This window comes from Balaenoptera acutorostrata, chromosome 2, assembly GCF_949987535.1.
Source record: "Balaenoptera acutorostrata chromosome 2, mBalAcu1.1, whole genome shotgun sequence".
NCBI lineage: Eukaryota > Metazoa > Chordata > Mammalia > Artiodactyla > Balaenopteridae > Balaenoptera > Balaenoptera acutorostrata.
The window spans coordinates 105,640,343-105,784,521 of record NC_080065.1 but is presented as its reverse complement, the minus strand read 5'-3'; the positions used below and the strand labels follow the sequence as shown (position 1 = coordinate 105,784,521).

General features: G+C 39.2%; 1 protein-coding gene and 4 pseudogenes across 1 annotated transcript; 3 read left to right on the top strand and 2 right to left on the bottom strand.

Moving 5' to 3' along the window:
* Positions 1-28,666: 28,666 nt before the first annotated feature.
* LOC130707173 (60S ribosomal protein L32-like) lies at positions 28,667-29,106 on the top strand (annotated as a pseudogene).
* Positions 29,107-67,156: 38,050 nt separating this feature from the next.
* On the bottom strand, positions 67,157-67,467 carry LOC130707172 (transcription and mRNA export factor ENY2-like; annotated as a pseudogene).
* Positions 67,468-76,827: 9,360 nt separating this feature from the next.
* LOC130707171 (peroxisomal multifunctional enzyme type 2-like) lies at positions 76,828-126,488 on the top strand. Its single transcript, XM_057540384.1, has 18 exons — positions 76,828-76,934; positions 79,250-79,309; positions 80,918-80,939; positions 81,040-81,086; positions 82,600-82,684; positions 83,775-83,962; positions 90,091-90,182; positions 92,790-92,814; positions 94,399-94,527; positions 97,727-97,830; positions 99,278-99,514; positions 102,013-102,064; positions 108,205-108,276; positions 111,165-111,268; positions 115,631-115,696; positions 123,705-123,774; positions 124,476-124,582; positions 126,387-126,488. Exons 1-18 carry the CDS (start codon positions 76,850-76,852, stop codon positions 126,486-126,488), a joined length of 1,647 nt encoding a protein of 548 aa, XP_057396367.1. The 5' UTR covers positions 76,828-76,849.
* A 229-nt stretch (positions 126,489-126,717) lies between these two features.
* Positions 126,718-127,202, bottom strand: LOC130707100 (60S ribosomal protein L21-like; annotated as a pseudogene).
* A 4,983-nt stretch (positions 127,203-132,185) lies between these two features.
* On the top strand, positions 132,186-137,118 carry LOC130707170 (protein FAM170A-like; annotated as a pseudogene).
* Positions 137,119-144,179: the final 7,061 nt, after the last annotated feature.

Sequence of the window (144,179 nt, the reverse complement as noted above, 5' to 3'; positions counted from 1 at the left end):
GTTATAGCTTTCTAGGAATTTGTCCATTTCTTCCAGGTTGTCCATTTGATTGGCATAGAGTTGCTTGTAGTAGTCTCTTAGGATGCTTTGTATTTCTGTGGTGTCTGTTGTAACTTCTCCTTTTTCATTTCTAATTTTATTGATTTGAGTCCTCTCCCTCTTTTTCTTGATGAGTCTGGCTAATGGCTTATCAATGTTGTTTATCTTCTCAAAGAACCAGCTTTTAGTTTTATTGATCTTGGTATTGTTTTCTTTGTTTCTATTTCATTTATTTCCGCTCTGATCTTTATGATTTCTTTCTTTCTGCTAACTTTGGGTTTTGTTTGTTCTTCTTTCTCTAGTTTCTTTAGGTGTAAGGTTAGATTGTTTACTTGAGATTTGTCTTGTTTCTTGATGTAGGCTTGTATAGCTGTAAACTTCCCTCTTAAAACTGCCTTTGCTGCATCCCATAGGTTTTGGATCGTCGTGTTTTCATTGTCATTTGTCTCTAGGTATTTTTTTATTTCCTGTTTGATTTCTTCAGTGATCTCTTGGTTATTTAGTAACGTATTGTTTAGCCTCCATGTGTTTGTGTTTTTTACGGTTTTTTTCCCTGTAATTCATTTCTAATCTCATAGCGTTGTGGTCAGAAAAGATGCTTGATATGATTTCAATTTTCTTAAATTTACTGAGGCTTGATTTGTGACCCAAGATGTGATCTATCCTGGAGAATGTTCCGTGCGCACTTGAGAAGAAAGTGTCATCTGCTGTTTTTGGATGGAGTGTCCTATAAATATCAATGAAATCTATCTGGTCTATTGTGTCATTTAAAGCTTCTGTTTCCTTATTTATTTTCATTATGGATGATCTGTCCATTGGTGTAAGTGAGGTGTTAAAGTCCCCCACTCTTATTGTGTTACTGTCGATTTCCTCTTTTATAGCTGTTAGCAGTTGCCTTATGTATTGAGGTGCTCCTATGTTGGATGCATATATATTTATAATTGTTATATCTTCTTCTTGGATCGATCCCTTGATCATTATGTAGTGTCCTTCCTTGTCTCTTGTAACCTTCTTTATTTTAAAGTCTATTTTATCTGATATGAGTATAGCTACTGCAGCTTTCTTTTGATTTCCATTTGCATGGAATATCTTTTTCCATCCCCTCACTTTCAGTCTGTATGTGTCCCTAGGTGTGAAGTGGGTCTCTTGTAGACCACATATAGATGGGTCTTGTTTTTGTATCCATTCAGCCAGCCTGTGTCTTTTGGTTGGAGCATTTAATCCATTCACGTTTAAGGTAATTATCGATATGTGTTCCTATGACCATTTTCTTAATTGTTTTGGGTTTGTTTTTGTAGGTCCTTTTCTTCTCTTGTGTTTCCCACTTAGAGCAGTTCCTTTAGCATTTGTTGTAGAGCTGGTTTGGTGGTGCTGAATTCTCTTAGCTGTTGCTTGTCTGTAAAGCTTTTGATTTCTCCATCAAATCTGAATGAGATCCTTGTCGGGTAGCGTAATCTTGGTTGTAGGTTCTTCCCTTTCATCACTTTAAGTATATCATGCCACTCCCTTCTGGCTTGTAGAGTTTCTGCTGAGAAATCAGCTGTTAACCTTATGGGAGTTCCCTTGTATGTTATTTGTCGTTTTTCCCTTGCTGCTTTCAATAATTTTTCTTTGTCTTTCATTTTTGCCAAGTTGATTACTATGTGTCTCGGCGTGTTTCTCCTTGGGTTTATCCTGTATGGGACTCGCTGTGCTTCCTGGACTTGGGTGGCTATTTCCTTTCCCATGTTAGGGAAGTTTTCGACTATAATCTCTTCAGATATTTTCTCGGGTCCTTTCTCTCTCTCTTCTCCTTCTGGGACCCCTATAATGCGAATGTTGTTGCGTTTAATGTTGTCCCAGAGGTCTCTTAGGCTGTCTTTATTTCTTTTCATTCTTTTTTCTTTATTCTGTTCCGCAGCAGTGAATTCCACCATTCTGTCTTCCAGGTCACTTATCCGTTCTTCTGCCTCAGTTATTCTGCTATTGATTCCTTCTAGTGTAGTTTTCATTTCAGTTATTGTATTGTTCATCTCTGTTTGTTTGTTCTTTAATTCTTCTAGGTCTTTGTTAAACATTTCTTGCATCTTCTCGATCTTTGCCTCCATTCTTTTTCCGAGGTCCTGGATCATCTTCACTATCATTTTTCTGAATTCTTTTTCTTGATTGTTGCCTATCTCCACTTCATTTCATTGTTTTTCTGGGGTTTTATCTTGTTCCTTCATCTCGTACATAGCCCTCTGCCTTTTCATCTCATCTATCTTTCTGTGAATGTGGTTTTAGTTACACAGGCTGCAGGATTGTGAGTTCTATGTAATTTTATCCCACGTATAGATTCGTGTTACCACCACCACGATCAAGATACAGAACTGTCTCATCACTACAAAAGAACTCTCTCATGCTACCTGACTCTCTGTACTCACACCCATTCCCACTCCATTCCCCTCCCATCCCTAGTAACCAATCATCTGTTCTCCACCTCTACAGTTTTATATCTTTGAGAATGTTTTGTAAACAGAATCACACAGTATGTAGCTATTTGAGATTGACTTCTTTTTCAGTAAGCATAACGCCCTTGAGATCCATGGGCATGCTGCATGTATCAGTAATTCATTCCTTTTTATTACTGAGTAGTATTCCATTATATGGATGTATTAGAGTTTATTCAACCATTCACCCATTGATTGACATTTGAGTTGTTTCCAATATTTTCCTATAAATAGAGTTTCTATGAATATTTGTACACATATTTTTGTGTGCAATGAGTTTTTGTTTCTCTGAGATAAATGCCCTAGCTTGTGATTGTTGAATCCTATCATAAATACTGCAAAAAACATTTTCCAGAGTGGTGATGCCGTTTTACATTCACACTGGCAATGTATGAGAGATCAAGTTTCTCCACATCCTTGTCAGCATTTGTCATAATCACTATTTTTAATTGTAGTTGTTCTAATAGGTATGTAGTGATAGCTCATTGTGATTTTAACTAATGACGTTGAACATCTTTTCAAGCTCTTAATATTGTGTTTCCTTTTTTGTTTTAAATTTTCATTCATTTCCTTCTGTCCTTTATTTTATTCCATTCTCTCCTCCTCCTCCTCTCCTTCCCCCTCCTCCTCCTCTTCTCAGTAAACTTATTGAAGTATAACATACATATAGAAAAATCATAAGGGTACAGTGCTAGAATTTTCTCACAAAGGAAACACACCTATTAACCAGCAGTCTGATGAAGAACATTTCTATTACCCAGAAATCCCCACCCAAGGCATCCAGTATTTTGACTTCTAGCACTAGATTAGTTTCACCTGTTTTTGAACTTCATATAAATGGAATCATTCAGTATGTACTCCTTTGTGTCTGGCTTCTCTTACTCATAAGATTCATCAAGTATTCTCTTGAATCGTCTCTAAGAGTGACTGACTGCCAACTTTAGGCAGCTAATACCATGTGGAGACTCTCCAAAGTATGTTGTGGAATTAAAAGAGCCAACCAACAGTAGTTCTGATGCCTGATAAACACCAGTGACCAAATAATATTGTGGGATGATGATGATGGTGGGATGAATTCTGAATTATAAACTACTGAGCCAAACTCCTACCCTCTCCACCTTCTTGATCCACTTTTCAAGGGAGTAAGAGCTGATTTTAGGAGGGATAGCTTTGGTAGTGGGGAAGTAGATATTATCAAAAGCAAGACTAATGAGTTGGAGCAGGCATCATACTTCCCTGAGAGGTGTTGAACCATCACCATCAGCTTCTTGGCATCTCAAGAAGGGGCACTCCTAAAGGTAGAGGCCAATTGCCTGACCTGTGCCTCCTAACCCCCTCCCCCCTTTCCTCACGCTTAGCAACTCTGCTGCTATAGTTATAATTTGAAAACCCTACCTACAAGTGAGAGTGGATGAGGGAAACTTTGATGGAAGTTCTTACAGATGACAAAACTGTTCTTTGCTCCAGGAAAGACAAAGTGGCACATTGAGGGTTATTTCAGTCAAGATCCCACATGCTGCAGAGCAACTAAGCCCGTGCGCCACAACTACTGAGCCTGCACTCTAGAGCCCGCGAGCCACAACTACTGAGCCCGTGTGCCACAACTACTGAAGTCAGCATGCCTAGAGCCCGTGCTCCCAACAAAAGAAGCCACCACAATAAGAAGCCTTCTCACCGCAACGAAGAGTAGCCCCTGCTCTTCGCAACCAGAGAAAAGCCTGCGTGCAGCAACGAAGACCCAACACAGCCATAAATAAAATAAAATAAATAAATTTATATTAAAAAAAAAGATTAGTTCTTGCAGAGATAGAATGGCTGTCTCTGAATTTAATCCTTTCCTGTGTTCTTCTGAATTTTCTGTCCCTTCTGCAGATATCTTATATTGATCATCTTGGGATTCAGACTTTCCCACCCTGGATATGATTCTATCGTGAACCATTTACTGGGGCTAAAATAACACAGCTGTCTTATATCGTACTTTTTCACTATGAGGTATGTGATGTTTATCCTCTACTTTATAGAAGAGAAACTAACACTGAAAAGATAAGAAAATTTCCCAGTGACTCAGCTGGTAAGTGGCAGAGCCAGGACTTGAACCCAGGACTGATACCGAGAGCCCTACACTGTACAGCACCCTACAGCTCCCAGAAAATGGGTAGGTGGCCGAGTTGAATCCTGAGGATTCTCCTTCTCTAGTTTCAGATGTTCAATGGCAGAATGTTCTGTGATGGGTCAAAGAAAGTTGCTGTCAAAAAATTACCTAAATCATCTTAGTCCTGTCCTTACCTATGTGAGGCTTGTTCATGCATATCCAAATTCGAATGCTGACAATTATTACAAGTAACGACTAGCTTGTTACTGACAGCAATAAAATTGAGATCCATACTGTCATGTCCACAAATCAGATGACTGGGTTAATAAACATCTGGGTGAGGGAGTCACTTGCAAGCTGTGACCTTGTGCAGGTTACTATTTTCTCCATCTCTTGTTATTTTTATCTGTTAAGTGAACCTAATTGCAATACTTAAATAATCCATGTAAAGCACTTGGGTAAAGAAGAGTGTTTAGCATATAATAAGGGCTCGATTCCTGTTAGCTGCCGCCATCACCTTCATCATCATCATCATCATCATCATCACCACCACCTGGAGAATGTGTACAGGGATGCGGAGGTGATGGGAGTGGTTTTTAGTGTGACCTGAGGCCACATCGCTGGACTAAGATACCTCTGTAGTTAGTAGCTGCCTTTTCTAAGAAAATGCTTGCTGTTGAATTTTAGATTTGAAACTAAAACCATCATCCAGGCTGTTTTATGAAGAAGGAATCAGATGCACAGAGAATTTATTTAGGAGACTTAATACTTGAGGCCTTTTAAATTAGCAGTTTATATTTGAGGAAGATTCGTATTTGGAGATAAATGTTGATCTTCATTTTGAAAATATTCACTACTATCATGTTGCACCTTTCTCTTTACTTTTGAAATGTAATAACATATTCAACCAAGGGTACCAGGGCTGTGCTAATGGTTTCATCCAACCAGAGCCACATTCCGTCTTAGCAGTTCACTGGCTCCTTTCAACAATGACTCCTCTCATTCACCGGTGCCAGGCTGAGGTCATGTTCTCGGTGTATCCCAGCTCTAAGAAAGGTGACTGGTTTGTTCCTTCTGCATCACCCTTGTCCCTGGCTGTAGATTTGATACCAATTCCATGTACACTGTATGTAAACCATATGGACACCATCTGAGAAGAACCTTTCTCCTGTGTTAGCTCTTCAGCATAAGCTGAAAGCTTCTGAGCCTGCTTGCCTCTGGCTCCTTTAGTCTCTGTTATGGCTCCTTTATTTTAAATCCTGGAATTTCCAAGGTCATGGCAAAGTGAATGTGGGGAAAGAGGGATGATTGATACTTGTTACATTGCTCTGGATTCACAGGTATTGACTCTGGCATAACTTAATTGTTGAGTGAGAGATGCTTTATATTAACTCTTTAAATCTATATTTTGCCCGAACTTAGGACCTCTGCCCGTAGGTTGGCAATCGTTATCTGGCCGTGATTTTAGGAATTGTTCTGATTTCTAATGTTACGTCATGTTGTCACTCATGGGCCCAGAGTTTAGTTAAGAGTATGTGTAGTTGAGTCCCTAGGCTCATAGGGTATTAGGACCTAACATCGTTTACGTTGTGGTCATTTACATTTTGTTGCTCAGCATCCATTCTCTTTCTGTCGTTAACAACATCCTGGTTTCTCTGTAGGACAGCAGTGCCACCTCTCTCCAGCTCTCTATCCAGATGCAGATGGTAACTCTGATGACAGTTGGACACATGACCTGGGTCTGGTCAATCAGAGCATGGCCTCCCCTTTGTGCCAGTGATTGATTCAAGAATGAACATGTAATGCAGCTGTGCAATCAGGCTCAACTGTAAATCATCCTATGACTTTTGCTAGAGATACAGGGAAAGAATTCTTCTGTCTTCCCCCTGGACTTGAAACTATGAGGCTATGAGTCTGGAGCTTCTGACAGCAAATGTGCTTCCTTGAGGAGAGAGGCAGCCTGAGAAAGAAAGGAACCTGGAAAGTGGAGGGATGGAGAGATGGAGAGAAGGTGAGTCCTGATGCTATCATCTGAGGCAGTACTTCCAGCCTCACCTGCAGTCGCCTTCCCCTGGACTTCTCCAGTTTCAGGAGCCAATACATTTAATTTTTTTGCTTAAGCCAGTGTGAGTCAAGTTTCTTTACTGTAACTGAAAGAGTTCTGATTGATACAAGATGATTTCTAGGTTGGTTTTATATTCCCTGTGGAAAGTTCTTGCTCTTTTAGAGAAGGGAGAGGGAACCTAAGAAAACTTAGTGCCGGGAAACTTTGCCTAGAAACAGACTAGTTGGCACCTGACCTGGTCAGTGGAGACAGACCAGCTAGAACTCAGAATTGAAGTCTGTCCTAAAGTATCATGAGAATATATTGATTCAAATTAAGGTTTATTATTTTTAAGCATTTTCAATCACTGAAAGTATTTTGGAAGACTGCAAAGTGGCCTAAGGTTAAGAAAACAAGCTTCGTAGTTGAAGCTTGGGAATGTGATTTCATTTCTTTGAAACTTCTTTTCTTTCATTTCATTTCTCAGTTTCCTCATCTATATAATGGGCATATCCAGTGCCTATCTCAAATAATCACTAAGGCACATAAAACATTCATAGCAGGATGTCTAGTATATCCTCACTAAGTAGAAGCTATCACTCTTAACAATGCTCTGACCTTTTCCTTTTTGGATTGTGTGATGCGTCATATTATATCTTTGAGCCAGAACTGAGTCAAAATAATGTAAACTAGAAGGACAAACTCTCTAGAAAGAGGATATTAGGGTTTTTAAACATTCCTTAGGCTGACTAAAATTTGTTTGCTAGCTCTTCCAAGTTGGTAAGTAAAGGGAAATCTAAGTACTGGTTGTTTTCTTATATTTAGTGAAGGACCAAGTTATCTAACTGAGTTCCTCTTGTTTAAGGTTGCTCTAAGTTGTCAATGACAGTCCTCCTGATGGAAGTAAGAGTTCAGGCCAAGCTTTACCTCCTGGGCACTTAAAAACAAAATGAGAAAAAAAAAGATAACACAAATCAAAACCCTAATCAAAACCAATCTTTATTTAGTACCATGTGCCTGGCACTACGCTAAACTCTCTCTGTGGACCATCATGTCTCCATCACAACTCTAGAGGGTAGGAACTCTTATCACCATTTTACAGGTGAGAAAACTCAGGCTCAGAAAGAAAGGACTGTTAAAGGGCACACAGTTGGTATGTGGTGGAGCTGGGGTGGTAGCTGCCCTTTTAACCACACACACTGCTCCTTGCCTGTGCGCTCTCCAGCCTAGCAGGATGGGAGTCCTCACCCTTCAGTTCCTGAGCCCACATTTTTTCACGGTAGGTCTGAGAGCATCAGGAGACCTAGTTCCTAGGAGTCAGTACCCCCAGGATCATCCAAAAGGCTGATAGTGGGATGTTCCAGGGGCAAATGACACACTGTGGGGGCAGAACTGGATCACTCTGAGGAAAAAGAATGTCTTTCCTGGAAGAATTGTTATATTCTCGTTATATCTGCTTGCTGCTCTGAAAATTGGGAGAAGATGTCTCACTGTGGAAGGACAATCACTCTTTCCTAGTGAACCACTCAATAATTGATTTGATTACATGTGGTTAATATGGGAACCACATGTGGGTAAAAAGTATCGACTCTTTTAATTTATTTTTTTTTAAATACAATGCTGCAAGGAGGGAACAGAGATGTTTATTTGAAACAAATGATTTATTTTACATGAATTTTGTACAGATGACATGCCTTGTTCTAAGATGAATTTAAAACAGTGGTAATGAACACCCTCCATCACCCTGACCATCCTTGAAGTTTCCCCTATCACCATGATGCCTATTATCTGAGGTCATTTTTGTTGCTGTCAGATGTTATCATTGGCTTGGCTTGTCTCCCTGTGATGTGTGTGTGTGTGTGTGTGTGTTGTGTGTGTATGGTGGGGGGGGTGACTTGGTGACAATAGAAATTAACAAAAGGTATGAGCAGAGACTGACACAGTATTGAGCAAATGGATACTAATGATCCTCCTCACACAGCAATGACCTGGTGTGTGGTTGTGAATAGTCAGGGCCACCACACTGCACAACACCAAGGGCTCCATCTGCACTAGATTCAGACATCCAAGGTTCCCTGGAAGCCAAATGGGCCTGTGCAGGATATGATAGAGAGGGAAGGCCTGAAAAGTGGTGGAGGTAGACACATGTTACTTCTTGGCTTCCCAGAATTCATTTACACTATTTCTTTCTTTAAAAAAAAAAAAAAAAATTATTTATTTATTTGGTTACACCAGGTCTTAGTTGCAGCAGGCTGCCTCCTTAGTTGCAGCAGGCAGGCTCCTTAGTTGTGACATGCAAACTCTTAGTTGTGGCATGCATGTGGGATCTAGTTCCCTGACCAGGGATTGAACTCAGGCCCCCTGGATTGGGAGCGTGGAGTCTTATCCACTGTGCCACCAGGGAAGTCCCCATTTACTCTATTTCTAATAGCTTCTCACATTAACTGGGAATCTACTCTTCTCCTACTCTCAATGTAGATCTAATTTCACCCCCAGCTCTAAACGTGGCCTGTGACCCAGGTCTGACCAATCAAAGCTTCATATTCCCCTGACTGCAGAGATGGATCATGACAAGCCACCGGGACTTCACGTTCCTTTGCTGAGGCTTCTGAGAGAGAGCTTGACTTAGAGACTTGGCCTGTGTACCAGGCTGGCCTGCTTCTCAGGCGTTTCTGAGCTTTTGGGGCCCAACTGTAAAATCTTGTTGACTTGAGCAGATCTAAAGCTAGGAAGGAACACTGATACAATGGCAGGAATACAAGTATGTGGTGAGTTGGAGGCATATATTTCTTCATAATAAATGAGCATTGTAGAAGAGGGACCAGTGTTCATAGCAGAAAAGTGTTAGGGAGAGGAGTTTTGGGATTGTATCATGAAACGTTCTGGATCTGAAGTCTGTTGGAAGATTCCAAGATTCAAGTTGTGACGTGTCTCCCGAGTTGCAATTAGCTCCCCCAAGCTTTCAAGATTGCTGTTGTACAGGGCCATGGCTGTATTCTCATTCCTTTAGCTAGCTGAATGTTTTCAGGCCAAAAGATTTCGCCATTGCTCTTTCTTCAGCCATCTGGAGTCATCTTCAGTCTTTAAGACATCTTGGTTATGGTTTTTCCCATCTCCCAACCTTTCTCCCAGCACCGTGACTAGATTAAGCTTTGCCTCTGACAATGTTTTTTAAAAATTCACATTTCTATTCAGTACAACACTTTGAACTCTTTGGAGAAGAGTTATCATAGAAATCTAGTAAAAGAGGGAACTCTTGCGGCAGTGATTTGATAATTTATTTTCAAGAAAAGTTTTAAATCGTAGTTTTGAAACCTGTTCTGTTGAATCCAAACAGGATTAGTAAGCATCAGTCAGGACTCAAGGAATCACATTTCTGTGGTCACAGTCATAAGTTATCTCCCATTGTATTTACTCTTCCCTGTATTTTTTGCCTGACATTCTGCCTGCAGCGTCTGACTAACTCTGATGAGGGAAAGCTATCTTATTCAGCTCTATTCATCATTTTTTTTCCCAGGCTGTGCTAACAATGAAAAAAATCCCCAAACCCCCTGTATGGTTAATTGGGTATAATGTGTTACCATTTATGAGGCTCGGAGTTTTAGAACTTCCCCAGGCGCAAAGGACTCAGCAATGATCGTGGATTATAACTGAGGATTTCTATTTATGTCATTCCAAGAAAGGTGTGTTTTCTTAGGCTCAAAGTCTGACCTTTCTCTGCTTATTGAGCGCTTACTGGTGGCCTTTGAAAGTTACTCATTGGCCACTGTATTACCTAGTTACTTTAGTGCTGTGGCAAGTTAATTCAAGAACTACTTGAGGGGCTTCCCTGGTGGCGCGGTGGTTGAGAATCTGCCTGCCAATGCAGGGGACACGGGTTCGAGCCCTGGTCTGGGAGGATCCCACATGCCGCGGAGCAACTAGGCCCACGAGCCACAATTACTGAGCCTGCGCGTCTGGAGCCTGTGCTCCGCAACAAGAGAGGCCGCGATAATGAGAGGCCCGCGCACCGCGATGAAGAGTGGCCCCCGCTCTCCGCAACTAGAGAAAGCCCTCGCACAGAAACGAAGACCCAACACAGCCATAAGTAAATAAATTAAAAAAAAAAAAACTACTTGAATCACTGAACATTGCATGTATTCTCATAAACCAGATATTTGGGCCTGGGTGGTGAATCAGAGAGCAGAGACAGGCACTGAAGGGTGTCTTCAACCATGAGACAGGAACCCACTTCTGTGTGAATCGGTATCTGGGAGCATTCCTCTGGAAAGTCAGCCTGGGACAGCACAGGAGAAGTAAGCTGCTCCCGGTTCTATTTTCTTCATCTCTACAGAGAGATCTGCAGGTATTGGGCCTGCCTTTGGCCAGAAGAAAGTCTCTCTCTGGATTATTAGAAGAGGTAAGAGTGTGGGGGGAATAGAAACAGCAAAAGTTCTGTTTTCTCCAAAATGCTAGAGCCTAGCCCTAAACATACTGAATGAGATGTTTTTGTGGCTCTTTACTCCCTCTTGTGGCGACGTGGTGCCACTGTTTTCTAACTATCGTGGACCTTCGTGTTTCCACCTGAGGCAGAAATCACCAAATTGTTTAACATATTCAGGTTGGATGTAACTATCCAATACGGCAAAGAGCAGAGGTTCCATGCTACATTTGGACACATCTCTCAGAGAGTTAAGGGATTCATCTGTTAAAAGTTGTAAATAAGCATGTAGATCCACTGTTCCCACCGAGAGATGGTTTCACAAATACTTTTTCCCCAAATGTTGGACTAGTATGGGGATTTTAGAATCTGCAGATGAGGGCTTCCCTGGTGGCGCAGTGGTTGAGAATCTGCCTGCTAATGCAGGGGACACGGGTTCGAGCCCTGGTCTGGGAAGATCCCACATGCCGCGGAGCGGCTGGGCCCGTGAGCCACAATTGCTGAGCCTGCGCGTCTGGAGCCTGTGCCCCGCGACGGGAGGGGCCGCGATAGAGAAAGGCCCGCGCACCGCGATGAAGAGCGGTCCCCGCACCGCGATGAAGAGTGGCCCCCGCTTGCCGCAACTGGAGAAAGCCCTCGCACGAACCGAAGACCCAACACAGCCAAAAATAAATAAATAAATAAATAGAATCTGCAGATGAGAAAAAGCACCAGATTTCACCCTTCCATTCCACTTGAGGGTAAATAGTATAAAGTTTCCCTACAAAAAAAAAATGTAGAATCTGAATTCATATATCCATTCCAGTGATATTTTATCAATCTGTATATAACATGATATCACCTATATACGTATTTTACTGTGAGCGTTAATAAATATTCTTTATTTTAAATTTTGCACATTGCACTTTAACATGACATCCAAACATTTCTCAAGTGGATGCCTACTTTGTAAAACCGTCTATTCAGCTCATTGTCATTTCTGTACAGAAGTATAAGTAAATATATGTGATATAATATGTGCAGTAATCCTGGAATTATTTTATTTATCAGATATTTTGGCCTCTATTCTATACTCCACTCTGCAGTACAGGGAGGAGTGGGATAAATGGCACAGTGTAATTGGGAGGTCTCTCTCGTTTAAAAACTGGAATGGAATGGGCAGCTGTACAAGAGAATGTGCCAGAAGTAGATTCTATTTTTGTAGTAAAACGAGCTGGCAGCACATTTTATAGTGCTGTGCATTGCTTTAGGATCATTCTCAAAAAGCAAAAAGAGCATCCATTTGTGTTGCTCAGTAGTCTTAGTACTCTGGTAAATTACGCTACAATGAAACGAGAGTAGACTCTTTCCAGGCACAGACTCTATAAAGGGCATCCTTTCACTGATGTGGCTGGTTGGGCATGGTCAAGGTAGCTGTAAACACTCGTCTTCCCTGGTGTGGTAGGCAAGCTCCAAGATAGCTTCTGTGATCCTCCCTCCCCCATCTTGATATTCACACCCTTGTGTAATCTCTCCCTTTTGAGTGCGGGCTGGATTTATTGATTTGCTTCCAATGAACTGCATTCCACAGCAGTAATGGGATGTTATTTCTAAGATTAGGTTTCAAAAAGACTGTGGCGTGCCAAAACTTGGAAGTAACCAAGATGTCCTTCAGCAGATGGAACGGTAAATAAACTGTGGTACATCCAGACTATGGAATATTATTTAGTGCTAAAAAGAAGTGAGCTATCAAGCCATGAAAAGACATGGAGGAAACTTAAGTGCATGTTCTAAGTGAGAGAAACCAATCTGAAAAGACTCCCCACTGTATAATTCCTACTATATGACATTCTGGAAAGGACAAAAAAGAAAAAAAAAAATGAAGACAGTAAAAAGATCCGTGGTTGCCAGGGGTTAGGGAGAAGGAGGGATGAACAGGCAGAGCACAGAGGATTTTTAAGGCAGTGACACTATTCTGTATGGTACAATAATGGAGGATACATGTCATTATACATTTGTCAAAACCAATAAAATGTACCATACCTAAACGTGGACTTTGGGTGATAATGTTGTGTCAATATAGGCTCATCTTGTAACAAATTTACCACTCTGGCAGGGGATGTCCACGGTGTGCGTAGTTGTACATGTGTCAGGGAAGGGGTTATATAAGAACCCTCTGTACTTTTTGCTCTATTTTGTTGTGAACCTAAAACTGCTCTAACAAATGAAGTCTATTAAAAAAAAAAAAAAAGAGGCTATGGCTTCTGTCTAGGTGCCTTCTCTTGCTCTCTCATTTGCTCACTCTGAGGGAGGACAACTGCCAAGTTGTGAGGAGCTTTCTGGAGAGGCCCACGTGGCGAGGAACTCATGTCTCCAGCCAATAGCCAGCAAAGACCGGAGGCTTGCCCGTGGCCACAGGAGTGGGCTCAGAGTGGAGCCTCCCCCAAATGGGCCTTGAGATGACTGATGCCAGTCGACACCTTGATTACAGCCTTGTGAGAGACATTTTGAGAAACTCTGAGTTGGAGGTACCCCGTTAAACCAGGCCCAGATTTATGACTCATAGAAACTGAAATAATAAACAAATGTTTGTGATTTTAAACTGTCTAGGTTTTGTAGTAATTTGTTGTGTAATGACAGATAACGAATAAACTTGTTAAGCCACCTGTCATATACAAATGTTGAAGAGATTCTTTAATACTGAGAATTAGATGGAAAGTACTGAACCTATGGTTCACGCCAGGGACTCTACCCACGGGTAAGCATAAATATATCCAACCACCTGTGACTACAGGTTATAGTCTCTGTGTTGTTCTAGAGTAAACCTTCCGTTCCTCTGCATAAAAGGAAGAAAATTAAATTTTACTGAGCATTTACTACTTACTAGGCACTTAAATGATATCTTTTAGGAGGAGATTATGGGCAGTTAAAAAATTTATCCAAGTCTATGAAGATAGAAAGAGAAGAAGATGGGATTAAAATCGAGGTGTCGGACCTCCCTGGTGGCACAGTGGTTAAGAATCCACCTGCCAGTGCAGGGGACATGGGTTCGATTCCCTGGTCCGAGAAGATCCCTCAGGCTGCAGAGCAACTGAGCCCGTGCACCACAACTACTGAAGCCCGCGCACCTAGAGCCCCTGCTCTGCAACAAGAGAAGCCACCACAATCAGAAGCCCAGGCACTGCAGCGAAGAGTAGCCCCCGCTCGCCACAACTAGAGAAAGCCTGCACGCAGCAACGAAGACCCAATGCAGCCAAAAATAAACAAATAAAATAAATAAATAAATAAATAAATAAATAAATAAATAAATTCATTTAAAAAAAAATCGAGGTGTCACTTCCAAGTAAAAATAACTTGTATCACTCTTTCCAGAACTTTTCCTTGCATTTTCTCATTCTATATTTTCCACTAATCTGTGTTAAATCATTAGGCTTTCCTCACAGTCTACAGTCATAGTGGGGTATTTTATACACATTTTTCTCAGTAACTGATAGAACAAGCAGGCAAAATATCAGTAAGGATATAAAAGGCTTGAATAATATGATCTGCAAACTTAACCTAATAGCCATGTATAGAAGCCTGAGCCCCAGACTGCAAATCGCACATTCTTTTCAAATATACATGGAATCTTTACTAAAATTGAATCAAATTTTACTAAAATTGGGTCATAAAGCCAACCTCAATATGTTTAAAAGGATTGAAATCAGAGTATGCTCTCTGATAATAAGGCATTCAGCTCAAAATCAACAACAAAAAGATTACTAGGAAATCCCCATATATTTGATATGAAGAAATATACCTGTAAATAACTCATGCATCCAGAAAGAAATGATCATGGAAATTAGAGAACATTTTAAGCTGGAAAATCTCAAAGTTTTCTAGGAGTAAAAAGTTTTCTAGGAGGAAAAGAGAAGCAAGGTTGTGGATTCTAATGATGAGTCATGGTGTCTAAGCAAGACAGAGAGGAAGACAGAAAGAGGCTCTGGGTGTCCAGAGAGACACGGAGGGACACATTGGAAGTTGCCATGATAGGGAAGGATTCTGCAGCGGGAGTACTTGAGCTGGAAAGGTTTGGATGTGAGATTGCCAAAGTGGTAACTGGTAACGAACGTGTCCAGGGTGTGACTATAGCAAAAAGTTGCCAAAGCTGACTGGATAAAAAAGTCACTGGAAGTCAGGGCATTAAGCAACTAGGAAGCAGGGCATTGGCTGGATCATGCACAGGGCTTCTAAAGTCTCCAAGCAGAATGAAAGGAGCTGAGGTGAAGAGTCACGTAGCAGGAAATAAGCCATGTGATGAGTGAGAGGTTGTGAACAGGAAGGAGGAAGATTGAAAGCAATGAGATGTGAAAGTGGGTAGTAAATCCCAAGTGGCTCAACTGTCATGGGAGTAGGTGTCCAGGATAATCCAGGTTACTCTTAAAGCACATTTCATCAGGTATATTCTACAAAGAAAGACAAAACTGGCAATAGCTCACTGTATACTAAAACTGGCTGTAGCTCCCTATATACTAAAACTGGTTTTCATAGTTTAGACAATGCATAGAATTATCAATTGCTTCCCACTGGGAGAAACCAGCCAAGTTCTTACTCTTTTTTTTTTTTTAACCCTTTTAAATAATTCAAGTATAGTTAATTTACAATGTTGTGTTTCAGGTGTATAGCAAAGTGATTCAGTTATACATATCTATCTATTTTTCAAATTCTTTTCCATCATAGATTATTACAGGATATTGAATATACTTTCCTGTGCTATACAGTAGGTCCTTGTTATTTATCTATTTTATATACAGTAGCGTGTATCTGTTCATCTCAACTCCTAATTTATCCCCCCACCCACCTTGGTAACCATAAGTTTTGTTTTCTCTGTCTGTGAGTCTCTTTCTATTTTGTAAACAAGTTCATTTATCAAGTTCTTACTCCCTATTTGGGTTTTCTCAGCCTCACAATCAGCTTTACTTACTGTGCCTCTTTTCAGTCTTACCAACTTCTCCCTAAGAGGTTTTGCTCACTGCACGATACACACGACTGCTTGCGGTTTCTCTAAGGGAGATATACATCCTGTAATTCAGGTTTGTGTCTGAAGCAGAGTTCACAAGCTCCACAGATATTGTGCTTAATTCAGAGTGATGCAGCTGCTTGTAACTGAGAGGGTTTTAAGCTACACAACATATGGGATTTTATGGAGCTTAAATTGTTTTTAGAAGTTATTCATTTGTATAATTACACAAGTAGCTTTTCAGGTAAAAAACAGAAAAAGCCAAAGTCCCCTTGATCATTGCCATGGTCCCAAATCATGCCCAGAACTAACTACTTAATCAGGTGATATGTTCTCCTGGGCTTTTCTCTACGTATTTACATTCTTATAAGTGCACAGAGGGGAATATGTAGTTTTGCACAACGGATCATTTTACTCCCCCGCTTCTGACACGCTCTGCATTATAACTAGAATAAAATCCATACTTTCCACTGTGGCCTCCAAGATTCCACACAATCCGGTCCCTGCCTCCCTCTGTGACCTCCTCTTGTGCCAGGAGGTGTGACGGTGTTCTCCCCACAGGGCCTTTGCATGTGCTGTTCATGCTGCTTGGAGAGTTCCGTCACAATCCTTGCTTGACCGTTTCTTCTCAACTTTCAAGTCTCAGCTCAAAATTCATCTGCTCATAAGCCTTTCCTGGATGCCCTCTCTAAATTAGTACTTCCCTCCTCTGTCTCAACTTTCTATCTCTTTTGAATCCTGTTACCTTGTTTCAGGCAACAGAGTTCTACCACTGGGGTTTGAATCCTCTCTTTACTCCATGCTAGCTAAATTACTTCACCTTTTTGCGCTTTAGGTTTCCCAACTAAAACAGGATAATTATGCACTTACTTTTTAGGGTGTTATGAGTTAATATTTGTAAACCATGAACAAGTTGCCTAGAACGTAATGCGCTCTGTTTGATAAATTGATACAATTTTTCCTTAGCACTTGCAATGAGAGGAAATCATTTCTTCCTTTGCTGTTTATCCTCTCCCTTCTCCAGAATGTAAGATCTGTAAGTGCAGGGACCTTGTCCATTCTGTTCTTAGGCCAAGAAGAGTGCCTGACTCATAGCACCCTTAATAAGTAAAGGCTGAATGCATGAATATTCAGATCTTACCTCCTGCATAGGGTTCTGAGTGCACAAGAGGTAAGTTTTTTTGTTTTTTGTTTTTTTTAACTTCTGGCTGCATCTCACTGCATGTGGGATCTTAGTTCCCTGACCAAGGATTGATCCCGTGCCCCTTGCAGTGAAAGTGCGGAATCTCAACCACTGGACAGCCAGGCAAGTACCAAGAGATAAGTTTAAAATGGAAAACATGGTCCTGCTTTTATTAAAAACTTAACTTTAATACACTGTCCACCACTTAGTGCTATCACCATATCTTGCCCTGTTATACTAGAAATGGACGTAACTCCTCTAACCTCCAAAGTAGGCCTAACCCAGCTGCAATACTCTCTTGTGTCTTACTTTTCCAAAGAGCACAGCAGAGCAAAGACTGCTAACATATCCTGCCCACTGTCCGCAGCACATGGTGGGATGTAGCTCCAGGACCTTGCTTCAGATGTGCAAGATCACCCATCCATTAAACCATTGATGTTTCTATTGCTGAAAAAACAAACAAACAAAAAACAAAGAGCACCGCATACAGAAGGTCAGTGTAGTAGCAGCCTCACTGCTAGAAAAACACTAGCAGCAGTTATCATAAGCAAAAATGACATTCCCAGATTCCAGCACAATCCAGACCTGTACTGCAGTTGCCAGCCAATTTATTTAGGATTATCTGCGGGATGGAGGAAAGAGAAAAGTTCTTGTTTAAGCCTGTCAGGTTACTAGTCATACTGTGCTGGTTGGCCAGGGTCTGTGAACCTAAACTCTACTGGGAAAAATCTTCTGTAGAGAGGTTAGTTGTGCTTTCATGCGCTCCTCTTGCAGAAACCCAAGCTTTCTCCAGCTGTGCTGTAGCTACTGTCACCACCAAGATGGTGGGTGCTTCAGAGGTCCAGTAAGGCCACATGGACATAAACTTTCCTACTCTGAAAGATGCATTTAAAAACGATTTTTTTCCTGCAGATATTTTCTTGCTGCATTAGGTCCAAACTGGGTCATCTATCCAAGGCTAAGAAACAAGATAAAAGAGAAAAAAAATTAGCAAAAAATCCATTAGATTGCTACCTACTAAACTGAGCTTGAGGAAAAGCCAGGTCTGAGGTGTTTCGTTCCTGGTGCTATCAATGGATCTTTTTTTTTAAATTGAAGTACAGTTGATTTACAATGTTGTGTTAGTTTCAGGTGTACAGCAAAGTGATTCAGTTATACAGACACATATATCTATTTTTTTTAGATTCTTTTCCCTTATAAGTTATTAGAAAATATTGAGTATAGTTCTCTGTGCTATACAGTAGGTCCTTGTTGGTTATCTATTTTATATTTAGTAGTGTGTATGGGATAAATTAATGAGTCTTAAGTTCATGCAAATTACAGCTGCCTTTACAGTATAGGGTCCCCTAGAGAACATCTTGTGATTCCAGGGAAAAAAATTCTATCTCCGTCCAAGGCTTGATTCTGACTTATGCAGTATGAGTTCCTGGAAAGCCTGTGTTGGTTCCCAAATGAATCCATTTTCGTATTAAACTTGGCTACTGTGGTCTATATGTGCTCAATCACCCTGCACAGCTGCAATCTCAAACCAGCTGCAGCTCAGTGACAGCTGACAGAATTACTATGAGAGCCAGTGAGTGAGGTCGGGGGCTCTGCAGCCAGGAACCACGCCCCAATCATGCCACAGGTGGTCTAGTGAAGACACCGTTCTCCTTGCAGCTGGATACTAGACGCCACCACTCACCTTTAACTGGTACCTTTAAGTCTCTTCTTCTGGCTCCCCCCACAAGAACGAGGACATGAGAACAAGCTAAGAGCATTAGAGAACAGTGTACACGAATAAAGCAACCCTCTTTGGCAGTGTATCATACACCTCACTCTGTGACTAGCCAGAGCCCAGCTGTGAGTCTGGGAAGTGGTGTATTAGCTTCCCAGCAATGGCTGAGAAAGCCTTCATTCTCGCTCTTGTGGGCCTGTGGCTGAGCACACCTCATGGAAGATCACAGTTGGGTTGATTTTGCACTGACATTTCTGAAAGTAAGAATAACGCACACAACCTTTTTTTTCTTTTATTCTTTTTGCAGTTTTTTTTTTTTTTTTTTTGTAAACAGAAGAACGGGATTATTGGAAAGATGACAACGCAAGACTGAAGCAAATACCCCGCATGAAGATCTGGGTGCTTGTGCCAGGTGGAGCTTGGCGACGGAGCCGATACTCAGCTTGCTCGGCTCCCTCGTGAGATTTCGTTTGAAGAAGTTTGGCGCTGCTCAGTCGCCGTAGCTACACCCTTCGCGGAAGCGACCGGGAGCGTGGAGACCACAGTTTACTGAGTTGTCTCACTGGCTTACCGTTGATGGCCATGCCCAAGGCTCACTTTTACACCTTGATTCGAGTCTGCATTCGGAATGCCCGCGGACTTCCTTGTGCCCAGTAAGCAAAGAAGCTCGCCGTTGGCCTGGTGCTAGGATAGCGTCACGGGTACACGCGCCTTTGTAGGGAGCAGGGGGCGGGGTGACAGGGGCACCAACCCTCCGGGAGAAGAGGGCCCCGCCTCCAGGCCACGCACCCCCCTGGTTGGAGGCAGCGCGGGGGAGGGGCGAGGTCCTGGCTCAAAGCCTAGGAGTGACCTTTCTTATTACAAGGGCTTTCTTATCTTTCAGCGCCCTGGAGGCTAGCCTTTCGGGGTTTCGGTGAGCCCCAGAATTAAGGGGTACAACGTCAAAAGGCAGATGTGGACAAAGGGCTAAGAGTGCAAGGGGCTGGTGTAGGGGCGAGCTTTCAGTGACGGGACTGCGTTGGAGATTTAGGCTTGAGTTACAGAGAGACTTTTCTTGCTCTGCCTGAGAGTTGAAACCAAACTTTCAGAGTTGTAGAACCATAGCTGTCTGTTTGGCATCTCCAGCCATAGCTTCACTTCGCTTACTGTAGGCAGTTTGCCCAAAATTGAAATCGTGTTCCCTCCAAAAGCTGATCTTCTCCCACTATTCCTTATTTTGATGAATGGCCCACCATAACCTAGATTCTCAAGCCAGAAATATGGGGGTTATTTCTGTCGTTCTTCTCGTACATCCTATTAATCAAAAAGACCTATTGACTCCATTTCCAAAAATAGGTAACTGATAAGAACCTATGTATAGCATAGGGACCTCTACTCGATACTCTGTAATGCCCTATATGGGAAAAGACTCTAAAAAAGAGTGACTATATGTATATGTATAACTGATTCACTTTGCTGTACAGCAGAAACTACACAACATTGTAAATCAACTATATGCCAATAAAAGTTAATTTTAAAAAAAATCTCCAAATTACCCTCTCTTCAACATTTCCTCTGCATTACTTCTGGTCTCAATTTTTCCCAATAGGTTTCTATCTGTTACCCCTGCCCACGTACAATCAATTCTCAATTATGGGGCAGAGTGATCTTTCCATGATGTAAACATTTCTCTGGAGTAATCCTGCTTAAAATATTTTAAGCACAAAATTCAAACACCTAAATGTGCTCTGACTCTGCTTGCTTTCGTGCCCAACCCTGTCTCCAATCTAGCTAGTACTTCTGTTGCCTGAAGAGTATTCAGTATAGTTCCCTGTGCTATACAGTAGAACCTTGTTGTTTATCCATTTTATATATAATAGTTTACATCTACTAACCCCAAACTCCCAATCCATCCCTCCCCACCCTCCTCCCTCTTTGCAACCACAAGTCTGCTCTATGTCTGTGGGTCTGTTTCTGTTTTGTTGATAGGTTCATTTGTGTCATATTTTAGATTCCACATATAAGTGATATCATATGGCATTTGTCTTTTTCTTTCTGACTTACTTCACCTAGTATGAGAATCTCTAAGTCCATCAACGTAGGAAGCAACAAAATTAAGAACCATTAAAAGATACTGCCTATGGGCAACTTGTGTGTCAACATACGTTAATGGGTGTTTTTTATGTGCATGTGCTTAGTTTGCTCTGCTCAACCTCTTTGTACTTACACTTTTTCTTATCAGTTCCAGAGGAAAGAGAAAAGCTGGAATAGAAATTCAAAACAATAAGAAAATCATACATGGGTTGCTTTGTCTGTTAGTGCATAGACTCTGGCTTGAGAAAAGGTTTTGAAATTAATTTTAGAAAAGATTATCAAAGAGAACTTTAATAATGCGCTTAATATTTGCAATGTCTACAGCACATAGCTCATTGTGTTTACTTTTTCTGATTTTGATCAGCCTGGTTTAATAAATGAAAACTATTAGGATACTGGTTCATTTATGTTAGTTCATTAGCTATAACTTAACATTTGCAAACATTTCTGTTAACCTCAGAAATTAGAATTTAAACTTGATGTGATGCAGTATTAATGTTTCTTAATTTTTGTTGAGAAGAGAAAAAGAACTGCTTATCTATAGACGATGTTGAAAGGTTTGTGATTTTCCTGTGTCATTTTATGTATTTTATTTTTGCTATTTCCTGATTATCTTTTTCAATGCTTCTCGTTTTATTTTGTTGTGAATCATTTCATGGGAGAAGGCATAGATTTTTACCAAAATTTGTTTCCAGGAACTTGACTTTTATCAATGAAACATTTTAAAAAAACTTTTATTTCAGTTGTTTTTGCTTTTTGTTTGTTTGCTTTGTTTAGTTTTTCGTTTGTTGGACAAACACTAAGTAATTTTATATGGACTAAAAAGTAACTTCAACAATGACTCTCTGTATAGTTTGACAACTTCTCTGATTTAAGGAGAAGAGCTATGATGGTGTGACTCTGGAATGTCACATATAAATGTGGGTAAGTTCAGACACAAACATATTCCAGATACCTCCTCTCAGAGGATCATTACTTCTTCAACCTCCACTCCCCAGGAAGCTACTTAACGTGTTACAGGAGTGATGCTGGCCTCTTAAGTCCGATAGATTTTAGCTCAGATAGTGGCTCTGATGCCCATATTAGGGTAATTGCAGGAACATGTTTCTTTGTTATTGGAATATGGTATGTTAATAACTTATTTGGTTGGGTGGTGGGATATAAACAGAAAAACCCACATGGCTTCTACATACAGTTTCTTTTCTTTTGGAGAGATGGTATAGAGTAAATATTAAAACTTCAAATGAGACAGATCTGTTTTACTTTTTACTAATTCCATTATTCCCTCAAATTGTTTCACTTCCCTGAACTTAAGTTTCTTACTTAAGATATGTGGGAAAGGTAAACACTGAATACTCTGGCTATATAATATTGTTATTTCGGACACATCAGCTTTCCTAGGCAAATATCAATTGCATTCAACAAATAGACGATAGTATTTGTTAGGCAGGTTTTACAGCAATACTGAGAAGTAACAAATCTAACATTTGTTTTAATTTTTTTAATGTTTTTTTATTGTGGTAAAGTCACGTAGTATAAAACATACTATTTTAACCCTATTTAACCATACAGTTCAGTGGCACTAAGTACATTCACATTGTTGTGCAGCTCTCACCGTCATCCATCTCCTGAATTTTTCACCTGCCTAAACTGAAACTCTGTCCCCATTAAACACTAACTCCCCATTCCCCCTCCCCCACCCCCCCCCACCTCCCGGCCCCTGGTATCTACCAATGTACTTTCTGACTCTATGAAGTTGACTATTCTAGGTACCTTGTGTAAGTGGAATCAAACAGTATTTGTCTGCACCTAATGTATATTGGAATGCATTTTTAAGGTTAACTTAATATATGTCCTGCAAACAGATTGTACCTTCTTTCCGCCCCCACCCCCCTGTGCTATACAGTAGGCCCTCACCAGCCATCTACTTCATACATAGTAGTGTACATATGTCAATCCCAATCTCCCAATCCATCCCACTCCCCTCTCCCCACTTGGTGTCCATACGTTTGTTCTCTACATCTGTGTCTCTATTTCTGCTTTGCAAATAGGTTCATCTGTCCCATTTTTCTATATTCCACATATATATGTTAACATATGATATTTGTTTTTTTCTTTCCGACTTACCCCACTCTGCATGACAGTCTCTAGGTCCATCCACATCTCTGCAAATGGCACAGTTTTGTTCCTTTTTATGGCTGAGTAATATTCCATTGTCTATATTTACCACATCTTCTTTATCCATTCCTCTGTTGATGGACATTTAGGTTGCTTCCATGTCCTGGCTATTGTAAATAGTGCTGCAATGAACATTGGGGTGCATGTATCTTTTGGAATTATGGTTTTCTTTGGGTATATGCCCAGGAGAGGAATTGCTGGTTCATATGGTAATTCTATTTTTAGTTTTTTAAGGCACCTCCATACTGTTCTCCATAGTGGCTGTATCAATTTACATTCCCACCAACAGTGTAGGAGGGTTCCCTTTTCTCCACACCCTCTCCAGCATTAATTGTTTGTAGATTTTTTTTTTTTTTTAAATTTATTTTATTTATTTATTTATTTGGCTGTGTTGGGTCTTCGTTTCTGTGCGAGGGCTTTCTCTAGTTGCGGCGAGCGGGGGCCACTCTTCATCGCGGTGCGCGGGCCTCTCACTGTCGCGGCCTCTCTTGTTGCGGAGCACAGGCTTCAGACGCGCAGGCTCAGTAGTTGTGGCTCACGGGCCCAGTTGCTCCGCGGCATGTGGGATCTTCCCAGACCAGGGCTCGAACCCGTGTCCCCTGCATTGGCAGGCAGATTCTCAACCACTGCGCCACCAAGGAAGGCCCGTTTGTAGATTTTTTGATGATGGCCATTCTGACTGGTGTGAGGTGATACATCATTTTGGTTTTGATTTGCATTTCTCTAATAATTAGTGATGTTGAGCATCTTTTCATGTGTTTGTTGGCCATCTGTATGTCTTCTTTGGAGAAATGTCTATTTCAGCCTTCTGCCCATTTTTTGATTGGGTTGTTTGTTGTTTTGATTTTGAGCTGCGTGAGCTGTTTGTGTATTTTGGAGATTAATCCCTTGTCAGTTGCTTTGTTTACAAATATTTTCTGCCATTCTGAGGGTTGTCTTTTTGTCTTGTTTATGGTTTTCTTTGCTGTGCAAAAGCTTTTAAGTTTAATTAGGTCCCATTTCTTTATTTTTATTTTCATTACTGTAGGAGGTGGGTCAGAAAACATCTTCTGTGATTTATGTCAGAGTGTTCTGCCTATGTTTTCCTGTAAGTGTTTTATAGTGTCCGGCCTTACATTTAGGTCTTTAATCCATTTTGAGTTTTTTTGTGTGTATGGTGTTAGGGAGTGTTGTAATTTCATTCTTTTACATGTAGCTGTCCAGTTTTCCCAGCACCACTTGTTGAAGAGATTGTCTTTTCTCCATTGTATATTCTTGCCTCCTTTTTCATAGATAAGGTGACCATAAGTGCGTGGGTTTATCTCTGGGCTTTCTATCCTGTTCCACTGATGTATATTTCTGTTTTTGTGCCAGTACCATACTGTCTTGATTACTGTAGCTTTATAGTATAGTCTGAAGTCAGGGAGCCTGATTCCTCCAGCTCCGTTTCTTCTTTTTCAAGATTGCTTTGGCTATTTGGGGACTTTTGTGTTTCCATACAAACTGTAAAATTTTCTGTTCTAATTCTGTGAAAAATGCCACTGATAATTTGATAGGGATTGCATTGAATCTGTAGATTGCTTTTAGTAGTATAGTTATTATCACAATATTGATTCTTCCAATCCAAGAACATGGTATATCTCTCCTTCTGTTTGTGTCATTTTTGATTTCTTTCATCAGTATCTTATAGTTTTCTGAGTACAGGTCTTTTGCCTCCTTAGGTATTTATTCCTGGGTATTTTATTCTTTTTGTTGCAATGGTAAATGGGATTGTTTCCTTAATTTCTCTTTCTGATCTTTCATTGCTAGTGTATAGGAATTTCACATCAGGAAGTGTTTTAATATAGCCACTATGAAAAACAGTTTGGAGGTTCCTCAAGTAATTAAAAACAGAACTGCCATATGATCCAGCCATTCCATTTCTGGGTGTATATCCAAAGAGAACAAAATCATTATGTTGAAGAGACATCTGCAGTGTCATGGTCATTGCAGCATTATTTCATAGTCAAGACATGGAAACAACCTAAGTGTTGACAGCTAAATGGATAAACAAATTGTGATACACACACATACACATCAGAATATTATTCAGCCATGAATAATTGAACTTTGAATTCATGAGTATTTCATGAATAATTGAACTTCTTTCAATTGATATGTCTGTGAGTTTCATTTATATTGTTGTACGTGGATTTTGATTTTGATTCTCATTGTTACATACTACGATTATGGACATATACCACAGTTTATTTATCCATTCTAGTATTGATAGGCATTAATAGTGTAGTTGGCAGTTTTGGCCTATTATAAACAGTGATGTTATAAACATTCTAGTTCCTATACTTTTGTAATCCATCTATGTATTAGGTGTACACCTAAGAAGGAAGGAAGAAAATAGAGAACAAAATTATATAGTTCTAAAATTAAATGACTTTAAAATATAAATAATAGACGATAGACTCACACATGACCATCTAAGCAAATAATCTGAAATATTTTCCATTAGATATCACGCATGGCTCTACTGATGTTCAAAGAGAGAAAATTTAACCAAATAGACTTAAATGAAATTAAACACATCTTTGTCTGTCTTTGATGATTCAAAAGTACCCTGGAAGGACCTTACATATATAAATAAAAGTTGTTAACTTTGGACTGTCACAGTGGTGAAAGACTGTTTAGAATAGATCAGCTTAAGCAGATTGCATTATATAAACTGAAAAAATCCAACTCTGGGGAAATTTTTTAGAGTATTTAAAGTTTTGCCTTTTCATCTTTATTTTCATTTGAGAAAACTTTTTTTTCTGAAAACAATTGGCTCTGAAAAGTATCTTTTAATAAAGATTTTTAAAAACTTTTTTCTAAACCTCTAACCCATAAAAAAACTCACTGAACTACAATATGCTGCATTAATTTCCATCTATTGTTCATTTAAAACACAGTGGATTTTCTTAAACTAAACATACTGTGTAACCAGCACTGAGATCCAGAAATAGGTCATTACTGTACTACAGTAGTATACGATCTGCAGTTGCTGAATCCATGGATGCAGAACTGTGTATAAGGAGGAACCACATAGAAGGAGGGCCAATTATAAGTTATACTCAGATCTTCAACTGTGTGGAGGGTTGTTCAACAACTCTCTCATTGTTCGAGGGTCAACTGTACATTGTGATTCAGCTTCTCCTTCTGCCAGATTCTGCCTTTCTCACATTCTTCCAGGTGAACTTCCTAAGAGCATTGTCCATTAACTTTCCCATTAAAAATCCCCATTTTCAGGAAACCCGATCTAAGATAGTACCAGCACAAATCCCAGAACATCCATATGGAGAACTATTAGGCTTGCTAAGGAATGAGGAAAACTATGTGCTGCCATTGCTGCAGGATTTGGCTAATATGTACCAATATAGCATGAGGAGACAAGAGTAGATGCACAGGATTGTATATGTTGAGGATGCTGAATGAAGGGGAACAGAACAAAAAAGAAAGTTGGGGATGGGGGAGTTTATCAATATGGGAGATAGTCCTGTGAAATAGAATTTAACACTCTGGCATCTACAGTGGGAGATCATGCTATTCTCTCCTAGGATAGCTATTAGAAACATGTAAAAAAAAATAGTGACACAAAATAAATTAGGTAGGAATGTCGGAGTTATCAGGGCTGATGATGGAAAAAGGATTCCAAGATTCAGAAAGAGACGTAGGTAGGATATATTACATAAAGCTGGATAAACAGCTGACAGTATTTCATGTGAAGGCCTAGAGGACATGCCAGGTGACAGTACTAAGCAAGTAACTGGTGAAAGGGGAACAAAAATTGTTTAGGAGCTCAGGGATGGCTGTTCTCTCTAGGCTATGAATGACAGTAAAAGATGCTGTTTTAGGACTGGGAATCCTGATAACAATTAATTTGATTGCATCTCAAAATAACAAAGAGGAGATGGTAGTGCTTAGCAATCAAAAGCAAGGTAAGTGCAATGATCACAACGAGCAACAAGATCTGTGTGGCAGATGAGGAAGCTTGACTCACAGTGAGATATAGAAATGGTTAACAGGATATGTTAGTCCTTACAGAAATCTGAATATGCAGCAAGCAAGCATTTTGCATAATATGTACAATCAAAATAAATAAAAATAAATGATAAGGAGGCAGAGGGAAGCTGCCCATTAAAAAGCTGCCCACAATTTTTTCCCCCTAGATTCCAGATGTGATCTGATTCTCAGACCATGAACCCATTGACTGGAAGAGAGGCCTATGATGAAAGATCATTTTTCACTGTGACAAATGTATAACAGTAATTCCCCTGTACTTTACCTAGGTGACCCCTGAACTTTAATTCAGGTGCCTCAGCACTGGGAAAAGGGAAATGTCCAGATCATTCAAGGGTTGATGTAAACATGAACATAGTGAGGAAGAAATTCCATATATTAAAAGGAACAAAATAGAATGTCTAGAACCCAAAATACGTTATGTGCAGATTAAACACCACAGAAAAAATATCAGTGAGCTTAAAGACATAACAATAGAAATTATCCATACAGATATATTTACCTTTGGTGAAATATGGGATGGTACTAAGAACTCTAACAATAGTGTTACTAGAGTTCCAGGAAGGAGGTTTACAGGAATTGAATAAATAATGGCTAATATTTTCCAAATTTGTTCAAAATTATAAGGCTGCATGTCCTAGAAGCTCAAAAAATTCTAATCAAGAAAAAGAAAAGCAAAGGCACATAATTCAAATTTTATAAAATCATTGTTAAAGAGAAAATTTTAAAAGCAGTCAGAGAAAAGAGAGATTAAATGCAGGGGAATAACCATAAGAAAGTTGTTGACTTTTTATCGGAAACAATGCAAACCAGAATATTTTGGAACAACATCTTTAAAATGTTGAAAAAAGGTCTGTCAACCTAAAATTCTATATCCAGAAAAAATATTCTTCAGAAATGAAGCTAAAATAAAAATATGTTCAGGAAAAGAAAACCTTGGAGAACTCATCACCCAAAGATCTGCACAAGAAGAAAATTTATAGTAAATTTCTTCAGGCTGAAGAAAGAGTAAACCAGAGTTTTACTAAGAAATAAAAAATACTGTGAATAGTCACTATGTAGGTAAATTTTTTAAAAATTCCTTCATTTTAAAATTTCTTTAAAGTGTATTTTATTGTTTAAATTATAAAATAATATATTTGTGGGGTTTATGACATATGAAGATGTAGATTATTTGACAATAAAAGTATAAATAAGAGGAGGGCATAATAGAAATATACTGTTATACATTTCTTACATTAAAACTCAAGAGGCATAATATTACTTGAAGAAAGACTGTGATAAGATGCATATTGCAAACCCTAGAGCTCCTACTGCATAAACGTAAAAGTTATAGCTAGTAAGACCATGGTAAAGAAAAATTGAATATTGAAAATATTTAAATAGTCATAAAAAATGCAGGGACGGAGAGCAAAAAATATATGGGACACGTCCTCCTCAGCATCATGGCCACCCTCAGACCTCTCATGAAGCCAAAGATCAAAAAGAGAACCAACAAATCCATCCAGCACCAGTCAGACCGATATGTCATAATTAAGAACTGGCAGAAGCCCAGGGGCATGACAATAGGGTGTGCAGGAGATTCAGGGGCCAGATTTTGATGTCCAACTTTGGTTACTGGAACAACAAGAAAACAAAGCACTTGCTGACCAGTGACTTCTGAAAGTCTCTGTCCACAATGTCAAGGAGCTTGAAATGCTGCTGATCTGGAACATATATTACTGGGCTGTGATTTCTCACATCGTCTCCTCTAAGAACCACAGAGCCATTGTGGAAAGAGCAGCCTAGCCGGCTGTCAGTCACCAATCCCAATGCCAGGCTGCACAGCGAAGAAAATGAAGAGGCAGCTTGTGTGCACATTGTATTCGTGTTAATAAAACCATAAAACTCAAAAAAGTATACGTATGGGACAAATTGAAAACAAATAGCTGGATGGTACACTTAGAAACAACCATGTAAATCATTAGATTAATTATAAATGCTCTAAACTTTCTTAAAAAAAGCCAAAGAATATTACACTGGATTTAAGAGCTAAATCCAATTTTATATCATCTGGAGGAAGTGCATTTTAAATATGGAGTTACAGATAGTCCAACAGTAAGAGAATGGGAAAATATACAGAGAAGTCCTCACAACCAGGAATATTGACAAAGATGAGAAGGGGAATTTCATAAAAATAAAAGTGTCAATTCTGAATCCCTGTGAACCTAGTACCAGAGATTCATAAATCTATGAAGCAAAAACTGCAAAAAATCTGCAAACAAAATGAGACAAATCCACATTATAGTTGAAATTTCTGCAGAAAATTACTAAGGATATAAAAGATGTGAATAAAATATCAACCAGCAGGACATACCTGAAATTTATAGAATAATTCACTGAACAATGGAACATACAAAGTCTTTTTAAAGAGCACATTCAACAGGGGGAACAAAAAATAAAATTAATTAATGAATAACTGAAAAAAAAGAAACTGAACAGTTGTTTGGGACACCTTCCATCTGATTTCACATTAAATGGAGGCATATTGTGGAAATGAATCCTTAATGGTTATCCAGACTTTAAAAGTGCTCACATCAGTTATTAAAGCTAATAGGAACAATTTCAGTTTAAAAGCAGGACTTCCTGTCCACTTAATAGTACAGTAGTATTGACTACATTACTGGGAAATGCCCTATGTCTAATTTTCCATTCCTTAACTGGAGGAGAATATTGTCTCGAATGCAGATGCCTCAGATACCTTGTAATTTTATGTAACCAATTTCAATGGACTTTATGCCATTTTTAGCTTGTCACCTATGTGTGATTATCCCAGAAAACAATCTCTTTTCCCCCAAACTCACTATTTATGTACTTCTTATGTTTAAACTAATTACTGAACCTTAGTACTTCCCCATTGAAGAATGGGCTTATAAGTATACTGCCTCATGATTATATGATTTTTAGACTAGATGGTTTATTTGGTAGATTTCCTAGCATCATCTCCCTGGGCTCTAAGTTATTTAATACATTAATTTTGGGCAGTTCATCATGATGAACTGATGGTGTTAATTTTTTATTATAGCCTATTTAGTAGTTTTATCCTCTAAGATCACAAAGATTTTCTTTGATATTTTCTTAAACAAATTGTGGTATAGCCAAACCATAAAAAGAAACAAACTACTAGACACACAGCATTGACGAATCTCAAAAAATGTGCTGAGCTACCTAGGACACAAAAGAACACATACCATATGAACCCATGTATATACTATTACAGAAGAGGTAAACCTAATCTATAGTAATCTCTGGCCTAGGCAACAACTGATAACATATCAGTTGTTGCCTAGGCCAGAGGTGAGGGTGGGTAAAATGCAAATGGATACAAGGAAAATTTGGGGGGTGATGGAAATATTCTGTATCCTGATGGGGTTGATGATCATATGGGTGTATACATTTGACAAGCTCATCAAACTGCAAACTTAAAATAGGTGCTTTTTTATTGCATGTAAGTCACACTTCAATAAAGTTAATAAGGAAAACCAAACAGAAAACTATTGTGTAGGGAGAAGAATGGAAGCAGGGAGACTAGCTAAAGTGCTGTGAATAATCTGAGCAATGATGGTTGAAACAGTAGAAATGGAAAACAAGAAGATAAATTTAGGATATGTTTTGAAGGCAAATTTTACGTGATACGTGGATAATTTATATGTGTACATTTGGGAGTGGGGATTCTGATGGACAGTGAGAAATAAGGAAAAATCCCTGAAAGTTTGGCTTAAAAAATTGGATAGTGTTATTTATTCAGAACAGTTAATCTGAGAAAAGAGTTTGGTAATTGAGTTCTATGGAGAATCAAGAGTACTATTTTGGCTGTGTTAATTTTAAGATGCTTTTTAAAAAACCTGTGGACAAATATCCAGCAGGGTGTTGGGTATATGATTCTGGAGTTCTAGGGCATGTTTGAATCTTAAGGTACAGATGTGGAAGTGATAGCGGACAAGTTCTATTTAAAGCCATAGGCTTGAAAACATGTCACCTAGAGAGCCCAGGACATTTAGTGGTGGAGGAGGAGAAAAGGACCGGCGAAGGAGACTGTGATGAAGCAGCTAACAATGCAGGCACTCAGTTACAAGCACATGGGGTCCTAGACATTAAGAGATGAGAGAGTTTTGTGAAGAAAAGTGAGCAGTTATGTTGAAAGCAATGGAAAGGTCTGGTTAAGGAAAGAACGGTGACCACTGGATAAATTTGTGTGTGTGTGACCCTGACAAGATCTTTTTCTGGAATAGAAGGGGTGGAAACTTGATTGGACTGGATGTAGAAGATCATATTGACATGACTCTATATTTGTCAAGAAAACGTACAATGAATTGGGAAGGAATGGAAGAGTGGTGGGAAGATGATTCAGGTCAAAGTCATGGGAGGTTTTATTTGATTTGATTTGAAAAAAACCAGTATTAGTGCTTGTTTGTATGCTGATGGTAATATTCCATCAAGAACTGAGAATTGGTTGAAGCAGGAGAGGGGGTGTTTGAGGAAAGTCTTTGTGAAAACATGGGATGCAAACCCCAAGTGGAGGAATTCGTATTTAATACCATGCTTCATTTTGGGATACATAGCATTATGCTAAGAGAATGTATTGATGTCATTGTGCTCTATGCTTTAATACTCAATTTAGAACTAAAAAAGAAGACTTAGCAAAATAAGATTTGGTTCAAGTTAAGATTTGGTTAACATTCTGTGATTTCTTTTTTGGTTTGGAACACACAATTTTCCCAGTTTTGCCTATCCTTCAGGAATATCTTGCCTTCATTAGATAACTACTCTAAAGTTAAAATGAAAAGAGAGCATTTTCTAAAGGTTATACTATTTAAGGTTGTATTTATTGAAGGAAAAAAACTTCTAAACAGTTTTATCCTGTTGGAAAAAATAGTTTCACCTGAGCCACAAATGAGACTGGAAACAAAAGACAGAATCTGAGAATTTGTTTGCAGGGTCTTCTGTTCAAAAGAATACCGTCCTTGAAAAACCTGCAGCCATAGTAACAGCCATTCCCAGTCCTGTGATCTACAGAGCATAGAACCCTGTTAGGTGTCACAAAATTATACACCATTGCACGCCAGTCACTAGTGAAAGGTTGAATTTTTTTTTTCTTTTTTGGTTGCTTTGGGTCTTGGTTGCTGTGTGCAGGCTTTTTCTAGTTGTGGCAAGCGGGGGCTACTCTTTGTTGCAGTGCGCGGGCTTCTCATTGTGGTGGCTTCTCTTGTTGCGGAGCACAGGTTCTAAGTGCACAGCCCTCAGTAGTTGCAGCACATGGGCTCAGGAGTTGTGGCTCGTGGGCTCTAGAGAGCAGGCTCAGTAGTTATGGCGCATGGGCTTAGTTGCTCCGAGACATGGGGCATCTTCCCGGACCAGGGATTGAACCTGTGTCCCTTGCATTGGCAGGCGGACTCAACCACTGGGCCACCAGGGAAGTCCGAAATGTTGACTTTTTATTGTCAGTTCTTGAACAGCCACTAATAATCATTCGGAGCTAAAGACACTCTTCATCTAATGTGGTGAATGGAGCTAATGAAATACTTAAGGGCCAGAGCAAGAAGTGAGGAAAAAAGCTGTGACTTTAAAATCCCCAGAAACAAAGGATGTCTTACAAATGCGAAGAAAACTTGAGACTGTGAAAGCCTGAGGTCGGGTCTCAGGAAAAAAGAAAGTGAAAAAAGCAGATTATTTTCCCAAATACTGGCATTTAAGCTGCTAGTACTTCCACGGGGGTGACCACCAAGATCGTGAGAGGATCTCCTACTCTTGCTGGTAGATCTGCGGAGCTTGGGCTATCCCCTCACTCCTTCTCCTACCTCCTTCAAACATAGATAATAACACTAAAACAGGTGTATCAGCGAGGATCCTTTAGGTGCAAGTCACTGAATAAATGAAAAGTGGCTTCAACAGCGAGAATAATTCGCTACCTCGCATAACAGGAAGTCCCAAGGTCGGCGCTATCAGAGTTGGTTACCTCCTCAGCTCCATGATGTGAGGGCTCCTGGTCACTCTCTCTGGGAGTCTCTTGACTTTCCCCTTTTGGGCACAAAAAGAATACAAGTAGGTCCTAACATAGAGGCCTCACGTGGCAGTGTCAAAGGCAGGAACAAGCGAGTCCCTATTTTATTTCTCCTTTTTTAATTATGAGGAAAACAATCCCAGAGGCCTCTCACTAGACTTTCCTCTTTGTCTTGTTTTTCTAATACTTGACCATGTGTAACAAATCACTGATAAGGGAAATGAAATTATAATGGCTGGCATAGACTGATGAGCATCTACCCCTGGGGGTAGGGAAGCCCCTTAAAGATACACAAAAAACTAGTTCCTAAATAGAGCTGGCTTTCTGCCAGCAGAGCAGAAAGGATAACTGTGACCGCTGAGAAGAGAGGGCAATGCATGCGCAGTGATGAGCAGAGTGGCCGGTGCCCAAATGCATTTAGTAAATATTAGCTGCTATTGTTGTCCTATCAAGCCGCTCTTCTGGGAAACACAATAGAAGACCCCAGCCTCAGACCCCAGCCTCACACCCCAGACTACGTATTCTGACCTCCATCCAATCTGTCATCAAATAGTACAGTTAACCCCTTAGCTGTAGCTTTACTTTCTTTCCTTGACTGTAAATCCTTTTCCCTTGTCGTCCTGTTTGTCTCAAAAAGTGGTAGCTAATGAGTTGTCTGCCTCCAGCCTCATCGATTTTCAAAATTTTTGCATATTGTAGCCAAACTGATCTGTCCTTTTTAAACTTTTTTTTAAAATTAATTTATTTATTTTTATTTTTGACTGTGTTGGGTCTTCGTTTCTGTGCGAGGGCTTTCTCTAGTTGCGGCAAGTGGGGGCCACTCTTCATCGCGGTGCGCGGGCCTCTCACTATCGCAGCCTCACTTGTTGCGGAGCACAGGCTCCAGACGCGCAGGCTCAGTAACTGTGGCTCACGGGCCCAGTTGCTCCGCGGCATTTGAGATCTTCCCAGACCAGGGCTCGAACCCGTGTCCCCTGCAGTGGCAGGCAGACTCTCAACCACTGCGCCACCAGGGAAGCCCCAAACTGATCTTTCTAAAGGCAGAACTAATCATGTCACCATCTTCCTTAAGAGCTTATCACAGTTCCTCATTGCATTACATCTGAAGGTTGACCTCTTCAGGATCATGTCCATGTAGTTGTTCTTCAGTGCAGGTGGAGGGAGGCTCTCTGTCCTTCAGCTCTGCCGTATGGAACATGCAGTCCCCTTGGTGCAGGAGGAGAGAAACAGAAGACTCCCAAGTAGGGTCTCCATTGTCCACAAAGAGTGGGGTGCCCAGCCCATCTGTAAGGGGCTGAGAAGCACCATCTGGCATTCACCCGGAAGGGGAGGAGGCCATACTTTTAGGGAACACTATTGTAATAGATCCAGAGATGTGCCTCCCGGTTCCCCCTTCAAGGAAGGGCTTGCTGCCCAATTTCAGAGAACTTGTCTGTCTCAGTGGCTGAGAGCTGCCTTGTCTGAGGTCACGACTTTCCTGGGGTAGCGCACTTGTAACTGAGTGAGGCAGAGGGATAAAGACATGGCCGTTTTGGCCCATGCACATAACTCCGAGAGGCGCTGCTCACTCGAGGACTCCCTGCTGGGGTGGCCAGGGCTTCCTTGTGCTTGCTTCACAGTTGACTTCTTCCTCTTCTCTATCCTGTTTCACCATTTCTTTCATAGGTTTTGATCCTTTATGAACATCTTGTACCCCATACTCTACATGGTATCTGCTTCTGGAAATTACAACCTGCAACAACTAGTAATTTCTAGCAGAAAGTCCTTTAACCCTCAACTCTCTTTTCTGCCTCAATGATCATTATCTAAGTTGATAATTTTTCACTCCAGATTTATAGAAATACAGTTACCTGAATGCATCACCAAAATTTTGCAGATAAAATACAATTTATTAAGTAATTACATGCTGCCAAGTGCTTTTTAAAAAATAAGTTTATTTATTTTATTTATTTACTTTTGGTTGTGTTGGGTCTTCGTTGCTGCGCGCGGGCTTTCTCTAGTTGCGGAGAGCGGGGGCTACTGTTCATTGTGGTGTGCGGGCTTTTCATTGTGGTGGCTTCTCTTGTTGCAGAGCACGGGTTGTAGGTGCGTAGGCTTCTGTAGTTGTGGTGCATGGGCTCAGCAGTTGTGGCACGTGGGCTCTAGAGTGCAGGCTCAGTAGTTGTGGCACACAGGCTTAGTTGCTCCGTGGCATGTGGTATCTTCCCAGACCAGGTATCGAACCCATGTCCCCTGCACTGGCAGGCGGATTCTTAACCATTGTGCCACAAGGGCGGTCCCCAAGTACTCTTTTTTGTTTTGTTTTTCTTTTTTACTCTCTCATTCTCTCTAAGGCTCCCTATGAGTAGATAGATGCGTAGAAGAAAAGTCATCTGCCCAGACCCAATAGTTATTAAACCAGGGAGTTCAGACTCTGATCCTCCTTTGCCCTTTATAACTTTACAGCCTGTTTCCTTTATAACTAGTTTAAACCACCACTGCCTGGAGCACCCTTTCCCTCTTCCCTTTGAGGGGCTCACTGCTACTCACTCAGCTCAGCATCAGTAAATCCAAAAAACTTCCAAAGTTGTCCCCTATCCCTGCATGCACTGTCATGCTGTGTTGCGCCGATAGCTAGTACCCAAACATTTATCCCCATCTTGGTACTTATCAATACTGTATGATAGTCGTCGTTGCCTGTCTAGCATCTCTAATGGCTGACTAGTGCCTGGTGCATCCTTCTTTACCTACTTCTCAAAAGGATTTTTAGTGATTTAGTGTCAGCACATCGTAGGTATTGAAAAGTGTTTACTGAGTGAATTTAATAATGCTCTTTTTTTTCTCTAGCTTTGCACGAACTCTATCATCCTAGGAGATTCAGTTAAAAGAGGAAAAAATACTGCCATTCTAGAATGTATGCAACAAACATCTGTGAGTCTAAAGGAATTTGGCTCATTAATGTTTCTTTTCCAGTTCTGATAGTTGACTATGCTCGTGGCTGACTACACAGTGTGACGTAGCGCCGATAACTTGGGAAGGGCAGAGGTGTCTAGTGAATGGAGAACTCTTCCTAGACAGAACTATTTTCTGTTCATTTTTTTTCCCCACAAATCCACGTTCAACATCTATGACATGCAAGACCCCTTCAGGGATGACTATCTCAGTCAGTTTAGATAATCACATTCAAGATGTATGTGTGTAACAGGAATTATGATATGAGTATTCACATTCTGGTTCTCTTCCCTGCCCCCCAATACTATCCCCATTAATTTTATTTGCAATTAAGCAAGATGAGGGGAGAAATATTCTGAGCAAAATGTTTTATTGTCTGATAACAAATGAAAATTATGCAAGTGGAAAAAAACTGAACCACTCTACAAAAGAACCATGTTGGGAGACTATAATATCCTTCATGGAACAGTACTTTATTAAAAGCCAGAAAAAATCTTTTATCAATGGTTGCATCCAAAAATCTGCCATTAATCTATGACAGTGATGCCAAGGAGAGTATCATCTTCCAGGTAGAAAGTTCATTTACTTAACTGAATAAAAAGAGAGTATTTTATAGCATTTTTATTTCACTCCTCATTGCTATGTGCTTTAAATAAGACAATTGCCCTTATTTTTCATAGAAAAATAAAAAAACACATGTACATTGTCTATGCAATTTAAAATAAAAATATGTACATATTTTATTGACTTCATTTTAATTATTATTAAATAGACAAATATAAAGACATAACATGAGAACCCACTTTGTCTTGCACAATATTTAATAACTATGTCCTATAAATGGGTGTGACCAAGAGAGTTCCACGTTGTGACAAGGTGGGCAAGGTGAAGATTACAAATAACATTTAGTCAATTGTGGGCCTGCAGAAACCAGTGCTCAGGTGAATGTCAAAGTCAGGCCACGTTTCCCAGCTGTGACGACAGCCTTTCTACTCCAGTTTTGGACACTCTTCACATTTTTAAAAGTACACCCACCAGGTCCCCCTCGCTCCCTCCTGAATTTTCTCCTTCCCTTTTTTCTTTGTGTCTTTCTACCTTTCCTTCCATCTGGCTTTCCCTCCAATTCTCTCTCCTTTCTTCAAACGAGTAGCCAGCACCTGCTCTGAGTTCAGCCACATTCTGACCCGGAGGGATACAAAGATGAATAAGTCAGCCGATTATTGTTTCCAGGGGCTTTTATTTTTGCCTCTCTTCTCATTTTAGACTTAACATTTGCTTTCCCATCTATCACAACAGGGCTTCAAACTACTGAAGTTTCTGTAACTGTCTCCTTCCAAATCAAAAAGTTACTCCTTTCTTCTTCCATTGGATCACGTCAGAATATGTCCCACTTATGTGCAAGGGATGCTAATGGAATAAGGATGTCCCTCACAGACAAATTTTCATATTTTTAGCATCCTGGGTTGTGTTTATCCTTAAAGGATATATCTACCTGTAAGAATTGTGGGCTCTAGGTAAGACATATTTTTGAGGATGTAGGTCTTGAGAAAAGGATTTGTGAATGTTGTTCAGAGTTGAGCTCATGGAGAGAGAGGGTTTGGGAAGCAGTTAGTCCTCTGGTCCATTCCCAGCTTGGCCATTTACTAGTTATGTGAAGCTGAGACCCTCGGTTTTCTCATCAGAATTCAGTAATGGGAATTAAATCAGCTGCAATTTGTAAGGTGTTATAAATTAATGTCTGTGTTATAATTCTTAAGCTATTCCTACCCTAAACGTCTTCTCTTTATGTACGTGTGTAAAACCTCATTAATGAGGAGTTGGATCCTTAGAATATATTATTATTATTTCTAGTTGCTTCTCGTTTTTTGCCAGTGTGTATGGCTAAAAAGCAGTGTGATGTGGTTGAGTTGGCTGATTCTACCTCTGAAGACCTGATTGTGAGCCTTTATTCCCAAATTCACATTGCAGTGTCATTAAATTGATAGCTTGAAATAGGTCATCTTGGGAAAATTTATAGCGTGGAAATTAACAAACACTACAAAAAAAGGCTCTGTTTTCTTCTGGAGGGAGAAAAAAAATTGTTAACCCTTTACTAGCACACCACTGCCAAGAGTCCAGGCAGAGACAGAGAAAATCCTCTTTTTTCTTTTCCCAAATAACAGAATAGGACACTACAAGTCCCGAGTTCCCATTTCCCTATGACTGTGCTTCTGCTAGGAGGGGAACATATTTCCGAATTCTCTCCAAACTCAACTCTACCTTCTGATCAAGGTGGCCTTAATGTTCTCTCCTGCCTTTTGTTTCCGGAGCTGAGTTCAATTTCTCTCCGTGATTGCAGTAGTCTTGACCCCTAAGCAATACTCTTTTTTTTTTTTTTTAAATTAATTTTTAGTTTTGGCTGCATTGGGTCTTCATTGCTGCACACGGGCTTTCTCTAGTTGTGGCGAGCGGGGGCTACTCTTCATTGCGGTGCGTGGGCTTCTCACTGTGGTGGCTTCTCTTGTTGCGGAGCACGGGCTCTAGGTGCTTGGGCTTCAGTAGTTGTGGCACGTGGGCTCACTAGTTGTGGCTCATACGCTCTAGAGCATAGGCTCAGTAATTGTGGCGCACAGGCTTAGTTGCTCCGCGGCACGTGGGATCTTCCCGGACCAGGGCTCGAACCTGTGTCCCCTGCATTGGCAGGTGGATTCTTAACCACTGCACCACCAGGCAAGTCCCTAAGCAATAGTCTTGAATGAAGTCTTCCTTGCCTATTTAACCCCATCAATGCAGTTTTTCTTTGACACTGTCCCAGTTTTTTGACACTGACAATTCCATTTTTTTTTTGCAATATCAATCTCTATTCACACCCCTCTTAAAGCATGTACAATATTTCATGCTCCTAACATGAAGTGCCTCTGAGCTGTCAAATTCTTTGACCATTTATTAGATAGTCTGGCTTATTTTGTCTCTATGATAAAAAAAAAAAAGGACAGGTTGTCTGATATTTACAGAGAATCCCAGGTAAATTTTATTGGCATCATTTGAAAAGTACTTAGTGGATTCTTTTTTAAATATAAAAACTATTTTCAAAGACCAGATTGGAAAATAGAAAGTTGTTCCCTTTTAGTTCCCCAAACTTGTATCTGGTTCTGCAGGGTATTTCACACAGCTGTGCTTTATGAGAGGCAATGAATTGTATTTATTCAGCAGCTTCTCTGGGGCAGTGAACTCTGAGCTCTTGCTCATAATTAGCATAAGTAAGCAACACATTCCTGGTTGTCAGGCTCTTTTGAGCCTCCAAGTCACCCTCAAGGGAGGCATAACACACACCAGCCTAGAGTGCTTCCACCTATTTCAGCTCTGTGCTTGCTGCCCTACCGATCACTTTCAAATGCAAATATCTCCTTTACTATTTGAGGATTCATGCCTGCTTCTCCCTTTCTCATTAAATTATCCCTCCACCCACCCCACACCAAGGTGGGTCTCTGTGGATTGCAGACCAGTTGCCAAGAACCTTAAGAAGAACTGAAAACCTTTCACTTTCTACCCTGTGTCCTCTCCTTTTTTATTTGCTGTGGTCTCTGTAGCTGAGAACTATTTCTGGAGCAGTGCAGGCTAACAGCCAAGCCTTAGTGTGCTTCTTTCTTCAGGTTTCACCTAAGTAGATCTCAATATCATGCTGGCCTCGGGAATAGAGGCTCCTTAGAATACTTTGCTGCCTTCCCACCTGCCTTTAATGGTAACTAGAAATAGATTTAATGATCTCCAGGTGCATCTATAACCATCCTCAAATAATCTGGTTTTCAATTATTCAGCTTACTGTGGCCAGAGAACAGGACTCACCTTTCTTAGGGAACTGTAAGTTCTACTTCCTATTTCCTCTCCATTTGGGCTCTTTACTGCCCTTCCTGTCCCCTGCCTGCCACCATCAAATCAGGAGAATCTTTGGCTGTCATGGTGTCATGGTAGGAAGTCTATCTCTAACTCTCTGTCTTCAAATCTATTCAGACTCAGGATTTTGCCTTTAGAATCCCAAATGGCTTCTTTTTGCTATAAAATTATTTTCTTTATGAATGTCTCACAGTTTAGGTGCGTGAATGGTGAAAAGGCCACGGTCTTACCAAAAAAAAAAAAAAAAAAAAAGACTAAAAGAGGAGAACTTCTGCTGATATTTCAAAATATTGTGCCACCACATAAATACCATGCTGACTGCAGAAGGCATTTTAGTGTAGATGCTGTCTTTTAGTATCTTTAAGCAGAAACCCACTTAAAAGATATAAAAGCCCAAGCTCTACTTTTTATGTTCCTTAACCTCAAATAAAAGGGAAGTTGATTTGGGCAGAGATTAAACATAACAAATACAAAACTCACTTTCCTACCCATAGATGAGTTCCATTTAAAATAAATATTTTTTATCAAATCATCCCATTGTACACTTGAAATATCTTAGTTTTATTTCTCAATTATACCTCAGTAATGCTAAAAACTAGAATAATTTTTTTTCAGGAGCACTTTTGTATTGGTGACTGTAAATTATGATTTAAATCTGGTACAGTCACTGGTAAGTGTTGCTTGAAATGCAGGCAGGGGATAAGCAAGCACTTCATAGAGTTTACAAAATGCAAGTAGGATACTACCACAAAGTCACAGTTGTCTTTCACAATGTGTATTAATATTTGCCTGCTGAAAATTCCATGCATTTTGCCTGTTAATGAAGACCTTTTAAGTTAAAATTCCCTTTCTGAACAGGAATACTGTCCCTATATACTATATATATATACACACACACACTAATATTACACTACTATTATTATACTATTATATATAATTATATATACTATTATATTTATGTGGTTTTATAGACATAATAGATTTACTATTAAACTAGTTATTTACTATTAAGCTATTTAGCTATCACAATTAGGCAAGTTTTCAAAGAGATTCTTTCCAAATGTGTGCTTCTTTCCACAATACCCATTATAAATATTTCAACAAGGAAAAGAATATGAAATGTTTGCAGACTTCTTGTCCGCAACACATTTTTGTTCAGCAATAATGACTTCAAGGTGTTTCTATTCAAAACTAAAGCTTTGCAGGAAGTTGAAGAGGAAGCCCTTACTCCTTGCCCCTTCATTTCTTTGTGTCCTGAAATTTGTGACTCAGTGCAATGAAAATAATCAGAATGAAACCTTGCCCAGAGGGAAGTCCTCTCAAATGCTGGCGGGGTTCCACTGTCCTCCTCCAGCATCATCCCTCATTTTCTTTGGAATATTGTAAATTTTAAGACCTGCTAGTAGAATCTATATCAAATATGTTTTATTGGGAAAGAGATTTTGAGGTGGAATAAAAACATATTTTCTTAACCCTTTCATATTCTGATCGATTTACTTTAATCTGGATTAACTAAAATCCCTGAAGACCCTAAGAAATTACATGAGATTTCACCTCAGAGAACATTCTCCTATGTTAAACCACAGTGCAATTAGGAAGCCAGGAATGGAGTTTGAGCTCAGTACTCTTGAAGCTGAGAAAAGAAGTTTATTTGCCTTTACACAATTTTCATTCTTTTTGTGGCTTTTCTTAAGTCTCACTCAGGGCAAGATTCTCTATTGCTAATAAGCATTCCCAGTAATTTAGGGCACTGACCTCCTGTTTTCCCAAATAATATTTGTTGGTGCAAATAAAATCTGTTTTTCTCTTATGTTTTCCCCCCACATTTGCAGGGGCCTATATTGATGTATTTAATTTTGAAAAGTGTTATGGGATACCTTAAAAGAGAGTCAGTCCTTCTCATGCCGAGAAGTTAAACCTAAGATACATATTGTTGAGTTTTAAAGGTATGTTGGGTGGAGTTTGAATCAAAATATAGGCCATGTGGCACATTTGAAATGCACCTTATGCCCTTGGGAGTGCCCCAGAGAGAAGGGTAGTCATCTTCCAGAGCAGATGGAATGTTGTGATTAGAGACCCCAGTGACTGTTAATGGTAGGTGGCATGGCATATATATCATGACATTTGGATAGTAAAAACAGATGTTTCTAATAAAATTCTCAGATCAAAGCTCTAAAAGCAGACGCTCTAATTTGAATAACTTTGTAGCATGTTTCTGGGTGACCAGTAGCAGAAAGTCATTTTGCAATAGTTAACAGTTTTCCTGAGCTACAATCATCAGGCTCCCTACTGATTAATAAAAACGTGCCAAGTTCTTTGAGGTTAAGTTACTTGGGTAAGTTACTTAAGTTCCCTCAGCATGAATTTGTTTATTCGTTACATGTACACAGGACCTGGCTCTGTAAGCACACGGTAATCACCTGATTTTCAACAAATGAGTGCACACCTACCTTATTAATAGGTAGGTATTTAAAAGATTAAATGAGATAAAATAATATCATGTAAGCAAAAGTTTCATCACGCACTTAGCATCCGTTAAACACTAACCACTTGAGCGTCTGTATCCCTTTTTCACAAAGTGTCTTCACATCGAATACCTTATTTAGACCAGACAATTTCTAGTTTTTATTTAGGGTACATGTTACCTTCATTTTCAAACAAAAGACTGAGATTCAGAGAAACTAATTGGCTTTCCAATGTCCATGTGGCCAGTGCATATCTGAGCCTGGAGTAAATATTCAGATAGTCAAGGTTCTGTTTCAGGGCCTAACTTCCAGCCCTGCCACTACTATCCATCTGCTTCCACTTTGGGGTCTGGTTTTCTCCTCTATAAATTGAAGGAGTTGACGTTGTTGGGTGTGGCATCAACTAATATATGGCACGATCCACCACATAATCTCAGTATCCCACAGCACCATGCATTTACCTAGATCACAAATCCATAGGTCACCTGAGGGTCTCCTGTTCTAGGCTGGGTACATCCCTGGCTGGCTCAGCCCTGTAGGTCTCTAATCCTCCTCCTCAGCTAGCCCAGGCTTACTCTCCTGCTCTGACAGATGTGAAAGAGAGCAGGCACAATAGCACAAACAGTTTTCTGTTAACAGTCCATTAACCCAGGCAGATCATGTGGCAAACCCGAAAGCAAGGGGTAGGGAAGTATCTTCTGTCTCTTTCCTGGGAGAAGGTACTGCCAGGTGGTATGTGAAGGATGTGGATAAGGGCAGGGTAAAGAATTGAGGACATTAATGCCATGTATTTCAACTGCTAAGATTGCTTTTAGCTCCAGCACGTTGTGATTTTCTTCCAATTTACATTTGGTTGGCAGAGTCTCTTTTCCTTATTTCTTTTCTTAATGTTTTTCTTTTTTAAAAAAGTGTTATTTTTTAAAATGAATTCTTATTGGAGTATATTTGCTTTACAATGTTGTGTTAGTTTCTGCTGTACAGCAAAGTGAATCAGTTATGCGTATACATATATCCCCTGTTTTTAAGATTTCCTTCCTGTTTAGGTCACCACAGAGCACTGAGTAGAGTTCCCTAGTGCTATAGTGCTATACAGTAGGCTCTCATTAGTTATCTATTTTGTACACAGTAGTGTATATATGTCAGTCCTAATCTCCAGTTCATCCCACCCCCCCCAAACCCCTTGGTATCCATAAGTTTGTTCTCCACATCTCTGTCTCTATTTCTGCTTTGCAAATAAGTTCATCTGTTCCACTTTTCTAGAGTCTTCATATAAGAGATATTATACGATATTTTTCTCTTTCTGACTTACCCCACTCTGTATGACGGACTCTAGGTCTATCCACGTCTCTGCAAATGGCACTATTTCATTCCTTTTTATGGCTGAGTAATATTCCAATGTATATATGTACCACATCTTCTTTAACCCATTCCTCTGTTGATGGACATTTAGGTGGCTTCCATGACCTGGCTATTGTAAATAGTGCTGCAGTGAACATCGGGGTGCATGTGTCTTTTTGAATTATGGTTTTCCTTGGGTATATGCCCAGTAGTGGGATTGCTGGGTCATATGGTAATTCTGTTTTTAGTTTTTTGAGGAAACTCCATACTGTTCTCCATAGTGGCTGTACCAATTTACATTCCCACCAACAGTGCAAGAAGGTTCCCTTTTCTCCACATCCTCTCCAGCATTCATTGTTTATAGATTTTTTGACGATGGCCATTCTGACCAGTGTGAGGTGATACCCCATAACTTCTTCACACTCTTTTCAGATCAAAATCCCTATATTCTGCATCTAGGAAGGACTAATTATTTCCTTCTTTTCTGTTGAAACAAAAAAACCTGCATCTGTGTGAACCCTGAAAGCATATTCACGATGAAGAAAATATAGTGCTACAACCTCCTATGAGATTGTCCTTTAATATTGCCTTCTGGAACAATATGTTCAGGGAACAGCAAGATCAACATATAAAAAAAAACACAGAATGGCAAACTGACATGAGTTTTCTGCCCTTCAGTGAATTCCTGTTTGCCCTAGGCAACTTGAAAAACATTGACACTAATGATTAGAGAAATGCAAATTGTAATGTTTTTGTGTCTATGTCCATCATTGATATTGACCTATAATTTCCTTTTTTGGTGATATCTTTGTCTGGTTTTGGTATCAGGGTGATGGTGGCCTCGTAGAATGAGTTTGGGAGTGTTCCTCCCTCTGCAATTTTTTGGAAGAGTTTGCGAAAGATAGGAGTTAGCTCTTCTCTAAATGTTTGATAGAATTCACCTGTGAAGCCATCTGGTCCTGAACTTTTGTTTGTTGGAAGATTTTTAATTACAGTTTCAATGTCATTACTTGTGATTTGTCTGTTTATATTTTCTAATTCTTCCTGGTGCAGTCTTGGAAAGTTGTACCTTTCCAAGAATTTGTCCATTTCTTCCAGGTTGTCAATTTTATTGGCATAGAGTTGCTTGTGGTAGTCTCTTTTGATCCTTTGTATTTCTGTGGTGTCAGTTGTAATTTCTCCTTTTTCATTTCTAATTTTATTGATTTGAGTCCTCTCTCTTTTTTTCTTGATGAGTCTGGCTAAAGGTTTATCAATTTTGTTTATTTTCTCAAAGAACCAGCTCTTAGTTTTACTGACCTTATTTATTTATTGCTATTGTTTTCTTAATTTCTATTTAGTTTATTTCTGCTCTGATCTGTATGATTTCTTTCCTCCTACTAATTTTGGGGCTTTTTTTTTTTGGTTCTTCTTTCTCTAGTTGCTTTAGGTGTAAGGTTAGATTGTTTATTTGAGATTTTTCTAGTTTCTTGAGGTGAGATTGAATTGCTATAAACTTCCCTTTTAGAACTGCTTTTGCTGAGTCCCATAGGTTTTTGGTCATCGTGTTTTTGTTGTCATTTGTTTCTAGGTATTTTTTGATTTCCTCTTTGATTTCTTCAGGGATCTCTTGGTTATTTAGTAACATGCTGTTCAGCTATCATGTGTTTGTGTTTTTTACGGTTTTTTTCCTGTAATTGATTTCTAATCTCATAGCGTTGTGGTCAGAAAAGATGCTTGATACGATTTCAATTTTCTTAAATTTACTGAGCCTTGATTTGTGACCCAAGATGTGATCTGTCCTGGAGAATGTTCCCTGTGCACTTGAGAAGAAAGTGTATTCTGCCGCTTCTGGGTGGAATGTCCTATAAATATCAATTAAATCTATCTGGTCTATTGTGTCATTTAAAGCTTGTGTTTCCTTATTTATTTTCTGTCTGGATGATCTGTCCATTGGTGTAAGTGGCGTGTTAATGTCCCCCACTATTATTATTATTATTTTTAAAATATTTATTTATTTATTTTCGGCTGCATTGGGTCTTAGTTGTGGCATGCGGGATCTTTGTTGCGGTGCACGGGCTTCTCTCTAGTTGTGGTGCAGGGCTCCAGAGCATGTGGGCTCAGTAGTTGCGGCACGCAGTCTCTCTAGCTGTGGCACATGGGCTCCAGAGTGTATGGGCTCTGTAGTTGCGGCACATGGGCTTACTTGCCCCACAACACGTGGGATCTTAGTTCCCTGACCAGGGATCGAACCTGCGTCCCCTGCATTGGAAGGCAGATTCTTAACCACTGGACCACCAGGGAAGTTCCCCCCCAGCTATTATTGTGTTACTGTTGATTTCTGCCTTTATGGCTGTTAGCATTTGCCTTATGTATTGAGGTACTTCTATGTTGGCTGCATAAATATTTACAATTATTATTTCTTCCTCTTGGATTGATCCCTTGATCATTATGTAGTATCCTTCTTTGTCTCTTGTAACAGTCTTTATTTTAAAGTCTATTTTATCTGATATGAGCATTGCTACTCCAGCTTTCTTTTGATTTCCATTTGCATGGAATATCTTTTTCCATCCCCTCACTTTCAGTCTGTATGTGTCTCTGGGTCTGAAGTGGGTCTCTTGTAGACAGTGTATATACAGGTCTTGTTTTTGTATCCATTCAGCCAGTCTGTGTCTTTTGTTTGGAGCATTTAATCTATTTGCACTCAAGGTAATTATTGATATATGTGTTCCTATTACCATTTTCTTAATTGTTTTGGGTTTGTTTTTGTGGGTTTTTTCTTCTCTTGTGTTTCCCACCTAGAGAAGTTCCTTTAGCATTTGTTGTAAAGCTAGTTTGGTTGTGTTGAATTCTCTTAGCTTTTGCGTGTCTGTAAAGCTTTGGATTTCTCCATCGAATCTGAATGAGATCCTTGCTGGGTAGAGTAATCTTGGTTGTTGGCTTTTCCTTTTCATCACCTTAAATGTATCATTCCACTGCCTTCTGGCCTGCAGAGTTTCTGCTGAAAAATCAACTGATAACCTTATGGGGATTCCCTTGTAGGTTATTTGTTGCTTTTCCCTTGCTGCATGTAATATTTTTTCTTTGAATTTAATTTTTGTTAGTTTGATTAATATGTGTCTTCGTGTGTTTCTCCTTGGGTTTATCCTGTATGGGACTCTCTGTGCTTCCTGGACTTGGGTGGATATTTCCTTTCCCATGTTAGGAAAGTTTTCAACTATAATCTCTTCAAATATTTTCTCAGGGGCTTCCCTGGTGGCGCAGTGGTTGAGAGTCTGCCTGCCAATGCAGGGGACACGGGTTCGAGCCCTGGTCTGGGAAGACCCCACATGCCGTGGAGCAACTGGGCCCGTGAGCCACAATTACTGAGCCTGAGTGTCTGGAGCCTGTGCTCCGCAACGAGAGAGGCCGCGATAGTGAGAGGCCCGCGCACCGCGATGAGGAGGGGCCCCCGCTTGCCACAACTAGAGAAAACCCTCGCACAGAAACAAAGACGCAACACAGCCATAAATAAATAAATAAATAAATAATTAAAAAAAATGTTTTTTTCTCAGACCCTTTCTCTTTCTCTTCTTCTTCTGGGACCCCTATAATTTAAATGTTGGTTCATTTAATGTAGTCCCAGAGGTCTCTGAGACTGTCCTCATTTCTTTTCATTCTTTTTTCTTTATTTTGTCCCTCAGCAGTTATTTCCACCATTCTATCTTCCAGCTCACTTATTCATTCTTCTGTTTCAGTTATTCTGCTATTGATTCCTTCTGGTGTATTTTTCATTTCAGTTATTGTGTTGTTCATCACTGTTTGTTCTTTAGTTCTTCTAGGTCCTTGTTAAACATTTCTTGTATTTTCTCAATCCATGCCTCCATTCTATTTCTGAGATTTTGGATCATCTTTACTACTATTTCTCTGAATTCTTTTTCAGGTAGATTGCCTATTTCCTCTTCATTTATTTGGTCTTTTAGGTTTTTACCTTGCTTCTTCTTCTGTAACATATTTTTTTGTCATCTCACTTTTTTTGATGAGTGGGGCTGTGTTCCTGTCTTACTGGTTGTTTGGCCTGAGGCGTCCAACACTGGAGTTCGCAGTCCAACGCTGACAGTTGTGTAGAGCCAGGTCTTGGTGCCAGAATGAGGACCTCTGGGAGTCCTCACACCAATTAATATTCCCTGGGGTCTGAAGTTCTTTGTTAGTCCAGCTGTTTGGACTCAGTACTCCCACCACAGGTCTCAGGCCTGACCCTTGTCCTGGGAACCAAGATCCTGCACACTGCAGGGTGCAGCAAAAAAAAGAAAAAAAAAAAAGAAGGCAACAAACTAAAAGGAGCAGAACAGTAACAAAGAATAAAAAATAAAATAAAGTTAGAAAAATAAAAAATATATTAGAAAAAATAATAATATAAATGAAACAACAACAAGAAGGCAAAACAGAACCACAACAGCAAAAGAAAAAAAAAGAAAAAATGCCAGAAAAGGCCTTTGGGGGTTAGATGGGGGTGCGGGGCTTAGGCAGGGGCAGCTGGGCCTAGGCTCAGTGTGGCTGGAGGGGGTCCTGGAGGGTGGAGGTTCAGGCCCGGGACCCCAGCAGGCTTGCCGGGGCCCGAGCAGGTCGGGAAAATGCTGGCTGCATTCCCCTCTGATTCCCTGATCCCCCAAAGTTCTCTCCCCATCCCCACTGATCCCTTCACCATGAGTGGGCCCCTCCGAGCATGGGAACCCCTCCCCTCCCCCAGCTGCCCCTTGGGGTACTGGTTCTCTCTCGCCTCTACTTCTGCTCCCCCCCTCCCTCCCATGCCCCCAGGACATGCGTGACTGGAGGGGGCCCCAGAGGGTGGAGGTTCAGGCCTGGGACCCCAGCAGGCTTGCCGGGGCCCGAGCAGGTCGGGAAAATGCTGGCTGCATACCCCTCTGATTCCCTGATCCCCCAAAGTTCTCTCCCCATCCCCACTGATCCCTTCACCATGAGTGGGCCCCTCCGAGCATAGGAACCCCTCCCCTCCCGCAGCTGCCCCTTGGGGTACTGGTTCTCTCTCACCTCTACTTCTGCTCCCACCCTCCCTCCCATGCCCCCAGGACATGCGTGACTGGAGGGGGCCCCAGAGGGTGGAGGTTCAGGCCTGGGACCCCAGCAGGCTTGCTGGGGCCCGAGCAAGTGGGGGAAATGCTGGCCACATTCCCCTCTGATCCCCCGAAGGTATCTCCCTGTCCCCGCTGATCCCTTAGTGGTGAGTGGGCCCCTCTGGGTGTTGGAACCCCTCCCCTCCCCCAGCCGCCCCTCAGGAGCACCAGTCCCATCCTGCCTCCACTTTTGCTTCCCTCTGCCCAACCCCCCACGTCCTACCTGGTTGTGCAGGGGTTCCTCCCGTCCCCTTAGGTGTCCAAGGTCCCCCACCAGAGCCTGGTAGGTGCCCTAATTGTGAGAAGATGTGAACTCTGCATCCTCCTACTCTGCCATCTTGACTTCACCTCCCCCCCATCCCTGGAATAAAGCTCCTTGACATGGGTCTTGGTAGTAATTTTTTGAATATGATACTTAAAGCACAAGCAACAAAATCAAAAATAAACAAGTGGGACTACATCAAACTAAAAAGCTTCTGCACAGCAAAAGAAACAATCAACGAAGTGAAAAGACAACCTATGGAATGGGAAAAATATATGAAACCCTATAACTGATTAGAGATTAATATCCAAAATATATAAAGAACTTACACAAATCAGCAGCAAAAAAACCAAACAATGAAAAAATGGGCAAAGAACCTGCATAGACATTTCTTCAAAGAAGATATAAGAAAGACCAACAGGCACATGGAAAAAATGCTCAACATTACTAGTAACTAAGGAAATGCATTAAAACTGCAATGAGACATCACCTCGCACTTGTTAGAATGGCCGTTATAAAAAAGACAAGAGATACCAAATGCTGGTATGGATGAGGAGAAAGGGTTTGGTGGGATTGTAAATTGGTACAGCCACTGCAAAACAATATGGAGGATCCTCAAAAAATTAAAAATGGATTACCATATTACCCAGCAATTCTAATACTTCTGGGAATATATACAAAGAAAATGAAAACTCTAACTCAAAAGATATCTGCCCTCCCATATTCATAGCAGCATTATTTACAATAGCCAAGAGATGGAAACAACCTAAGTGTACATTGATAGATAAAATGAGTAAAGAAGTTGTTGTATCTATACACAAAATGGAATATTATTCAGTCAGATAAATGAGGAAATTCTACTATTTCTGACAATGTATGGACCTTAAAGGCATTATGCTAAGTGAAATAAATCAGACAGAGAATGACAAATACTGTGTCATCTCACTTATATGTGGAATCTAAAAAACAAAAGTCAAACTCATAGAAAAAGAGATCAGACTTGTGGTTACCAGAGGCTGAGGGTGGGGGGAAGGGCAACTGGAGGAAGGTGGTTAAAAGGTACAAACTTCTAGTTATTAGATAAATAAATATTAGGGATGTAATGTACAACTTGATGACTACAGCTAGCACTGCTGTGTGTTGTATAGGTAAGTTGTTAAGAGAGTAAACCCTGAGAGTTCTCGTAACAAGGAGAAACAGTTTTTTCCTTTTTGCTTATTTTTTCTTTTTATTGTATCTATATGTGAGCTGAGCCTATTGTGGTAATTGCTTCACAGTATATGCAAATCAAAAAATCAAACCATCCTGCTGTAGACCATAAACTTATACTATGATGTATGTCAATTATTTCTCAATAATTGGAAAACTGGAAAAAATAGAGAAATAAAAAACCAAACGTAAATTAAACTTTTGTTCATTTGAACACTTTCTTTCTGGCTACCTAGAAGATTTCATCTTTTCTTCAATATTCTGTAATTTTACCATTATGTAGTCAGGTTTAGTTTTGTTTGTATTTATCTTACCTGAATATTCTAAAATTAGATGCTTTATATATTTTTCATCAGTTTTGGTTAATTGTCAGTCATTATTTACTCAAATATTGCTTTTTCTTCAGGTTCTCTCTTCTCTACTTTGGAATTCTTACACATCTCTTTGACCTTTAAGTTTTTCCAGTATTTCATGTTTTTATTTTTTCCATGTGCTTATTTCACGTATTTTATCTGACCTATCTCAGGTCACTAATTCTATCATGTGTAATTTGATAATAAATACATTTTTGAAATTCTTAATCTAGTCATTATGTTTTTATTATTATTTTAAAAAATCCATTAGATCATTTAAAATTTTCCATTCATGGCTTAAATTTTCAATCATTTTTTATTACCTTGAACGAAATAAGAATAATTATTTTGAAATCTATTATCTGGAAGCCCTTGGTGTCTGTTTTATAACCTTTGATTTCTCCTGGATTTTGTTCACATTGTCTTGTTTCTTCAAATGCCTGGCCATTTAAAACTATATGCTGGAATATATATGTGTGTGTGTATATATATATATATATATATATATATATATATATATATACACACACACACACACACACATACACACACACATACACATGCACACATATATATTCATATGTATATTATTTTATATATAATATATTCTAGAGTATACTTAAATATGTATATTCAGCATATGTTAAATATATATGTATATGTGAAAGATAATTTAAAGTTTTTAATATAGTATAATATGCATAATATTCATATTATCTAGCATAATATATAATACGCTAGACTTTATATAACACCAGCTGACATTTTTTAAACAATTTTTAAAAATTGAAGTATAGTTAATTTACAATGTTGTGTTAGTTTCAGATGTACAGCAAAGTGATTCAGTTATACATATGTATATATATCTATTCTTTTTCAGATTCTTTTCCATTATAGGTTGTTACAAGATATTGAATATAGTTCCATGTGCTATACAGTAGGTCCTCATTGTGTATCTATTTTATATATAGTGTTGTGTATAGGTTAATCCCAACCTCCTAATTTATCTTCCCCCCATGCCCCCTGCTATCCCGTTTGGTAACCATAAGTTTGCTTTCTATGTCTGTGAGTCTATTTCTGTTTTGTAAGTAAGTTCATTTGTATCATTTTTTTAGATTCCACATATAAGTCATATCATATGATGATTGTCTTTCTCTGACTGACTTACTTCACTTAATATGATATTCTCTAGGTCCATCCATGTTGCTGCAAATGGCATTATTTCATTCCTCTTTTGGTTGAGTAATATTCCATTGTATATATATATATATACCATACCTTCTTTATCCAGTTATCCATTGATGGACATTTGGGTTGTTTCCATGTCTTAGCTATTGTAAATAGTCCTGCTGTGAACATTGGGGTACATGTATATTTTTGAATTAGAGTTTTCTTCAGATATATGCCCAGGAGTAGGATTGCAGGATCATATGGTAACTCAACTTTTATTTTTTTAAGGAATCTCTCTACTGTTTTCCACAGTGGCTGCACCAGTTTACATTCCCACCAACAGTGTAGGAGGGTTCCTTTTTCTCCACACCCACTCCAGTATTTATTATTTGTAGACTTTTAAATGATGGCCATTCTGACCGGTGTAAGGTGATGCCTCATTGCAGTTTTGATTTGCATTTCCCTAATAATTATCAATATTGAGCATCTTTTCATGTGCCTGTTGGCCATCTGTATGTCATCTTTGGAGAAATATGTATTTGGGTCTTCTTCCCATTTTTTGTTTGGGTTGTTTGTTTTTTTGATATTCAGCTGTATGAGCTGCTTATATATTTCGGAAATGACTCCTGTGTCAGTAGCATCCTTTGCAAATGTTTTCTCCCAGTCTGTAGGCTGTCTTTTTCGTTTTGTTTATGGTTTCCTTTGTGTGCAAAAACTTTTAAGTTTAATTTGTTTATTTCTGTTTTTGTTTCCATTACTCTAGGAGACAGATCCAAAAAAGTATTGCTGCGATTTATGTCAAAGAGTGTTCTGCCTATGTTTTCCTCTAGGAGTTTTATAGTATCCAGTCTTTCATTTAGGTCTTTGATCCATTTTGAGTTTATTTTTGTATATGGTGTCAGAGAATGTTCTAATTTCATTCTTTTACATGACCAGTTTTCCCAGTACCACTGACTGAAGAGACTGTCTTTTCTCCAATGTGTATTCTTGCCTCCTTTGTCATAGATTAATTGACCATAAATGCATGGGTTTATTTCTGGGCTTTCTATCCTGTTCCATTGATCTGTATGTGTGCTTTTGTGCCTGTACCTTATTCTTTTGATTACTGTAGCTTTGTAGTGTGGTCTGAGGTCAGGGAGGATGATTCCTCCAGCTCCATTCTTTCTCAGGATTGTTTTGGCTATTCGGGGTCTTTTGTGTCTCCATACAAATTGTGAAATGTTTTGTTCTAGTTCTGTGAAAAAATGCCATTGGTAATTTGATAGGGATTGCATTGACCCTATAGATTGTCTTGGGTAGTATGGTCATTTAACAATATTGATTCGTCCAATCCAAGAACAGAGTATATCTTTCCATCTGTTTGTGGGGTCTTTAATTTCTTTCATCAGCATCTTATAGTTTTCAGAGTACAGGTCTTTTGTCTCCTTAGGTTTATTCCTCTGTATTTCTTTTGGATGTGATGGTAAATGGGATTGTTTCCTTAATTTCTCTTTCTGATATTTTGTTGTCAGTGTATAGAAATGCAACAGATTTCAGTGTATTTGTTCTGTGTCCAGCAACTTTACCAAATTCATTGATGAGCTCTAGTAGTTTTCTGGCAGTGTCTTTAGGATGTTCTACATATAGCATCATCCCATCTGCAAACAGTGACAGTTTTACTTCTTCTTTTCCAATTTGGATTCCTTTTATTTCTTTTTCTTCTCTGATTGCTGTGGCTAGGACTTCCAAAACTATGTTCAATAAAAGTGGTGAGAATGGTCATACTTGTCTTCTTCCTGATCTTAGAGGAAATGCTTTCAGCTTTTCACCATTGAGTATGATGTTAGCTGTGGGTTTGTCATATATGACCTTTATTATGTTGAGGTATGTTCCCTTTTTTCTCCCTTTCTGAAGTATTTTTATCATGAATGGATGTTGAATTTTATCAAAAGATTTTTCTGCTTTTATGCTTTTCTGAGATGATCATATGGTTTTTATTCTCCAATTTGTTAATGTGTTGTATCACATTGATTGATTTGAGGATATTGAAAAATCCTTGCATCCCTGGAATAAATCCCACTTGATCATAGTTTATGATTGACAGTTTTATATCCAACTGAATTATCATTTAATACTGAGGGTGAAATGAAGATATTTTCAAGTAAAATAGGAAGAGTTTATCAACAGTAATCTCTGTTGGTGCTGCATTGTGTTCCCTCAAAATTCTTCTGTTGAAACCCTGACCCCTAGGACCAGAAAATGTGAGTGTATTTAGAGATAGGGCCTTTAAAATGAAGATTAAGTCAAAATGAGGCTGTTAGAGTGGGCCCTAATCCAATCTAACTGGTGTCATGTAAGAAGAGGAAATTTGGATGTACAAAGGGACACCAGGGTATCTGCTGCAAGAAAAGACCATGTGAAGACACAGTGAAAGGCAGCCATCTGCAGTCATTAGGAGAGGCCTCAAAAGAAACCAAACCAATCGACACCTTGATCTTAAACTTCCAACCTCTCCAACTGTGAGAAAATAAATTGCAGTTTTTAAGCCAGTAGTCTGTGGTATTTGTTATGGCAGCCCTAGCAAGCTAATGAAGATTCTTATAAGAAGTACTAATACTTTAACTCCTAAATATTTTCAAATCGCATCACACATATAAAATATTCCTGCAGTATTCTGACAGAAGTACACAGGGGTTGGGGCGCTGAACAACACAGGGGTTGAACAACCCCTTGAACAGCACAGGGGTTGGGGCGCTGACCCTCTGTGCAGTTGAAAGTCCTCATATAATTTATAGTTGGTCCTTCATATCCATGGTGCCACACCATGGATTCAACCAACCTCAGATCTTGTAGTACTGTAGCATTTACTATTGAAAAAAAATTCACCCATAAGTGGTCCTGCACAGTTCAAACTCATGTTGTTCAAGGGTCAACTCTAGATAAGAATGGTCACAGGCCAGAGATCAGCCAGGGGGTTCTAGCCATTCTGTTCTCCACAGCCACACTAAGGGTTAAGGTTATCAATATTTCATGCACATCTGTAACCCATTCATGACACCTCATCTGGGAAGCTCTTTTCTAAAGGATAAACTTCAGGAAGAAGTAAAATGATCTCATAAGGAATGTCTGACATTCATGGAGGAAGTTTCTTTCTATATATCAACTGAACCCCAGGCAGAATTTCAGGATGGCTATTAAAACAATTTTTTTTTATAAACAGAAGGACACTAACTGATGACTTCTCAGAGAGCTGAGCCCCAATCTTCTTTATCACCTTTACCTTCCAGGTATGTTTTCCTGCTTCTGCACTTGGATTCCAGTAAGTTGTGAGGATAGGTCTGTGAGTATAGCCCCATTCTCTGCTTTGGGTTTCTCTCTGGAAATACACAGATTTTTGTTTGATCCTAGCTTTATAATTCTCTTTTTGTACTTATCATCACTATGTCTTTTTTTAATTTATTATTTTTAAAAATTTATTTTATTTTTGGCTGCGTTGGGTCTTCATTGCTGCACGTGGGCTTTCTCTAGTTGCGGTGAGCAGGGGCTACTCTTTGTTGCAATGCACGGGCTTCTCATTGTGGTGGCTTCTCTTGTTGTGGAACACGGGCTCTAGGTGCCAGGGCTTCAGTAGTTGCGGCACGTGGGCTCAGTAGTTGTGGCTTGTGGCTCGTGGGCTCTAGAGCACCGGATCAGTAGTTGTGGCGCACGGGCCTAGTTACTCCACATCCTGTGGGATCTTCCCGGACCAGGGCTTGAACCCGTGTCTCCTGCATTGGCATGCAGATTCTTAACCACTGCGCCACTAGGGAAGCCCATATCATCACTATGTCTTTTGGACAGAGATAGTATATTGAGAGTGTGAACAAATGGAGACTTAATCGGAAACCAAGCATAGCCATTATTCAAAAAGTTTCAGATTCCTCTTTGCCTAAGATATTGACTTATGAGATACAACATGAGGATTCATATGTTCAATTCAGTTGTGTTAAAGTGCATGACAATACCCAAAATGAAATTTCACGCTTGAAAATTGGACACCACTGAAGCTATTTAGTAACTATTTAGAAAGCATTATTTTCACCTTGGAAAATAAACATTAAAGTTTATTTATTCTAGTAAAATTATGTTTCCAAAAATGTTACTTCTGAGGCTTAGTTTATCTTAGTATAAACTAGTTGTTCTCTTTCAGGGGTTATCCCCACCCCACCCCAACTGAGGACATTTGGCAATGTCTGGAGGCAATTTTGATTTTTGTGACTTGGGGGTGGGTGCTACTGGCATCTAGTGGGTAGAGGTCAGGGATGTTTCTAGACATCTTAGAATGCACTGAACAACCCCACATAACAAAAAAATTATTGACCCCAAATTTCAATAGTGTCAAAATTGAGAAAACCTACATCATTTGACTGTACTCACCATACAAAAGCAAAAATCATTTAGGAGCACCTGTTGACACTTTTTTGTCCCCTGAGATTCTGTTACCAAGGCTGTTGCCCCAGAATCATACCCCTGCCCCTCCCTCGAATGGAAACCAGTTGTTCTTATCTAAGTTCAGGAGGAAGCTGCAAAGAGAAAAGCAAGGACTGGTTAGAACAACTAGACCCAAGATGACAGAAGATTTGACTTCCAGTAGACCTTGATCCTCATTATACGCTCATTGTAATACGTTAGCATGCTAAAGGGCCCATCCACCGGCACCATGACAGGTGACGATCGCCTTGACAACAACTGGAAAAGCCCATACAAGGACTGAAAAAGAGTGTTGCATCAGTTCTGTGTCCAAACCACAACCCTGTTCTCAGATAAGACGTGAGTATGCCTCCCACTCTTTCCAATTCCCTCCCTTTTACCTCGGCCCTCCTAAACATATGGTGTCTCTGTCCCAATTGGGTTGTGAAGTTGATTTGCGAACTAAATTTGCGCTTCTCCATTCTTTGGCCATTAATGAAAGCTTGTGCTGTTCCAGTCTCAGCATAGGTTTCATTATTGGCTGTGCGAATCTGCGCGGAAAAAGAACCTCCCTGGGTGTCGGCGCCTGGCTAGGACTTTAGTGAGGGTCCAGTTGACCAGTTTGGTAACAGTTCCATTTAGGAGGTCAGCCTGGGGTCCCAGGACTCTGCATTTTTCCAGGTGGTTTCCATCCAAGAGGTCCAAGGATTACATTCTAAGAAATCTTTTTTACCCCTTGCTATTTCTGAAAGCTACTTAAGGATAGGGGCTGCATCCTCGCCTAAATCCAGAAAACGCTTGTTGAGTGAATGACAAAACGATGGATGAAAGTATGAATGAAGTTAGGGGAGTCAATCATTTTACTACACAGGTCCCAGCAGCTCCCGTTACTTCCGGCCGCAGAACGGGCCCTTTCAAGCCAAGCCTCTTGGGCAGGCTCTCGCCGCGACTGGAGGCATGCTGGACTACATTTCCCAGAGTTCCAAGGGATCGCTGCGCAGGCGCACTTGGAAAACTCGGCGTCTCTCTCCTCCGCAGAAACAGGCAGGTCATTGCCGTCCTGCCCCAGCCTGTCCTCCTGTCCTCCTTGTCCCGCAGTCTGAACTCCAGTAGTTCTCCTCGTGTATGTGTGTCGCTGCAGGCTGGACTTATGGCCTCGCCGTTGAGGTTCGACGGGCGGGTGGTACTGGTCACCGGCGCGGGGGGAGGTGAGTACGCGAAGGCTAGAGGGCCGGCGTCCTCCAGCGGTCCGGGATCCGCACGCAGCTGTAGCTGCGACCTCAGCATCTGGGCTGCGGGCAGCGGTGGCGGGGCGGCTTGGGGAGCGAGCGACTGGACTCGGTGGGGTTGAGGGTGGGAGGACGGACAACGATTGTTCTCCGGGCGCCTAATCGGCTGAGGATGGTGAGGAGGGGCTGGCCAGCCTTGAGTGGGGAGCCAGAAACTCCTGGTGCAGCCCACTTCTCCACCCGCCCCCAACCCTGTGGGAGCTTCTCAAGGCTTCAGGTCTTGAGAGGAGAGAGGCCCGGCTCGGCTGCGGGTTGCAAAACTAGGTAAAATTCATCCCGACGCCCGTCTGTGCGTATCGATTGCGACTCTTCCTGTTAATAGACTCCCTAGGCCTCTGTCAAGTGTTTTAAACGTGGCGGGAAAGCCGTCTGGGGGCTGGAATCACCCCCGCAGTAGTAGAGATGTCAGCCCCTTGCCTTTGAAAAGTCAATCATCTTTCCCTCTGTCAGGTGATTTTAAGTTCTTGAGAGGACCTTCTTTAAAAAAAGGCATCTGATAAGAGTCCTCCTTTTTGGACTTTGTGTGTTTATCAAGCGGATTGCAAACTCCAATGCCTGCAGGACTCAGGCAGGTGATAGAGGAATAAAATGAGAGTGGGGTGGGGGCAGTAGGAACTGGAGAGCAGAGGCCTTTCAGAAGTGGGCCAGATCTTCCTGTATTTCAGAAGCCAAGTGGAGATTGGTTATGTGAAATAACCCTATTTTTATTTCTATTTATTTATTTATGGCTGCATCAGGTCTTTGTTGCGGTGCGCGGGCCTCTCATTGCGGTGGCTTCTCTTGTCGCAGATCCGGGCTCTAGGCGCGCAGGTTTACTTGCTCCACGGCATGTGGGATCTTCCCGGACCAGGGCTCGAACCCGTGTCCCCTGCATTGGCAGGCGGATTCTTAACCACTGCACCACCAGGGAAGTCCCCAAATAACCCTATTTTTAAAGGACAAAATTTAAGACAAACCACTCATACCCACACGGATGCTTTGCAGTGAGGTTTTACACTATTTCCCACCTGTCCATGATCTCTGTAATCTCCAAGTGCAGGGATGTTGACCTTACGGGCCTTTGATTACCCACTGGTAGTGCCTTATACCTAGAATGGACCTAATGCAGAATTAATATGAATTATATATTCGAAGTCACAAACAGTGGAATTCTGACAGTTAATTCATACGTATTTTCACGTCTCCATTTATAAAATGGATTCACATGCTTCCTTTCAGAAAATATCTTTAGTATTAATTGGTGGCCAAATGTTTTCTATCCGTAGCTATATTTATTCTAAAATGATTATGTTTTTGGGAAAACATTTTGTTTACACTTTGCTTTTGATGGAAATAATTAAGTAAAGCACTCATGTTTTAAACCTCTTTTGACAGTGAGTGATTCACAGTATGAAATACATTTTATACCAGGACCTGGTATACACACACACACACACACACACACACACACACACACGCACCATATTTGAAACAAGCTCATGACACGGTACATAGTAAATGCAGTGCACTTTGAACGTTTCTATTCTGTTTCATTAAGTAAATGCAGGTTACAACCCACTAAATTGATTTTGTGAAGTATTAATGGGTTGTGACTAGACAGTTCTGAATTTAGCACCTCCTGTTCATGAACTGATTCATATTTTAAAGAGCCTGGATTATGATACAATTACTAGCCATTAGATTTGAATACTGATCTGGGGCAGATATAATTTTGTGGTAAAGTTGAGACTGTCATTAGGTCTACACTGGGCCATCATTATGAAAGAGAGATTGAGATCTAATTCCAGTCCTCTCATGAAGACTGTTGTCCTTGAGGTCTTGGGGTTCTCATTTAAGGATACATATCTGTAGAATTGAGGCACTGCTAAACATCCCAGGAGGGTGTCCGTGAATGCCTGCCAGGCCTGTGTCTGGGAATTAGTCTGACTCCAACCCACGCATGTTCTAGAGATGAATAGAAATATCTTTGCACTATTCAGGTGCTGTTGTTTAGCTTGGAATATTGAATAGTTTAATGGGAGACCTGGAAGGAGAGGTTTAGAATTGTCTAGGATTAAGGGAAACAATTTTGCCGTGATGGGTGGTATAACGGGAATTCGTATTTATTAGCTGATTGTAGTAGTTGCTGGGGATGTAGTTGTGAGAGTGGTGGAGGTGGGCCGTGGAAGAAGGGAGTCTGGCCATTGTGAATTTGAGATGGTTATAAAATAGCAAGCTGTAGCTCTGGAGATAGTGAGAAGTGTGTGAGTAGTTGGAGATTCTGGAGTCAGGAGAGGTTTCGAAGTCATTTGACTTCCTTTGATTGGTAAAGCTAGAAGGTGAAATAGTCCAGGAAGCTAATCTCAGAGGCTCTGTCAGCTTGAAGCAGAGAGAAGTCTAACCCACTGAAGAGAGCACTGAACAAGCACTGTGAGAAAAGAATCAACTGATATTTGACAGTGCTAAAGAAGTTAAGGTCAGAAGAGAAATGGGGGAGAGAGGACGGTTGACAATGAACTTCGGTGTGGGAGAAAGTTAAGACAGGATTTAAAAGAGGATTAAGAGAAAATAGAGGCTCTTGGCTTTACCTTTTTGTGCATTTTGACTGTAAAGATGTGCTGGGCATTGTGGGAAATGTAAAAGAACGACATAATCTCAACCTACAAGGACCTTCTAGTTTAGTTGGGGAGACAAAGACACATAAAGTATTTAAATAATGTTTATGTAAGCACAGATATAAAAACGTTGGAGGACACTTAACGAACCTGTTAATGGACGAGTGGTATTACAGGGAAACAGGGAGGAGAATGTCACTTTTAACTTTATATACAGATTTGTGTACAGTTTGCATGGGCCTTTATGGTAAAAGTAGATTACTGACATGTCTTTTCAGAGAATTGTATAGCTTGGTTTTGAGATAATTCTCTGATTAACTTAGATCAATCTCTACGAGAGACATACCCCATTCCTTTCATCTGATGATTTTCTACTTTGTTACCTTTTTTTTTTTTTTTTTTGCGTTCTGGTTATGAGTATTTGATTTCTCTGAAAACCTCATGTTTCGAGCAAGTGCTTCAGCCTAGATCTGATAAAATATGAGGAGACTTGAGTTATTATATTGGGTGGGTTCTCTCTCATCCATTCAGAGTGGATTAAATTTTAAAATAAATTATTTGGTGATCTTTTAGTTTTGGAAAACTTTATAGTTTGGGTCCTTTTTAGAAGAGCCTGATAATTTAGCCATCTCAATATTTGTTTACTTGTTTATCAGTTAATTCAAATTAAATTTAAACTACCAATTAAATTTCTCAATTACATTTAAAAAAACGTGTGCACGGGGCGTCAGGGGCACGAGGCGGTGCCGGCCTGGCGCGGGGCTGCGGCGGCCGCGTGGACCGGCGCCCGGGGCGGCAGAGCGGGGGCGGGGCCGTGGTTCCGGAGCGCAGCCCCGCCGGCCGGGTCGAGGCGCTGGGGCGCCGGGGACGCGTGGTGGGCGCAGGGCAGGGGCGCCGTCCCGGGCAGAGGCTGCCGGAGCGCCGCAGGCCTGGAAGTCCGCGCGGGTCGCCTGGAGACGACGCCTCCGCCAGGCCCTGCTCGAGCCCGCCCCGCGCCCAGGCGCACTTGGCCGCCCGGTGCCCAGGGCGCGCTGGGCCTCAAACCATGCCGGTGTCTGACCAGGCGTTTGTCACGCTGGCTACCAATGACGTCTACTGCCAGGGGGCCTTGGTGCTGGGGCAATCATTGCGGGACCACAGGGCCACCAGGAGGCTGGTGGTGCTGGTCACCCCTCAGGTGTCCAGCCTGCTCAGGGAAATTCAGATGATCCACATTGACACCAGAAGAAGTGAAACCCTTCTGCTGACCAGTAACAATGGGAGACATGGAGAATGTTATCAAAGGCTTATCTGGGGGGAAGGACCTGGGCCTGGGCAATTGTAAGGGATGTTCTGTAAAACTGGGCACACTAAATTTCCATGCAAAAAGGAAAAAAGCAAAAAAACAAAAAAACGTGTGCATGTTAAAATAATTTAAACAATGCAGAAGTAAGCTTTCCACCCCTTGTTGCTAGTTACATAATTCTGTTCCCCAGAGGTAACCACTAATTGCCAGTCTCTTATATAGTCTTCCTGAGATATTCTCTGCCTATACAATTTATATGGGCACGTATCCATTTTTGGATGTATAAATTTACACCTCATACCTTTGAGTCTGAATTAAATATTTCCTGTGTGTGGTGATTATGTAGTCAAGGTTCAGAGCAGGATATAGAAACCACTAGATATTTGAAACAAGAAAGGACTTAATTTAAGCAGTTGGGTTTTAGGCAGTTCCTCTTGGAATTCCTTATGGAACAGTATAAAACTGGCCCATTAGGGGAGCCACTACCTCTGAGGCTACCATTGGAACTGCCACAGCCCAAATAGCCACTGGCCCCAGGGATCTAGAGAATGGAAGCTGCCATCCAGAAATTAGGGAGCTAGATCTAGAAGCTGCCACTATACCTGCTTAATACCTAGGAAGCCTCAAGAAATCAGCTTCTTAACCAACAGTAACATCCAAAAGTCACAGTAAGGTGGCTTCTGCCTCATTCCCTCCTTCCACATTTCATGCAAATGCGTTTAATGGTGGAACCCAATTCACATCTAGCATCCATCCTAGAAGCTAGGTAGAATGATAGGAAATGGTAGGTAGAATAGGTGGAAAATACAGTTTTAAGCTTTCCAACCCCTGAAAGTAGAAGTAGGTGAAGTAGAGGCTGAGAGTACCAATGAAAGCTCTACCTTTGTAATGTAATTAATTGCTCACCAGTTACTTTGCAATAGGGATTGAGTTGAGTGGACCAGAAAAATTATGCTAACATTTGCTCAACCTTCTGATTTTTTTCTTTTGTTTTCAATAGGATTGGGCCGAGCCTATGCCCTGGCTTTTGCAGAAAGAGGTGCATCAGTTGTTGGTAAGTTGATACATTTTTCTTTTCATTCAGTAGCTGGGAACTAAAATACAGTCTTCACAAGCCAGAGGCCTTTGTATTCACATCAAATAATTTGTTAAGGTCAAATTTCATCACTAATTTTTTCTTGTGCCAGCAAAATTTTTTTCCCCATTGAGGCTAACTTTGTAACTTACTTTTTAAAGTAAACTAGTTTCACAGAATTTGCAACTTAATAGAACTGAGAACGATGAGCCGACATTCATTATATAAAAGGAAATTCTTGAATTTGGTCTATTGTGGGCTGTAATTTTTCGATGTAGAAGACTGGTGCAAGATGAATCCTTGTAAGTGTAAATATATTGATAAGGTAAGAAATAAGTGCATTTTCATAACTAAATGTTTGGAATCAGGGAATCCAAAGTATTTTTTTTTAATCTCTGTCATAAAAATTTTTCAAATGGAAGCTTTTATAACAGTTAAAAAGTTTTTAAATTAAAGGGGCACTTGCATGAGTTTTATTATGGGGGGATCAGTTGGAAGATGGTGTATTGAAGAATACACCAAAAGTGGGAGGTTTTAGTAATCTTAGTGGTTTGCCTGATGTACTTGGCAGTTGGTATGGACCTAGGAGTGGATTTGTCTACAGTCAAGTCTTTGTGGGGAATATCTAAATGAATGCCAGGTAGGTACATAGGGCAGATGTATGGCCCAATATTTATTAATATCTTTCCTGGGCTAAAATTGTTGGCCCACATTATTGTCCTCCCAATCCCAGTTTTCCTACATCTTTTTTTTTTGTTGTTGTTTTTTGTTTTTCACACACACACAGTGTATTTTATTTTTACAAGAGATAAATAGACTGACACGAAGCATTGTACATGGATGACCACAACAAAAGCAACAATGATTGCAATTACCAAACCTGAAACACACTCATACTATGTCATAATATTGACATTCAGTCCAGTAATCCTCCACTGTAACAGCTCCTTTACTTTGCAGTGAAAATTGATTTGTATATTCTTTGCCTCTGAGTCCTTGTGGGATTTTTTTTTTAATTCAGACAGAAAGTCACAAAAATTATACTCATCCTCATCAGTTCACTCAGTCCCATGTAATTAAATTTTTTTTTTCATCTTGATCTTTTGTTAGCACTTTTTTGAGTTCATCAGTTTTTCATTAGGGTGCTGAAAATGCTTATTCATTCAGTTCAGCAGTACAGTCAGTTACCAGAAACCTGTACTTGTCAGAGTCTTTTCCATGAATTTCTTGAAGATGAAACCCTTTAATAGGAACATATTTGCAAAAGCATCAGAGTACACCCAGAACTGTCTGTAAATGAGAAAAGACTTAAAAATGACCACAGTTAAAGATTTGATGAAAGTTCATAATAATGCAGTTGACAAGAAAATTAGTTATTTCTGAGATATACATTTTAAAGTAATAACTAGGATTATTACTTATAACATTATACCAGAACATATAAGATTTTTAGAAATTTCATGTAATGTCTGAAACATTTATATTAACATATTTCCATACATATTTCCATACAAATACAAATATAAGATTTTTAGAAATTTCATGTAATGTCTGAAACATTTATATTAACATATTTCCATACAAATAACCCAATGAAAGTTTAGTATTAGTTGTTTTGTTTGTTTGTTTTTTTATACTGCAGGTTCTTATTAGGCATCAATTTTATACACATCAGTGTATACATGTCAATCCCAATCGCCCAATTCAGCACACCACCATCCCCACCCCACCGCAGTTTTCCTCCCTTGGTGTCCATATGTCCATTCTCTACATCTGTGTCTCAACTTCTGCCCTGCAAACCGGCTCATCTGACCATTTTTCTAGGTTCCACATACATGCATTAATATACGATATTTGTTTTTCTCTTTCTGACTTACTTCACTCTGTATGACAGTCTCTAGATCCATCCACGTCTCAACAAATGACTCAATTTCGTTCCTTTTTATGGCTGAGTAATATTCCATTGTATATATGTACCACAACTTCTTTATCCATTCGTCTGTTGATGGGCATTTAGGTTGCTTCCATGACCTGGCTATTGTAAATAGTGCTGCAATGAACATTCGGGTGCATGTGTCTTTTTGAATTATGGTTTTCTCTGGGTGTATGCTCAGTAGTGGGATTGCTGGGTCATATGGTAATTCTATTTTTAGATTTTTAAGGAACCTCCATATTGTTCTCCATAGTGGCTGTATCAATTTACATTCCCACCAACATTGCAAGAGGGTTCCCTTTTCTCCACACCCTCTCCAGCATTTGTTGTTTGTAGATTTTCTGATGATGCCCATTCTAACAGGAGTGAGGTGATACCTCATTGTAGTTTTGATTTGCATTTCTCTAATAATTAGCAATGTTGAGCATCTTTTCATGTGCTTCGTGGCCGTCTGTATGTCTTCTTTGGAGAAATGTCTATTTAGGTCTTCTGCCCATTTTTGGATTGGGGTGTTTGTTTCTTTAATATTGAGCTGAATGAGCTGTTTATATATTTTGCAGATTAATCCTTTGTCCGTTGATTCGTTTGCAAATATTTTCTCCCATTCCGAGGGTTGTCTTTTCGTCTTGTTTACGGTTTCCTTTGCTGTGCAAAAGCTTTGAAGTTTCATTAGGTCCCATTTGTTTATTTTTGTTTTTATTTCCATTACTCTAGGAGGTGGATCGAAAAAGATCTTGCTGTGATTTATGTCAAAGAGTGTTCTTCCTATGTTTTCCTCTAAGAGTTTTATAGTGTGCGGTCTTACATTTAGGTCTCGAATCCATTTTGAGTTCATTTTTGTGTATGGTGTTAGGCAGTGTTGTAATTTCATTCTTTTACATGTAGCTGTCCAGTTTTCCCAGCACCACTTATTGAAGAGACTGTCTTTTCTCCATTGTATATCTTTGCCTCCTTTGTCATAGATTAGTTGGCCATAGGTGCGTGGGTTAATCTCTGGGCTTTTCTATCTTGTTCCATTGATCTATGTTTCTGTTTTTGTGCCAGTACCATATTGTCTTGATTACTGTAGCTTTGTAGTATAGTCTGAAGTCAGGGAGTCTGATTCCTCCAGCTCCATTTTTTTCCCTCAAGACTGCTTTGGCTATTCGGGGTCTTTTGTGACTCCATACAAATTTTAAGATGATTTGTTCTAGCTCCGTAAAAAATGCCATTGGTAATTTAATAGGGATTGCATTGAACCTGTATATTGCTTTGGGTAGTATACTCATTTTCACAATGTTGATTCTTCCAATCCAAGAACATGGTATATCTCTCCATCTGTTGGTATCATCTTTAATTTCTTTCATCAGTGTCTTATAGTTTTCTGCATACAGGTCTTTTGTCTCCCTAGGTAGGTTTATTCCTAGGTATTTTATTCTTTTTGTTGCAATGGTAAATGGGAGTGTTTCCATAATTTCTCTTTCAGATTTTTCATCATTACTGTATAGGAATGCAAGAGATTTCTGTGCATTCATTTTGTATCCTGCAACTTTACTATATTCATTAATTAGCTCTAGCAGTTTTCTGGTGGCAGTTTTAGGATTCTCTATGTATAGTATCATGTCATCCGCAAAGAGTGACAGTTTTACTTCTTCTTTTCCAATTTGTATTCCTTTTATTTCTTTTTCTTCTCTGATTGCCGTGGCTAGGACTTCCAGAACTATGTTGAATAATAGTGGTGAGAGTGGACATCCTTGTCTCGTTCCTGATCTTAGAGGAAATGCTTTCAGTTTTTCACCATTGAGAATGATGTTTGCTGTGGGTTTGTCATATATGGCCTTTATTATGTTGAGGTAGGTTCCCTCTATGCCCACTTTCTGGAGAGTTTTTATCATAACTGGGTGTTGAATTTTGTCAAAAGCTTTTTCTGCATCTATTGAGATGATCATATGGTTTTTATTCTTCAATTTGTTAATATGGTGTATCACATTGATTGATTTGCATATATTGAAGAATCCTTGCATCCCTGGGATAAATCCCACTTGATCGTGGTGTATGATCCTTTTAATGTGTTGTTGGATTCTGTTTGCTAGTATTTTGTTGAGGATTTTTGCATCTATATTCATCAGTGATATTGGTCTGTAATTTTCTTTTTTTGTAGTATATTTGTCTGGTTTTGGTATCAGGGTGATGGTGGTCTCATAGAATGAGTTTGGGAGTGTTCCTTCCTCTGCAATTTTTTGGAAGAGTTTGAGAAGGATAGAGTTTTCCTACATCTTATCAGGGAATACAGAGAGCCAAATTTCTCCCAATTTGTTTATGGAGATGTGTAATAAAAGACTGAACAAGCAGCCAGGTTTTCTAAACAAAGAAGACCTAAGCAGGATATTGAATATACTTTTCTTCCTCAGCATATATCTTTTTTTTTTTTTTCATTCATGAGATATTTATTAAAATAACACATTTAGGGAAAAATATCAATACAATTGTATACATCATTACTGAAAACTGTATACCATCATACAAAAAAGGATTTTATATTGGGAAATCAATTCCTAATTTATGGCAAGTTTTACTTTCAGAAATAAAACCACAAAACAACACAATCTAATTCAATCTTAACGGCTGGCATGCTGAGCAAGGAATGTTCTTATTCTTTGTAGGAGCTCCTTCTTTACACTGTCAGGTACCAGGGCTCTGCCTTTTGGTGTGATTTCAGCCACCAAGTCATCAACAGTAACGTGTTCTAGTCCTTTTTCTTTAATTACCTTTACAGTGTGCCTTCAACTGATCCTTCCAGCCACATTCAATTAATTTAGCTCTCAGCAACTCTTTGAGGCCTTCTCTTTCTCCAGTTTCTATCAACTTTTGGTTAATTGCTGCTCTCATCTGCGCATCTTTGTTCATCTTGCTAACCACACTCTTCGGCTGCTCGGACCTAGCATATATCTTTATGGAAGGGACACAGCGACTTTGGATGTTCCTTGTTTAAGGTCATAGCCACTGGCTGTTAATCCAGTCTACTTCTTGGGGCAAGGACAAATTTTGATATTGTGGTATTTGGTCAGGGCGTGTATAGTTCAGGCCTTTTTTGCCAGGTTTTCCCCAAAATATTTCATGTCAGGGCTTAAAGGCACATGTTGTTACTTTTTTTTTTTTCTTAAAAAAAAATATTGTTATTTATTTATTAATACTTAAAACTTTTTATTTATTTACATCTTTTCCACTCAATTCCGTAAGTGCAAGTATCTCATTTTATCTTTTGTATCTCCTAAAGTTCTGAGAATGTTGCCTTTTGTAAAGAAGGGACTTTGTTCATTCCTTCCTTTATTGTTTGCTGTAGCCCTTTTCTGGGGGTGGGGCGGGCTGGGGAGTGGTTGGTGTGTCTTTGAGATTGGTTGAATAAATTTCTGCTTTTTTTGTTGTGACTAAGTTATGATCTTAGTTTATAAACTTGTTTTGTAAAACCTTTTGCAGCAGTATGTGTTTATGTGGATCAGTTTTCCTGTATTTATTTATTACCTTTGAATTTGTTGAACTCAGATTGGAGTTTTTCAGTTCTAAGAAAAAGGTAAACAGGGACAGTGTATCTGTTTATTTTGTCATTGCCTCAGGGATGGTATCGCAGCAAGTGCTTGTGAGAGTCCAAAAAGGCAGAAAATTAGTGTTTTGGGAAAAATATTTACCAAACTAGGCTGGAGAGCCAGATTTAGTTTAGCTTAGTTTATGTGAAAATGTAGAACTTTTCACTGATGGTTTCTACCACTTTTTAGCCTGTGACCTAGCTGTGAACTTTCTGGGCTACCAATGGGTTTTGTTTTTCCCTAACCACCACTACCCTCTGCTTTAACTTTTTTAAAACACAGATGCCCTGAGTCCAGGTTGTATCATGTGCACTAACATTTCTCCTGTGTTAATTTTGTTCTGCTCAGCATATTTTTACCTGAGTAAGCAAAAAATAGTAAAGAGGAGTAAGCAAACCTAGGATTTATGACATCAGAGTATCTTGTTTGTGGAAAAATTACTAATCAGTTAATCCTATGACTAGCTCAGAGGCCAGTAAGAAGTAAGACCTTAAGAAATGGAGTACCTTGTTTCTCATATAAGTCAACTTTTGCTAGGTTATGCCGAGTTAACAGACAAATCTCAATGGTTTATAATAATAAAGGATAATTTCAGGACTTCCCTGGTGGTGCAGAGGTTAAGAATCCACCTGCCAATGCAGGGGTTACAGGTTCGAGCCCTGGTCCGGGAAGATCCCACATGCCACGGAGCAACTGAGCCCGTGTGCCACAACTACTGAGCCTACGCTCTAGAGCCCACGAGCCACAACTACTGAGCCCGTGTGCCACAACTACTGAAGCCCATGTGCCTAGAGTCCGTGCTCCGCAACAAGAGAAGCCACTGCAATGAGAAGCCCACACACCTCAACGAAGAGTAGCCCCCGCTCGCCGCAACTAGAGAAAGCCCACGCACAGGAAGGAAGACCCAACACAGCCAAAAATAAAAATAAATAAAATAAATAAATTCATAAAAAAAAAAAAAGGGTAATTTCATACCTACCTGACCTTTCAGCTTCTGGTCAGCTGTGTCTCTGCTTTTGTGTCGTACTAATTTCAGGATCCCAGCTGAAGGAGCAACTTTCATCATGGCTGTTCTTCCAGCAGAGGGAAAATAAAAATGGATCCCCTTGGTGTCTCATAAAGCTTCTGTTTAGAAGTGGCATGTCATTTCTACTCACCTTTCATTGGCCAAAGGAAATCACCTGGCCAAGCCCAAAGTTAAGGGTATCACTTAAGATATTCTCTTCATGTAAATATGATTGCTATGTTTTATATTCCGTAATATAAAGCATTATGGGAGATTTAAATCTGGGTATCAGAACTGCTAAGCCTGTGGCTGATAATTACAACAAGGGACATTTGGTTTCGTACACGTTACATCTTTCAAGAAATGTTCGCACATGTCTGAAGGAAATGTTGGGAATGGAATAGGTTTGAGATTTCCTCAGTAGGTGAGCTGTATCGAGTTCTCTGAATATTAAGTTTTGTCTTGAGGGTGTGAACACAAAGAAGATGGAAGTGTTCCAGCAAGGAGAACCTCTTTTTGGACAGTAAGAAAGGCAGAATGCTTTCTATTCTTGAACTGGAGGAGTAGCATTTTTGGGTAATTGAAACTGCAATCTTTTGAAGTAAGATCGACATGATTTCTTTTCTGTACTGCAGTTGCATAATCACTGGTAAAGATGAGTTACAAGTTCCTGTGGTCTGATGCCAGAGCCTGTGTTTTTAACCGCTGTGTGATCCTGATAGCCAGAAGGTGAACTGCAGTGGGGAAAGTGAATTGTCTTTGAAGTTAGGTCAGGCTATAAATCCTGTTTCTGCTGTCTAATTACATGACCTCTGAATATTAGTAGCCACCTTACCTAATAACTTCCAGGATTATGGTGGGGATTAAATGACATCAAGAATTAAAACCTTTTGTAAAGGGGGTAAAAAGCGAATAATAGTGACTGCCTACCGTGTGCTGGGCACTGTGCTCAAGATTATGTCAAAGTGAGCTTAGGGGGCATCCCAGGCTGGCGTGAAGTCGTCTAGGGGAACAAAGTGAGAGATGAGAGATCACAGGAGGTCAGGTCATGTAGGACCATTTAGTTCAGAGTAAGGACTGGCTTTTACCCTGATTGAGATGGGAAGCCATTGGAGAGCGTGGAGGAGCAACATGACCTCATTTAAGGTTTAAGTGGATCATTCTGAGTGCTGTGTGAGGAATAGGTTCTAGGGGAGCAGGCGTGGAAGTGGAGAAGTACGTTGGGCATATTGGGGTCTATTATCCTATTAACAATTCTTGTCCACACTTGTGATTTTTTGTTAAAAAAAAGAAGAGGAAGCAGAGAGATCTGTCAGGTTATTGCAGTAATCTACATAAGAGATGGGGGTGATTCAGACAGGTGGTAGGGATGGAGGTGGTGCAAAGAAGTTAAATTCTGGATATATTTTGAAGGTAGGTATGGCAGGATTTGCTTATTTGCTGATGTGGGTTGAAAGGGAGAGAGAAGGATAAAGTGGTGGTTTACCGAGATACGAAAGACTGGAGGAGGGCCGGATTCGCAGAGAGGGGACATTCCCAGTAGACTTTCAGATGGGGATAGTAGGTAGGCAGTGGGATGTAGGACTCTGTAGTTGGGGGGACAGGTTGAAGCTGTGTAAATCTGTTTTCAGTTTCTAGGTGGTATTCAAAGCCAGGAGACTGGATTAGATTACCCAGGTGGTGAGTGCATATAAACAGGAGATAGGGTCCCAGGACTGAACTCTGGAGGGGACTCAGTCTCTCATTTTCAGTTTCTTCTCCCTTTAAGGAGACCTTTGATGCCTTCTTGTTGTTGAGACAGATTAAGTCCCTTAAATTAAAGAGCCCTAATTTAAGACGTTGCTTTCTAAACTGTCACAACATTTTGGAGGTCTTCAAATATTTAGATACATTTATGGCCATTCTGGAAAAGACTCTGATGAACTAGGGTGATTGTATCTTTCTACCAAACGTGAAAATAGTATGGCAGCTCTGTGTTTTCCGCCTTTTCTTTGGCTGTCAAGAAGCTTGAGGGTAAACCTGACACTGTCCCCAAATAGAGTAACTACCATTAGCATATGGTTTGAGTAGGCTTCTCTTTCTCTGATGTAACGTTTTCTTAATTTTTCCATTTTTTAATAGCCCTTGCACATTTAAGCCACCTTAAATACTTTTTGGTAGCAGTCAGGACATGAACAGAATACAGGAAGAAATCCCCATTGGGCCCACAGCTCTAAAATCAATGAAATGATTCTTAATGCTATTGTTTGCTATCGGAAACTTTATCAAAATAGGAGGAAAGGCATCAAGCATAGAAAACAGAAATGTCTGGAAGAACATCCAAGACATGGTTAATAGCAGTTACCTCTGGGGTAAGACACGGATTAAAACGACTTTTTGAATCTGCAGGGTTTGAATTTCTTGAAAGCATTAAAAAAAAAAAAAAAAAAGTAAATAACCTCTCCAAAAAATAAGTACACTTGTAGTATAATATTGCCCGTGTCATCTTTTTATATGCTTCTCAGATTACTCATTGTAAAGGATGTCACTCACAGAATCAATACATATGCAAGTTATTTTGATTTTGTAAATTTGGAAGCACCATTTTACTTTGGAAATAAAAGTCGTATATAGATATGTCATTGGTAGTGGATATGACTCAGCTGGTGTCAAACCCTTGGATTGAATAAATATATGAACACGAATATGTGTAAGCACAGTGATAAAGCACTCTTCAAATACAAAGCATTATAACATTATTACTCTTGATAATTAAGTGGCAAGTTAGAAACTGCTATATAAGCAATTTCCCGCACTGAGCTACAGCAAAAAGGACGAACTACTTATAGTAAAGTGAAACAGTAAAGTGAGGGCAGACTTTAAGGGATCTTGAAAGTTAGGCAGTGAATAATTAGGGTTCCACTGCAGATTTTGAGCAAGGGGATGACGTAGTATAAAGGCTGCCTTTGGGCCATTACCCAGCAACAGTCTGCTGATTGCCTGGAAAGATTAAGATTGGAGGCAGAAGACCACCGGGAAGGCAACTGTAGTAATCTGGGCATGAAATTATAGAATAGGAAAGAAATGGCAGTAAACGATTCCTCGAAAGAACTGGAAACTCCTCAGTGCACAAACTGTCTACCTTGCGAGCTTAAAGCACCTAGCACAGTGCTGGATACAGAGTGGGAACAGAGTGAACATTTGAAGAATCATAATGAAATTGATGTCAAGCCTTGATGGCTCAGTGACATGTGCTGTTCAGAAATGGGAGAAAGGAAAGAGTACCTGGGAAATAACTCACCCAGCAAACTGATGTTGAGAAGATGGGACAGTTTGAGGAAGATGATAATCAATTTGCTTTGCTTTTTTTTTTTTTTTCCTATCAAACTATAAGTGACGTATATTCCCTCAGCTGGTTTAGCAGCCCTGATATCAGGAGACCCAAAGCATGTTTCTTGCTCTAGTCTTTGGAGCCAACAGTCAGGGCTGAAGGATAGCAAGAAAGAACAAGAAAACCAACTTCTGAGAGCAAAGTCCTGTACACAAATAGGATTGCTAAAGACAAATCCAGATTTCTCAATCTGGTTTATGTAACAAAACACTGGAAAACAATGTATGTAATGCTCATCAAATAATATTAATGCTCCAATGTTACCTCTGTTTCTCTTTCAACATTTCAATAAAGGAACTTATGATCTGCAACACATATAAAGAATTAAAATCTTTTATAAGTAAGGGACACGTACACATCTGTAAGAAAGAAAAACACCCCAAATGAAACGTGATTTAAGCAGGCAAAACAATAAGAAGTATAAATGACCAATAAGCCCATGAAAATAATGTTACCTTACTAGTGCTCAAAGAAATGTAAATTAAATAATGAGCTACAACTTGTAATCATTTAATTGTTATACTGAAAAGAATGATGATGTCCAGTGTTGGGAGGATATGGGGAAACAGGCCTTGTCACAAACATGGTTCTGTTTTCAGGCTTGGATAGCTGATAACTTGATACTTTGTATTTAGGTATCCATTTACCTATTAATAGAGTACTTTTACAGGCTCCAAGTGTGTTTTAGAATTCTCTGGATTCTTATATCCCTGCTCTAGTGGTTAGCATATTGCAGGTATTTAGTAAAATCTTGGGGTGGATTTTTAGTAAAAAACCTTATGTAGTCTTTAGTAGACTATCCAAGTCATTGATTTATTTAAAATGACAGAAATAGGAAAAAGATTTTACATCTTAAAAAAAAAAACAAAACTCTTCAGAGCTATAAACTGGATTTTATATGGAGGATTTACAAATATATCACTTTGGGGGATATTTTGATGGTTTTAGCTGAAAAGACTCTGTCCTTAACTATCATAATCTTAACCATTTTTACTCCCTAATTTAAAGCTATTTGTTTGACTGGGGTGGCTGATTTACTGTTCCTTCTATATTCTCCCCAAGCACATGTGATTTTTTTTTTTTTTTTTTAGTGGAAATAATTAGGATAAAAGAAACTTGTTTACAGCATTAGAGGAGCAGAGTGGTATTGTGGTAGGTCCAGGTTCTAGTCTGAATTTTGCCATTTCATACAGCCTTGGAGCCTGGACAAGCTTTGGAGCCTGGAACAAGTTACATAACCTTTCCTAAACTTTGCTCTTCTGCGAAAATAGGAACAACTGTTCCTGCCAAACTCCTAAAAAGCTGTATGGAGATCAAATGCAGCAATGTACATAGATGGGTCTTTGAAAATGTAAAGTATATACATACCAGTATAAGGCAGTAATGGTATTTTAAAATATTATTGTGATTAGAATTTTAGTCATATATTTAAGCTGAACAGTGTCACATAGTGTGGATACATTTCTCTTTGTATACAATCTGTGAACATTGTTGCTATCCAAGCCCTTCAGCGTGTAACCAGTGCTTTTCTAGTTAAGCCTGAAATCCCTGTGATTTAGCTCTGGTGATAGTGGGATAACTGAGTGGGGTCAGTGTTAAGTTTGTACTCTCTAAGGTAGAGACTTGTCTTGAATAAATCTATTCTGAAACTGTTTCACTGCACATCATTGATCTCAATAATTATTTATACAGTCTTCAGTTCTTACCTTTGCTTGCACTTGGTTGCACTTTGAACAGTTTCCACTTGGGGGTAGTGTTTCATTTCACAATTGAACAATTCTTTCTTTACTTAAGTATGGCCTTTGCCAGTTTGCTCTTGAACTTTCCCTTGCTTAGTTAAAAAGGGTCTTAATAGACTGTTAGCCGCATGTTTTAAAATCTTGATTTTTAAAAACTGTTTCCTGTCATTTGAGTAATTGTACAGAAATGAATAATTAATAGGAATTTAGTCTTGAGAAGCTTAACACTTTTTTTTTTAATCTCTGAGGGATAATGTAAGCCTTTTCCCCATTATTTTGTGTCTTTGCGGCATTTTTTATTTGCAGTAAGGCTGTTAAGACTATATTGTTAGAAAAAATATATCCCAGTCCACATTTTGAAAAACTCATTTCCTTTAAGAGTAAAAGCACATTAGGCTAGCTTTGCTTGGTACCATCCCTGTATCTCCCTTTACCACCCAACCCCACTTGCAGCCCTCACTCCAGCCCCCACCAAAAGAGAACCATTGTTGAAAAGAAAAAAAGATCTTGTGGGTTTTTCTTTTTTCCCCAGGTATGGTAATTATCAATTTGGTAATATTAAGAGACTTTAAATTTTAGTATATACCTCTATGCCATTTATTAATTAGTAATTTTTAAATTGTTATATTCTGCACAGTGTGCAATAACCCTACAAAAATGATCACTTTGCAATGCAAATTAATTCTTTGTCCCAGGTATTTGTTTTAAATTCTGTTTTTTCCAAGTTATTTGGCATTGATCTATATATCTTTTCATTTGTTTTTGCATGTTATTTTGTAAATAATTAAATTATTGTATAAATTACCTTCGTTATCATATTATTTAGTTATGTTGGCTTTTATAAACTTTATGATGCAATTAGTGCATTAGTGTAGTTACCACATACTTAACTTTCAGTAGATTATAAACTCTGAGGATAGGCACCATTCTTATACATCTGTAGATTTCTGTAGATTTCCTTGCAAATAGTAAATGTGCAATTAATGTTTGTATCTATATAATTGGATATAGGGAGATGTTATGTGGTAAGTGTGGTCAGTTGTTAAACATATAAATTACATATATGCTATAAATTAATGACTGAACACATATTAGTTGTGTATGTAATTTCTGACCTCTTTCAATAAATAGTTTTTATTTCTTTTTTTGGTAGACCATGACACACTATGTTTTATAAAAATTCACGTGTGCTTCTCCAAGAGTTTAATATTGTGCTTGTTCTTTTTTTTTTTTTTTATAAATTTATTTATTTATTTATTTTTGGCTGTGTTGGGTCTTCGTTTCTGTGCGAGGGCTTTCTCCAGTTGCGGCGAGCGGGGGCCACTCTTCATCGCGGTGCGCGGGCCTCTCACTGTCACGGCCTCTCGTTGCGGAGCACAGGCTCCAGACGCTCAGGCTCAGTAGCTGTGGCTCACGGGCCCAGTTGCTCCACGGCATGTGGGATCTTCCCGGACCAGGGTTCGAACCCGTGTCCCCTGCATTGGCAGGCAGATTCTCAACCACTGTGCCACCAGGGAAGCCCCGTGCTTGTTCTTTATCACCATTCCTGTAAACAAAGACCTTCTTGACGTGGAGAAGATATTTCACATTGTGTATTTAACCTTTCTTTCTTTCTTTCTTTCTTTTTAATTATGGTAAGAACATTTAATATGAACATTTAACAAATTTTTAAGTGTACAATACAGTATTATGAACTGCAGGCACTATGTTGTATGGCAGATAAGATCTATAGAACTTATTCATCTTGCATTATTGAAACTTTATGCCCACCGATTAGCAACTCCCCATTTTCTCCTCCCCCTAATCTTTGCAACCACCATTCTACTCTCTGATTCTATGAGTTTGACTATTTTAGGTACTTTGATGTAAGTGGAATCATGCAGCATTTGGCCTTCTGTGACTGGGTTACCATATTATCTTCAAAGCTCATCCATGTCATTACATATTGCAAAATTTCCTTCTTTTTTTAAAGGCTGAATAAATACATTGTATTTATGTACCACATTTTCTTTATCCATTTTTATCTGTCAGTTGATATTTAGATTATTTCTACATCTTGGCTATTGTGAATAGTGCTGCATTGAACATTTGGAGTGCTGTTGTCTCTTTGGTTCCTGATTTCAATTCTTTTGAATAAATACCTGGAATTGGGATTGCTGGATCTTGTGGCAGTTCTAGTTGTAATTTTTTGAAGAATGTCCATACTGTTTTCCTGTGTATTTAATCTTAAAAGTGATCTTTAGGTTTTTTTCTTTTCTTTCTTTTTGCTAAAAGTGGGTTGAATCATGGTCTTTTTCTTTCTAAAAAAGGAGAAGCATTGCACAGTTAAAAATTTCATGACATGAACCTGTGTTTAAATATTTTTCTGCTTCATATCTATATATATATATATTTTTTCATATCTATATTTAAAAACAAAGAGGCATGTTTTGAAAGTACGTATCTCATGGTGTGTTCAGTAAGATGGGAATATAGTAGTAGGGAATTAGGAAGTTGACTGAAGAAATACACTAATAATATAATTTCATTTCCAACTCATATTTTTAAGGTCTAGAACTGAATTCTTATTTGTTTATTTTTGCATCGCAGTGAATGATCTAGGAGGGGACTTCATGGGAGTTGGTAAAGGCTCCTTAGCTGCTGATAAGGTTGTTGAAGAAATAAGAAGGAAAGGCGGAAGAGCAGTGGCCAACTATGGTACAATATTTGAGAGAACTATACTGCTTGTTTTTTTTTTTTTTTTTTTTTTTAAACGTTTTTTTTTTTTTTTTTTTTTTTTAAAGTTTTACTTGATTTTATTTATTTATTTATTTATTTTTGGCTCTGTTGGGTCTTCGGTTCGTGCGAGGGCTTTCTCCAGTTGCGGCAAGCGGGGGCCACTCTTCATCGCGGTGCGGGGACCGCTCTTCATCGCGGTGCGCGGGCCTTTCTCTATCGCGGCCCCTCCCGTCGCGGGGCACAGGCTCCTGACGCGCAGGCTCAGCAATTGTGGCTCACGGGCCCAGCTGCTCCGCGGCATGTGGGATCTTCCCAGACCAGGGCTCGAACCCGTGTCCCCTGCATTAGCAGGCAGATTCTCAACCACTGCGCCACCAGGGAAGCCCTATACTGCTTGTTTTATATTTCCTCCACTGATGCTGTTTCTCATGTTAATAAGTATTGAGCAAATATCTTGGCATTCCAGTATAATTATGAAATTAGATTTTACCTAAGTCTGCCAAAGATGTTTAGTGACGTATTTTTTAAACTTTTGATGTAGATTATTTCATGAGTCTAACTTTTATTCAGTTGTCTATTTAATATTTTTAATAATGAGCGCATGATATAATCAGTACATTACTGTAGATGTGACTATGAATATGGTCTTTTCTTAAAAGACCTGCCTTAGCTAAAAGGTCTTATGTATTTCTACAGAGTAACATTAAATTCTTCGTTTTAAAATTGCTTTTAAAAAACATTTCTTAAAGTAATATAGTGTAAGAAGTGAAGTGCCCCCTTTCTGCACCCAGCCTTCATATTACATTCTGCACAGGTGATCATTGCTGTATGCAACTTTCTTATCTTTATGAAAACGTAAGAGTCAAAGTTAGGCATTAGAAATAAAGACAGCAAATACAACCTTTATGTTTGATGTATTGATTCTAATAGTATTTGTAAGGAATCTTCTTGAGTAGATTTACTTTAAAAAGCTAGTGCTTACTGACTTTTCTGCAAATTAGATTGTTTTTATGGACCAGGGAGAAAATTAGATTGCCAGTGACTTTATTCTGAAATTTTAGAGGAAAGGAAATAGGATATGATTTGTTTTGAGAGTTCAAGGGAATAATGAGACAGACATTTTAGTATCTTATTTCCACATTGAGAGTCTAGAAAAATGTTTTCAACTTAAAAAAATTTCTGGGGTTTTAAAACCTATTTTGTAAAGATAAAGATTTCAGACTCTCTTCCCTGCCCCTCAGTTTTGATATTCAACCTGTATCAATCAGGATTCAGTCAAGAAAACAGAAGCCCCTCTCGGTTTTCCAAGTGTGAAGGGTTTTATACAAAGAATAGAGACTTACCATTGGAAGGTCTGGGCAGGTGCATGTCAGGGAAACTGTCGATGACCATCGCAGCTTGTGGCAGGTGGTTTTCAAGAGCTCACCTGGATGTGCTGTCAGTCTCACATCTGCCGCCTGCTCACAAGATTGCCTGCGTTTACAGTCTCTTCCTACTTTTCCTCCCTTTAAGCGAGTATTTCTTTTTGGCAGATCTAACTCAGGAGCTTATGGGTCCCAGGGAAGGGACCTGGCTCCCGCTGTGATTGCAGAGGAAGTAGAAAGAGGCAATGGTGATGTTGAGTTGACAGCTGACCATTTGACACACAGCTCTGGGGATATGAGCCCTTCTCCTGGGCTGATTAGCAGAAAATCACAAATCCGTAATATTTCATTGAGCTTTTCTTTTTGTAGTTAGTATTACAAAAACAGTAGGTTTGTTTTCCAAATGTAGTGATACAGAATTGAACATGCTTTTTCAAATTAAACACGCTTCTCCTTCCCTCCCTCTGAAAGTCTCATTTGCATCCTTAAGGGGAAGTGCTTATGTGGCTATTTAAAATTCAACAGAAATGAAATAAAATAGATTATTCCATTTGTCGTACTAGCCACACTTCAGGAGCCACATGTGGTTTGTGGTTACCATGTTAGTGCAGAAATAGAGCATTTCCATCCTCACAGAAAGTTCTGTTGGACCATGGTGTCTTGGATATTATTTGTCAAATACTTCTCATTTACCCCCTCTCTCTTTTTTTTTTTTTGGTAGGTTAAAGGATTGCCTTAGGGACTAAATTTCTTTTGTAACATGTATCATTTATATTTTAGTTTGTTACGTGCCTGCAATATAAATGTATTTTCCTTGGAAATGAGTTCTGTTGAATGAATAGTATCTGTCATGTGCTCTGAGCCACAGAATTTAGAAGTCCTTTGTAAGGGATATTACTGAAGTTTTGTCCTAATTTCCCTTTCCCTCAGATTCAGTGGACGCAGGAGAGAAGGTTGTGAAGACAGCACTGGATGCTTTTGGAAGAATAGGTAATGTTTCTTTGCATTTATGGTACTAACAGAGCAGCTTCTACCTTTCTAATGAAATATATTTTATTTCACTTTTGTTTATTAAAAACTCTTTTTTGGTAATCAAATTTTTAGATTTGTTTTAAATTTTAATTTTTTTACATACCCTAATCTTATTCCACAAAGGGCTTGAGGTGACAGTTTTTTTTTTTTTTTTTTTTTTTTTAAAGTAATCTTTTATTTTTTTATTATTTATTTTTGGCTGTGTTGGGTCTTTGTTTCTGTGCAAGGGCTTTCTCTAGTTGCGGCGAGTGGAGGCCACTCTTCATTGCAGTGCGCGGGCCTCTCACTGTCGTGGCCTCTCTTGTTGCGGAGCACAAGCTCCAGACGCGCAGGCTCAGTAGTTGTGACTCACGGGCTTAGTTGCTCCGCGGCATGTGGAATCTTCCCAGACCAGGGCTCGAACCCGTGTCCCCTGCATTGGCAGGCAGATTCTCAGCCACTGCGCCACCAGGGAAGCCCGAGGTGACAGTTTTTATGCATGTATGTGTTGAGTTTGTTTTATATTTTTTTGTACTTTAAGAGCCTTTAAAAAAACTTGTAAGTATTCTCTAAGTTTCCTTTTTATAATAATTTAATCATACCCCAAATATATTTAGAAAATAAAAAATAAATCAGTATTTTGGCAATAGAGGACCCAGTGGAATATTTTAGATAATTATAATGATTCAGATGAAAATGATTCAGTATCTTGCAAATTAATTAAGATGAATTATATAAAATAAAAATCTTCATTTTTAAGAAGCATTTCAAGCATTTCAAATATATTGTTTAATTTTCCTGACTTAGTCCCATACATTGTTAGTAAAAGGTTATTGAATTACTAGGGGGAAACTACTGCAGATAAGCCCAACGTGTTTATAATCTGAAAAATGTTAATTTTTGTAGTTTGAATGTGTTTCCCCCCCCTTTTTTTGGTCTAGCATATATATTTTTCTAGCTATATTTGGTTGAGCTTGTGAGAGACCTGTTCACATAGTGTCTGACACAGGGATAGAGACCACAAAGTTCTGAAGTCATAAGGTGAAAATAGCCACAAGATGGTGGTTGAACCTTAAGAAACAATCCCTTCTATTTTATAGTGAGAATGCAATTATGTATGAAGACAGGCCATCAGTTTCTGACTCTAATGGTTTCCTTTCTGGGCTTTTGACTTTTGAGTGGCAAGGAAAAATCTTTTAAACTTTTAAGTTTCCCAGTGAATTTTGAAGTTAATTGAGGGATGGTTTACGATTACCACTGAATTCTAAGAACCTAAGAGTTGTGTGACTGCTAATTCTGTAAATAAGCTCACAGAATTTTGGCAGGAGGTAGAGGTGGAAACATTTAGGTATGTAGACTTGAGAGGAAAGCACTGATATAATGGGGTACTTATTGTGCTTTTGTGAATCCGATTTTTTTTTACTATAGGTATAAAATTGTGTTCTGCTAGCATTTGTTACCTATTATATCTACTTTTCCATGGGCAGGGGGGAGGCAGGGAACGCTTTTGAAAGAAATGTGTTGTAAGCAAAGGCAAATTAATATGCTTGCTTTTATATTTGTGACTTGAATATTTTTATATTGTAGATGTTGTGATCAACAATGCTGGGTGAGTATTTCTTTTTAAATTTCCAATAAAGTAATGTACATGCAAACTTTTTTTAAGTGTTGACTTTCTCTTCTCAACATATATAATATCAATTTTTTAGAATTTTGAGGGACCATTCCTTTGGTAGAATAAGTGATGAAGACTGGGGTAAGTTATTTTAAATATACGTTCTCTGGAACATACTTATCCATTTAGCCTTCTAATATTTGATACATTTCCACACTTAAGGAAAAACTTGCTTCTACCTATTTTTGCTTCTGCTAATATAAGTGATGAGTAAGCTTTACAACTGAAAATGAACAGTTGGAAGAAAAGGCTTTTGTGACTTTCGTTCGTTTCCCTTTTTCTCTTTGAGAGATTGTCAGCGTTTTCTTGCAGTATTAGTTGTTTCTAACAGCCTTTTGCATGCTTGTCTGGCTGTGTGATTCTTATTTCAAGAGCAAGAGTAGGCTATGACTACTGTAAGCAGACAGAAGGAAATGCTAAAAAAATCAAAAGGAAATGCTAAAAAACAAAAACTAAAAACGATGGAGATCTGAGAACTGGGTGGGAAAAACCTAGATATAATTTTGAAACTTCTAATAAGTAGGAAAAATTTCCATTAGGAATGTCATGTTGGAAAGATTGAGTTTAGATGATGAACAGTCACAGTTATAAAATTTTTTTATCCTGTTTGCTCTTTTTTGCCCTTACTTTCATTGGCTATCAGAACTAAAACAAGCATTGGTGGCTGCGACGGTGGCAGGCATGGTAACTGAGATGAATTACATCATTGTTTATAGAGTGTGTTTCTGGGAAATATTGCCAGAAGTTCTTTTGGAAGAAGGAAGATATCTTTCTGACTTAGAATTAAGCAAAGACGGCTTTTAGCTTCCAATTCCCTTGTAATAACTGGAGAAAAAAAGGAGCTGAGAAAGATAGAATTTGTTGGCAGAGGGGACTTAAGTCGGTGCTTTGCTTTGAGCTCTGATGGGGCTGGAGTGTGTCCTCTTCTGGTTTCATCAGAGTAAGATTAAATCTGGAATTGTTTGTTTATCTGCATCATCCTCCAAGTTGTCTGTTCATTAGATTGACATTTCAGAAAGCAGGCTTCTCTGTCTCTCTTTTTCCCTCTTTCCCTCCCCCTCTTTCCTACACCTCCACGCCCCGACCCCCAGCTCTCTCTAACTCATTTGCAAATCCTGTTAAAAATAGGGATTTAGGGATATACTGAACATTTTATAAACATTTCTTGATGAAGAACTGAGTGGTTTTTGATTATGCTTTAACTAACGTTTGTGTTGAGTCCCAATTATATATGTAAAATTCTTGGTTATTTGTATTATGAATTTTTATATAAAATAGGCAAAAATTAAAGATGGCATTGCACTTAGATATGCATAGGCATCGTATTTAGGTGGCATTATATTTATGATAAAGTTAGATATATTAGATAATAATCTAATCATAAATTATAGGCAAAATAGGTATGAATTATTGATTGGTTATGTAACTGGAACTAAAGCAAAAATGATTACTCAGAGTGCAATGTGACAATAGCTGATTTTGAATGCTAGGTATAAAATGAACATCTTTGTATAAGTAAGTCTTTGCTTATGTTGATTCTGAGATAGGTCTGTCTAAATTTGACAATATTCATGATAAAAATGTCTTGTTTTAGATATCATCCAGAGAGTTCATTTGCGGGGCTCATTCCTGGTGACCCGGGCAGCGTGGGATCACATGAAGAAACAGAAATTTGGAAGGTAGAGTTGTATGTGGCTGTCAAGGGGGTTTGGAGATGCCGTGTGTGGGTTCTTATGTCCAGAGGAAAAGAATTGCTTTGACGTTGAAAAATACACCTTCAGATATGCACAGGCTTTTTAAACGTAGTTTTGGAAGATGCCTCCCCGTTACATTGGTGTCAGTCATAGATTAGCGAGGTGGACAACTTAGTATTTCTTTTCACCTCCTACTTTTCATTATTAATGATTCTCCTGCTATTCTCTGATATTTTAGCAGTACAAACATTGAGGATTCAGCAGTACTTTATTCTCTAACCAAAATATCATTTTTTGTGCCCAGTGACCAACTGGGGAGAGATGAGTGGCTGTTTTCTACTGGCTGACACTGGTCAGACATGAGTTAGTCTTTGTAAACTAGGAACGGTAAGACTCTTATAGTTGCGTCTGTGTGACTCAGACGTGGCAGACCTAGTAAGTGGCCCCATGCTCTCTAACATAAAAGTTATTCCTGTTAACTCAGGGTTCACACACATCTACTAGAAGTAAATTGCGTGTGATATCTGTTCTTATTGGAGAGTTCTAGTATATCTTGATACTAGCAGTTTCTGAAAGTCAATGATAGGATTTACTTGTTCTACTAAGTAGAGTAAGTGAGATTAGGTCAGATTATGAGATGGTATTATTTAATATGAGGCATTTAATATTATCCAGAAAGGGAAAGGAGCAAAGTTCTGAGGACTAAAGAATTAGAACTTCATGATCTAATATTTCTTACTAAAATTTTAACTTGTAAATTGGCAGTTTATTTTATGTTTATAAATACTTATTGTTTTCAGTACATAATGAATATACATTCTTACACTTGAATTCATTTGATCCTGACCAGGGATTCTTTCTAAAACAATAAAATCTCACAGTTGAATTTTGAGAGATTACTTTTATTATTTATATTAATTTAGATATATGAATCATGACTTTAAGAACCTAATGGCAGTATACAGAGTTGCTTTTGACAGGTATAATAGTAATGAAAAAGAAAAAAAAATGCTTAGAGTTGCAACAGTATCAAAATATAGAAAAGATGATGTTGAGAGATTGATTTTCCTTTTAGGATCATCATGACTTCATCGGCTTCAGGAATATATGGCAACTTTGGCCAGGCAAATTATTGTGCTGCAAAGCTGGGTCTTCTGGGCCTTTCAAATTGTCTTGCAGTTGAAGGCGAGAAAAGCAACATTCATTGTAACACTATTGCCCCTACTGCTGGATCACGGTTGACCCAGAACATTTTGCCTGATGGTAAGTAGTTTAGATTTTTTTTAATGCTGTTCCTCACATACCTGTGTGGCGTGAGCTTTGTAAAAGTATTTAATTTTTTGAGTAGCTAAAAAAATTTCGTTACAATTTAAAAAAGCATTATGTGTAGTTTATGTTCATTATAGAAAATTTAGGAAAGCACAAACAAACAAAATATGACCCATAATTCTACCACACTGAGATAAACTTTCTCTTTGTGTAGGTAGACATACATACATTTTTTCTTTACAGAATGAGGTAATAGCATTCTTACTGGTTTATAATTATAATTATGTAAAACAATTAATAGATTGTTTTTTAGGGCAGTTTTAGGTTTATAGAAGAATTGAGCAGGTAGTAAAGAGAGTGCCCATATACTCCTCCTCCCACACAGTTTTACATCAGTGTGCTACATTTATTACAGTTGATGAACCAGTATTGATCAATGTTTATTTATTTATTTATTTATTTATTTGGCTGCATCGGGTCGTTGAGGCATGTGGGATCTTTCGTTGTGGTGCGTGGGCTTTTCTCAAGTTGTGGCACGTGGGTGTTCTCTCTCTAGTTGCGGCGCATGGGCTTCAGGGTGCGTGGGCTCTATATTTTGTGGCACGCTGGCTCTCTTGTTGAGGCACGTGAGCTCGGTCGTTGTGGCACCCGGGCTTAGTTGACCCTCGGCATGTGGGATCGTAGTTCCCTGACCAGGGATCGAACCCGCATCCCTGCATTGGAAGGCAGATTCTTTATCACTGGACCACCAGAGAAGTCCCTGATTGATTATCATTAACTATAGTTAATAGTTTACTTTAGGGCTCACTCTTTAGGTTGTATGATTTTATGCGTTTTCACAAATGCATGATGTTACGTACCCACGATTCTAGATCATACAGAATGGTTTCACTCTAAAAATCCCCTGTGTTCCGTCTCTTCATCCTCTCCTCTTTTTCCCAAATGTCTGGGAGGATTGAAGCTCATTTCTTTTTATCACTACATAATATTACATGGTATGTAGGTGCCACAATTTGTTTTTTCATTCACCTATCGTGGAACATTTTCATTGTTTCCAGTTTTTGACAGTTGTGAGTGAAGCTGCTATAAACATTCATGTGCAGGTTTTTGTGTGGACATAAGTTTTCAACTCATTTGGGTAAATATTAAAGAGGATAATTGCTGGATTGTATGGTAAGACTGTCTTTAGCTTTGTAAAAATTTCCAAACTGTCTTCAAAAATGGCTGTATCGTTTTTCAATCCTACTAGCAGTGAGTGAGAGTTCTTGTTGCTCCACATCTTTGCCAGCATTTATTATTGTTAGTCTTTTGCATTTTAGTTCTTTTAATAGGTGTATAGGGTATTTCATTGTTTTAATTTGCAGTTCCCTAATGACTTATGATGTTATGCATGTTTTTCCTTTGCTTATTAGCCATTTATTTGTCTTCCTTGGTGATGTGTCTGTTCTTATTTTTTGCTCATTTTTAAATTGGGTTCTTTGTTTTCTTCTTCTTTTTTTGGGGGGGGGGTTCTTTGTTTTCTTGTTGTTGAGTTTTAAGAGTTCCATGAATATTTTGGAAACAAGTTCTTTATCAGATATGTGTTTTGCAAATATTTTTTCCCAGTCTTTAGCTTGTTTTTTTATTCTCTTTAGTCTCTTTCACTTTTGAAGGATAATTTCACCGGGTACAGAATTCTGGGTGGGTAATTTTTTTCTTTCAACACCTGAAATCTTTCACTCCACTCTTCTTTTGCTTACATGGTTTCTGAAGGAAAGTCTGACATAATTCTTTCCTTGTTTCTTTATGCATAAGGTAGTTTTTCCTCTCTGTGTTCCTCCAAGGTTTTCTCCTTGTTTTTTCCACAGTTTGAATATAGTATGCATAATAATAGGTGTAGATTTTTGGCAATATTCTACTTGATGTCTTCTGAGCTTCCTGGATCTGCGGTTGGTATCTGTGATTAACTTTGGAAAATTCTCAGCCATCACTGCTTAAAATATTTCTTCTGTTGTTTTCTTTTTTTCTTCTACTTCTGGTATTCCCATTATGTGCCTGTTCTATCTTTTTATTTTAATTAATTAATTGATTAATTTATTTGGTTGGGCCGGGTCTTAGTTGCAGCAGGTGGGCCTCTTTAGTTGCAGCTCACAGGCTCCTTAGTTGTGGCTTGCAAGCTCCTTAGTTGCAGCACGTGGGCTCCTTAGTTGTGGCATGCAAACTCTTAGTTGCGGGATGTAGTTCCCTGGCCAGGGATTGAACCTGGGCCTCCTGCATTGGGAGCGTGGAGTCTTAACCGCTGCGCCACCAGGGAAGTCTCAATGTATCTTTTGTAATTATACCACAGTTCTTGGATATTCTATTCCCTCTTATCTTTTTGTCCTTTTTTCTCTTTGCATTTCATTTCAGTTTGGGAAGTTTCTATTGACATATATTCAAATCAAGCTTACTGATTTTTCTTTTTTCATTTCAAAATGTTATATTGTTTTTGTGTTTTAACATTTCCTTTTGATTTTTTTAGCATTTCCTTCTGTCTGCTTACAGTAGTCATCTGTTCTTGTAAGTTGTCCACTATTCTCCATTAGAGCCCTTAGCATGTTAATCACAGTTATTTTAAACTCCTAGTTTGAAAATTCCAAAATCTCTGCTATATTTCAAGCTGGTTCTGAGGCTTGCTTTGTCTCCTCAGCCTGTACTTTTCTTATCTTTTAGCATGCCTTGAAATTTTTGTTGAAAACTGAACATGATGTATTGGGGTAGTAGAAAGTGTGGTATACAGAGCTTTATTGTGAGGTTTCATGTTTATCTGGCTAGGAGTTAGGTTGCGTTTATTGGTTGCTGTAGCTGTTGGTGTCAGAGGCTACATTTTCCTCTTTGTCGTTGTTTTTGTGTCCCCTGTTGTCTTTGGGTTTCCCTAGGTACTCTTTGTGTTTGCAGCTCTCTCAGTTGTAATCCACTGTTATACTGGAGGCCTGTTGAAGTGGTTGTAAATTATGGCGAGGGGAAGTGTTCTATAATCTTATGATTAAATCCGCAAGTTTTTTAGCAGGTCAAAGTCTCTGGACTCTGAGCTTCAGTAGAGTTTTTTAGCCTTTTTTTTTTTCTCCCCTTATTTGAGACAGGAAGGCTAGAGGGGTTCCACTAGTCTAATTGCTCTTCCCTTAGGTCAAATAAGGCTCTGGTAGCTTCCCTTGAGGATAGGCCTTTGTTAAGGAGAACAGAATGCTCTGGGCATATTTCAAAATGATTTTGTCTTATTGATTTATTTATTTTGTTACCCTCTCCCTTTTTCTCTGTAACATTTCAAAGCAAATCTTAGATGTTGCATTTCACCTAATAAATACTTGGAAATGTGTCTCTAACTAACAGATATGGACATTATAACCACAATGCCAATATCACACCAAATAAAATAATTCATTACCATTGTCTAATACCAAATTTATATGAAAACTTCCTCGTTATCTAAAAAATATCGTTTTAGAGTTAGTTTATTCCACAATGGTCTAAACAAGGTTCACAGTCGTTTTGTTACTGTATCTCTTAAGTTTTATTTAACATATGATAGTTCATTCTCCTTTTTGAAAAAGTGCCAATTATTTGTTGAAGAAACTGCGAGTTCATTTGTCCTGAAGACTATTCCTCATTCTTGATTTGGATTGCCTTTGCACTTTTGTGGAAAATCAGTTGACCATGTATGTATGTGTGGGTCTATTTCTGGATTGTTTGTTCTGTTGTATTGATCTATGGGCCTGTCCTTTTACCAATACCATGATGTTTTGATTACTATATTTTTATAGTAAGTCTTGAAATCAGGTAATGTGAGTCTTCCAACTTTGTTCTTTGAAAACATGAAATATAAAGTTGTAAATTTAAAAATTTAAATGTATGATTGAGAGCCAATGCTTATTTATTTAGTTATATAAGAAATAGAATACTTGACTGGTGGAAAACTGTATGGTTTTTGATACTCCTGGTTTTAACATATATCTAAAAAGAAAATATCTGTAATACTTTAAAAGTAGTTTCTGTGAAACAGTACAAAACAATTGATGAGTGAAATTACTTTAGAATTAGCTGCTTCATGGCATACAAATGCTTATTCACAGTACCATTTTACTTTCCACGTTTGAGCTAACATTCATTTTAGAACTTGGGATTTGTAATACCAAGTATGTACTTGCTAGCTTTTCCTAAGAGCTGTGCCTAACCAGTTTGCTTTAGTGTAGAATAGCTATTTGTACCTGAGATCTAATTTTTTTTTCCTTTTCTTTTGTCAACAGGGCCATTTAAAAAAGTCCCTTATTTTAAAAAAACTTTATACTCTCATATCTTTTTGAAGGAATTCTTGTTAAAGAACTGGATTATTTAAGTATAATGCTACATATATATGCACAACAGTGTAGGTTACTGGCAAGAAGTAAAGTATCAAAATGTAATGCATAGTCATGAACTCACTGCTCAACCCAAGAATTGGAACATTACTTGCATCTAACTTTATACCTTCTATTCTGTTCCTCTGCTTCATGCCAAGAGATAACCACTATTTAGAATTTTATGCTTATCATTTCTGTGCTAGACTCCTACCTTAGTCACTTTTTGCCATTGGCTGTAGACTTTCTTGGGGAAGCAGCAAGTTTCCAAGAAAATATTGAAAACTTGAGCTTTTAAATTTGCTTTCATTTGGGAATGTAGCTTCCATTAATTTTGACCTCTAGAGATGTTAGGTCACTGTTTAATGTAGTATCTTTTATGTCCACCAAACCCTAGTGAAAGATGTTTGGAGAATAAGATCTACTTTAGACAAATAATTTAAGTTTCTGGACCTGCTTTCTCTTCTGTAAAGGAAGAGAGTTGTTACAGATCATTTTTAAAAGCCCTTCAGATTCTGAATTCCTGTTATTTTAAATTTTGGTATTTATTACTTTTTTATAGTTTAGAAAAAGCCGAAAATTTATTTTGCCTCAGCGTTTTTCCTCTTTTCCTCTGAAATATTAACTTACAGGCTGTCAAAGGAATTATTTGTTAAAGAACCAGGTGTTATGAGTAATGTGGGGAGACATTTGCAATTTCATTTCCCCCTTTGAAATATATTTGAAAAATGGAAAGTCATGTATGTGACTTACATGTTTCTTACATGAAAAGAAACATAATCTTAGGATGAATACCCATGAACTAACTTCCCAAGCTGTATTAGTTATTTACTGCTGTGTAATAGATTACTTCAAATTTTGTGGATTAAAACAACAAGTATATATTATCTCACAGTTTCTGGGGTCAGGAATACTGTAAAGTGAAAGGTTCTTAGAGCTGCTCTTTAATTTACAGGGACTGTAAATGTCATCTTTGTCACTTTAAAATATAAAACTGTATTTTGTCCCTTCACAGTTAAAATTTACATTTATTTGATTCTTTAAAGATTATAAGATGTATTTACAAATCGTGTCTCCTTTGAGCCTTGCAACAACTTAGTAGAATAGGCAGGTAACGCATTTTAATTACCATCTTACAGATGCAGACACACGTCCAAGAGAGTTGAGCGCTGTGCTCAATGCCCTAAATTGCCTACATGGCAGGGCCAGCAGTAAAATCTAGGTGTTCATGCTCCTTGTGTAGTACCTTTCTGCTCTGTTAAGTTGCTCACAGAAGGTATGCAGCAGGAAAATATTTCTTACACTTTGTGACTCATCAGTAACGGTTGCAAGGTCCATTTTCCATCATCTTACTGCCATTACAGTTGTCAAGGCTGTTTTGTAGTTTTCTAGCTTCTGGGAGAGCAAAATAGTTTTGGGAATGAATGGTACCTAAGTTCATTATGCTATGTATGCCTTTGCTCACCAGTCTTTGCCAAGGCAGCTTTAACTTGTCTTCTAAACAGTATGTTACCCATCTTGGAAAGGTATATCTGATGCCTTCTATGTTAGAAGCCTGAATATATCCATTGGGATGAAAAGATTCTTCTAAAAGCCTTGGATGTTAATACTAATTACTTATGTATATCTAATTTTTTTCTTATTTATTTAAAAAGTCTCTGAACCTATAATTTTATAAGTGAGGAATTTTCAGAAAGTAAAATGATTGATTGAATATGTATATATTCTTATTGATAGATTTTTTTTTCTTTTTTTGGCTATTTATTTCAGATCTTCTGGAAGCTCTGAAGCCAGATTACGTGGCACCCCTGGTCCTCTGGCTTTGCCATGAGAGTTGTGAGGAAAATGGTGGCTTGTTTGAGGTATTCTGCACCTTTGCACTTTCTCCCAAAGCAATATTTGTGTAATTAAATATAAAAAATGATTCAAAAATCAGTATTTTCCAGTTGTTCACATTTGTAAAAATCTGCATCAGTTGGTATCACTTGTATATTTTTTAATATTATGTATTTGTTATAATTAAGGAACAAGTATGACTAATGTCCTTTTTTGAGAAAGTAACAGCAACTTTGTAAATTGTTCTTCCCTAGTTCTTCATTTCTGATGTTCTTGTCAAATGAAAATGTGACTGGCTGGTTTGATGTGTTTAGTCAGATACAGAAAGTCTCATTTGGTTAGAGATGCTGAGTAGTAAAGTGAAGGGACAGAGGTGATGGTTTAAAGTCAGCCAGGCCAGGTTTTGATTTCTTGCTCTGGTAATTGCTGGCTCGCTGGAATATTGTACAGATTAACCTCCCTGAGTTTTAGTTTTCTTGGGGTTTTGTTGTGAGAACTGGAGATCATATTTTTAAACTCTTAGCATACCTAGCAGTCACCCCTCAATTTTAACTATTATATCAGTATAGCAGGAATTCAGTCTGGGTATGATAGATCAGTAAACACAAATTATTTGTATTAACTTTAAAAATAAACTTTGCTATGTTTCCCTATCGCAAAGCTTTACAAGTTTGCTATAAAAATAAAAACCACACATAATCCTACTATCCAGTGAGGTTCAGTTTTCACTCTATAATCAAAGTCCCTTTAGATTTCCTTATGCTGATTTATATATTTTTTGGTCCTCATTTGAGTTTGATCTCTTTTTTCTTTTCTAGCATAAACTGTTATATTTTAGACCACCCCCCTTTATTTGAGTCTCTGTGGTAATATAATAATAAACCTGTTGCATGCGGAATACATGACATCCAAAGATATTTCTTGGTAGCAAAATTACCTGGCTCAGTTTGAAGTGAATGATATATTAGCCTGATTTATTTGAATAAAAAGCTGTTTAGTAAATGAAAAACAGTCTACACCTGTCTATGCAGAGATAGGCACCTCTGCTTTCTTAATCACAGTCGTTGATTGTGAATTGTGGAAAATTAGAGGTGGAAAGAACTTTACAACTCTAGATTTACAGAAGAGAAATTTAATAATATCAAGCCATGTGGAGCTCCAAATTTGTTCTGCCTGTCTTTTATCTCATTAAGGAATTAAACAAAAATTCTTTGTCTTTTACATTTATATTTGTTATTAATTCTGTGAACAAAAATAATATATGCTTTTTGTAGAAAACTTCAAATATATAGGGGAGTTTATAGAGGAAAATAAAAATCACCCACATTACCACTATCGAGAGATAACTCCTATTAATATTTTTATGGATATTCTTTTCCAGTCTTTTATTAGATGTGCATTTTACACGAGTAGTCTTTTTATTTTAGGTATACAATTTACACACATACCCAGACATGCACAGATAACTAGGATAATGCTGTAGATGAAGTTTTGTATGTTGTTCTTTTATTTTACTATATTGTGAACAGTTTTAGTAAGGGACATTTGCTGTGTGAGATTGAGTGCAAAATACAGTAAGAGCGGTGTGTAATATCCTGACTTAAACCTTGAATGTAAATTGACACTTTGTTTGCCAAGTTTTGATAGATATCTAGAGTGGCAGATAGAGATTTTTTGGATCGACTGGAGCTGTTGTTTCTAGCACCTGCGAGGAGTTTGCAGCTTGTTGCTTCACTCCCCAAATATGATAAAAGATGATATTTTTCTTGCCTGTTATCAGTACCACTGCCACTTTAACTACTCTGACAGCATCAAGGCCGATTGTCCTGTTAATATATGTAAAGGAATGAGTGATTAAAAAGCCATACCCTTGAGCGTAGAGCCACTGAGAAGTGTGCTGTCTGCTGGTACAGTTTCTTCTGTTATATGCATGTGGAACACTGTAGTTGTGGTGTTTGAAGATATGACAAACAGATTTTCTTACATCAGACATTTTCTTCTGAGGATTTCCTTGAATGGCTTCTAGAAAAAATACCATCTTTCTGGACGGTGATTAATGTATTTGGTCATTTGCCACATTTCTATATAAAGGTGTTTCATTAAAATGAGTATGTGTAGTTCATTAAGTCAAATCCTGGCTTTATTTTTCTTTGCTTTTTATTTTTTTTGATTCATTAAGTCTTTCTAGAAGGACATGTATTTCAAGTGATGTGCTGGGCAAATTTGGTATTTATATTGTTTAACCTTCATGGTTACTTCATGAAGAGTGTATTATTATCCTGATTTTATATAAGGGGAATCTTGAGTTTAGGGAAGTCAAATTATTTGACCAGGAATCAGACAGCTAGTCTGTAGAAGAACTGGTATCGCACCTTGGTTTCTGTGCAAAGTCATGCTTTTCTACTACATGCATTTCTGCTATATTGTGTTGCTTTATTTTTCTACTCTGATAACATGAATAGTGCAAAGTCATGCCGGCCAACGGAGTTTTGTAGAGCTGCATTATTTTCATCCATTGTCATCTAGCATTCTGATACTCGTAAAAAGATAGCTGCCTGTTTTGTTAATTTCATGAAAATTCTATTAGTAATTTCACATTAGATGGTATAACTTCTTCCTCCTCTTTTTGGTAGGTTGGAGCAGGATGGATTGGAAAATGTAAGTCCCTTTTGGTTTTTGGTTTGCCATACATTATTTCCATATCTTTAAACCTGCATATCCAGGTAGAGCTGGGTAAAGACCTTGTCAAATGCCGAACCATTGGATTTAGTGCACGCATAATCAAACTCAAACATTGTAATAGCAACAGGTCTTCTAAAACATGGAAGTTGTCCTGCAGGCCTGTGGTATTTTCAAGGATCTTTTCAGTTTTTTTCCTATTAGCAGTGCTTATTCAATATTTGTCCTGTCCTATTCAGAACTGGCTGTTTTTTCAGACAGCACAGTCTCTCTTTATATTGATGTTTGTCTTCCCATGTCTCCGGCACCCCACATGCTTGTTCAGCAGAGTAGTGAGTGGGAGGGAGGGCGTTTTTTGAAGATGGGAAGAGCTCTGTCCTAGGCAAGTTCTCCAATTCTCTCAGTGATTCTTTTCTTCTTTGGAGCATGAGACATCAGAAGGAGACAGTGGGGAATCACACTGGACAGCTTTCTAGAAGAGAAATTGCAGCTGATCTATAGAAATTATTCTCCTTCAGCCCAACAGTAAATTCATCTGGCTTAAGTCCTCTTTTCCCCCAGTTCTTAAACCTTGTGAGCTCCAGATTGGATAATTACTTTATGGTGTTTAAAAAAAATTGTGAACATTCCAATATCCCAATTCAAGTTTTCAGTTGGATGCTGGTATCAAAATTAATTGAATTATTTAAAAGGCTGCCATTACTGGATGACATTGTTACAACATATTGTAGACTATTATTAATGACTGTTCTCTAAGTTATGAAGTAACTTATTCAAACATTTTTAAGTGTCTTATGACATCTTTTAAGAAAGGAAGATCAGTTGTTGCAATAAAAGCTGTATATGGGACTTTATCAATAAGAAATCTCTAGAAGCTTCTGTCATTCCCCAGGACAAATCTTCGATTTAGTAATCATCAAAGTCTGACCATTCTGTTTAAATAAGGTTCTGTTTATTCCTCAGGCTTTTTAAAAAAGACACAATGTTAAAAATTATCTTCATGGAACTTATGCAGCAATGATGATTTTTGTGAATCTGGGCAATCTAGTTGACTTCCCATGGACAAGGAGGAAGAGCAAAGGGAGGAAACGGGAGAATTATGTGGGGTTGTCTGATATATTAATTTGATTATCTGGAGTCTTTGGCCTGTTATCACCACTAGTTTTCAGTTTTCTATTCAACAAAGCTCTACTCTGTTCTGTTACCTTAAAGTGTATTATCTAAGTGATCTGTGGTGATGAAGACAGTCTTTTGGTGTGATTATACATAATTTAACTTTCTGATTCAGCATTTCATCTTACCTTTAGTAGTATCTGGCATAGTCAGAGGAGGGAGAGGTTTTCCCTTCAGCTTCAAATATTAGAAAAAGAAATTTGACATCCTAATGGGTTTGTTATTCTTTTAAAAAAATTTTGTAGTAAAAATCTTTAGAAGTTAGAATCTTTTTTCCAAATTCCATTTTTCTTGAAGTTAAAAAAAAAAATTCAGGAGACTCATGAATTCTGCTTTCTGTCTCGCTCTTAAACTGTGTGTTCAGTATCTTAGTTTTGTTTCTATAACCAGTACGATGGGAGCGGACCCTTGGAGCCATTGTAAGACAGAGGACTCAGCCAATGACTCCTGAGGCGGTGAAGGCTAACTGGACGAAGATCTGTGACTTTGATAATGCCACCAAGCCTCAGAGAATTCAAGGTAAAGAGTCCCAAGTCAGTTCAGTCCTGGTTGGGGAATCAGAGGCAACAAAGCATTCTCTTCTCTTATGGAATTGTCTTCTTAATTGTGATAACTTAGATGCTCAAATCATCTAGAGCACATTTTCTGCTCCAGTAGGTATTAGAACTCTCCAATTTAAGGTATGTATGTTACTCCCACTGTCAGTTTTTCAGTTTTCTTATGATCCTGATTTTTTGGTATATGTGTGATGGAGAGGATGGTAGGAGGTGTTTACCCATTTGTGCTCAATGCATCTATTCCCCATCTGGTGGTTGGTTTCAAAGTCTTGCCTTATCTAATCACATGCTCCTTATCTGACCTGATTTTTCCTTATTTCCCCAAAAGTTTATTTAAGTCTTATATTATTTAGGCTTAGGTCTTTTCTCTCTAGTGAATAGATTTTGCTTTGTTTTAGCACTTTGTCTTTGCTACTGTTTCTCTGCCTTTCTAAGATGCCTCTTATTCCTTTTATCACCTCTGCTAATCTCGGTGCTTCTTTAGAAAAACTCAAGCCCCAGATGTTCAACAAAACCTCCCCAGATATTCTGGGCTTCATTGATCTCTTTCTTAGCTGAACTCTTACAACTTGAGCATCTAATCATGACTGCTTTCCACTGCTTTTGTTTCATAAGTGTGTGGTTTCTTAGCTGCATAGTAAGTTCCTTTGGAGGCAGAGAATGTATCTTGTATGTCCTTTTGTATTTGGTGCTAGTATAGTGCTGAACTCATAGAAAGGATTTAGTAAATGCTTGTTACCTTGAATTATTGAATCATCTATGATATGCCACAGGAAGAGATGGCCAATAAAAGTCACATTATTTTTTCTAGTATAACTCACATATGTATATAGTATATGAAATTTAAAGGACCTTTCTGGGAAGGATCATGAATCAGGATTATTTTATAGAAAAATCTTTTTTTCCCTTCCTAGTATTATATTTAATGTTTGACAGAGGAATATATCTGAAAAATGACTTTTCTTTTTTTTTTTTTAATCCCAATGTTACTTTCCTGTCTGCTGGTACACTCACTGAAATATTCATTGTACTTTTCTCAATCAGAGGATAACATGATTGTTATGTCATTAGCGGTAGCATTTTCTGTATTCTTTTTTTTGATATTTGAGATAAATTTAGTCTCCGAATAGCAATCACCTATCAATGAAAATTAGGAAAAGGAAAAAGGAAGAAGTGTCTTAAAAACTCTTCTCTGAGGTCAGAATTCCATTTTATTGCCTTAGAAGTATTAGACTAATATAAAGAAAAAGCTAACAATGAACTATATAGTTATAAATGAAAAGATACCCCTAGTATTTGAAGTACAGTTAGAAAAAAAATCTTACACTTTCTGTAGAATCACGACTTTCCAAGCACCCATTTCACCATTCTCATTTTACAGATGATGGAACTAAATCCCAGAAAAGCTGAGTAAGTGGCCCAAGCTTTCTCAGTGTTTGAGCCAAGAGTTAACTCAGGTGGTCTGTCTTTGAGTGCAGTACCGCCGGCCTGTACCGAGGTTACTTTCAGTTAAATAGCCTCCCATCTAGGCAGCAGCCTAAATGGGGTGGTAAGAGGAAGATTGGTAGGCAAGAAACCTACCTAGTGTCACCAGGAATGGCAGAGAGCCCTGGTCATCTCACATTCTGTAGTTTAGTTATAGTTTTTGTCTGAGTTTAGAAGGAGGTTTGTTAGAAAGGTCCCAGAGCTTTTGGAACCTTATGGCATATGTGGATACTCTGTGAATCTCCTTTATTAACCTTTCAGACCCCAGAATAGCAGCTTCTGAATTCTGTCCATAGTCACTGGTCATAATGGTGGTTTTCTCTGGAAGAATTTTCAGTAATATTTTCTGAGCAAGTTACCTGTACAGAGACCTGGGGGGTAATCTTGACATTGTTGCATCCTGGAGGAGGAGTGATGGTGGGGAGAGAAGGAAAATTAGTTGTCCCTCCACCAGATGGAAATTGCACATCTGTGGACAAGGATCCGACTTTACAGAGTTGTAAAAATCACTCAAAGACTGCAAAGCTCAGAGCCTCTTTGGAATCATAACGTGGGGAGAGTATGTTGGAAACACCCAGTTATCTTTGGTCTGTTCAGAGTCTCACGATTTTTTCCTGCAATAGCCTGACATCGTACAGTCAGTTCATGAATGCCAGCGAAGGTTCTGCAGCAGGCTTGCTGGATGTTATAGGAATGATTGTCTAAAGCATTGTAGCTTTTCTTAGTCACGTCTGTAACAAAAGCTTTTTTTTTTTTTTTTTTGGAAATAGCTTACATTTATTTGGATTTCACCAGGAGAATATTAGCTCTTTAGGATATTTGAAAGATGATGCTTTTATGATCTTTATGTAATAGGTTTACCAAAGCACTCTGTCTTATTTAAATTCCAGTGATCCTAAAGAGAAAATTCAGTTTGTTCATCCTTATTTATCCTGAAGTTGATTGACTTGAATCATTCATGATTTAAATTTTTTTTCAGTACAAATGAAATATAGTTCAACTATATAGGAAAAATCTGGAAGTTTGTCCTGTGGGTCACTATTTCAATAGCACTGTAAAATAACTGGCTAGATATTTCACATATGCAGATGCTCTTCCCACACCCTAGTGGGACTGATTTTTCTTTTAATTAATTTTTAATGGAGTATAGTTGATTTACAATGTTGTGTTAGTTCCTGCTGTATAGCAAAGTGAATCCATTATACGTATACATATATCCACTGTTTTTTAGATTCTTTTCCCATATAGGTCATTATAGAGTATTGAGTAGAGTTCCCTGTGCTATACAGTAGGTTCTTATTAGTTATCTATTTTATATATAGTAGTGTTTATATGTCAATCCCAGTCTCCCAATTTATCCCTCCCTGTCTCCCTCTCACTTGGTAACCATAAGTATGTTTTCTACATCTATAACTCTGTTTCTGTTACGTAAATAAGTTCATTTGTACCATTTTTTTAGATTCCACATATAAGTGATATCATAGATATTTGTCTTTCTCCTTCTGACTTCACTCAGTATGACAATCTCTAGGTCCATCCATGTCACTGCAAATGGCATTATTTCATTCTTTTTTTATGACTGAGTAATATTCTATTGTATATATGTACCACATCTTTATCCATTCGTCTGTTGATGGAAAAAAGCATTATTATTGTTATTTATTCTTTCTTTTTAGACTCAATTGACGGTATAATTGAAGCTCTAAATAAAATAGATTCAGATGGAGGAGTTTCGGCAAATCATACCAGTAATGTGACATCAACAGCTACATCAGGATTTGTAAGTGGAAGAAGAGAAAGCCTAACGCTTTGCCTTCTTTGGAGACTTTTTTCTTTTCTTTCCTTTTTTTCTTTTTTCTTTTCTTTTATGCAAAAAATGCTTTTCCAAGCTATTAATTTATTGTTAAATAGGAAAGGTGAGTGACCATAAAACTTTATAGAACATGTAATGAATGTTTATAAAATTTGAATGAACGTAAAGCTAAAATATTAAATGTAACTTTTACTTTCTCTTCTTCAGTGTAATAAACAAGCGTATTTTTTGGTTTTTGGAGCATTTTTGATAATCGTCCTTCAGTCACTTTCTAACTCTTTAGAAAAGGATATTTAACTTAGTGCCTCTTTTGAGTCATTTCTTTTAAGGAAAAGCATTGACAGATTGTATTTTGGAAATATTTCAACATGGCTGCAAGTAAAAAGTCTCCCATTGTGTCAGAAATTCTAAGAGAGCTGTGGTTATAGCTCTTGTGAAGTTTGCTGATTAACTATGTCCAGTACTTCTTTTTTTTTAAAAAAATTATAGTGCATAAATAATAAGAAATAAGTCATTTGACACATTCAGTTTTGGTGTTTTGTGACTCAGGGGAGACATAGTGATGAAATAAACAATCTAATTGTAACCCTGAGAATATGATCAGTTTATAAATGTGATTTTACTTTAGAGTAGGGGTTGGCAAACTTTTTTGGTAAAGGGCCAGATGGTAAATATTTTAGGCTTTATGGACCACGTACTGTTTCTGACACATAATCTTCTTTTTCTTTTTTTAGACCACTCTTAAAAAAATGTAAAAACCATTCTTAATTCTCAGCTGTTGTTTGCTGACTCTTGCTTTAGAATGAAAGTGATCAAAAATTGGACATGATTCTTTTAGAACCTAACATATGCTTCACAAATTAGTTAGGCATGTCATCACTAAATAGAAAAATACAATATCCAATTAGATAAAGGACAGTCCTGGGTAGGAGCTTATGGTAAAATCTAATTATAACCAAAACCATTATGAGGGAGTCTGATTTACAAGCATTAAGCAGTGTTTTGCTCATCTGTTTCTACTGACTTTTATAAAATAGATCTTATAGAGCCATTCATTATCCCTGTTTATAATAAGTTTTTTATTTTTTGTAATTTTGAGTAGCTAACAGTCACTGTATTAATAGGCTTTTCCATCATCAGAGACAGGAAAGTTGAAAATGAGATATACTATCTGTTAACAAGAAGCGGGCAAGAAAAAAGTACTTATTTGTAAATGAAGTCTTTTTCCATACATTATAATTGATTTTATTTAAAAAATATAGTGAAACAATTATGATACCCTATCAGATTTAGTAAAATGACATTCTATTCACAAAGCTAAGTATGTAGCAGTTAATAGTTTTGAAAAGTCAGAAATTTAAAGATTTGACAAGAATATCAGTGAAAAAAATAACTTTCTACAATTGTTCCATAGGCTGGAGCTATTGGCCATAAACTTCCTCCATTTTCTTCTTCTTATACGGAACTGGACACTATTATGTATGCCCTTGGAGTGGGAGCATCTCTCAAGGAACCGAAAGATTTGAAATTTATTTATGAAGGGAGTTCTGATTTCTCCTGTTTGCCTACCTTCGGAGTTATTCTAGCTCAGAAATCTATAATGGGTGGAGGATTAGCAGAGATTCCTGGGCTCTCAGTCAACTTGGCAAAGGTATGCATAATAAGAAACCTTTATTTTGCTCTTCTTCTCTTTCTTTAAATATGATTGGTAAATGTCACATGCTGTGTATGTGTGTGTGTGTGTGTGTGTGTGTGTGTGTGTGTGGTGTCTTAATACAATAGTTTATAGTGGTGGATTCAAGGATAAAGATTTAGCATGTCTTTTGATTTTTCTTAAAAAGAAAAAAAGGGTAGAGAGTTAGTTGAAAAGGCAAGCAAAAAGAAGACAACAATAATTATATACAGTCCATAACCCTGGCATAATGTTATTAATTCTCTCTCTGCCATTACATGCTATTTGACCAAGGGTAAATAACTTCTCTAAGCTTCAGTTTCCTTATCTATAAAGTGGGTATGATAATCCTCACCTGACGATAGTGATGAAGGAGCAAGAGTGAAGAATATTTGAAGCAGAGAGAACAGGTGTAAAAGGCCTGGAGGCAGGTGCATACTTACCTTGTTTTTGGAACAGCAAGGGGGTTGATACAGCTATAGAATGAGCAAGGGGGCAGTGGTAGCAGAAGAGGGCCTTGTAGTCATCGTAAGAATTTCACCTCATACTCTGATTAACATGGGAGGCCATTTGTAGTGCTTTGAACTGAGGAGTGGTATGATCTGGCTATGTTCACTCACAGGCTCATTTTTGCTCCTCTGTGGAGAATAGATTTATGGGAGCCAAGCATGGAAGCAGGGAAACCAGTTTGGAGTTGATTATGGTAATTCCAGCACTAGTCTGGATATGCATGGACAGAAAGAGGAGTCAAGGAAGAAGGTTTTTGGTCTGGTTAACTGGGATGATATATATGCATATATACCCATATATTTAGAATTAATTATGTACAATGTATTTAACATGTATAGTAGTAGTAACATGTATGATATATTACTATGTATAATAAAATAGATCTATACAGTTACTTTAAGGTGGGGATGATCAGGAGTTGGTTTTGGACAGATTTGAGATGCCTAGTACACATTCAAGTGGAGGTATACAGTGGGCAGTTAAATATGTGAGTTTAGAGTTTGCGGGGGAGCCCCTACTGGGATTGGTAGCATTTAAGTGAGATTTAAAGACATGAGGCTGGGTGAAATCACCCATGTGTGAACGTAAGTAGAGAAAAGCCTGAGTTTGGTGAGAGGTGAGAGGTGGAAGAGATGAGGAGGAGTGAGCAAGAGAGACTGGGAAGGAGTGGCTGGTGAGGTATGAGGCGTATCAGGAGAGTGTGGTATTTGAGAAGCAAAGTGAATAAATGGTTTCAAGAAGGGAGGAGCAAACAATTGTGAGAAGGCTTTGGGGTTATTTTATTTCTTGAAGTGAGGGTCAGGCCATGAGTCCAGTTGATAACTGTTGAATCGTAGACTTTTGAACTGATTTCTGTGATTTTGACTGATTGGAGAACCCATTTACTGGAGGATCGATTAGCTCATTGCTGCTCTGAGTCTATGAGAATCTACGGTTATTTTATTAAAGTATTCGATGAAGTTGGGAGGGAGGCAAGGAATAGATGCCAGGCAGTTTGTTGTTTTAGTCACTCTCCCATGGTATTTGTTGCATACAGTTCTTCTGTTTGGGTAATGTCAGTACAAACAATTAAAGTAAATGTTTCAGAATTCTTCCTCAGAGTTGGAAGGAGTTGGAAATCATGAATAGTGTTCAAAATCTGTCACTGGGAATGATAGCCGTCTTGGGATTTGAATCCCAGTCTTCCTAACCTTGAGCTTCCAGGTCGTATGATAGTGAGGCAGTCTTTCATTTGTCCTCCCATCACTACCCTCACCCCTTTTCTTTTTCCCTTCTGGGTTCTGAGGAAGACTGGGAATTAAACTGTCCCATAGCAGTTGAGTGTGGTCATTCGGATATATGGGTCAGGTTTTGTTTTTACTGTCCTATTGTATTCCTACATATATTTTTATATTCTTGCTTTGATACATTGAAGTTAAGTGGCTCTGATGTTGCACGGGGTCTTTAGTATTTACTCTTACACTAAGGAAATGTTGACATTGGCAGTGCTTTTACTTGACTGTGGTTGTAAGATTTATATTAATGTTTTGGTTGTGTCATTTGTATTTGGCAGGTGTGACCTGAAATTACTTTACTAGTACTGACCTATTTGTTCATTTTTATTCAATAGATATTTATTGGATACCTGCTGTGTTCCAGGCGCAGTGACGAGCACTGGAAATACGCCTAGTTTAGTGTCTCCATTGGCAAATAATCCACAGTTATCAGTCAACAAAAATTTATGAATGTCAAGAAAGAACACAAATGTATCTTTTCTATTCTAGAGAGCTGACAGTCTTTAGATTGGGGGACTGATTATTTCTGAATCATATAATTAAGAAGTGGGAGCCAATTTGAGACAGATAGTTTGGGGGAAGTAGTCGCGTGAACGTGTGGACAGTGAAATGCCACTTGTGATTAGCGGTATCCACAGAAGAAGCTGTGGAAAAAGAAAGTCTACTAATAAAATTTTGCTTACCCTAACGTAGGTTCTTCATGGGGAGCAGTACTTGGAGTTATATAAACCACTTCCCAGAGCAGGTGAGTTCTTGATGGTTTTATTTTCTGACTAACCTTCCAAACTGTGTCAATGTGTTAAACTGGCATAGAGCAACCTAAATAAACTATATTATAAGTTATTCATGTGCATGTCAGCCATTAGAGTAGATTGATGTTAACTAGTACCTATTTTGGTTGCCTTAAACTTTGTCCTATTTGAATAGTCTTATTTAATAAATTACTTCAAAATACTAAACATCTGGTCAACAATTGAAAGGAGCATATTCTGTGTGTGTCCTAAACTTAGTGATTGTGTATAATCAGTTATGATTCCCATGAATATGATTCTTCATTCTTTTCTCAGGTATTTGTGTTGGTACTGTTTTTCATAACGCAAACAATGTTAAAAGATACAGAATGTCTTGTAATTAACTTTTTTCTGTTTTCTTTTAGAGTAAGTAAAACCAAGGCTGTCTTAATAATCAGTTTATTTTTCTCAATAATATCTTACTTGTTTAGTAAATCTTCTCATTATCTTTTCACTTTACTTTGATATGTTTGTTTTATGTTGCTACTCTGATGTCAGAATATTAATTATATACTGACCATGTAAGGTGGTAAAATAAAAAAAAAGTCTTTTTCATTTCACATTATATAATGTAGAGGTCAGCAAATAGCTAGAATTGTGCTTTAATTTTTTTTGAGATTAAAAAAAAATTCGTATTGCTTAATGCTGAATAATTCTGTTTCAGTGTTAGTGTTACTTGTTTCTGGTTGTTTTTGTAGTTCTTCGCTGTTTTTTTCTTCTTCTTTTAGTTTTTTCCTTTGTGGTTTCATGCTTTTCTTTTGCTTGTGTTCATTTCTCTTTTGTTTTTGAGTATCTGTTGTAGATTTTTGATTTGTGGTTACCATGGGGCTCATAGATGTTGATCTATGACTGTGTTTATTTGTTTTAAACCAGGTAGTCCCTTAAGTTCAAACACATTTTAAAAGCTCTACATTTTTTACTCGCTTCCCCCATACTTTGTGTTTTTTTTTTTTTAATTAATTAATTTTTATGGCTGTGTTGGGTCTTCGTTTCTGTGCAAGGGCTTTCTCTAGTTGTGGCAAGCGGGGGCCACTCTTCATCACGGTGTGCAGGCCTCTCACTATCACGGCCTCTCTTGTTGTGGAGCACAGGCTCCAGATGCGCAGGCTCAGTAATTGTGGCTCACGGGCCCAGTTGCTCCGTGGCATGTGGGATCTTCCCAGACCAGGGCTCGAACCCGTGTCCCCTGCATTGGCAGGCAGATTCTCAACCACTGCGCCACCAGGGAAGCCCCTATACTTGTGTTTTTGATGTCATAGTTTACATCTTCATGTTTATCCCTTTACTGATTATTGTAGTTATACTTGATTTTACAATTTTTTTTGTTTTAGTCGTTGTACTAGCTTATTTAAGTGGTTGAGCCTCAGCCTTCCCTATATATTTGCCTTTACTAATGGGATTTTTTCTTTTCTATAGATACTTAATTCTTGTTATAGCTTTTTCTTTTCCACTTAGAGAAGACCCTTTAACATTTTTTTTAGGGTTGCTTTAGTATTGATGCTTATTCAAGAAGTTCTTTATCTCCCCTTCAATTCTGAAGGATAATCTTGCTGGGCAGAGTATCCTAAGTTGTAGGTTTTGCCCTTTCAGCACTTTAAATATACCATGCCACTCCCTTCTGGCCTGCAAAGTTTCTGCAGAACAATCAGCTGATAGCCTTATGGGCATTCCCTTGTATATGCTCTTTGTTTTTCTTTTGCTGCCTCTAGAATTCTCTCTTTAAGTTTTGCCATTTTTATTATGATATGTCTTGGTGCGGGTCTGTTTGGATTCATCTTGTTTGGGACCCTCTGTGTTTCCTGTACCTGGCTATCTGTTTCCTTCTTCAGACTTTGGAAATTTTCAGCCATAATTTTCATTAAATATATTTTTACCCCCTTCTCCCTTTCTTCTCCTTCTGGGACCCCTATAATGGAAAGTTGGTATGCATGATGTTACCCCAAAGATCCTTTAAAATGTTCTCATCTTTTTTCTTTTTGCTGTTCTGATTGGGTGATTTCCATTTTCTATCTTCCAGATCACTTATGTGTTCTTCTGTATCACCTAGTGTGCTGTTAATTCCTTTCAGTGTGTTTTTCTTTTCAGTTGTTGTATTCTTCAGTTCTGATTGGTTCTTTTTAGAATTTTCTAGCTCCTTGTTAAAACTGTCACTGTAGTCAGCTATTCTTTTCCATAATTCAGTTAGCATTCTTATTACTAATGCTTTGAATTCTTTATCTGGTAAATTGTTTATTTCTATTTCATTAGTTGTTTTTTTCAGGAGTTTTCTCTTGCTCTTTCAGTGGAAACAGATTCCTCTGTCTTTTCATTTTGCTTATCTATTTCTTTATCTATTGAAATTTGGTGAAATAGTTACCTATGGTGGTCTTGAAGGGGTGTTCTTTTGTGGGCATGTCCCTATACAGTCTGCATGTGCCCAGTGGCATTGATGGGAGAGCTGGATTTGATGTGAGCACAACTTATGTCTTTTCTCAAGGTGTGCTGGCAGCTGTCATCTTGGTAGGGGGTGGGGCTGGAGATGGAGGGGTAGGGCCAAGCCAGATGTTAGGTAGAGCTTCCCCTCTGCTTAGTGGCTGTTACCCCACTATTTGGTGCGGGGGCAGGTCCCAAGTTGCTGGAGCAGAAGCCCTGAGGGTCGGGTCTGAGCTGGCTAAGTTTCCTTTAAGTGTGTGCTTCCCCCCGCTCCCAGCACTGGCACCCTTACTCCAGAGGGGAGCAGTGGTGGAGCAAGAGGGGCAGGTGTGGGTAATCAGTGACGGTCAGAGCATGGTTTTGTTTTGTTTGTTTGTTTGTTTTAACATCTTTATTGGAGTATAATTGCTTTACAATGGTGTGTTAGTTTCTGCTTTATAACAAAGTGAATCAGTTATACATATACATATGTTCCCATATCTCTTCCCTCTTGCATCTCCCTCCCTCCCACCCTCCCTATCCCACCTCTCTAGGTGGTCACAAAACACAGAGCTGATCTCCCTGTGCTATGCGGTTACTTCCCACTAGCTATGTATTTTACGTTTGGTAGTGTATATATGTCCATGCCACTCTCTCACTTTGTCACATCTTACCCTTCCCCCTCCCCATATCCTCAAGTCCATTCTCTAGTAGGTCTGTGTCTTTATTCCCGTCTTGCCACTAGGTTCTTCATGACCCTTTTTTTTTCCCCCCTTAGATTCCATATATATGTGTTAGCATACAGTATTTGTTTTTCTCTTTCTGACTTACTTCACTCTGTATGACAGACTCTAACTCCATCCACCTCACTACAAATAACTCCATTTCGTTTCTTTTTATGGCTGAGTAATATTCCCGGAGCATGGGTTTCGTTTGGCATGGCCACCATCAGAGATCTGGGGCCCCTGTGCAGCCACCAGTAATTGCTGCCCGCTCACTGCTCAGTTGCCATGTAGAGTTTGAACCTCCTCAGTGTCTCATGGCTGAGCCTTTTCCTCAATCATGGCAGCCCAGAGTGTGAAGCTGCGACATGAGGCACATGGTGCTGGCGTGTTCTCTCAGCTCAGGCTGGGGACCAGGGCAGTCGTAGGAAACCAGTCAGCTACCCAAGTGGTTTCAGTCTGCCCTCTCTGCCCTGCCTCAGGGGCACGTAAGTGTTCACGTGCTCCCGGAGTCCAGGCTTCCCACAGCCCTCCTGTTAATCCCACTGGCCCTCCAACCAGCCAAGGGGACTCGTGTTCCCCTTGTTGGACACCAGGGCTGGGGCGCCCAATGTGTGGCTTGAACTGCTCACTCCCCAGGGAAGGTCTCTTCCCGTGTAATCTCCTTTTTCCTCTGAGTCCCCTCTCAGGGACACAGGTCCTGACCTGATCGCTTTTCTTCCCTTTCTACCCAATTACCGGTGGGTCTTTCTTATAGTCTTGGTTGTACAGGTCTTTCTGTTAGTCTGCACTTAGTTTTCGGTGAGAATTGTTCTACATGTAGATGTATTTTTGATGTGTTTGTTGGTGGGGAGGTGAGTTCCGTGTCCTCCTGCTCCACCGTCTCAGTTTGAGTCTTCAGTTTAGTGTTACAGCCTAAGTTTTCACACAGCCCTTTTTTTAATCTGAGGCAGTGTGCAGTGTGTGGTCAGGTGAAGAAGTTTGGCTTTTATTTTAAAGACAATAGATAACCACTGAAGGACTGAAAGGAGAGAATTATATGATCAAACATGGATTTTAGAAAGCATCAACTCTGGCTCATGTTTGTAATGCTTGGATTTTAAGGGAATGAGATAGAGAGAAGGAGATTTTCTAAGAGACTGTTGTAATAATCTAGGTTAGAGACCGTGGTTGATTGAATAGGATTGTGGGCATGGGGATGGATATAAGTGGAGAAATTATAGAGATATGTAGGGAGTGGGCTTGGTGTTTGATTGGATGTGGAGTTGATCACCTGAGGAGGTCACCAGCAATTTGACAATGAATATTTATTGATTACTTCCTAACTTCTAAACTTTCTGCTAGGGTTGTGAATAAATGGAGAACGGAAGTAAATCTGGACTCTGCCCTCATGGAGCATATAACCTAGCTGGTGGGGAGGGCAGCCAATAGTCAAAAAGCCACACAAATAAATGTACACTTGCAACTATATGTGATAAACATTACAGATGAAACATACGTGATACCATTAGAACTTAAAATAGAAGGATTTAGCATAATCAGGTTGGTAATCAGGTTGACTTTGGGAAAAAATAACTTCAGACATAATAGGAGAGCATGTTTTAAAGTTGGTCAGAGTGGACATGTAGGTACCTGGTTAGAAGTCTGTTGTGGTAGTTCAAATGAAATGATGGTAGCTTAGGCTAAGGTGGTGGTGGAGAGATGGAGAGAAGTGGGAGAAGCAGAGAGAGATTTAGGAGGTGAAAGTGACAGCAATCTAGGTATCCTTAGCGTTTCTTTTACCATCTTTCATACCCAGGCGGGTACCAAGTTCTTTGATTCTCTCCCTTCAATACATTTAGAATCCTATTTCTGTCCCCCTCACTTTGACCACCATCATCTCTCACTTTCTAAGTGTTCTCTCTGCCTCCATTCTTTTTTTTTTTTTTTTAAAGAGATTGGAGTTTATTTATTTATTTATTTTTGGCTGTGTTGGGTCTTCGTTTCTGTGCAAGGGCTTTCTCTAGTTGCGGCAAGCGGGGGCCACTCTTCATTGCGGTGCACGGGCCTCTCACTATCGCGGCCTCCTGTTGCAGAGCACAGGCTCCAGACGCGCAGGCTCAGTAATTGTGGCTCACGGGCCCAGCTGCTCCGCGGCATGTGGGATCTTCCCAGACCAGGGCTCGAACCCGTGTCCCCTGCATTAGCAGGCAGATTCTCAACCACTGTGCCACCAGGGAAGCTCTCTGCCTCCATTCTTGCTCCCTTCAGGTCTGCTCATCTCACTGCAGCCAGAATATTATTTCCAAAATGCAAGTGTATTTGTCACTTCCCTGTTAAAAACCCCAGATGGCTGTTCATAGACTTCAGGATGAAGTCAGAAACTTTTCATATAATCTAGCTTCTCCCAGTCTCTGCATACTCCAGTCTTGCCACATACTTAGACACTATTTTATGAGGCAGGGGTCATGCTGAAGTTTCTGGCTTGGCAGTTGGGTGGATAGTACCATTCATTCGTATAGGGAACAAAAGAGAAAAACAGGTTGGAGAAAAAGATTATGAGTTCACTCCCAAATAATTGTTAATCCATCAAGACATTACCAGTTAAATAATGGAACAGTCCCTAAAAGAACAGAGTAGTTAGAAAGAAACACTGTCTAACTGAAGCCCATAGAGTAGAGATTTGAGAAGGAATGGGGTAGCTGGTGTTGGCTGTATGCTTAACAAGTGTTCATTGAATGATTGAAAATTGTTACTTTTTACAACCTAATGTATCAGAATTATTGATGTTTCAAATTTGGTGACTCAGGTATTCTGATTGCTTTTAATGTTTATGATTCAACATTATATTGAAAATTATTCTAAATCATGATTTTTTAGTTTTACTGAACTTACAGTGGAAGTTATGTTAATTTCTCTCATGTCTTCATATAACTTATGGTCTTTAAAACAGTCTCCTTATTTATTTATTTATTATTTATTTATTTACTTTCCATTTTTAGGAAAATTAAAATGTGAAGCAATTGTTGCTGACGTCCTGGATAAAGGATCCGGTTTAATAATGCTTATGGATGGTAACTCATTTCTAGTTCTTATAATAATATTGTTAGATTCATAGGCTTTGTATGTAACGTAATACTTTATCACAGAAGTTGATTAATAAGTTTCTATTTATCTTCCAATTGTGAGAAAGCAAGATTAGTGTTCTAAAAATTCATAAGCTTTTTTAGAAAATACGGGAGGAGGGGGTGGAGTAGATTGGGGTAGAGGTCCAGAGAGTGGGACATTTCAGGAGATTTGTAACAACATAACCAAAGCACAGAGGTGAGAAATGTAGCTGGTATAGCAAACATAGAGGAGAATTATGCTTCCTAGAGTATGTTTTTTGGCAGGAATGAATACATAGACTGCCCTCAGTTGATAATTAGGCTATGTTGTAGATACTCTTTTCTGTGTTAGCTCTTTGGAACTTCAAACGTATTTGACCCCTGAATCATTCTTATAAATGGTAGTTAGGTTCTTAACCTTGCACATTCAAACCTATTGAACTTAAAATGGGGTTTAAACACCATAACCACATTTTATTTGCAGTGGAAAAAAAGATGATAGTAGTTTAATGAATGTTGAAATACTAGTAACTAAACATAAGCCAAAGATACATTGCTTAGAATTTATTTGTTTTAAAGTTTAAGAACAATAGAAATAGATAAACATTATAAAAAATTTTGGACATAACAGTGGAAAGTTTTTGTCTGGTATTTGGAATGTAGGCTTTATCATTTTTGTTCTAAATACATAGGAGGTTATACTGAATATGTTGTTTTGGAACTTGCCTTGTTTTTACTTAATAATATATTGAGAACATTTTTAATGCTCTTAAATATTTTTCCACTACATTGTTTTTGTTAACTCATAGTTTACAAAGTAAACTATGTATTTCATCATAGACACATAGAACATGTGTCTGTTCTCTCTCTTTCCCTCTTCCTCCTTACCCCTCTTCTTTCTTTTTTAAGGTTTTGGTATTTTCTTACCACTCCAAATATTGGCTAACATTTGGCTGGAACTCTCCTGGTTTTCTTTTAGTCTTCTCACCATTCTACCAAATGTCTACCACAAAAAAGTTTTGCAGTAACCTTAGCTTTAATTTTTACTATTCTTTCTTGATCTACTCCATTTATTTAGCTATAGCTTGGTAATGGGTAATAATGTATTAGAAGTTGTAGATAAAATATAGATGAAATTAGATATCCAATTTTCTGTGTAATAAGGATAAAAGTCTTATTTTAAATGCAAATCACCATGACTTCCCTTATTTTTTGTTATAATTATATTTTTCCTTATTATACAATTCAAAATCATATTCCTAGTTTTATAGTGCTGGTGATTTAGGTGATGCTCAAACTGTCACCAGGAAAGTAGTCAGTAGAAAGAGGGACAGCTGTCTTTCATTCATTACTTGCTTACTTATTCACTAACTTGCTCAGTCACATCGTTTGTTCATTGATTTACTAATTAATTTAATACATATTTATTAGGTACCTTTTCTGTCCCAGTTACTATTCTAATTGCTGGAAATATGATGGTGAGCAAAAAAGCCATGATCCTGCCCTCCTGAAGCTTATACCTTCATTCTCACTTATTTCTTCTTTTACATTCCAGGCTCTATTGAGGACTTCAGCAGAATGTTTGAAAATTTGGGAGTGTGGTTATCTGTATTTTATTTTAATTTTTTAATTTTATTGAATTATTGAATTTTAGTGGATTTACAATGTTGTGTTAAATTCTGCTGTACAGCAAAGTGATTTAGTTATACATATATACATACTTTTTCGTATTCTTTTCCATTATGGCTTATCACAGGATATTGAATATAGTTCCCTGTGCAATACAGTAGGACCTTGTTGTTTATCCATCCTATATATAATAGTTTCCATCTGCTAATCCCAAACTCCCAATCCATCCCTCCACCACCTTCCCTTCCCTTCCCCTAGGCCACCACAAGTCTGTTCTCTATATCTCTGAGTCCGTTTCTGTTTTGTAGATATGTTCATTTGTGTCATATTTTAGATTCCACATATAAGTGATATCATATGGTATTTGTCTGTCTCTTTCTGACTTCTCTTGGTATGATAATCTCTAGGTGCATCCATGTTGCTGCAGATGGCATTATTTCAGTCTTTTTTATGGCTGAGTAATATTCCAGTGTGTGTGTGTTTGTGTATCACATCTTCTTTATCCATTCATCTGTTGATGGACTTTTAGGTTGTTTCCATGTCTTGGCTATTGTAAATAGTGTTGCTATGAACATAAGGGTGCATGCATCTTTTTGAATTATAGTTTTGTCTGGATATATGCCTAGGAGTGGGATTGCTGGATCATATGGCAATTCTATTTTTCGTTTTTTGAGGAACCTCCATACTGTTTTCCATAGTGGCTGCACCAATTTACATTCCTACCAACAGTGTAGGAGGGTTCCCTTTTCTCCACACCCTCTCCAGCATTTGTTATTTGTAGACTTTTTAATGATGGTCATTCTGACCAGTGTGAGGTGGTACCTCGTTGTAGTTTTGATTTGCATTTCTCTAATAATTAGCGATGATGAGCATCTTTTCATGTGTGTTAGTCTGCATTTTATAGTGGAATTGTTTGAAAGGTTTGAGAAGGAGAGAATTGAAATATGAAAGGCAGTTGGGGCACTTTAAGAAGAGGTGAGATGAACTGCTGTTTCATAGTCCAGAAAGGATTTGTCAAGATCCTCTTCTCTCTGCCTTCCAGAGACTGGTAGTGAATGATTAAAATGAGTGCTCTGTATCCCAAACTTGGGTGTCTTTAAATTGCAAAGCCTTTTAGTAATTGGATTTTGTTTCTGAAACTTTTAAAAGGATTGTTGATCACATATTGGGTAACTAGTTATGTCTTTTGGTAATAACCTCTTTTTTTTTTTTCATTTGCTTTTCAGTCTACTCTTACTCTGGGGAGGAACTTATATGTTATAATCAGTTCTCCATCTTTGTTGTTGGCGCTGGAGGCTTTGGTGGAAAACGGACGTCAGACAAAGCTAAGGTAGGCTATGACTTCATAAGTGAGAAACATGTGTCGTTAAGTATCCTTATCTGTATTTTGAACTTACCATATGTGTAATTTCATAGAGTAGGATTTCAGTAATCCACACTTCTTTGAACCAGAATGTGTTCCTTGGATTTGAAATGCTGTTTATATTTGTATATTTTAATATATAACATATGTTATATATAGAAAAGTCTGGCTGACGTAAGTGTAATGTAGCTGAGGTAACTATGGGAATATCTTTACTTTCTTATGCAAACTTTGCCTGCATCCAAAACTCTTTAGAAAAACCTAACACTTACAAGTGATCCTTGTATAAATGCAAATTATCATTCATTAAATGACTTGAGCATTTCTCTTGTATAAAACAATTCTAGTTACTCTTTAGTTCTCAAATTCTATCCAAAAACATATTTTTTTCCTAAAAATATTTTGTAAATTGGATTTTACATCAATTTAACCTAGCTTTTACCTCTGCCCTCAGTTCCCTGAATAGGGCTGCACTGTCTTCCTAGGAGGAGCAGCTCACTCATTTTTCCTATTACCCCCACCCCGGCTCCCCGGCCCCAGCTTGTGTTGCAGAAGCTCAATTCCAGGTAAAAGTGGCTGAGAGTTACGGGGCTGTCTTCCTCCACCCTACCCCCACTTGTAGGGTGGAGACTGTGTTCCACCATGGCAGGCTGAGAACACTAGGGCCCTGATAACTCTTGCCCAGGCTGCTCATAGCGTGGGGGTCCCCTGCTGCTAGAGGCAAGCTGAGAAGACCAGAAGCTCCGACCTCTGCCTAGGACTCTTCTTGTAAAGTGAGGATGTCACTTGGAGAGAAGTGGGCCACTATCCTTGCCCTCATGTCCGTGGCAGTGGTGCAGAGGTTTTGCCTGGGGGGCAAGGCAGGCTGTCATGATAGAGAGCTCTGAAGCCCTTCCCACGGAAACTGAGTCATTTTGGTAGCAAGTATTTGGAAGCTCAAAAGTAAGGATGGTTTCAAAAACAAGGTTACTTTAGTGATAATCAAGAGGAGGCTGGTAGCTCCATGGAAGCAGTAAACTAAACTAGTCCAACTAGAAGTTTGCCAGAGAGAACCATGGAAAGAGACAGCTAAGGAGAGTCGTCATGGGATCATAACAAACCTCAAAGACTGGCCTCAAAGACTACACCTCCTAAAAGGCCTGACTTTAATTGGATCAGACTGTGGAACAATTTATGCCCCAGGGCACTGTTGAAAATAATAGAACAGTCATCTGGCAATTTGTGAAGCCCAACAGCTGGACAGACAGTTTAACAGAGAGATCAGGGAGAGACGGTCACAGAGTGCCCTGCTAAAACCACTGTCATCCCAGGCTGACTGTGCTCGCCCAAGGCTGTACCCTCTGAGGAGCAACATCAGAGTCTGCACACTGTGGGGGAAATATACTTAACTAAAATCGTCTAGCCAAATGAATCGTCTAAACAAATGAACAAGTTAACAATAACAACAAGCCCTGGAAGGGGAAAGGGGTCTCAGTATCCAGAGTTGCTGCAATATATTATCTAAAGTATCCAGTTATCAACAAAAAAATTACAAGATCTGAAAGAAATAAAAGAGTATGACCCATAGATAGGAAAAAACAAAACAAAACAGAACAGGCAACAGAGATTGCTTTTGAGACAACTTAATAGGAAAAGACTTCAAAGCATTTATTGTAAATATAGTCAAAGAACTAAAGGAAACCATGCTTAAAGAAGTAAAGTGTGTAAAGAAGTAAAGTATGAGGACAATGTCTCATCAAATAGAGAAAAATTGGGGAATTCCCTGGTGGTCCAGTGGTTAGCATTCCGCACTTCCACTGCAGGGAGCATGGGTTCAGTCCCTGGTCGGGGAACTAAGATCCTGCAAGCTGCGTGGTGTGGCTCAAAAAAAAAAAAAAAAAAAAAGAGAAAGAAATCAATAAATAGAAATTATATAAAAAAAGAACCAAATAGAAGTAGTTCTGGAACTGAAAGTACAATAACTGAAATGAAGAATTTACTAGAGGGTCTCAACAGTAGATTTGAAGTGGCTTTTTGATTTTAATCAAAAAGCTTGAAAGTCCATTCATCTGTTGATGAATCAAAAATCTTGAAGATCAAAAATCAAAAAGCTTGAAGATCGATCAATCTATCTATGTCTGAAGAACAGAAAGAAAAAAGGTGAAGAAAAAGAATGAAGAGGCTTCAGAGAAATGTGAAATACCATTAAGTACACCAGCTTTTATATAATGGGCATACCAGAGAGGAGAGAGAAAGAAGCAGAAAAAATAATTGAAGGAACAATGGCATGGATGAAAAACGTTGATCTACACATCCAAGAAGCTCAACTGCTCCAATTAGGATATAAATGCAAAGAGGAAGATCTAGACAGACGTTTCTCCAAAGAAGACATACAGATGGCCAAAAAGCACATGAAAACATGCTCAACATCACTAATTATTAGAGAAATGCAAATCAAAACTATGAGTTATCACCTCACACTGGTTAGAATGGCCATCATCAAAAAATCTACAAACAGTAAATGCTGGAGAGGGTGTGGAGAAAAGGGAACCCTTTTGCACTGTTGGTGGGAATGCAAATTGATACAGCCACTACAGAGAACAGTATGGAGGTTCCTTAAGAAATGAAAAATAGAGTTAGCATATGATCCAGCAATCCCACTACTGGGCATACATCTGGAGAAAACCACACACCCCAATGTTCATAGCAGCACTGTTCACAATAGCCAGGACATGGAGGCAACCTAAATGTCCATCAGCAGAGGAATGGGGGCTTCCCTGGTGGTGCAGTGGTTAAGAATCCGCCTGCCAATTCAGGGGACACAGGTTCAAGTCCCAGTCCGGGAAGATCCCACATGCCGTGGAGCAACTAAGCCCGTGCGGCACAACTACTGAGTCTGTGCTGTAGCACCCACGAGCCGCAACTACTGAGCCCGCGTGCTACAACTACTGAAGCCTGTGCGCCTAGAGCCTGTGCTCCGCAACAAGAAAAGACACCGCAAGGAGAAGCCTGCGCACTGCAATGAAGAGAGCCCCCGCTCACTGCAACTAGAGAAAGCCCACACACAGCAACAAAGATCCAACACAGCCAAAAAAAAAAAATAAATTTATTAAAAAAAAAAAGATTTATGCACTTAAAAAAAAAAAAGGAATGGATAAAGAAGAGTGGTACATATATACAATGGACTATTACTCAGCCATAAAGAAGAATGAAATAATGCCATTTGCAGGAACATGGATGGACCTAGAGACTGCCATACTGAGTGAAGTAAGTCAGATAAAGACAAATATCATATGATATCACTTATATGCAGAATCTGAAAAAAAAACATACAAATGAACTTCTTTACAAAACAGAAATAGAGTCACAGATGTAGAAAACAAACTTATAGTTACCAGGGGGGAAATGGTGGGGGAGTGATAATTTAGGAGATTGGGATTGACATATACATACTACTGTATATAAAATAGATAACTAATAAGGAGTTAACTGTATAGCACAGGGAACTCTACTCAATATTCTGTAAGGACCTATATGGGAAAAGAATCTAAAAAAGAGTGGAGATATAGATATAGATATATATATGTATAACTGTTTCACTTTGCTGTACACCTGAAATTAACACAACATTGTAAATCAACTATACTCCAATAAAAATTAAAAAGAAAATAAATGCAAAGAGATCCACACCCTTAGTAAAGTGCATTTAAAGATTAAATCAATATAGATGTGAATTGTTGGTCTAATTCTTACAGTTATTGTCATCTTTTGCATTGGGAAAAGAGTCTTTACCTTTTTCTCCTTTGTGGCCTAGAGAATGGATCTGGTTATATAATTCCTTTCGTTAAACAAGGTCATTTCAGGGAAATCATAATGTAGATGAAGCTAGCAGTTATGAAATTTTAAATGTCATTATGTGCTGAAAATAAAATATTAAAATAAACTTTTTATCCAGCTTGCAGATTTTGTTACAGTCAGCCCTCCATATCTGTGGGTTCTGTATCCACAGGTTTGGCATCTGCAGATTGAACCAACCGTGGATCAAAAATATTCAGAAAAAAAAAATTCCAGAAAGTTCCCAAACTATTTACACAGCATTTCCATTGTATTAGGTATTATAAGTGTATGGGAGGATGTGCATAGATTATATGCAAATACTACACCGTTTTATATAAGGGATTTGAGCATCTGCAGATCTTGGTATCCATGAAGGGGTCCTGGAACCAGTCACCCTTGGAAACTGAGGGATGACTGTATATTGAAACATGGTTGTTTATCAAATATCAGTCTGGGTAAAGAGAATAACAATTATTTTGTTATAATTTAACGTGTAATGTTTTTTGATCTCAGGTAGCTGTAGCCATACCTAATAGACCTCCTGATGCTGTACGTACAGATACCACCTCACTTAATCAGGTAAGAATGTATTTTCGAAAAGTGATAAAGCCACCTGACTCCTGACACTTTTTGATTGATAACTCTGATACCCTGTAATTTTGTGAGTCCAAAAGTAGTGGCTGTGTTCTTCTATGTAATAAAAATAATGGCATATTTCTGTAGTTGAAATTCGTTCTTTCTGAATTTTTACTTAGCAGTTTTTTTCTCCACTAGGTATCAAAAGAAAATGTAAAATGGCTTTTCATTAGTCAATTGAAAAAGCATCATGCTTTGTTGGCAATGGATTGCTTGCCTTAAGGAGACTGCCTAGCTTAGTAGTGAAGAATTTCATTAAAGCCTTAGAGAGCAGGATAAAATAAAAGGCAAATTTCAGTTATCCTTTCTTCTATTGGAAAAGAAAACTGAGCTACATTGCTTCGAGAGAGATTATTTTATGCTAACTTTAGTGGACAGGTACAATAAAGCATCTGAGAAAGGAGTAGATGATTTAATCTCATTTGTTTGGCATAAATAATATGTTTTCTGATGGAGGAGTTAAAATGCCCTGTCAGTTAACAAATTCTGTAAGCATGCAAAGATTTATCTAAGAAGCAAAAGGTGACCATAAAGATGAGAAAAGCAACTTTGTTTTTGAGAGACCTGACGATTCTTCCCTAAGATGGCCAGAATCCTAACCATGCAAATATAGAGCAGAATATGTAAAGCTCTGAAGTTATGCTGTGAATAAGCAGGTGATGACAGCACATTATTTGTAAAATTCACTTATTTTTTGATACTAATTTTGATATACTTGATATGAGAACTTCTGCAGGATTTATGTGTGCTGGCAAATAGGAATATAATTTCATGAGCCAGAAAGAATTAAGTTTGGAACATATTAATTGTATTTTTTTATACACTATATAATTGGGTGATAGAACAATACTTTCTACCTCAGATTAGTTTTTGCCTTTAATTGTTCTTCCCATCCCTATTTCTTATCAGTTTCTTAAGAGAGCACTCATATTTATGTTTAATTAAAGCTTCATAGTGAAATTCATTTTATTAGCACACTGAAGAACAGAAGACTTCATGGTTTCATGGTTCAGAAAACCCAGAAATGCTCCATTATTATTCTTGTGTTACTGAAATAATAAAATGTATCTGCTGTAGATAAGAAAAGCTGAATAGTTTCCATGGCTTGAATTTCTTTATACAGGAAGCAGAAAGATTTTCTTGTTTTCTTTTTTCAGATGAATAGAACTTTTTGTTAGCTTTTAGCAGACTTGAGTATTTTGCTGTGTGACAAAGGACAGTTTATAAGTTAACAAATCTTTTTTGTATAAATAATGGGCACCCATCATTTGACAGAGGTTCCTGACCATTTGTATCATATGGTCACTCGAGAATATGATAAAAACTACCGACTGTTTCTTCAAAAACATTTTGCATAAAACTTTGCATAAATTTCAGGGGATTTGTGGGCTGTTTTAAATTGGATCTGTGCTATAGGAGATACAAATCAAGTAGAAGAAGTGTGATCTATTGACAAGGAACTGAAAGGACACTTAGATATAAGGCGTAGATGTCTTCATTTCTAGGGCACCTATTCTAAGCAACGAATGATTAAATACAAGGCTTTGAATTATAGAGTAAGTGCTGTAGACATTCTGAGATGGGCTACTCATTAGAGAATGACATACAGAAGAGTTTGGTAGGAAAGATGGGACTTCTGAACTAAAATGGTGTATAGATCTTCTGTCTTGCCAGGGGTATAAGGCTTGCAGTATGGCCTGGAAGGGGATAAGAACTTAGTAATGATAGCAGAAAAGAGCATGATGTATGTACAAGGAGTAAGAATTAGAGCATTCACACCGGAGAGTGGTGGGAGATGATTGTGGACGAACAGACCTTTAAGGAGAAGTGGAAATGGAACAGATTATGTTGTTATAGCCTAAACTTTGTGCCAGGTATTTAAATTAAATAAGTAACTTTTCAATCAGTAGGGAAACTGGCAACCATAGCTCTACCAATATCACTTCTGGAATATTTTGTTTTTCATGCCTTTAGGAAAATTTCTTCATCTTCAAACTGGTATATATTACAAGTATACTTCATGGTTTTTCATAATTAATAAAGAGAAAATTATTCCCCGATAATCTAGAAAGACCAAAGAATAAATAGGTAACAGGTGTCAGGCTTTGTATTTGAGGAGAATGAAAACAAGTATCTTTAGTTTCCCTAGATACATATCTCCTACTACTTATTCTAACAGTTAGGACCTTAGCTACCATCATTGTTAAATAAAGTTAATCTTTGGAATATTGGTTATACTATCCATTAAAGTATAATTCTTTATTATATTACCATGTGTATTGTAAGTACTTTTAAAATTTTGTTTTGAAACAGTGATTTATTATTTTGCATGACTCTGGGTCGCCTGGGTGGTCCTTGTGCTACAAACGGTGTTGGCTGTCACTCATGTGGCTGTTCTCAGACGGCGGCTGGGTGGGGCAGGAAAGTCCCGGATGGCTCTTTCACAAGTGCAGGGTCTTAGTGCTCCCTGTTGGCTGGCGTGCCTCTAATCTCCACCTGGCTTCTTCTCCGGGTGGTGTCTCATCTTCCAGGGCCTTTCTCTGTGGCCCTCAAGGGGATTTCTATTTCAATTTCTGGAGCTGTTTCCTGTGTAGCTTCCTCCCTTTCAGTACGTCTGCATTCCAGCTGCCCATTCTCCCAGAACTCTGATCTTTATCTCTTTAACTCTTTGAGACTGTTTTGCTATGTTTCGGTTTCCCTTTTTGCACTGCAGTCTAGAAAGTGCTGTCAGGCAGAGCGCTGTGGCCATTGTAGAGTCCATCTTGTTTGTTTCTTTTCTATCAAGAATCATAATCCTGTCCTGCCTACTGTCCAATGTCTAAGAACAGTATCTCCCTCGCCCACTTAAAAAAATTTTTTTTTTCCTAATTGTTTACAGTGGAAGAGTAAGTTCATTCCACTTATTCCATCTAGGCTGAAAGTGGAAGTCCTATACCTTTTTATATGCCCATAGTGCCCAATTTTCTCATTTATTACTATTTGTTTTCTCAGTTTTTATTGCTGTGCTTTGTTTCCTACTTGTTTCTAACAATTAAAGAGCCTATTTTATTTTCTTGTTTCTCTTTCCCTTACAGTTCCCATTTTGGGGAATGCATTAATTTTACTTTTTCAGAACAATTTAACATTTATATATTATTCTTCCCTCTTCCCCACCTTTGTTTTAGTCTTAGATTTGCAATCGAATATATATCAATCCTTTTGCCAAAGGTTCTCCCATATCTCCTGGTTGGATAAAGCTCCTCCTGTGGTAGGTTCCCCAAGAAGGCCTCGTGTATAGTATTCCTTTGGTTCCTATGTATTTATTTATTTATTAAATAAATTTATTTATTTATTTTTGGCTGCACTGGGTTGTCGTCGCTGCGCGCGGGCTTTCTCTAGTTGCAGCAATCGGGGGCTACTCTTCATTGTGGTGCGCGGGCTTCTCGTTGTGGTGGTTTCTCTTTGTTTCGGAGCACGGGCTCTAGGCGTGCGGGCTTCAGTAGTTGTGGCACGTGGGCTCAGTAGTTGTGGCTCATGGGCTCTAGAGCACAGGCTCAGTAGTTGTGGCACATGGGCTTAGTTGCTCTGCGGCATGTGGGATCTTCCTGGACCAGGGCTTGAACCCATGTCCCCTTGCACTGGCAGGCGGATTCTTAACCACTACGCCACCAGGGAAGTCCGGTTCCTATGTATTTAAAACTATTTTTCTATACCCTGGATACTCAAAGGACAGCTTGGCTGGATATGAAATCTTGAGTTTCTTAAAATGGTGTTCCATTGTTGCCTGGCTTTCTATATTGCTGTTTAGAAGTCTGATGCCAGTCATTATCTTCCTTTAAGTTACTTGATCTTTATCCTCAAGGGCTTTAGGATTTTTTTTTCCTTCATCTTTAAAAATCTAATAGTTTTACTAGGATAAGTCTCAGTGTTGCTCATTCCAGGTCCGTTTTCCCATGTACCTGGTGGGCCTTTTTAATATGTGTGTTCAGATCTTCTATTTTCAAAAAGTTTTCTAGGGTTATAATTTTAAATATTAGTTCTTATTCATTGTTTTATTTTTATTTCTTCAGGTACTCTTTATGTACATTGGATCTTTTTCTATCTTTCTTCCAACCATTTTCTGTCCTTTTGTAGTTCTTTATTAATCTCATTTCCATTCTCTTGGTTTTTTTCTTCTTTTTCTTCTATGCCCCTTATTAAAATTTTGTTTGAATATGTTCTCCTTTGGGAACATTATAATTTAGTCTTCAATTTCTGGTATGACTTTGATTTTTCTTTTCTTTCTTTCCCAAGTTTAATCATCTCTTACTTCATTTCTTCATGTTTGTTGTCCATTTATATTTTTGGTTTTTGAATTTCAGATTCCAGATGTTTATTTCCTATCCCCAAATGCTTGAGTATTGTGTTATCGTTTTCTTCTGTTTGCTAGTTGTTTTGTTTGGGAAAATTGTATTTATTATAATGTTTTGGTTCTTATTTTCTTTTTTAGTCTTATTGTAGCTTTGTACAGGTGAAGATTACTTACCTATATGCATTTTGTAGGTAAAGTTAGTAGTTTGGGACAGTTTACAAGGTTCTTAAAGAAATTCAAGATTGTCATCTGTCAGTATAGCAAAGTGCCTTTTCTTTAATGGATGGCTTTTTGGAGTAAGGCATAGTGGGGAAGTGTTTTATTAAATTTTTTTTTAGTTCTCTTTATCCTGCAGGATCATAAATTTCCCCTCTTGCTTCTCTTTCTTCACCATTCGTCTTCGAAGGAGACATCTTTGTTTTATCCTCTTCTTCCTCAGAAGTATTGCCTTTCTAGGACTGCCGTTTGGAGGCCCGTGCACTTTTAATTCTTTTCTCAGTAGTCAGTATTCTAATCTTCCAGGATTCTTCTCACTATTTTTGTCCTCGAGGTAGACTGTCTGTGTCTCGAAGTGATTTTTCTTTGTTTCCTTTTTTCTCTTCCATGAGCTTCTGCTATACTCCCCCTCCCCACCCCTACCACTCTCTCTAGCAGTTTTGAGAGGGTGCTCACAAGACAGTGCTGCTGGATATAGGTGTTTTTTTTTCTACTTATAGGAATTTGAAGTGTGTGGTTTTTCTCTTCTAATTACACTGTAGGCCTGGGATCTGTGTAGTTTTACTTGTTTTTCTTGTCGATCTGTTTGCTTTTTTAGGGGATGTGAGGATTTGGGAAGAACTAATTCCTGACCTTTTTTATTTAGCATTTGGTTTAACTTAATGTACACTTTAAAAAAAAAATTTACTTATTTATTTGGCTGCATTGGGTCTTAGTTGTGGCACACAGGGTCTTCGTTGCGGCATGCGGACTCTTTCACTGAGACACGTGGGCCCTCTAGTTCTGGTGCGCAGGCTCCAGGGTGTGTGGGATCAGTAGTTACGGCACGTGGGCTCTCTAGTAGTGGTGCGCGGGCTCTAGAGGGTGTGCGCTCAGTAGTTGTGGCGCAAGGGCCTAGTTGCCCCTTGGCATGTGGGGTATTAGTTCCCTGACCAGGGATCAAACCCATGTCCCCTGCACTGGAAGGTGGATTCTTAACCACTGGATGACTAGGGAAGTCCCTAATGGTACACTTTAAATAAATAAAACTAGGAACTAATTTACTCATATATGGAAGATCCTCCCACTTACATTTAATACTCAAGTAAGACAATATAGATCTATTTTTCTTAGTTTGTATGTGTGAATTTTAGTGATTTTTACATCTAGGCAGAAATGAAACACCAAAACACGAAGCTTTTTGCTTTTCTTCTGAAATACGAAAGTCCTTCAGGATATTCAGAAAATAAACCTTGATAGTGTTCTTTATTGTTTGGAGAATGGTTATTTTGCATTATGATTGAATTTAGTCAAACATCCAATCAGTTGACTTTAGTCATTTCTCATCATAGATCTTTTATGTCTTTGCTAATTCTGCCTTCTGTTGGAAGCAATGCTGTCATTGAAATAATATGAAAATTTTCATATTCCTTTAATATGATTTCTTTAGAAAAGTTGTTTCTTTTCATTTATAGGAATGATATCTGTGGGGTAAGAACACTGACACTAATCTTAAAAACTTGATCGTCTTATACTGTTGCTGAAATCTTTTAAATAATCATAATAGTTCACATTTATTGAGGTATGAATATTTATCAAGGATAATGCTCTGTAAGAGTTTGATTAGCCTCTCAGTTTTTTAAATGAGAAGGTTGAGGCTAGGGTGATAAAGAAAATTGCCCACTAATGGCAGAGCTGGATTTGAACCTAGGTCTGTCTGGTGCCAAAGCCCATGATCTATTATGTGTTTGACACCTTCCGCTTTGGGCCCTGAAATTCGTCATTCTTTTACCATTTGTATGCAACATGATGATGTATATTTGCCTAGTGTTTTATTTTTTTTAAAGTGCTTTCTAAAATTTATCATTTAATCTTCTGCCATCTTATACAGAATCTTAAGTCACATCTATATGATAATTGTTGATTTGATTTAATTATTTTTAGAAGCCATATAAAGGGAAAAAATACTGAGTCATTAAAAAAGTGAATAATTTAGAAAACTATCATATAGAGTGATGGGAAAGAGAAAGAGCTTATTAAAATTGTACAAAACATTAAAAAGTAAACAACATTTTCCTATGAATTACAGGAGATGTTATTTTCTGTAAATAAAATGTGTTAAAAAAGAATAATCAATAATTAAAAACAACAAAAACTCATTAAGAAAGTCAGGTATGCTGACTTGGCTAGTCTCTACACAACATCTTAATAGTCTTGGAAAGCTTAACCTAGCAATTGATAAGAGAGAAGTCTAGAGGCAGACCCAAAGTTAATACACAGATACATTAAATACTTACTGTTAGCTCTTTTGTGAATTTCTTCCCTTCAGTACTGAAAAGTACTCTCTCATTTGACCAACGCACAATTTAAATGCTGGGAAGTATGGTGACTTTTTTCCTATTGTTATCTATATCTTTCTGCTAATTGTGCCTTATCTAAGTACAGAAGTGATGTGAAGATCTGGAGTAAGCAGGAATATAATCTTAATGGCAAGTTATTAGTCTGTTTTTTTGCAGGATGAGCTGATCTCAGGATTTAGTATACCCAGTAGAATGAAAGTTTGTGAGAAGTGTGTGATGTTTATATGTCTAGTATTGGGTTACAGGCTTCAATTTAAAACACCCCATTAAGAAAGTTGGCAAAAATTTTGCTTGGTTAGAAGAGGCTATAAACATTTACACCTTATCTTCATTGTGTTTTTTAAAAAAATGTTTGTTTATTTTATTTTATTGTTAAAAAATTAATTAATTAATTAACAATTTTTGGCTGCATTGGGTCTTTGTTGCTGTGCGCGGGCTTTCTCTAGTTGCGGCGAGCGGGGGCTACTGTTCGTTGTGGTGCACAGACTTCTCATTGTGGTGGCTTCCCTTTGTTGAGGAGCGTGGGCTCTAGGGCATGTGGGCTTCAGTAGTTGGGGTGCTTGGGCTTCAGTAGTTGTGGCTCGCGGGCTCTAGAGCTCAAGCTCAGTAGCTGTGGCGCACGGGCTTAGTTGCTCCACGGCATGTGAGATCTTCCCGGACCAAGGATCAAACCCGTGTCCCCTGCATTGGCAGGCGGATTCTTAACCAGTGCGCCACTAGGGAAGCCCTTCATTGTGTTTTAACGAGAGTAGATTGATGGATTCCTTTTTGTGAATTTCTCCTTCGGCAGTGGTAACCAGTGTTGTTCCCAGATGTAGTTCTTGGTTCCCCTTCCTATTATTTGACAGTCCTCACGCCTTATGATCTCAGTGGCAGGTGTTACAAAAAGCATTTGATTTACACTTAATCTTTTTTTGTTAGAAATAGTTATTTTTTAATCAAAGCTACTATGAGGTACATTATAATGCATTTCTTATGCAATAATCAGCCATATTTCCTGTTTTTATTTTAATGTATTCTAAGAAGGCACTGGGTGCTAGTTTCTTTTATAATTCTTTCTCCACAGGCTGCTTTGTACCGCCTCAGTGGAGACTGGAATCCCTTACACATTGATCCTGACTTTGCTAACTTAGCAGGTGAGTTGCTAATAATGTGAGCCAATGAAAATATTAGCTCAGTTATCTAAATAATACTTAAAGCCGTCGCTACTTATGACTGGAAGTTTGAGTAACATTTTAAAAATAGCCCTCTCCTAATATGTTTATGCAAAAGACATGGAAAGGTGGGAAGTAGTGTTCAGAAAATGGTGTACGTGAAATTCAGATTATGGTGGAAGGTAGCTCCTGCTAGTGCAAGGTCTAGGATGGGACCATGGGGATGGGTGTCTGAGTTATCATGAAGGTCAAGGCCATTGGAGGGGAGAGCAAAGAACTGAAAGGTTGAAGAAGGATCATCTACATACATGGATATTGAAATCACTGTGGATGATTTCGTGGTTACAACCAAAGCGAAACAAAATAATTATTTGTGTCCCCAGATCTCTGACATTCCTTCCTTTTTTTTTTCTTTTTTTGTTTATTTCATAATTTTTTTCCCAGGAAGTATTATTTATAAAATATTTTCCATGTTTCTTAACACATTATTGACTGGAGATGTATTAACGCCATAGGCGTTAGTTTCTGCAAAAATCCCCCTGGTCAATAATGTGTTAAGATAGGTGGTATGAGTCAGGCTAATGCAGTTTAAAAATGTATTTTTGAAGTCCTGAATGAACTGTTCTTGGTTTTTAAACATGAAATGTGCCTTTATCTAACTAAATTCTCTCTCTCATTTTTAGGTTTTGACAAGCCCATATTACATGGATTATGTACATTTGGATTTTCTGCCAGGCATGTTTTACAGCAGTTTGCAGATAATGATGTGTCAAGATTCAAAGCAATTAAGGTATGTGTAAATTATTAATAATTTAACTACTTGTTCCTTTTTAGTTTTAGAGGAGTCTTAGTGACTTCACTTAAAAATAGGTACTATACCGAAGTTCTTATTTTTATTATTTCATTGACTTGGCAATCCGCAAGTTCTCTTTTTGTAGCTCTAAATGCCTCTATTACACTTGCATCATGAAGGATATTATATACAGTTATACTTTTAACAGATTGATTTGATTGTTTTGTAAATTAATTAGGAGCATACATATATCAGCATATATGCCTTAACAAACTCAAGATTTACCTTTAAAAATTTATTTATTCATGTTTTACAGTTTTATAATTTGCCTTAATTTAATTGAAAATGTTAAGTGGCTGCATTTGAACTCTAATAAACATGCACCTATATCAGTATGTTGGTTGCATATTGATTTTAGTTTTGCACTTTTTTTTTTGTGGTCACTGTAAATTTCTTTATTTTTTGGCTGTATTGAGTCTTCCTTGCTGCGCGCAGGCTTTCTCTAGTTGTGGCGAGTGGGGGCTACTCTTCATTGTGGTGTGCGGGCTTCTCATTGCGGTGGCTTCTCTTGCTGCGGAGCACAGGCTCTAGGTGTGCGGGCTTCAGTAGTTATAGCACGCGGGCTCAGTAGTTGTGGCTCGTGGGCTCTAGAGCACAGGCTCAGTAGTTGTGGCACACGGGCTTAGTTGCTCCGCAGCATGTGGGATCTTCCTGGACCAGGGCTCGAACCCGTGTCCCCTGCATTGGCAGGCGGATTCTTAACCACTGCACCACCAGGGAAGCCCTAGTTTTGCACTTTTAAGTTAGCTTCAAGTTTTCATCCATTATAAATTGCAAAGAAAACTGACTCTGCACAGTTTTGCATAAATCGAAAGACATACACTTAAAACAAAACAAAACAAAACTTTAAGGCAGTGTCAAATAGCTCCAAAAGCTTTTATCAGTTTGTGCTCCATGCAGCAGTGGAAATTTATTTTCTGATGTCTTGCCTTTGATAACACTGATTATTCTCATTATTATAACTATTTTATAGTTATTATTATAATTATTTTAAAAACCAGCGAATAATATATACACAGAGCAAATAAAATAGTATAGAAAATTAGGAAATAAAAAATGTAATTATTCTGTCCTATACAACAACCCCAGGTCTTATTCCTCAGACTTAATTAGTGCTTTTTTTTAATTAATTAATTAAATTAATTAATTTATTTATGGCTGTGTTGGGTTTTCGTTTCTGTGCGAGGGCTTTCTCCAGTTACGGCAAGTGGGGGCCACTCTTCATCGCGGTGCGCGGGCCTCTCACTGTCGCGGCCTCTCCCGCTGCGGAGCACAGGCTCCAGACGCACAGGCTCAGCAGTTGTGGCTTACGGGCCCAGTTGCTCCACGGCATGTGGGATCCTCCCAGACCAGGGTTCGAACCCGTGTCCCCTGCATTGGCAGGCAGACTCTCAACCACTGCGCCACCAGGGAAGCCCCTAGTGCTACTTTTAACTGCTTCTCTTAAGTTGTTTTGGTGGTTACCTATATAACTCTACTTAATATGATTATTCTTCTGTGTTTTGATTTGTCAAGATTAAACTATTTATTGATTCTATATTTTGAAAGACAAAGAATTAACTTTTACTAACTATATCTCTACTAATTTTATCATACTACTATTTTTATGAATTTAAGTATAGTCCAGTCTCTGTTTCTTCCTTTTATGCTCTCCAACCTTCCCCCCAAATACCACCCCCCTGCAAAGTGGAAAAGTTTCATATTAAAACATTCTTAACCCTAAAACACATTTTTTTGAAAGGTTCGTTTTGCAAAACCAGTATATCCAGGACAAACTCTACAAACTGAGATGTGGAAGGAAGGAAATAGAATCCATTTCCAAACCAAGGTATGGATAATGTAGTTAGAGGTACATTGTTTCGTTAACCCTCTTCACTGTATCCTATAATTATGTTCCATCCTAGCATTCTTTTGGTTAATATTATGGATATGAGATAAAACTTAGAAAGTTTTTTTTAAAAAAGCAGTGGTAACTTTTAATTGAAAATAAGATGCCTCCGTACCTTGTTTTTTATTTTCTGTTTTTTTTTTTTTTTTTTTACAGTCCAGGTCTTTTATTTTCTTTACCCCCATCATGCCATGAATTCATAGGGAATGGGCTCCAGCAGTTCAGGCTTCTTTCCATTGGTTCTCACGAAGTGTGCTTCCCTGGGGGAGCAGGCTGGCGCTTCAGCTGAACCCAAGTACCTTTCTCTTTGGCTTCCTTCTTTTTCTGATCATTTTCCTTCACTCGTTTCAGGAAGCTATCTCAGCTCTTAGAGTGCGTAACATGCTCAATACGCACATTAATTCTCTTGGCAAGAATCTTGCCCTTAGCTTGTATGTTTACAATGATGCCAACAGCATGCTGGGTAACATTGTAGACTCTCCCAGTTTCGCCATGGCAACATTTGTGGGGCATTCCTTTTTGAACAGTGCCCGTTCCCTTGATATCTACAATATCACCTTTCTTGTAGATTTGCATGTATGTGGCCAAAGGAGCAGCTCCATGTTTTCTAAAAGGCCTAGAGAACATGTAGCGGGTGCCCCTCCTCTTTCTCTTTGTGTTGGTCATTTTGGCGAATTACTGGAAGATGGAGGTTCTGGCCGAAAAGAAGCTATTTTCTGTTTTTTATTCTCAGCTAAATTGGTGCCTGTCTACATAGCATTTCTGAAAACCCAACCAACCATATCTTTTTGGCTCAACCCATCATTCAAGTTGTTGTCAGAATATAATCTTCAGAAAATTAAAGGCATGACTCTCAGACAGATATAAAATGAAAATGTGACACAAATTAACATCTTATGTCACAGAGTCTGGGCTTAATTAATAGTAAGTAACAAGACAGAGTATATCTCCCTATAGAGTTAAGTAATTTTGGGGTGAGGCTGTTAGCAGTGCTCCAGTAAAATACTAAAAGGACATGCAATCAGCCTTTTATAAGTTTTTTACAGATTATTTTTGTTAATACAATTGACCAGGGTGACACTTTTTGGCCTGATCATTTGTACTACATTGATGGTTTGTGTCGAGCAGTTTAAATACCACCACCAACAATAATAACAGCTTAAAGTTGTCGAGTACCTATAAGCAGGCTATCCCATTATTTCTACTATGCGTAACAGCTCTACATTTAATTTAGGAAAATCTAGGTTCAGGTCTCCTAAATAACTTGCTCGTGGTCACGTAGAAAGTGGTGGAGCTGGGATAGACACCCAGGCCTGCCTGGCTCAAGGCTTCCTTCCTAGGCCCTAACTTTTTTTTTTTTTTTTTTTTACTGTATCATGATTTCTTTCTTTTTTTTTTTTTTTAACATCTTTATTGGAGTATAATTGCTTTTGATTGTTGTGTTAGTTGCTGCTGTATAACAAAGTGAATCAGCTATACGTATACATATATCCCCATATCCCCTCCCTCTTGTGTCTCCCTCCCACCCTCCCTATCCCAGCCTTCTAGGTGGTCACAAAGCACCGAGCTGATCTCCCTGTGCTATGTGGCTGCTTCCCACTAGCTATCTATTTTATATTTGGTAGTGTATATATGTCCATGCCACTCTCTAACTTCGTCCCAGCCTACCCTTCCCCCTCCCCATGTCCTCAAGTCCATTCTCTACATCTGCATCTTTATTCCTCTCCTGCCGCTAGATTCTTCAGAACCAATTTTTTTTTCTTTTTAGATTCCATATAAATGTGTTAGCATACGGTATTTGTTTTTCTCTTTCTGACTTACTTCACTCTGTATGACAGACTCTAGGTCCATCCACCTCAGTAAAAATAACTCAATTTCGTTTCTTTTTATGGCTGAGTAATATTCCATTATATATATGTGCCACATCTTCTTTATCCATTCATCTGTCGAAGGGCACTTAGGTTGCTTCCATGTCCTGGCTATTGTAAACAGTGCTGCAATAAACATTGTGCTACATTTGTCTTTCTGAATTATGGTTTTCTCAGGGTATATGCCCAGTAGTGGGATTGCTGGGTCATATGGTAGTTGCATTTTTAGTTTCTTTTTTTTTTTTTTTTTTCCACACACACACACTGTATTTTATTTTTACAAGAGATAAATAGACTGACACCAAGCATTGTACATGGATGACCACAACAAAAGCAACAATGATTGCAATTACCAAACATGAAACACACTCATACTATGTCATAATATTGACATTCAGTCCAGTAATCCTCCACTGTAACAGCTCCTTTACTTTGCAGTGAAAATTGATTTGTATATTCTTTGCCTCTGAGTCCTTGTGGGATTTTTTTTTTAATTCAGACAGATAGTCACAAAAATTATACTCATCCTCATCAGTTCACTCAGTCCCATGTAATTAATTTCTTTTTTATCTTGATCTTTTCTTAGCACTTTTATGAGTTCATCAGTTTTTCATTAGAGTTCTGAAAATGCTTATTCATTCAGTTCAGCAGTACAGTCAGTTACCAGAAACCTGTAGTTGTCAGAGTCTTTTCCATGAATTTCTTGAAGATGAAACCCTTTTATAGGAACATATTTGCAAAATCATCAGAGTACACCCAGAACTGTCTGTAAATGACAAAAGACTTAAAAATGACCATGGTTAAAGATTTGATGAAAGTTCATAATAATGCAGTTGACAAGAAAATTAGTTATTTCTGAGATATACATTTTAAAGTAATAACTAGGATTATTACTTATAACATTATACCAGAACATATAAGATTTTTAGAAGTTTCCTGTAATGTCTGAAACATTTATATTAACATATTTCCATACATATTTCCATACAAATACAAATATAAGATTTTTAGAAATTTCATGTAATGTCTGAAACATTTATATTAACATATTTCCATACAAATAACCCAATGAAAGTTTAGTATTAGTTGTTTTGTTTGTTTTTTTATACTGCAGGTTCTTATTAGGCATCAGTTTTATACACATCAGTGTATACATGTCAATCCCAATCGCCCAATTCAGCACACCACCATTCCCACCCCACCGCAGTTTTCCCCCCTTGGTGTCCATATGTCTGTTCTTTATATGTTATAGACTTACTTCTTTGTTGGCTATGTAGTTTGTAAATATTTTCTCCCAGTCTCTAGCTTGACTTCTTATACTCTTAAAAGAATCTTTCACGTAGCAAATGATTTTAGTTTTGATAATGTCTAGTTTACCTATTTTTCCTTTTATGGTTCATCTCTTTCCTGGTTTATTGCAATAGGCCCACTGTTCTCTCTGATTCTGACCTTGCCTCCCAAAAGTCTGTTCTTAACAAAGCAATTAGAGTGATCTTTTAACATGTAATTTCTCATTTAAAACTCTCCAAGCTTCCCATGTCACTCAGAGTAAAAGCCAAAGTTTGAGCAGTAGCCTCTAAAACCCTATATAATTTGGTTCCTCATTATCCCTCTGACTTCCCCTCTTACCACTCTCTCCCTCCCTCAGCCACACTGGCTTTCTTCCTGGTATTCAAACAGGCCAGGCAACCCCTGACCCAGACTCCAGTCTCTTTTTGCCTGAAAAATGTAACCTTGGCTCTAAGCTCCCTTATTGCCCTCAGGTACTACTGAGATGAGGCCCTTTTAGTGAAGCCTTCCATGATCTCCCATTCAGCATAGAAATTGCCCTATTTCCTATAGTCCCATATCCAGTTGCTTGTTTTCTTTTTCATCATGGTACTTGCAAATATCTAACCTACTAGGTATTTTACTTATTTAAAAAAAATGGTCTATCTTCTCCTCTAGAATTAAGCTCCTTGAGAGAAACTCTTTGCATCTTTTTTGTTCTTAAATGTTCAAGTACAGAATCTAGAGAGCCTGGCACATAGTAGGGGCTAAATAACGGTTTCTATAATGAAGAATGGACAGAGAAATGAAGGAATGACAAAAGTATGTCCCAACCTAGCTGGGGCTTGCTGTGATGAACCCATTGGCTCTAGGTTGGAGAACCTGAGCTGGTACGTTTGGAATCATCTTTCCTTTTCTGAGGAGAGGTTCATTTCTTTCAGAAATTCAGGGTCTAAGAAAGATGCCTTAAGAATCATCCTCCTTGGAATGACGGCATTAGAACTTCTAATGAAAGTTCAGCTCCTAAGGAAGTGGTGATTATCACCGGTTGTTAACACTCTTTGTTGAATGGTTGGTGAGGAGCATTGTGGTTCCTCATCATTATGGATGGAGGGACCAAGGTGACAGTACCTGAGCTCACTGATCAATCTTAACTTCATTAAAAACCGGACAACTTTTTGTACTTACTGTTGCAAAGCAATAGGAAGGTACACAGCATCACTTATAAAATAATCTTGTAGTAACATGAAATCGAATCTAAATCTAATTAATTCTCTAGCTATAACTACCTGTTTATAAGGAAATCGAGGTAATAGGGAACATCTTAAATGACATCACAGGAATACAATCAACAGACTCCTGTGGAAAATTCTACAGGATAAATTACTTAGTTTCTTCAATAAATCGGTGCCAAATCAAAGGGAGGGAGAACTGTTGTAGACTAAAAGACACATGGACATATTGCAAGGCGTGGACCTTCTTTAGATCTTGATTTCAATAGATCATGTATAAAAAAGACATTTAAACACATTTGGAGGCAATTGAGTATGGCTTAGTTATTGTGGTAAAAGAAATGATGATTAAATTTGTTGGGCGAGAGAATGATGTTATGTTAGAAACAAGTTTTTATCTGTTGGAGGTAAATACTGTGGCATGTAAGGAGAAATGACATAATGTCTGAGATTTACAATAAAAAACAGCACTTCCCCCACCCTCCCCAAACTCCTAAACCAAAATAAATACACAAAGAAATGAAAGTGTGCAAGTGAGTGAGTGTGTTTGTGTGTGTGTGTGTGTGTAGCAGAAGAAGAATGGCAGACTTTTGATAATTGTTGAAACTGGGTGATGGGTAAATGGTGCTGCATTCCTTTTATATCATTCTCTTTACTTTGTGTATGTTTGAAAATTTCTACCACAAAAAAATTAAGAAAAAAAATCCTCCTTGTCCCTTCTTTTCTAGAGATTTTCCAAGAAGCAGGAAGATTGAATCTCATCAGCAAACCCTCACAAGGCTGAAGTTGTCCTCTCTTCACTCTCTCGGTGCCTGAAACTTTAAGTCATTCTGCAGTGCCTTTTCAAATTGGGACCCGCCTCAGTCCATGTGGTATTTCTAATGAAAGCAGTGACTTCTGGGAGGCTACCTCATCCCGTGCACCAATCTTCCCACTGGATCATCCTGGCCACTACCTCAAAATGAGGTGTCTCTAATTCTAGAGTGGAATCAGGAGGATCCAGATGCATTGCCACTTATAACTGGTATAAATTACAGCCCACAAGCAGAGGTGTGCAAGAAATAGTACGAAAATTTTTTTATAACTCCATGTAATTTGTATTTGAAGCCTTGATCCTGCTGGTGTCCTGTTTGGATTTCCGCCATCCCTATTTGGAAGTCATACAGGGCCAAGGTTTTGAGGGAGTGGGTGGAAGCATGATCATTGTGGACTGGAGCCCACAGTTGTAAGTGTAGATGCCCATCAGCTCGGGGGCCGTGCCTCCTTTAGGTTTGGTGGCTCCTGTGCCATGCGTGGGACAGGTTGCCATGATTCTGCTTGTATGCACACTACAGCCATCTCCTTTTGGAATTTTTGCTCCATTTACCCCTCCAGCCACACTTGAGAGGCCTTTTCTCCTCCAGGATTTACAGACATCTCTCTCTGACTTAATTAGCACATTTCAACACTCCAGTAGGGAAACAAGACAGTACCTAATTTCAAAAACCTGCTTCTGTTATGTTTCTGCTCAAGTATCCTCTCTTTTCCATGGAGTTTGCGATTTTAGAAATAAAAGCCAAGATGATCAGCATGTTATTTCTGCTATGCCCTGCCGGGCTCTTCCACTGGCCAGTGAACATGGGTCTGCTACCCACTTGAATGCAGAAGGGAAAGGGTGAAATAAAGGAAGAAAAGGAAAAAAATGAACAGGAACAGATTAACATCTCAAAGTATCCTGCCACATTTGAAAGATGTGAGAGTTGAATTCATGGGAAAGGTTCTGCTGGGAAAAAGGAGTTGTTCTTGAAAATGGGGTCTGTGCTGTTGCAGAGACTGTTGAACCTAGGTCCACAGAATGCTCTGATGTCATCACTGAGGTTAGAGAATTCTGCTGTAGGCCTGGCAACCTTTGAAACTTAACAGCCCTGGTGAGCACTAGGCAGTACTGCTTGTTCACTAAGTGGTCCAAGTTGTTCAGCCATTTAGGAGACTTGACTATTTTTATTTGTATTGAATCATTTCAACGGATTTCCCAAAAGCCAAGAAGGGCCAACCTGTAGGGAAGAGGAGGAGTTGGACGTGAGGCATCTTCTAAGGGAATCTTCCAGTTGGTACGATGAGACGGCGACAAAAGAGGAAACATCTGGAAAGTGAAGAGTCCCAGGAAACTGCCGAGAAGGGAGGAGGTATGTGGGGGGCAACTTGTGGGGGGAACATGGGTTTCTGCCAAACTGAGCCTTCGCTAGGAAGGGGGGTACTGAGAACGTGTCACCTGTGAAGCAGGGTGCGAGAGACCTTGTCTCACTGATGCTGCCGTATCCACGCAGAGGGTCCCTGTGGTGTGAGACGGCACAGAACGGCCAGGTGCCCCTGGGAGATGGGAGGTCAGCTCCGCTGGTCTGAGGACCCTCTCCTGGGGCTGCCGGGCCTGGAGCTTTGTCGGACTCACAGCAGGCTGCATCCTGCTTGCACAGACCTAGAGGTGCAGCTTTTCTCAGTCCCCGAGTTCTCTCTTATTCTCTTTGATCTTCCCCTGGGGTCACGAGGTGGGGGGTGTGAAGGATGCAAGGATGCTGAGAGAGACCCATGAGCTGCTTGGCCCCTTTTGCCAAAGTGGAAAGAGAAGCCCCATGAGTTGAAGGCCTTGTTGAAAAGTATCTTGAGAAGTGGAATGCAGTTCGAAAGGAGATTGTTTGTCTAGGGATGGTGTCATTGAAAGCAAGGAGGTTTTATTCCTTCGACAGGAAGAATTTCTCAAAGGAGATCAAGGGAAGGGAAGGGCTTTCCAGAGACTGAGCCCGCATGGGCGGGGGTGAGAGATGTCCTCAGGGTCCTGCGGGGAGCTCTGAGAGCCACGGGCCACCTGGTGCCTGCGTGCCTTAAACGTAGGCGAGTAGCTTGCCCTGGGAGAGGGGTGGTCACGTGAGGAAGTGGGGCAGAGTGGAGCCTACCCCAGACTTCCAGCTGGAGGCCTCTGCCCCAGATTAGAGCCCAGTAGCTCCTACCAGGCCTAGGGTCCTGGAGACTAGGATGGGCCCTGGGAGTGGAGGTCTAGACAGCAGGCAGATTTTCAGGCAGTGGCTGGGACAGGCTGGGGAAGGCAATGACTGCCCCTGTCTCACCATTCAGAATATTTTTCTCTATGTTCCAGTGTGTGTGTGTGTGAGTGTGAGTGTGTGTGTGTGTGTGTGTGGTAGTGGAGAGAAGAGCGGGATGAATGGGGGTAGAGTGCTCATCAGATATAAAGTCTGCATGGTAAAGTTCTTGTCACCCTGCCTGGACCTGGGTGACACTCGGTGTATGTAAGAGTGTGTACAGAATTCTTGTTAGGGGTGTTTTATGAGGCAGTAACTCATACACCCATGTACACTCTGATACAGCAAATATATCACACACCCCACATATAACTTCCTTATTAAACCACACACAGCACATGTAGGTATATACACGCATCACTCCTGTACTACGTTCTCATACAACCCACCTGTGTCACAATCCTCTCCTCCAACACCAAACGCTGGAGATGAGATATGTATATAGACACACACACTATATATATATGACACACACACTATATATATATGTATCTCCTCAACTCTCGCAAACACAGCTAACTTCAGCTATCTCTAAATACCTCTGTAAGAACCAGTCACATGTCATACACACCACACTTCTAACACATTCTTTAGTGATGCCAGACCCGCTTTGTACAAACCACAGTAAAGCACAGTCTCACTAACCCATGTCAGGGTTGCCAGATAAAATATGGGCTGTCCAGTTAAATTTGAATTCCAGATAAACAACAAGTAATTTTTCAGTATGAGTATGTCCCAAATATTGTATGGGCCATACTTACACGAAAAATAAGTAAGACCAAATACTGCATGGGAATACTTACACTACAAAATTATTCTGGGTTTATCTGAAATTGAAATTTAACCGGGTGCCCTGTATTTTTGTTTGCTAAGTCTGGCAACCCTTATATACTTACCGCCAGCTGATGTGTTATATATTGATTGTATTGTTGTTTAGTGTTTGTCTTCCTCTACTAGAATGTGCAGCCTTACCAGAGACTAGAACAATGGAAGAGTGCCGGATACATAGGAGTAGCTGCTTACTGAACCTTGGTGAATGAATGAATGAACACACACCATAAATACAAGCCACACCGTGTGATGAGGAAAAGTTACATGTCCCAGAATTCCTGACTTGTGAACAGAAATCATGCACACAGAGGCCACAGATACAGATATACACATCTGCACTGTGCTCCCCACGCCAACCCCACACTTACCACAGACTTAAGTGATAGACATCACTCACTCTTCACACATACTCACAGTCACCACCTAGGCCCACATTACCCACAAGACACTGACAGAATAAGTATTGATTTTAATTAAATACTGGAGTATCCACTGGGAGCCACACTCTCAACTGTGTGTATTCACTGCACCTGACACATGTCAGACCGTCAGTAAATATTTGTGGACAGAGGATTGAGGAACCCACCCTGAGCCTTTCATTCCTCCCTCAGGAATCTCGAAGTCACAAGAGGATCCCCCTCAGCTTGGATCTCCTGTGGTGGCCCAAGGCTGCAGCCCAGGGGCAGGGGAGGTCCCCTCTGCCTCTGAATACTTCTGTGCTTCTTCTCCACGCAAGCTCATCCGTGGTGGTAAGGGCGCGGGGCTCCTCAGGTGAGGGGCTGCTTGGCTGGGAGGCAGGAGGCACACAGATCCCAGGGAGGCTGAGAGGAAACCCAGGGTCATCAGAGGCGCTGAGGGCTCTGTGGAGGAGCCTGAGCAGGATGGCTGAGCTGTACGAGGGCGTGGATCTCAGCTGAGTCTGGGGGCGTGTGAATCCTGGTACCACCATGGTGGGGAAGTTAAGGAGCAGGGGCCGGAAAGGTCTGGGCTTGAGGTGGAGGGCAGAGGGACCAGATTAAGCATCTTCAGAGGAAAATGTAGGGTTTGCCTTTGCCTTTGCTTCCTGAGAAGGACAGAGTTCTTCATCATAGACCTCCAGCCTGAGAGCAGGACCATCCAGCTGAGGTCCACCCAGCTCACACATACATCCGCTCTCCAGGCACAGCCATTCTCAGTGCACACGTAAACCCCAAGCACGTGATCCACAGTGCTCCTCTCCTACACCCCCATTCCACAAGTAATGCACCACCGATATTCCCAAACTCACACTCCTCGTAGTACACGCATCCTCCCACATCCCTCACATACCACAGCCCTCACCACCATACTCCACACCCCTGTATACAGACACCGCTCCAGTATCCCCCCACACGCAGATGAAAAGCCCACAGATGACACCAGATACACCACTCCATCCTACGGCCAACAGACACCAAGCTCATGACACAGCTACGTCATGCAAATGTCCCTCTCTCATCTACCACACCTGCTCCCTCAGCTTCCAGCATGGCCCGCGCATGTTATTATGTTTTTAATTTCCTTTCCCAGGAATCTGGAGATTACATCGAGACACTCCCCGGCCTAGAGCAGCCCTAGCCCGGGTTCAGGAACAAGGGGAGACCGCTCCCCCACCACAGTGTGTTGCCTTCTCATCCCCTTCATTCAGTAAGACCTCTCTGTATACAAACAAAGAGGAAAGAGGCATGAAAATATACTACATGCGGGTGAAAACGATCAAGGGTGTAGCTGTCTCCTGGGAGACAGAGAAACCCTTGGGGTTGCTAGAAAAGCGGCTGAGGATAGAAGAAGTGACCCTTCCTGAGGATGTGCGGGTAGGTTCTCCCCGCTCTGCTGTGTCCACCAGAAACCGCCTGTCTGACAGTGAGCCCACTGGGGCGGAGAAAGAGTGTGAGGAAAGGGCAGAGCCATACAGCCCATCAGGGTCAGCTGCAGTCCAGGAGAGACCCAGGGCCAAGACACCGGACTGGCTGGTGACCATGGAGGCCGGCTTCAGGTGCATGGCCTGCTGCCGGGTGTTCCCCACCTTGGAGATCCTCCGGCAGCACGTGCGGTACGGCGTCCAGGAGGGCTTCAGCTGCCATGTCTTTCATCTCACCATGGCCCAGATGATGGGCGATGTGGAATCCGAGAGCACCACCAAGGAGGAGGTGGAGGAGGAGGAGAGGAGGAGGAGAAGCAAGGAGCAAAGGAGAATGAGGAGGAGCAGCCCACGGGGGAAGACCTCAGCCCGAGGAGACCGTGGAGCCAATGTCCAGGCTGCGTGTTACATTCTCCAAAGGAGAGGAAGTGAGCAGGGGCTGGGGCTGCGGAGGGAGCTGTACCTTCTCCGAGCCAGTCCCATCTCTCCACCCCAGACTCATGCTTCCATAAGGGAGAGTTGGGGGCTTTAGCACCTCAGGGGGAACTGAAGGGGAGATAACCGGCTCCCGTGCTTCTGGCCCAGTCATGTAATAATAAAGTCATGACTGTAAGTGGGAATTGATCCTGAGCTTTTCAGCTTCCACAGGAAATTCTCTTTAGCGAAGAAGTGTTTTTCTCTCTTTTGATTTCCACACAGCAACTGAGATTCATGGGACAAGATCCTAGAAGACGGTGTGGCTTTCTGTTGGAAGAGGTAAGGCTTGAGGCTGGCACAGTCTTCTGAGCCTATGTCACGAGGGCCCCGAGGAGTGTAAGGGAAGGGGCCGCAGAGATGTGCTGGTTTATCTAATGGCTCTGCAGTTGCATCAACTTGGGACACACCCAGCACTTCCAAAGGAATTGACCTCTGTTGACTTAAACAAGAATGTGGAGCGTTTTGACTAGGAGTTTTCTCAGGGTCTGCATGATGGACCTCAGCTCTTAAGAGGACGTACTGCCAGCAGCTCCTTCTCGGCAGAGAGAGCCAGGGGTGGTCTGAAGAGAGGACAGGGGGCCCCGCAGGACCAGAAGTTTGAGGTCTGAGAGCCTGTGGCCTGAGCTGAGATCTCACCCTGACCAGTGTACCTAGCCTTCTGGGACAAAGGGAAATGTGAAAGGGAGTCAGGTGGAAATGAGGTCCCCCGAGATATGGAAATGTTCCAGAAGCTTCGTTGTGCGGTAGTTGATCTGGAGCCAAGCTCACTGTGGTGTGTGTGGCTCTGAGCTTTAAGGCAACGCTGGAGGGTAACCCCGACCAGCAGAGCTTATAGTGCTTCTTGTCTCTTCCTGTTCTGCCTCATTTGTTTTATCCCTTCCAGGGAGAAGAAAGGACCCTCGGGATAGTAGTAGCAGACAGAGTGCCAGTGGTCTGAAGGAGGATGAAGGGCCCAGCACTCAGTCTAACATCATATGACAGTCTAAATATCATAGGCAATAAAGGGCATTTTCCAAACCTTTCCTGGATGTTTCATTTAATTACATTTATCTCTCTATGCATCTATCTATCAGTCATCTACATCTGTATCTTTCAGGGTTCGTGAACAAGCTTTCACATAAGCACTAGGGACGTCCACCAGCATTTTCCAGAAGGAGGCCTGAAAACTGCTGGGGACTTCTCACAAATAGGGAATGGCCACAACCCTTGCCACACAGACTATGTGCGTGGCCCTCCTGACTTACTCCCACTCACTCTGTGAATTGCCCGAGGCCTGAGATGGGGGTGCTGGCTGGAGGCAATGATCACGTGCAGGCTGGATCTCCTCCAGATTCTGATTCTCTTCCTGGGCATGTCGTCCTCAAGCACAGTTTCCATGTCCCTGGCCACACTGATCTCCCTCCTTCAGTCCTTCCCTCCCTCCCTCTCCTGCCTCCTAGTGCAGAGAATACTTTTTACATTTGAGATGAGATTTATATTTTGTTCACAGAATTCTCACCTGTTCTACTGTGGCCTCCGTTTTTAACATTCCAAAGCTGAGAAGTTTCTTTTTTTCTCCCTCATTTCTGCTGAGTCTTTACCTTCCTAATGCAGTGAACTCAGAGTGCCTAGCTGACTGGATGGGGGAAAAAAATCCAGGGAGCGAAGAGAAATAATAAAAAATATATCAGTTAATTTTTCATAGTGTTATCCAACTATATATTTTTAAAAATTAGGAATAATATTAGGAATGTTCTCTTTATAAAAAAACTGAATTATTGGGCTTCCCTGGTGGCGCAGTGGTTAAGAATCTGCCTGCAAATGCAGGGGACATGGGTTCGAGCCCTGGTCTGGGAAGATCCCACATGCCGCAGAGCAACTAAGCCCGTGCACCACAGCTACTGAGCCTGCGCTCTAGAACCCCCATGCCAAAACTACTGAGCCCCCGTGCCATAACTACTGAAGCCTGCATGCCTAGAGCTTGTGCTCTGCAACAAGAGAAGCCACTGCAATGGGAAGCCCGTGCACCACAGTGAAGAGTAGCCCCCGCTCACTGCAACTAGAGAATGCCCGCTAGCAGCAACAAAGACCCAAAGCAGCCAAAAATCAATAAATTAATTAAAAAAACAATTATGTTAAAGGGTACAATGTATAAAAGTACAATAAAATTCTCCCTTCATAACCCCCCAACCCCACTGTCAAGACTATTTCCTTTTGTAGAGATTATTGATCACTAGCTGTCTGATTTCAAGACTTTTGGTCCATGAATTTACATATGTAGGTGCTTTATATGTGATTTATAGCTTTACAGAGATTTTTTATTTATAAATTATATCATACCATATCCATTCTAAAATTAACATTTTGATTGGAGATATTTTGATGTCTTTAATATAGAGATTTAGTATAAATCTTTGCTGTAGGTCTATCCCATTTTTTAGGCCAATGTTATTTATTTACTTCTAGTGACAAATCATAATATAATTATTCCCCTATTGATGGACATTTCGAGAAAGATACTCTTTTTCTCCTGCAATTGCCTTGTGACTTAACCTGTTAACCAGATTGTGTTTCTTCTAAGTATTTTTGATTTATAAATTGTATCATACCATATCTATTCTAAAATTAACATTTTGATTGGAGATCTTTTAATGTCTTTTAGATAGGGATTTAATATTAATATTTTAAATAGTCTCCCGTTTCCCTGTGGATTATTGACATTTTAAACTCTGCACTTCAATTTTCCCTCAATACCTGTAATTTTGTCATGGCTATTTCTCTACTTAAAGATGAGTAACTCTATGATTGATTTCTTCATTTTTTCCCATCTCTTTCCAAGGTACTGAGTTTGATTGTGTCTTATGAATTAGTGAAAAATGCTAGTCCTTGAGTCAGGACATTGGGCCCTTTACCAAGTAACTCAACCTATGTGGGCTTCAGCTTCTGTATGCGTGATCAAGAGGCTTGGACTAGCTGACTTTTCAAATGCTGTGTTTCTTTGATTCACTCTCACTTTCTGATCTGCTACTTAAGAAGAGGGTCTGTTCTCATAAAGTAAGAACAGTCTTTTTTTAATCCTTGGGTTGGGCAGAGTTTAATTGGTCATACTCAGTTTGTTATATTTACTTTTACATATGCTTAACTCTAAATAATTTATATAGGTCTTGTGACTTTTTTTTTTTTTTTTTAATTGCTGACACAGCAAGAGGCTTTATTGGGAAGGAGCGCCCGGGCGGAGAGCAGCAGGGTTAGGGAACCCAGGCGGACTGCTCTGCCACGTGCCTCGCAGTCTCGGGCTTCACGGCAACGGGGTTAGTTTCCGGGTTGCCTCCGGCCCATCACCTCGCTTGGCCTGTAGTCGGCCTCAGGGTCCTTCCGGGTGGCGCGCGCATCTCTCAGCCAAGATGGATTCCAGTGCGAAGGGCTCTGCGAGGTTGGTCGTCTCCGCCGTCTTCTGGCCCCTCCCGAGTCCTGCTGGTTAGTTTTCCTCGGCAGCACCGTGTTCCGTGTCGGGACCTCCTGTTGTGAGACGCCTCAGGCAAGTGGTCATCGTCGTGCCGGGCCGAGGCGGGCGGTTTCGTTCCCTCACAGAATTACACGCAGCTTTTCGAGGACGGGGCTGCAAAGGGGAGGAGAAATGGGGCAACAGCTGGGAGGGAAGTGGGCTAGGAGAGGGTCGTTGTCCTTTAAAGAGAAGAAATAAGACCATGTTTGTGTGGCGGTGGAAGGTTGCAGTGGAGAGGGGAGAGTTGCTGGTGTGTTAAGCACTGAGAGAGGAGATGGGGACCCGGGCCGGAGGTCCCTCTCCGGTACCAGAGGGAGAGGTGACTGAGGCAGAGCGCAGAGGAGGGGGCGGGAGAGGGGCTGTGGGCTTCCCTCCAGTGGCTTCTGCCTCCTCTGTGCAGTAAAAGCTGGTCACCAGTAAGAGGCAGGGAAGGGGCAGGAGCTGGCGGTTTGAGGGCTGGTAGGACCGGAAAAGGCAGAAAACCCTGGAACAAGGGCAGGACTGAGGTGGGGTCATGACTGCCGCTTGGGCAGGAGAGAAACTCCACACAGGAGTGCGTACACCTGCTGCCTTTCCTCCAGCCACGGGCAGGACGCTCAAAGGGAGGAATATGCTGGTGTCTTGGCTGCTTTCTGCCTCAGGGGAATAGGCTCTCACAAGGGAAAATATCAAGAGCAGAGAGTAAAGCTAGAGCCAGACATTATTCCTCGTAGGCTGTCTGTAGTCAGATAGAAGTAGCCTGTCGTCTACCAGTCAGTCCATCAGTCAGTCAGTCAACAAACACTCATCTTACAGACACCTACTAAGCTCCAGGCACTGAGCGGTTGCTGGGGATATTAAACTACTGTCTTTCTTACTAGACTAACTGTTATTTAATGTGGCTGGAGCTCCGTCAGTGAGGACACTCTGGAGAGGGAGCGAGTCTTTCCGCCCAAGGGGAGAGGGCAGAGGAGGATCCCCACCAAGAGCTGCCCACGCTGCTCTCCTGGTTGGACCCTCTCTGTTCCTTGAACACACCTCACGCTGTTCCCTCTGCCCAGGGCCCTCTGCCCTGGCTCTTTGCATGGCTTATGCCTTCGTTATCTCTCACGTCTTATCTCAAAACCCTCTAGGCCTCTACCTAGAGCACCTTTGGACTCTGCCTGGAAGGCTCCTCCCCCACTCACCTGTGGCTTCCTCCCGTGTGTCTGTTCTTTTTTTCCACCTCAGCCTTAAGGAGGTCTAGTTGACAAATAAAATCGTAAGATACTTAAAGCATACGTGCTGATTTGATATACATATACATTGTGGAATGATTCCCCCAGTGAGTTAATTACCATATCCATCACCTCACATATTTACCTTTTCTGTGTGTGGGAGAACATTTAAGCTCTACTCTCAGCAAATTTCAATTACACTATACAGTGCTGTTAACTAGAGTCACCACGTTTTACATCAGATCCTCAGGCCTTATTCATCTCATAGCTGAAAATTTATACCCTTTTACTTTTACCAACCTCTCCCTATTTCCCCCACCACCAGCCACTGGCAACCACTTTTCTACTCTCGGTTTCTATGAGTTCGCCTCTCTTTTTTTTTTTTTTTTTCACACAGGCACACTGTATTTTATTTTGACAAGAGATAAATAGACTGACACCAAGCATTGTAAATGGATGACCACAACAAAAGCAACAATGATTGCAATTACCAAACACGAAACACACTCATACTATGTCATAATATTGACATTCAGTCCAGTAATCCTCCACTGTAACAGCTCCTTTACTTTGCAGTGAAAATTGATTTCTATATTCTTTGCCTCTGAGTCCTTGTGGGGATTTTTTTTTTAATTTGAAGCAGAAAATCACTAAAATTATAATCATCCTCATCAGTTCACTCAGTCCCATGTAATTAATTTTCTTTTTCATCTTGATCTTTTGTTAACACTTTTATGAGTTCATCAGTTTTTCATTAGAGTTCTGAAAATGCTTATTCATTCAGTTCAGCAGTACAGTCAGTTATCAGAAACCTGTACTTGTCAGAGTCTTTTCTATGAATTCCTTGGAGATGAAACCCTTTTATAGGAACATATTTGCAAAAGCATCAGAGTACACCCAGAAGTGTCTGTAACTGACAAAAGACTTCAAAAGGACCATGGTTAAAGATTTGATGAAACTTCATAATAGTGCAATTGATAAGGAAATTTAGTTTTTTCTGAGATATAAGTTTTAAAGTAATAACTAGAATTATGAATTATGACATTATACCAGAACATACAAGATTTTTAGAAATTTCACGTAATGTCTGAAACATTTATATTAACATACTTCCATACAGTTAACCCAATGAAAGTTTAGTATTAGTTGTTTTGTTTGTTTTTTTATACTGCAGGTTCTTATTAGTCATCAATTTTATACAAATCAGTGTATACATGTCAATCCCAATCGCCCAATTCAGCACACCACCATCCCCACCCCACCACAGTTTTCCCCCCTTGGTGTCCACTTGTCTGTTCTCTACATCTGTGTCTCAACTTCTGCCCTGCAAAGCGGCTCATCTGTACCATTTTTCTAGGTTCCACATACATGCGTTAATATACGATATTTGTTTTTCTCTTTCTGACTTACTTCACTCTGTATGACAGTCTCTAGATCCCTCCACGTCTCAACAAATGACTCAATTTCGTTCCTTTTTATGGGTGAGTAATATTCCATTGTATATATGTACCACATCTTCTTTATGCATTCGTCCATCGATGGGCATCTGGGTTGCTTCCATGACCTGGCTATTGTAAAGAGTGCTGCAATGAACATTGGGGTGCATGCGTGTTTTTGGTTTTTTTTTTTTTTAACATCTTTATTGAAGTATAATTGCCTTACAATGGTGTGTTAGCTTCTGCTTTATAACCAAGTAAATCAGTTATACATATACAATATGTTCCCATATCTCTTCCCTCTTGCATCTCCCTCCCTCCCACCCTCCCCATCCCACCCCTCTAGGTGGTCACAAAGCACCGAGCTGATCTCCCTGTGCTATGTGGCTGCTTCCCACTAGCTATCTATTTTACATTTGGTAGTGTATATATGTCCATGACACTCCCGCACCCTGTCACATCTCACCCACCCGCTCCCCATATCCTCAAGTCCATTCTCTAGTAGGTCTGTGTCTTTATTCCTGTCTTGCCACTAGCTTCTTCATGGCCTTTTTTTTTTTTTCCTTAGATTCCATATATATGTGTTAGCATACTGTATTTGTTTTTCTCTTTCTGACTTACTTCACTCTGTATGACAGACTCTAACTCCATCCACCTCATTACAAATACCTCCATTTCATTTCTTTTTATGGCTGAGTAATATTCCATTGTATATATGTGCCACATCTTCTTTATCCATTCATCTGTCGATGGGCATCTGGGTTGCTTCCATGACCTGGCTATTGTAAATAGTGCTGCAATGACCATTGGGGTGCATGCGTCTTTTTGAATTACGGTTTTCTCTGGGTATATGCCCAGTAGTGGGATTGCCGGGTCATATGGTAATTCTATTTTTAGTTT

Coding starts and splice junctions, on each gene's coding strand:
- LOC130707171 (XM_057540384.1), top strand. CDS start 76,850: ATGGGAGTTGGTAAAGGCTCCTTAGCTGCTGATAAGGTTGTTGAAGAA. Junction 92,815..94,398: donor AGCAGGATGGATTGGAAAAT/GTAAGTCCCTTT, acceptor TTCTATAACCAG/TACGATGGGAGCGGACCCTT. Junction 115,697..123,704: donor ATACCACCTCACTTAATCAG/GTAAGAATGTAT, acceptor CTTTCTCCACAG/GCTGCTTTGTACCGCCTCAG.